Raw genomic sequence first — 143,385 nt, forward strand, 5'->3', positions numbered from 1 at the left:
GGTTTAAGGATTTGGCAGGGGGGGAGGTAAAAAACAGAGACTTCATGGGTAATCAAAATCCTGGTTTCTTCAAACTTGCTTCCTAACTCAATAGACTGTGGATTACAGTATAAAGGTAATTCCAGATTCTGAAAAGATATTGAAAAATCAGTGGTTACTAAATAAATGTAGGCAGCAGAAGGATGCTCTTGATTTTGCACATAAAAGGAGAAAAATAGACACAGGAGAAGGCCTGACATTCCTCTTCCATGGACACTAAAACAGCACAGAATTATAGTTCCATCTCACCTGCTTCATGCTTCAAAGAATAATGCCTGTGAATGGAGGCAACCCTGTTCCAAATTCTTCTGTTTGCTTTCATCATCTGCAGTGTGCTCACTCAGGGGCTGACTAATGCTGCGTAATTGATGGATATTCACGCTCTGAAGCATCATGGCCTGGTAAGTAACAGCTGGGAAGAAAAAGATTCTTGTTAAATAAATAGAACCAGAATTAGAAGGCAAGGATTTTAACTAAAGCTAGGTCTTCTGATGCATATTTCTGACAGCTCTTTCACTTGCACTAAATGCTTCAAGATGTACAAAAATCTGCATTATTTGCGACAGCTGGTTTTCTTTGCCATCAAGTGTTTCTGAAGCTGCATTTTTACAGTTTGAAGGCTGCTATGCTAACTTGGTGCCATGTATTTGAAAATTACTTGCTAGAACAAACAAACAAAACCAAAAACCACACTATTTTCATTTACTGCCTTTTATTTTACAGGGCATTGCAAGGATTCTTGAAGGACAGAGAAAAAGGGGGCAGGAGCATTTTCTAAGGGAGATAAACATAGACCTAATTTGTCAGAGTTGTGAGAGCTGCCAACAGTAAGAACATCCTTGAGGCCAGGCATAAGGCAGCGTAAGGTAGAAATGCAGAAAACAGGTCAGGCTTGCTACAGGGTCTCAAGGGGAAATGAGGAACACTATTATGCTTTACCCTTTGGGTTCACGTAGTTGCCGCAGATTGGGTGTTTGTGGGGTTTCACCCATACGTGGCCAGACAACATTTGGCAGTTTCACTTCAAGATGGCTTGTAGTCAAATTTAGAGCCAAATATGGTGACATTCTCACATCAGATTCAAAAGCTTGATGTTCAGGCCCTGCTCAGAGGGTGAAGAATTGGGATAAAACAGTGCAAGCTCACAGGCACCAAATCAAAGATAATAAAAACTCTTTTGCATGGTTTTTTCTTCTTTCTCTTTTTTTTTATACTTTTTCTTGTCTTCTTTTTTCTTCTTTCAGACCTACTCTACTGGTTCTCTATGATGCACTTATCAGACTGAAATAAGAATTTCACAGAGATGGCTCTTGACATAAAACCAAGATCTTTGAGCTTATCTCTCTGGGCACAGCTCTGCATTCCCTCCTGCCTATTTCACTCCAGTGACTCTTTCCTTTCAAAGCTCTCCATACAGCATGTCTGGCTCTTACAGGGCTGATCAGCCTCAGTCACAGAGGTTTTCAAACACATGAGAGAAAAACACCGTGATGAATTTGGCTATTTGCACCACGGAACTAATCCTAAAGATACATCCATTTGGGTGACTCTGATAATCAGGCCAGTTTTAATCTCCTTGTCTTCCTTCTTCTGCTACACTTCCCTCTCACTGAACAGAGACACTAACTAGGTGAATGAGTGAGTGGGTGGGTGGTGGTGTGGAAAAAGTGCTAGCTCAGCTTGCTAATGACTTGAACTGCTCAACTAATGACAGATTTTGGCAGGTTCTGATAATCATGATAGTAGTAACTGGCCCATGTTATATTGTTTCCATCTAAGCTTCCTGGAATACGTTAAACTAAACCAGTTTCTAAAATAATATTATTTTTTCATGTAGTACTTGGAACAAAAGGGAACACAAGAAAAACTGTTATTTCACTTTCTACCAAGACAATGATAAAAATGGTTTATTAAGCAACACAGATGGTATAAATCACATTTTGGTTCTGTCTACTTCCTTTTCATACATTTGTAGAAAGCTAGGAGTTGAACATTCATAAATATATATTTTCTTATCAAATAGCAAAGTCTTTTATCAACTTCATTGAATGTCTTTTGATGGCAAATAATTACACTAAGAACAATGTAAATAAATGAGAAACAGATCATTTCAGTTCTCATTAGAAATAAGAGACCAGATTAATGCAAAGATTATACCAAAAACAATTGTGAGTGAATAAGAAATCTCTGTTTACTTACATAGACAGTATTTAAGCCTAGAACAAAATTTATTGTGCAGCAATTGTAAGGTGCATTTTGTTCTTCAAAATACTTTATAAACATATGATTTATATCCTAAAGCACTCTAAGGTTCTTCATTACTTTTTTCAAATTATTCAATTTAGGAAGCTACTTTAGAATCAGACTTTACAGACTTCTAAGAAAATAACTTGTTTCTTCTTCATGGATAAAGAGGACGTGAACATAAAGGCTAGCACTGGATGTCCAAAGCTCCAACCTTCCACCTGCTCAGATTTAGATCAGACTAACCACCTTCTCCGCTTGTTTGGCTATGTTTTTAGGATAATATTTCTTTAAAAGGGGGCTATCACTGTGAGTTTCCAACAGTCACTTAGTCTGGTTAAGAAAACCTGTCTTCAGCATGCAGAAGCAGCAGACTTTATCATGACTGGTGAAATTATAATTCATTATCAAATGCTCCAACAGAATCTATCTACCCATAGAATCATAGAATAGTTTGGATTAGAAGGGACCTAAAAAGATCACCCTGGTCCAATGCTCCCTGCAGCAAGCAGGGACACCTTCCACTAGATCAAGTTTCTCAGAGCCCTGTCCACCTGACCATGAATGTTTCCAGTGATGGAACATCTACCACCTCTCTGGGCAATTTGTTCTAGTGTTTCACCACCCACCTTGTAAAAAATTTCTTCCTTATATCTCGTCTATCTTCACCATGACATACATTGGTCCCCCATGTGCTAAGGACCAGCCAAAGGCATTTGTCCAATACTGCATTTTGTTCCTAAGGAAGAGGTCTGCTGGGAACAGGCGAAGCCACTGAGAATAAGTTACTCCTCCAGATTCAGTCATTTCATTGAGTCTGTTTTAAAGAAACCTGGGAATAAACCAGCATGGGTGGCTGAACCATCTGCTGTTGAGCCTGGAGGCAATCTTGAGCAATTGGGGCTATGAGTTCTCATTCAGAAAATGTTTACACCCCACTCCCTACTGTCCAGAGAAACATTTCAGAGATAGTTTCGAGGTACTTAGATCAGAGGCTGCAAGCAGAGAAATAGCCACCCCGTAAATCTCAAATGGTACTAAGTAGCTCAAATGTTTATTGAGATTCTCAGGTGGGAATCATAAGCTGTGTTGAGCATTATGAAAACACTGAAAGCAGTACTTGGGTTAGCTAACTTTTAAGTTACTTTGGAAAAGCCTTTGTTAACTGAAATGACTACAATATTGGCACATCCTTAGGTTGCAAGATTTTTCAAGAAAGAAAATACCCATTTGACAATACTCTGAGTAACTCACAGTATCTGTGCTAGCAAGAGCAATAGCACTCCAATGTCCAGCTGGGATTTTACTCACTAAGTTGGAAGTAAGTATTGTTAAAAATAGGATGTCAAATACTTTCAAAAAGATGATTTTTGAGTAAGCCCAGTAAAAAAATAGTTGTTTGGTTTTGACCAAGTGTTACTTTTGCTCATGTCACCATTAAAGCAGATAATTCTCAAGAAATGTAAAAGCATACATTTCAAACAAACCCCTCCCAAACTAAAACCGCAAGGTCTCACAGAAATCTCTCTATATACTGTACTTACTTTGCCATTTTTTGTTCTTATTTCTTCTTCCCTTTAATTATTTCTAACTTTCATTCTTGAAGTAACTTTTCATACATATTCATTCTCTACCCATCATTCGCCACCTACCTTCCTAAAATAATAATTAAGAGGAGATTTATGTCTAATTTGTTGGCATCATTGTATTCATTATTTTCCAGTGAAGAGTATAAAAAAATAAATAAAAATTAAGCAAAAGGTGATTTTCATTTTTTGTTTTTTTAATTAAAAGAATATGGGTTAGGGGTTTTTTTAATTCCTCAGGTCTCTATAACTTTTGTTGTCACAGACTCTGGGACTGTGACAGCATTTTTAAAAAGCATCTTCTAAATAAGTTAAAATCATGCCATACAGCAAACTGAAATGAAGCAATGAATCACATCTCCCATGGGTATAAATCTGCGAAATTCCTTTCGGGTCAGTTGTTTTATACTGATCTGCTGAGAAAGTGGTGGTGGGGAGGGCTTAATCCCCTTTTGCTTCATTCTTCCCCTCTCCCGCTACACTCCTATCCTCTTATCCCTTTTTGACTGGTAAGACTTAAAGTCAGAAATATTTTCAGGAAGTTTTCATAATGCTGGTGACACTTCAAACATGCTAGAGGGGGCCAAGAGAGAGAGATTAACTAAGTACCTATATTTGTATGCATTAGCTCAAAAAGCAATTAGCTCCTGTAACAGGAGACCTAACACATTGGTGCCTAGCGAGAGTATATATGACTAATTCTGTGTCACTGTATCAAGAAGAGCAGTTTGCCCACCAGAGAAGCTAACATGTTGCTATATAAGAATTAATTCATTTTGAATTGACATTTTTAAGCTTGCAGCTGCTCTCAGCATTTAGGGATATTTTTTAATTTTCTCCTTCCTTTTTTCCATGATTATTTTTGACAACTCCATCCTCCTACTCAGCCCAGTGCAAAGCAGTGCAGTGGAAAAAGCATCGTACTTCCACCAAGTAAATGAGTAGTTGTATAATTTCTTGTCTGTCTAACCCTTCTCCTCTTCCTCCTCCCCCAGGAAGCCCCAGATCCAAGATATAATAGAGGACAAAATCAGAAGATTCATTCCCCTAGAAAAGAACAGTAAAACTATATTCACTTCAGTGACAGAACATCTGGCTTTATGCTAAAGAATTTCTCACCTCTTACCCACCCCTAGATTCTCCCTGGTGCAAAGTGACCATTCCAGATGGATACATTTCACAGTTTCTCCTTACCATTACTTCGGACTGTAAGAATGGCTAAGCGCAGAATTATTTTGCATGTGGTCCAAACTAGGCCACATCTGAGCTTACTTTACAATGGTGTTTGTTGTGATGAGACTGCTTCTTGCTTCAGTGGTATCTGATATTGTGGTAACGCTGAGAAATCACTAGAGGCCTTGAGAGTTTGTCCTTGTAGGTTTCCTGAAGGCTGGGCCTCTGGTCCTTGCGAGGAGGGAGATGGAGGATGAGCGAAATCCTGCAGGGCTTCAGGTTGCACAGCTCAGCAGCAACCCAACCACCACAGCCGTAAGTTAAATATCTTTACCCTCCTGCTCAGTGGACCACCTTACCCATGTCTGAAGTCACCCATTTTGTACCAGCTTTACATTACCTTCCCAGAGACAGCCTTAGAACACAGATCCATGACTTCCTACCTAACTGAGGCTGGAGAAAATTACACAACTCCTCTTCTTCAGCTTCACTTTCAGTAATGCTATCAAATACTTTCAAGTCTTCTGTTGAAGCAAGCAAAAAACACTCGAGGCAAGGCCTAAGCTACTGATTGTTAGGTTTCCCTGTAACACAGCTTATAGGTTTCTCACAAGCTTAATTGTATCTTTTTTAAAAAAAGTACTACAGGAAAACCCCTGCTGTAACCTGACATATATTAAAGGAATGCAGGAATTGATAAACAATACAAAGGCTAAGGATCAATTGCTTTGAGAACAACTGATGAGGTCATTCACTTATGAAATAGCAGCCTTGACAACAGGGATCAGGTGTCCCTGAACTAGTTCCTGAAGTGTAACCATACCAGGTAATTAATATCAGCCCTGAGAGAGGCTAACATTTCTGTTCAAATCACATTGCCTTCTATCTGTGAGCTTTTCAGCAAGCTCGAGGCACAGTGGAGCAGAACAACAGGGAGTGCAGTTACTATACAGGCTTCATTGTCCGCAGAACATGCTGCTACCTAGTAGTAGAAAAGGCAACAAAAAGACTGCTGGACGGTCACTAGGGAATAAAAAAATGAAAATTAAAAAAAAAAAAAGAAGAAGCCAGAGCTGAAGCACTGGATGTGCTTGCTATTATGACTTGGCACAGAAAACAGAGAACTTTCCAGGGCCATTTCCAGCCTTTGCAGGAGACTGTGCTCTCTGGAACACAGAACAGGGTGGGCTGAGTGGGCTTGCCATGCCCTGTCACATTATTTGCAGCAATTTTGCCTGTTTTATCCTCTACTTTTCTGAAAGGAAGGGTAAAAAAAAGTGTCCCAAACACTCTTCAAAAATATAGAAAATGCCAACCCAAAACAGCAAAAGTAATTAAAACCTAAGGCCAGCTTAAAAACCATGTTGGAAGTCATACAGCTGCAGCCTTCAAAGGCTTGCTTTTTTCTGGAAAGGGGTGGAGAAGAAAGCTTTGATTTAAAAACCACCACCACCATCACCACAATGGATCATTTGATCTTTTGGTTCCTCCTGTTTTATTTTAATTAATGTTTCAAAGTACCGATTTACAGTCAATCCAACTTTATTAAAGGTTTATTGCAGGATTAAGAGAGATTTGAAACCAAGCCCAACACAGTCAGAAGAGACAAGCTCAAAATGGCCACTCAACAGATAAAAAGCAAAACATGCTGGTAGTGTTTTGAGCAATCGGCCAATAAAGTCAGGCAGCATTTATAAATACTGTGTAATTTTTTTTCCTCTGGCAATGAAAATCTTTTAAACTCCTAGTTAAAAGGCTTTTGTGCCACTTGTGAAACATTTCTTTTCATTTTCTTAAGAGAGCATTCATTCATTTTAGGTTATTATTAAATAGGATCCTGCATATATGTACCTCAAGTACGCTACGATTGCCCAAGCTAAATGCAACACGTTAGCAACATCATACCATTTGATTCCACTCTTTTGCCAGGTTTTCAGGTTCAGAAACATCATGATTTCCTACTTGAAAGGGGTGTCAAGGCTCTGAAATGTTCAAGACTGCACACTCCTCTCCACATGCACCATGTACAGGACACAGAAGGAGCAAGGCTTGTTAAGGCAATGAGCTCATTTTAAATCTTGCAGAAGCAGACATCTTTCTAACACTTCCAGATATATTGCATCCAGTTGACAGCCTGCCTTGGTGGTATTAGAACTTTTTCTAGGAACTTATTAGTATTTCAAATGGATTATGTGCCAACCTTTATTTTGTTCTCCATTAGAAGAGCAGTAAATCTGAGATCTTTTATGAAAAAAGCACTGTGTTTTGTTTGTCACAGTTATCAAAAATGTCCTTTTCTCCCTTCCAGAGGTAATGTTATCGAAGTCACAATGCTGAATTCCTCAGACCAGATCTAAAGTACATCTTCTGTTCAGTTCTTCTGGCTTTTGCTGGTTTTGAGAAGACAAGGTAGAGGCACATCAAAACTTCCCATGCAGTGTAACACCTTGGAAAGCATTATTCCCTTTCTACCATTTCTTCAATGGACATGTGGGAAAAGAGGAATTGCCCTGTGTGAGATCTGGATCCAGTGGTAAGGGAGCCAGGGTATCAGTGTGGGCACTGGGGCTGCTCTGCAGCAGGTCCAGGAGGCGCTCACAGCTCCACTGCTTCGTTTGGCACAGCTACTTCCTTCTTGTTCAAATGGACAGCAGTTCACAGCTGTGGATATATTACCCTCACCCACTTTTCCCCTGAGAGTGTGTCTACAGAGGCTATCAGGGGCCTCCTTTACATTAGTGCTGCTACTAAAGCAAGACACTACTTACAGAAATGTATTTCAATCCTGACTCCTGCAGACATGCTTTGGCTACTTTTGTCCACTTAATGAGAATATAATCTAGGGCCCAGCTGGTGTAAGTCAGCACAGAAGCAATGAGCCTAAGGAAACAGTGCCAATTTACCTCAGTGAGGATCTGGCCCAGGGGATTCATAATGGATGGAGTTGTCTAGTCAAGAAGAGGTTGGAACAGCTCGGAATGACTGCATTTCTCCCCCATTTTCACAGTTCAGACAGCTTCTGCCAAATGGTATGAGCAGCTGGACATCTCTTTCAAATCCATATTTAATTCCCTAAAGCTGCATTGAAATGAAGAATCCTACTCACACAAAAAGAAAAAATCAATATTTTGCACTGCTTTAGCTTCAAATTTTAATGAACAAGGAAGGTGCTGCTGTAGTGTAGGAAGAAACCACATAATCAAAGACACAGAGTCTCAAGGCTGAGGAAAACAAGAAAAAAAAAAAAAGCATTTTAAAACATTTCCTTTGTTTATTGTTTATGACATAAATTTATTTATTAAACAAATTTAACACCTTTTTTGCTCAAGAGTAGCAGTAGAAAAAAATTACGGTCTGAGAATTGAAATGACTGCACAAATTAAAAGAGAAAATATTAGTTATTGTCCTTTATGATATTGCCATCCATAGACAGAGATACTATAAATATATCAAACTGCTTGAATTGGGATCAGATTATTATTAAGATTAATCTCTCTACTTACCTTTTCTCTTTCAGCACAAAGCTAAACAAATTTCAAATCAGTGAATAAACATAACTATGGATGGAAAATAGAGGTCTTTTTAAATTCTGATTGAAATTTGCTTTTTCACCTTCTTAATTTAAGCAGAAGAAAGTCCTCTTCAATATTGTTTTGTGCTAAAAAATTAATCAAAAATAGCTGAAATGCACCTGAACATAGGGAGTGGAATACCGGAAAGAAATCATGATGTCAGGTAGTGTTATTGGTTTTGTTGGGACTATCTAAATTGTATGGGGGTACATTACATTATGGAGTGGAACAGAATCTATGTAAATATAGTGTCTTAAATTATATTTGTAAATTCTAGTCATAAGAATCCGTTTTGAGGTCTCTCAAGTTGAATTTTCACTCTTGTTAAAAAAGGCATTGTAAAGGTATGTCCCACTGGATTTTGTTTACAGACTTGAAAAAAAAAAACAACCTGAAACCCTCAGATTTCACCCAACTAGATTAAAGTCTGGTTTAACATACAGATATTTCTGAAAGTGTTGCTAGCACTGAATACAACAGTCCATCAAATGGACAGCTGTTCTTTACTAATGGGTCACATTCTAAAATTAACATCACTACATCTTTTTAATTTTCATTGATAATCTAAATCAGAATAAAAAAATTTGACCCCTTAACAGCAGAGATGTAAGCTTCCATACGCTCACCTGAAGCTATAAAAAACATTGAGACTTGTTTTACAGATGGATCAAACCCCAAAAGCCCAAATAACTCAATAGCCAAAGATAGATGATATGAATCTTACTTTCTGTTTTTGACATTTTAAAGCTTGAAAGTGGTATCTTTCCTCTTAAACCAGTAGTTCATCTCTAGAAATAAACACAGGGTAATAGTTTTTCAGAGAAAGAGGCTCAATTTCTCAATCAGATGCAACTACACTGATATTTTCTGCAGTGAAACAACATCATTTCAAACTCCACCACTAAATAAACTGAAGGTGCTTTCTGTTGTTAGGAAATAACTTTCACTAAAAACTATAATATATAAGATACACATACCTTATATACAGAACATATTTGAGCAAATGTGCCTGGGCACATCTTTCAGAACTTGTATTTTTCTGGTATACAAGGGATTCCTAAGACTGCCAGATCTGGTGTGGTTTTGAAAGGTAAAACTGCCAAACCATCAGGCAATGAGAAACCAGATTACCTGCTTGACACAGCTTCAAGGACGATGTGCATGCCCTGTTCCAAATTAAACTTCAAAAGAATACCATAATCAAACAAACTGAACATATGAGGTATCCAAGGACAGCACAACAAAAGGCTGCTTTGCAGAGACAGAAAGATAGAAAGAAAGGAATGGGAAGCAATATAGCCAACCCTCATGAGCAAAAGGAAGGAAGTGAAAATTGAGGTATCCAAGTGTATTTGAACAAGGTAAAAAGAGTAGGGTGGGTTTTCTAATTAATTGCATAAGCAAAAATTCTATACACCTCCAGACCAATGTGGACCAATCAGCTGCTCTTCTAAAGGCTTCCTTCACAGTTTAAAAAAAAGAGGAATGTCAGAGCTGTGAGTGACCTGTGTAGTAATCCAGTAACTGCAAATTCTGAACATTTTCCACCTCTGGTGACTGTTCACACCAATAGGAAACAGTCTTTTTCCATTACTGTCAGTAGGATAATATCCGTGCTAGATCTCTAGAGGATCTAGTCTTGCCGGGCAAGCATATTTCTCTATGAGTGAATTTTTGGGGGAAAAACAAAAAAGAAATCTAGAAAGCAGTGTCAGTGCAACTGCATCCAAAAATTATTTTTAATGCTGGTTGAGTCTAAGAAAATCCAATTTGGAAGAGTGATGGGTATTCTCTGTGTGTATCTGAGGTTGGTGAGTGCATGAGTAAACATGTTAGCTTTTGAAACCTAAGCATCTCAGTCAAACCAGATAAAACAATACCAAGAGTCTGAAAACTGCCCTTCAAAAGGGAAATATGTGGGTGGGGGTCAGGTGTATTTGATACAGGCCAGATACAGCACAGGAATGTGCAATATCCTGCTTCCTTCAACACCAGAAAAATCAAAGGGCTAGAGATCATCTCCCTGCTCACAGCTCCAATCCTTCCAGCCAAAAAGTTCTCCACAGAGGGGACCTATCTCAGGGGACTGCTCCAAGGCTGCACCTGGCCACCTGTGCATCTGCATTTTCTTTTTTTGTTGTTGTTGTTTTTCCTTGGGGGATTTGTTGTGTTGTTGTTGTTGTTGAAGTTTTCTCTCTCTGACTCCATATTCCACCACTCAATTAGCCCTGTGACAGTCCACCCTGTACATAGTCCTGAGAGGTGCTGGGCATAGCTTCAGTTTGGAGACCAGTCCCATGCCATAAAGCAATTTAAGTTTTTGCACTCACTGTGGTATTTATAATTACTTACTTCTGTCTGCCTAAGCCTTGATGCTGCTGGGGATGTACTGGGCATTTATCAAGCACTTGCACAGGTCCCTCCCTGGCTGCAGGGTACTGAACAAGCATGGCAGCTACCTCAGACCCCCATGAGCTGCCTCTGCAACCAACGTGAAGCTCTCTGACTAATTCTAACTGCATTCAGAGCACTCACAAAGATTGCACACATATAATCTTTAGCATTCTGCAGCTTTACACTCTACCTGTAAAGCAGCACTCATACCTCAAACTTCCAGAGGTTGTGGGACAGTAACTTAAATAATATTGGTGAAGTACACAGAAATGTTATTATCAGCAGCAGGGCCCACACAGAAATTAATATTTGTTTACTCAGAACAGGCTTAGCTCTGAATGTACAGCAAACAGAGGGCACTGAACACTGAAGGCTAGTGATAAAGGAAAAATAATTATGGCCACTTCCTCACCATCTCGTGCATTGAGGAATAAGGAGCAAAATATAAAGTGATGAATAATTCAAACATCTGTTATGTCATAGATATCCTAGGATAAATTCTAGACTGAATAGAGCCTATGTTCTTAAAATTCTTTTTTTTTCTTTTTTCTTAAATTTTCTTTCTTCCACAGTATTTAAATTTTGGAAATACTGTTTAAATACAATGCAAATAATACTTACAAAATATATGTTGCAAATTCAGTTACTTACTAATGGGGTATGATGCACTTCACCACCCAGACTGTCAACCAGTAGTCCAAAACTTGCAGACACCCTTTTGCATGAAAGTTGTACAAATGCTAGATAGTCATATTGCATTTCCTACATTTGCATTGTTAAGACTGAGCATAACCAAACATTCACTAATCTCAAGAAATGTAGAAGAGCTCAATGAAGAATAGAAGCAGCAAGCAAATGTCAGTGTCTGAGGGAGAAATTAGAGGAGAACACTGCAGGAGGATGGGGGGTACAAAATAAGCAAGCAAACAAGAAAGTCAGGTTTTTTCCCCTCCTCTGCCAGCTGCATGCCAGCTCTAATGAGAGCAGCAGCTAAGTAGTCCTGCCAGCTCTCCAGGATGGAGACAGATATGATGACAAGGAATGTGAGGAATGAAGCACTGCCGCTGCTGTTACATCTGCTTGAAAATCTGACATCAGCCTCCTTTCAAAGCTAACTAACCCAACAATTTCTGCAGCTATTAACAGAACACACTTGGTATTATTGAACTCAAGGTGCGGGAAGAATCAGACCCAAGTCCATCCAGTCTAACAGCTGGATTGTTTTTATTTTACCCCTTAAGATTTTGCTGTTCATACCTTTTAATAGAGGTGGTTATTTTGTTTTTTTTAAATTAAGTCCAGGTCACTAAAAAGGGTAGAAAACAACTATAAGCATGGTCTCCAAAAATGCTGGAAAATTAAAAAACCTTTGGGCTTCATAACAGATAGGGGGAAAAAAAAAGAATGAGGACAAAAAGTGGGAAACGAATGGCTGTGATTGGGAGTCCCCAGCTCAGTATGCCTGTCACTAGTAGGGCATTATGCCGTAACAAAAAAATCAGCAAACTGGAAATTCCTCCTGCTGTGCACAAATGAAGCCAGAAATGACTGTCCCTGCTGCCTGTACAGAAAACAGCAACCTCTATGTGATGCTTCATAAGCTGAGTATGTTTGGGTAGCTCTAGACTACAGAGCACGAGCAGCAAGTTTCATGATTCAGCAGCAAACTTAGGCACTATATGGTTTCATTTCCATTCTGATGTGGATCCTGTTAAAATATCTTTGTGCAACCACAGGAAGATCTGAGATAGCCAAGGTGAAAATAATAATAATAATTTTTGAATTTCCAGACAGAAAAGGGCTGAATGACATTCACTGATTTAGTGCAAAACACTAAGGAAAATTACCATTTTTATAATGCTCTTTTCCCCACCAGTTGTGCATATTTTTCCCAGGGCTTTTTAGAGGCAGAATGCTGCCTTTCTGGTCAACAATTCTACAACTTCCTAATCTGTACCTTTGTGTGAACAACTGTTATTAATATAACTGCAAAATATCACAGTCTTTTCTTATGATGTAATTAGTCATTAGGTGAGATAAGATTATTATTAAGGAAAATTTATTGCCTTCCAGTATGGTTGTCACAACTAAGGTTATTGAACTCTCATACTACCTGATTGTATAAAGTGCAACAGCAAGCTTTATATTTTGTACAGGATGCATAAAGGGTTAAACACAAAATTTAGACTATTGAGCAGAAATTGATATTGTAATGTTACCCACTCTGTGATTTTGTGTCAGACGATAATCTGGAAAAGAAATTTCAAAGACTTTTTCCTTGATCTAATTAGAAAGTAGACAGTTTTTGCTAGCTGAGAAGATTTCTCCCCAAATAAATCTCAAATAGAACCAAAAGAATGGCTGGGTGTAGAAACAAATGGAGACAACACCACTTTCTGTAAGCAAGTCAGAGGGTGTATCTTAAATAAGGGACAACAGGAGAAGCTTAAATAGAGCGGACCAAAAAATAAACAGTAATAAGTGACCAGGATTAAGATGATATTAACCCCAATAATTAACCCCATAAAGGACCTCAAAAAAACTGCTGGAAAAAAAATAACAGTTTGTAATCTCTCTTCTATTAGTCCTTTCATCTGATGAGTGAGAGGTGGCAAACCAGATATCAATTTTTTGAAGGATTTTCACAAGGGAGCTGCAGACTTCTAACTCTGGCCATATCTATTGTGGGAAAATTAGTAGAAATTATAGTAAATGGCAGAATTAGTAGGCATGTGGATAAAGATTATATATTTGGGGGGGAAAAGCAGGAGTTTTCACATGGTTCTGCCTAGCAAATTTATGGGAGTTCTTCACGGGGTCAACAAGTGCTTTCAGCTGGCATAAACTACCTGGCTTTCTAAAGGTGTGCTTTCTTAAAAGTGTGCCTTCAGCACATTTTCAAAAAACTAAATAGTTGTGGCACTGCATGGTGGATATCTCGTTAAAAGTCAGGAAACACAAAACAGGATAAAAATAGAACAGAACACGATCATTAAGATCGAGAAAAATCTTATGTTGATGATGCTCCACATAATGATGATCAACCAGAAAGGACGTGAGCAACAAGCTGAAAACACCTGCTGATGATATGAACTGATTCGGAGTAGGAACAGGAGAGAATGGTGGTGAAAGAGTGCAGAGGTGCTTTGCACAGGGCATAATGAAAAGACGGTTTTAGTTCAGTAGAGATAAATGTAAAGAAATGCAAAGAAATGCACAAAGGGAAGAAAAATCCTAAATTTATAGACAAAATCATGGGCTCTGAGCTGATTATTAAGGAAAAAATTGAGAACAAAATGTTCCACTGCAAGGAATCAGGGTTCCCTACACATTAAACTCAGTAATTCTGTCTCTGCATTTTAAAAGGGACACAGCAGAACCAGAATAAATGCATGAAAAAGATAATTAGAAATGTGAAAGGGCTTCCATAGAGGTGATGACTAAGTGGAGTAAGACTCTCATCTGGCTCAGAGGGAATCTTGGGGAATTAAGGGTCTCTAAAACCATAGGCAGCAGGAAGAAGGCACATAGAGATCAACCATTCATATTTTTTTCAACAGAAGTACTGAATGTCATTGAAAATACTGAAGGAGCAGACTTCAAGACAGAGGTAGTGCTTCACTTAGTTGTTAACTATTGGAATTCCTTGACAGAAAAGTTTATAGACCCAAAGTTTACTTGGCTTGAAGAGAATATTAGTCAAGTTCATACGAGGGAAATCCCTCAAGAATTACTATCCATACAGAAAGCACATCTAGCTCTTGTCTTTTTCAGGATATTCAAGGAATAAAAGTCCCTTTCCCTCTGCTACCTGTGTCAGACAACCTGGAACTTGATAATAGACAGATTTGTTTGAGAGGTCTCTCCAGAGACCAGCACCAGCCAAAAAAGTGTCTTTGGAGAGCAGCAGGAGAGTAAAGGGATTTTGATATATAATGCCCTAGGACTGAGGCAAGGATGTTAGAAATCTGCATTTGTGATAAAATAAGCTGAAAAAATTAATGAACTCTGGCAATACTAGGATTTTCTATGAGGTCAAGGGAAGATCAGGCACGTCCCTGGAGAAACAGCCTTACGTGCTTGTCCTGTCCTTATATTCTTAGCAGTAGATATCCATCAGTGGATATAGCAAACGGAGCTAAGACACAACTTTGGTCTGACCTGCTACAGGTATTTTGTTTGATCTGAACTCTGTTTTTATGGCATCGTGCAAGCACGCAGTCACATGGCTTAAAGCACAGCCCCCTGCTCCTGGGGCTTTGACTGCTGGGCTCAGAGCCAGCTTAGGGAGAGCACAGCTGCTGACTTTGAAAGCAAGAAACCCCAGCAGACACTGCCCCTCCTTCCCTTGGGAACAGCTTTTAGCTGCGTTGATGCCCTTCCCTCCCGCCTGAGCTATGTTGCAGTTGTGTTATGGCCATGCCTGCACCTGGCCATGTACCCCACTGATCAGAGTTTCTGCTCCTGGCCCACAGGCTGACTGCCCACTGCACCCTGGGTCCTGTCTTACCACCATGACTTCTCCTGGTGACCAGTGGCCTGCAGCTCTCCCTTGTCCTCTGCACAAGCCCTTCTCTGCTTAGCTTGCTGGGCATGCTGGGTCTGCACTCAGCCAGGGATGGCGCAGCCCCTGCGGCCTGGGGGCACCTACCATGCCCTGCCCATACCCCATGGCCCATGCTGTACCCCTACACAGAGCAGCAGTGCAGGAGTTTGATCAGTATCTTCTGCCAATATCTACCCTGGATCAGAAGAACGCATCGATAAAACATGAGGAATCTGAACAACCAGGAAGACTGCGACAGCATCTTTTGTCCTTAAAAGAAGTATCTCCTAGCACACAGTCACAATTCAGAAGATCTTCATTTATGGAAAGATACCTACTGTCAAATTCCATTGATTGCATAATACAGCATTTCCTTTCAGAATTGGCAGCTAAAATATATGAAGCCCTTTATTGTAGGAGACTTGTGTCCAAAGTTAGTGTAGAGGAAAAGTGGAAAGGAGGCTAAATACAGGCTGTTCTCTTTTTCTTTGCTGTGCTTTTAGAATAATGTTCCTCATTCCTGTGCATTTGTTCCTCCAGAAGCACTGTGAGAAATAACTGAAACTGTCTGCTCTAGTAGGATAGCAAAATTGCAAATCTCTGGCTCTGAACACAAGTGTAAAAGTACATTGAAAGCCAAGAAAAAAAGAGGGGAAGGGGAAAAAACCCAATTGACTTTTTTTTTCGTTTGGTTCATGGCAGTACATATTCCACTAAATAGTATATTACATTAAATTTTAAAATACTACAATTTTCAAAATGATGGATCCTTCATTCTGGTTTACATACCAGTACAGTTCATTTATTTGATTTTTTCCATACTTATGAAAATTTGAATTTTCCTTTTTAGCTTTATCATGGGAATCTTAACTCATTTAGTCACCTGATTCCAGGAACTGGGGTTTTAAAAGTAGAACATTAAACATTGAACAATTAGCAAGAAAGCTCTAAGAGTTGGCAGCAATTACAGCTGCAAGGACTTTCGGTTTTAGCTCTTAAAGTTTTATAGTTTGGAATCAGTATAGTTCCATTATCCATAGTATGATGGAAACGGTAGAAGGTTTTTGATACTGTCTCCTCCCAAAACCTCTCATCTTCAAACTTGGACTCCTATAAAATAGTGCCAAAAAATCAAAAAAAGGGCTTTTATTCAACATACCAGTTATGTGCACACGTACTTTAATCCTGATCAGATATTTCACCTTTCTTGCTTTCCCCATCCCTTTTGCTCATTTTTTTAATTGTCTGTTACCATTAAGTTTTTTCATGCCTTGGTAAAACATGTTGCTAGCATTCAGCCTGTGAGTCTAGAGTTCAAGAAGATTTTCCCTTTAAAGACAATTTAAAGTATTAATTCTATGAAGTCAGGTCTGCATATATTAAAAAGATTAGAAATTAAAAATAGACATGAACAGTTTCGTCTTCACCCAAAAATCTCTTTTGTGTTCAAGAAAGAAAAAAAGATGACTGACTATTAGGAAGAGAATCAGAGTAAAAGACAAAGTTCAGAATAGGCTTCATTTTAATACTTGCTATCATTAGAATTAATTCCACTTGAATCCTATCAAAACCAGAATGAGATTTCAGGTAAAGATTTCTGAAATAGAGTTATGTATGTAATTATGATAAACTGCACAAAAGGAAAAACAAAGGTTTTTATTAGTAAACCTTGCTCTCCTTCAGGCATTACTGCAGGTCAGAACTAAGATGTGTCTGGTCTCAGGAAAAGCTGCTGCTGCTAACTCAGATGAGGAACACAGGTTCCTTTCCAGTTACGTTTAGATACGAATTCACCTGTAGCAGCAACTTTCTGTTCTTTGCCTTTTGTCTTCTGTTGCTAAGTGATATTTGCCTCTTTCCTTCATCCTGCCTCTTGAGTTCAAATGAGAAAGGTAGACTCAACCTCTCATGAGCATAACTGTGAAAGGTGTTCAGCAGCTAAGGTTTCCTTGTCATTACCCTGCAAGGAGAAAATTCAGGTACCTGATTTTCCATTTACAATGCCAAAACCTAAACATTATACTCTCATATAGTCTCTCTCACTCACTATCTTTTAAACCACATATTAACAAAACTAAAAGTTTCTTTCCAAAGAAGCCTTGGAGCATTTTGGCTGGCTTACATAGGGGTTGATTTCTTCACATGCAACAGAAATACCATAGTAATCAATCCACTAAGGGAGAAAAATTAAATATTCCCCCAGCTACTCAACTTCTAAAGGATTCCAGCAGTTTCTGAATTTAATTACTGACAAGTTTAGATATGCTGGGAGATTCCAGGGCTGATTTTATGCACTTTCCCTTGAACCTCTCTTGTCAGACTTTCTCACAGTTCCTCATAAATGAAGGCTCCGATTGTTTAGACTAAATTGGAACATTGTGTTTATGTCCACACAATGTAATACTAAACATAAACAAAATCACATGAAAATTCTTGGTATGAGAAAAGAAGACATATCTGCAATGCAACTGTTTTATCAAAGAGCACATAATTTATCTTAACGTGCAGAAAACAATATCACTATTTAAATCCAAACAAATTATACTGCAATGTAAAAGAACATACAGATTTATTCTCAATAAAGCAAGTGAGCACTGATTTTTTCCACCAAGTATTTAGACAATTTACTGTGGTACAAATATGTTCAACACTAACCCAAAATTCAAGGTCGCTGCTGAGGCTCAGTTGCACATAACAAAGACCATTGAGCAAACTTGCACAAAGTCAGCTATATCAGTGCACGTATTTTCCAAGCTGGGGGATGTTTGTGTGTACACAGGACCTTTGAATTTGAAATCAGAGTTCCCAGCTACACAGAGCTGGCAACTCTTGGCTTTTGAGTACTGTAGCCTGAAGTCAAATAAATTGTTCAAAGACTATGTAGCTGCACATTCATGCTCAGTTACAAAGGTCACATGCTTGAGATGCAGAGATCCAAGAAAAAGACTGAACAAGAGTTTGTGGTTGGAAGGAAAGTTCTTGAAAATATTTTGTCTTTACATTCATAGCAGAATACTCTTGAGTATATATATATATATATATATATATATATATATATATATGCACCCTTTTACTTCATAATGAATCACCTGAAGTTTCTTAAAATTTTAAAGTAAGATCATTAAAATATTCTTTTTACCAGAAAAAATTAACATTTCTCTTCAGTCTTTCCAATATCATTATAGAGCAATCCTCTGTTCTTTTCCTTGTACTGAAATAAAAATGCTGAGCAGAGGAAGACCACAAACAAAGAGATACTCAACTGCAAAACTCAAGGAATGATTTCCTGATTCCTTCTCCATTCATCCTTCTGTTCTTACTACAACTGTGGTCCGCACATGACCAGTAATGACGTTTGTGGTCCACTGGTGTTTGAAACTCAAACAAGTGGCAGTGACACTCAGGAATCATAGACAGGCTGGGGTTGGATGTGTTAATCTTAGATACTTGCTAACTTGCTCTGTCTGGTTAATAAATTGTCAGCAATCACATTATTACCAATGAGTTACTGAAAATACTAGGAATAAGTGCAAAACTTTATGTAGCATAAACATAGGAGGATTTGCAGGTGTTACCCTTTGCTAATGCCTGTGTAGTGACATTTTCATTACCAAGAACAAGAAGTCTAAATGGATGTCTCTCCACGTCACCTGTGACTTGAACCAAACCATAATTAAACAAGCACTTTCAACTCTGAAGAATCAATGAAGCATGCAGACACACACCACAAGAGAGAAACCAAACCATATGTCTGTATTTTGGGGCATTTTTACAAGATGCTTGACATACCTACTATGGGGTTATTACAAGGAAACAAACAACTGAAACAAAAGGATTTTTTTGTTGTGAGAGTAAAACTCAAATCCTTTGCAATTGCATTCCCACGAATGAGAACTCATAAAGCATTGCTGTACTTCCAAAGACCTATATTTTCAGCCTATGACACTGTGTTTTACCCTCAATACACAAATACTCCTGTGAATCTATTTGGAGGCATTGGAAACACACTTATGCATGTGCAGGCATGTTTCAGAATTAATGAGCAGAGAAAAATTAAGTGACAATGATAACACTTCAATACAGTTTATAAAATGTATTCAGGAATGTACATGCACTGTAAGAGCAGTGCTACACTACTAATGGAAACAAAAATAAACAGCTTCAGTACATACTTCCCCACACAAAAATATCCCATTGACAGCCTTATTTAATGTTGTGTAAGAACACCGTATTTAGCAAACAGCAAGCAGCAGAGAACTGCTCTGCAGAGGCAGCTCCTCTGAGGACCTAACTTTAGATGCAAAAAGAAATTATTTTAGCTAGATCTTACCTTGCACCAGAATTCATTCTCTGTTGACAGGAAACAAAGATTAAGTTTCAGTTTCTTTATAAAGCTAAACTGCCTTCAGCAGGAAGACATGAGCAGGAGAGCAGACTCAAATTGGATGGAAAATCCCCATGTCACTAGTAACTGCTAGCTAGCTGGATTCTCAGACACATCCTAAGATAATTTTAATTTTTTAACACCATTAAAATTCAACCAGTATATGGCATGAACTCTCTTCACTGTGCTGTGCTAATGAGGCAAAAAAAAGTAGGAGCTTCTCCTCACAGACTCTCATCACATAGATTCCTTGACTAGGTTTGAGGCCACCAGGTGCCCTCTTAAAAAAAGGACTTTAAACAGGTGTTGTCATCATGAGGATGGAGTCAGACCAGAAGATGAAGTAACTTTGCTTGAAATACATTAATTTTGTATAAAGGAGGTGTAAAATTAAGAGAACCAGAGATGATACAGGTCACTGAGGTGGAAGTGGAAAAATACTATGGGATAAAAAAAAGTCCATCTGTTAAAGTTAAGAAACTGGGGAATGAAAGGAAAAAATAGTTCACAGATGAAAAAATGTGCATTCAAATGAAAGAGTTAACAAAAGGTTGGAAATAGGGAACTATGAAAGTATTTCCTACCGGGGATAGCTGGAGAGGATATTATTCTAATTCAGAGAAACATGATTATGTTCTCTTCTTCCTTTTTTTTTCAACCCATCATAAAACAAACCACTGGACCTTTGCATTGTACTCATATGTAAATAGAGAAAACCCCAATAAAAAAAGGGAACCAACTTGTATATTCTTTAGGGGGAATCCAAATTACCCTGGCTAGGTTGCTCAGTATGTATAGCAAAGAACAAGTAAGGTAGAATTGTTTCCTTAAACAAAAGAGTTTGGAACTCTGCATGATCCCAGTTTTCAAGCTGTAACTAGGAGACATGAGCTAGCATTTTAACTACACTCAGTAGCAATTTTCTTTAGTAGACTTCTCATGGACTGTGACAGAGAGGCAACCAGACAAAAACTGAGCACAATACAGCCTAAGAAATGGTGCATTGGGATCTTATTGTAAAACCTATATACCCAAGCACAGAGCAATAAAAGAAAATAATAAAAGTGCTGGATGAAAATGAGGTGGAATTCTCCAGTAGGCACGTACTACAGGAGATCTTAGCTAAAGAAATGGAAATGGGCATTTGCAAAGACTACAGAAAGCAAGGTGTTTGTACACACACCAACAGAAGGTTTCCTTGTACAAAACAAAAGTAAGAAACAGAGACAGGAAGGAAATCACAGGGAATAGCTTGAGTAACAGCCAAAATGCAGTTTCAGATCTGTGTAAATGTCAAGGCGGAGGACAGAAAGCAGGGAGATCTTACACAGAGTGCTAAAAATCAATTCTCTGATCAAACAAAATTGTGTGTGAAAGAGGGAAAAAGAGAGCGAAAGGAACAAGGACTTTGAATAAGAGTTTTGCTCCCAAAATTTATTCTTTCCACCTGTAAAAATAAAACCCAGAATCATAGCAGAGCTGGTAGATATGAATAACAAATTGCAAACGTTAGCTGAAAGAGCAAAAGTGTAATATGATAACTAAAACACAAGGCACAGGAAGAAGAATATTCAGAGTAAGATATAGTCAGATGGAGAACACTCCCAGATTAAAATTTTGTAATCTTTTTATATTGCAGTTCCCAGATGAAAATAGTTGACCAAAATATTAGAACAAAGAAGGAGGAAGAAACACTAACAAATACTCTAGTTTCCATTTTCACTAAAAGTAATGAAGACTAAAGAAAATGAAACGGCTGCCAAAGGCAGGAATTAATGCAAGTAGGAGAATTATTTTTAAAGGAACATAAATAATATTAGAAGGAAGCACACAGTGTGAAGCCTCTCAGGTGTCAGAGAGCCAGAGAGTGCAGTAGGTTCATTAATTTCCTGGGTTCCTTTTAAAACTTTGCTTAAAATTTTCAAGTTCTGAACTCTTTTGCATACAGAATTTGTCAGATGCCAGGAAAAAAACTAAACATCAAAAATGATAGCATCATCTATCATAAGAAACTTTTATTTTCCCATGACCAGAAAAATGAAGCCTTACTGCAAGGTGAGAGAAAGAGAAATTAGTAACTATAAAGTGAATATATATCATGTGACAATGGTGGCTCTGGTGCTGCCCTCACTAATAAACAAGACACATGGAAACAGCCGTTTCTACAAGATCAGGGTATGTATGTTGTACCAAAACATCATCCACAGAAATTCATGTGGAGTGCTAGTGTGGGAGTGCTGTGCTCAATGTATCTTTCTGATTCTGCATCCTTGCCCAATATATAGCTGCTGGCATGCTGAGGCAAAATCTAAATATGGAAAAGAGTTAAATGGGAAGTACTAGAAACAAGATCTAAATGGAGGCAGAAGATCTCTTGTACTAGGTCTGCCTTTTAGACTTTATTTCAGAGTTTAGCTTTCAGCACAGCTCAGAAGCTGAAGCTTATTGGAAAATCCTTCTCATTCATGGTTCATTCAAACCATAATCAACAAATATCATCATGAATTATATAATGCCAGTTTATGTTGCTTATCAGTAACCATGGTTGATATCGAACCAGACTACCTAAATCATTTTGAAGTCTAATTTGAGGAATAGATTCTCGACAGTGAACTCTTTGGATTAACAGTGAATGTTAAGGCCTTCACTCAGTATGCCTAGAGTTTCATCATTCTTACGTTGGAGTATGTATAGTATAGCTTTTTGTTCCCTTAGTTGCCATTTCACCATGTGATCCAAATGGTTTCCTTGCAGTGATCCACTGGGTTTCCAAATGGTATCAAAAGATTTAGAAAATAAGGATGACTTTTCACACTACCTTCAGAACTGAAGAAGGAGGTTGCCAGCCTGAGAGGAACATTTGGGATATCTACACATTGACCTAAATTAGGAGCTCTTTCTGACAGCTGGAAGAATATCTGTCAGGAAGCTGAAACATGTTCATTTCAAAACATTTGAAATGTAAGTGGAAAAAACACTATGTTTTCTCAAATAGGAATTTACATATTTATTATTTTCTTTACAAGTATAGGCTTAGAAATTGCCCAAGAACTAGGAACCCAGGAGATGGTTAAATCAGGACTTGAGGCTTCCAAGAAACAAATAATGACAAGAATAATCTGAAAGGTTTTCTTTTTTGTTGTTTGTTTGTTTTTTATTTTCTCCCTGAAATTACTACAGGTAGATTTTGGGGGCTTTTTAACCTAACAATCCCTTTTAGTTTTTAAAACTATTCTGCTTGCTTGCCCTTTTTTAAAAATTCATGCCAAGACCAATGAAGATGACTGTATAGATGGTTGCTTTTACTTTTGAAAGAAAAGACGGAGTTAAATTGCTCAGAAAATTCTACTGTGAAGCTCAGACAGCACGTGGGCATGTTCAAGCTTGGTTACTTACAGATTTTCTCAGTGAAGAAAGCAGATTGGGGCTCACCATAGGTTTCCTAGCATGATGCATTTCTGTGATTTGAGAAGGTTGACTCTGGCACCGCTTGAATGGCTGCATTGCAAACATAAGCCATGCCCCAGTAAAGCTCCGAGCCTGGCAATTTTTAAGGCAAAAGATAAAAGCATGCAATCCTTTCCTGGAAAAAAAAAAAAAAGAGTACAAGCTCTTTTGTCTATTAATGCAAGGAATAATTGACCTTAAAACCCCAAAAATGAGTTATAGATCCACTGACTGCCAAGTTTAATTACAGGTGGAACAAACATTATGCGGTGGAAAAGACTAGTTTCCTTTTCTGCTGCCTCTCCCTTCATACAGGCACCAAAAAATGAAATCAGAATATGATGCACTTTCTACATTTGCTTTTTTGCCAGTAAGAAGTAACATATATTCATACATCATGTAGAACAAACATGGGATAGAGATTTTCCACTCTAAACAAAAAAAAAAATCTTAAATCTTTTGTAAGCACATACAAAAGTTAAAATAAAAACACTCTGGAAGGTTCTTTTCCTAGAAAGGGCACACAGTGGTTGCTGCTACCACCATCCAGTGAAAGGCTGAATTGTGTCTCTACATGAACTGCTCTTTGCACTCTACATCTCTTCCCCTACTTCTCCTCAGCAAGAGGAAGAATGTACTAAACTTTCTCCAACACCTCTGACAAAGTTCGCTCGTTTACATGCAGGTGTCTCATCCTGATCTGTTTTACCTGAGCTTGCTGTCCTGAGAAGCATTACTCCAATGATTGATAACTGTACCACCCCAGAAATTCTGGCAATGGCTGAAATGGGTTAAATAGTGTTTTCTGAACCTTATATAATGAGGAAAGAAATTGTCAATGAGTCATGTCTGTCTGAGCATAATTTGATATTATACAAAAATGAGGATGCACGTTTATGGTACTGTTTTGGCTTTAATAGCAATTGAGCATCCCCAGGAAAAGGCAACCTACTATGGCAAATTAAGGATCACAGGACTTCAGTCTCTTTTTCATCTCTGGCTGACATGTTCCAAGTCATATGGCTTTATAAATTCTTACTGATCTCCATCAACATGTCTCTTTGATGTCTAATATCTCAGCTGGAGTCACATTTGTAAGCCAATAGCTCCTTTCAAAATATTTATGTCCTGTGACTCAAAGTTCAAAACAAGGCAAGATTCACTTTGCATAATCACTTTGAGCAAGCACAGTATTTCTTTTACAACAGTTTGAGGGACGAGCATGTTGTGTACTTTAAGATGCTATACCTCATGCAACTTTTGACACTGGTGCCAAAGAACTGTAACCTTTTAGTGAAGGAGAACAAAGTGCTCAGTTCTTTGCACAGTAAGCCAGTTTTTACTGTACTGAAATCAGCTTCAGTAGTCTGTAAGTTTTCCATGACAAGAACTATAACAACACTCTGAAAATGGAATTTGTGTACCTGTGTCTCCAATCTATACAAAAACTACCTATGAAAAAAATTTGATGCAAAGAGATGGTGATTAAGTTAATAGGGTTCATTAGGCATTAATCTCACTGAATTTAATAAATAATGACATCCTTTCTCCAGAATTTTTTAAGCCAGATGTACTTTCTCTAATAGGAAACGAAATGGTGAATTTCAGTTTATAGAGCTCTCTGCAGAATGTCGATTTTATGTATAACACCACAGGTTTTGCTTTGCAAGACTTTTAGATTTATGGTTCCAGTGCCCTTCTGCTTCCTAGGTATTCTTGGCAAGATGCTGAAACCCCCAACAGGATGTCAGTACTTTGGCTAGATGATCCAGTGAGGGTGTGAGACAGATAGAGAGGAGGAGTAGTTCCTTCATTTCTCATCGATTTGCATAGCTCATTCTGTCTGGGCTGCAGGGTTCAAACCAGCTGCTACACAAGAGATGGCAATTGCCACATAGAAAGACACACTCCAAATCATTCCATAACCCACATTCCAGATACCCCTGATCTCAAAGCCAGAGACAAATAGAGGATTATATTAAATATACGTGTCAGTTTCAACCTCTTTGCAGCTGAGCCCAAGTGGTGCTGCTGTCTTCTCTCTCTCATTTGCATTCTCCCATCTGTTCTTGCTTCATTTCCTGACACCCCTCACAAATTATTACACTCCTTTCTCAGTCCTCCTCCATCTCCTTCCTTCTCCCATTACAGCCTCTGTCACTGCCTTCTCACTTGCCCTTGTCTTTCCAGACTGTCATAATCCTTTCTCCTTCCCCAGCTTCAACCATCCCAAGTCCTTCCCTCCCTGGCTCTGTCTTGCTTCTCCCCATCAGCAGCTGTGCCAGGGCCCAAAGCTTCCTGAACCTGCCAACTTTATGACAAACCTGTACAAATACAGCAAAAAACATGGTAGGCTATAAGCCTTATGTGACAATACATTTCAGTTTCATCTCTCACCTAGCACACATATAACCTTGAAAACAGTGGTGTAGATAAAGGATGTGTCATTTAAATGAGATGTATATTTTCTTTATATTTCAGTTAATTATTTTTCCATGCATTGCAAAATGAAAGAAATATTTAGGTATTTTCCCAGGCCCAGAAATTTTGCAGAAAATTCTGGTGAATTTCTGGCTCGGCTATTTAAAGGGACATGGGAAATTACCAATTATCTTTCAATATTTTCAATTTTTTACATCTCAGAACAGTCTGACACACACAACAAAACTAATGGAACATAGCTGTTTCATAAAATAAGTACCTCCACATTGTCCTCCCTATATGAAATCCTTTAAAAGGTGAGCAGAAAATGCCTAGGCATTTTATGATGACCCAACAGAGAATATCATGACCACTGAGATGCCACAGCAGGTCCAGATGTACTACAAAGACTGCTTTACATTGAAACCATCAACTACTCTTACAAGGGGCTACCTTAGAAGACTGCCCAGGTTATTAAGGATTTACCCTGCCAGAATACAAGACAGAGCTTTTAACCACAGAGAAAACTGAGCTGACAACTAAAAAGCTGTGATCCTTACATATATATACCTTCATCCAACTGCAACAATCCTCAGAGAAATACACTTTTCAGGACCTGCTTCTGTTTCTCTCCTGTTGCATCCACATTCTTAATGTTTCTAAAGGAATGGCATGACACAAACCCACTGTGAAACCAATGGGAAATTTTGTCCTTAAGGTAATGTGGCAGAAGAGAATTTCATGAGGATGTACAAGATCTACTTGACTTACACATCTCTCTGTCATTCTCCAGCAAAGACAAGTCAATTCTGTGAGGAAAATTATAATTTAGACATAATTGCTGTCATGCAAATTGCCCCTGCTTTATTTCAGGAAGGCTTGTTTCTATCTTGTGACTGATCATATGAGAAGGGCCAGTGGATTGATGCTCTGTGGAACAGGTTGTAAAAATACAGAAAAGAAAAGTCTCTGCTTAAGAAATTTCTTCCCTCTGTGATCTGAAGCATCCCTGGTCTGCAGGGGCCAAAAGATTACTAGGAAAAGCTAATCAGCTTATGATATAGGAGTCCACTCCATACCAGGATTTTTACTGCTCACTGAAGAAGTTTGAAAATCACTGCTCTAGATCCCTTACAAGCAGGTTTTGTGTGTATGGTTGTATTCTGCCAGAACAGCTACGAAAGAGGAATTAACTACATTTTCACAGCTTGTTCCTCTGTACTGCCCTATATTTATGTGTCACTATTCTTACCTAATTTTACAATTAGCAAACCTTGGCTTCAGATAGGGCCCGATGAGAGTGTGCAGAGTCCACCCACAGAGAACTTCAGCAAGTTTGCTGGGATTTCCCACACTGAATCAGGAACAGAAAATGTTTGTGATGTTCACAGCTGGTTGTATTTATAGGTTATGACTCCTCTGACCAATAACACATTTGGGGATTTTGGTGTTACAGAAGATACTCAATTCACTTTGCTTTATATTAAGTGTGAAGGAAGAAAGTTGTAGTGGTTTGTAGAAATAAGATGGCATAAGCATCTAGACTGAAAGTACAAAAACAGATCCATTGTCATAGGGTTGCCTTGAATTAGGGCCTCAAAAAGTAGTTCTACTTTGGCATCTTGAATTTTTGCTTTGATTCCAAGTGAGGAAAAGGGGACTTACATGCATGACATAATTTGACTGTGAATGCCCAAAAAATAATTTATTCTGGCTATTTACCTTTTATGCAGCCTTGCATAGGTTTATTTTTATATCTGTGACATCTTTATTTGCTGCTGCTTCTTCCTAAAAACAATAAGCCCTTCCTGTGCTTTTGCAGACTATTGTAAGTAAACAATTCTCCTTTTGGTTTTAAAATTATCTTTTGCACAAGAAACATTTGTCCTACATAACAGCCAGTAAATTAAAGAGGACATTGGGTGGGAGATACATCTGTGTATAATATATTACAGAAAGTTTTATGACTTCCTACATAGTGACTTCTCTACTGTTTTACTGATGTAGACCACAAGCCATTCTGGAGTGAGCAAGAAGTCAGAAGCTTCTCAAGTGCCATATTTTTCAACGAAAATTACAACAGGCATCTTATGTTTTATGTGGATCTGGACTTTACCCTCTTCCCAACTGCTTCTTCCACATTGGTTTATGGCCAGGTTTTCAAAAGATGTTGAACACCGTAGTAGACCATTTTGAAGACCTGACCCAAAACCTATAAAATTCTTGGAAGCTTAGAAAACAAACCTCAGAGACATTGAAATCTAGTTTGTATCTAGTGCCTGACCTAATATTCTAGGCTATCTCTTTTTTGGAAGTTTTCAAAATCACTTGCAAGATCTCAAGGAAAATGTTGAAGCTGTTTCTGCACAAGTCCTACTCCATTCAAATATAAGGGATCCTTAGAATAGTTGGAGAAAATCAAATGGAGCATTTTTAGCCAAATAGATGTTTGTGAGTTATTGCTCCTTATAGTATTTCTCTTTCCTGCATCCCCACTACCACTCACTCAGTTTCATCCTTCTATTCTTCCACTTGCATCATTCCTCAGCTAAACTACATGCTGATCCTTCTTGTTTTCAGCCCACATTTCAGTAAGTCCTGTATTCATGTATTTTCTCCGATTTTAACAACTATCATTACAGTCTTTAATTTCCATCTATCAGGCATGAAAGTGACAATTCTGCTTGGTTGAATACGGTGAGAAAGAACTACTTGCTCTTCATCTTCCATTCTCCTTTCTGCCCATGTGGAAGTGGATAGACATCTCTGATCCATGCTTTTTGCTTGTTACAAATGCTGTCCCAGTTTTTCCATTTTGAATATGTGCAGGTTTTCTGTGCAGGAAGAGACAAGAAGGCAGCCCTGTGCTTAGAAGAGAGACAGAGGGTTGGGAGACCACTGGTGATCAGTTTTGTTCTGAATGACAAAAGTCTGAAAGAGAGACAGACTGTAAGCAAAGACAAGGCAAAGACAGGCTGAGAGAGGCAAGCAGGTTGTTGATCTACAGAAGCAATTATCAGAACGACTTTGTGAAGCATATAGAGCAAACAGAACATGCAGGACCGGGAATAGAGAAATCAGGCAGTGAGCCTGGATGAGAAGACAAGATGCTCTCTGGCGAATTCCACAGGTTTGTGCTGAGTGGTTGTCAGCACAGATACAGATCAGAAGTGACAACACAAACACTAGCCATGGAAACCTGACCTTCTAGTGGTACTATCAAAATCACAGTGGGTTTTTGCTGACTGCTGGAAAATAGCTTCTGAAAGGGCCATGCCCTCTCCTGCCAGCCAGCCTGAGCAGGGGGTGAGTCCTGGCAACATATCAGGAATTCAAACTGGCTGCTTTATACCTGTCTGTGACTTTTCAGTGCAAAAATATAGCTTAACATATCTGTCGTGGCTTATCACAGCATACCCTGCGATAACATACCAACAGTATAACAATAGTCAGTCAGCACCGGTATTTTATCAAGAACCCCTTTCAAACATTAATTAGGTGGGAAAAGGGAGAGGAGAGTTGCAATAAAATGATACATTTGAATTTTTTATTTTATTTTTGCTGTCTTTAAATACATTCATCAGCTTTTCATTTTTTTCAGTTTTGTCATTAATTGCAACATCCCTGGTACAAGTTATCACATATTGCGGTATGGAATCTAAAAGCTTTTGCAGAATTAGAAGCACAAACACAAGCAAGTCCAAAGCACACAAGCTAAAACTAGAGAGTTTTATGGGAAAAATTTATGAAACAAAGAGATGTGTGAGAAGGACATGCACCTTTTGAACAGCTGTTGGCTCTTTTCTATTGATAGTTCCTGAACTTCTGCAACACTGCCTGTGGTTTACTAACATAAAAGTAGAACGTCCACATCCATGTCACAGCTTAAAGAAAATAGTGGTCCAGCTTCAATTCTATTGAAACCAGCTTCATTTCTCCACAGAAGCCAACAGACTGACAAGAGGAACAGTCCTCTGCCCAGGTTAGTCAGCTGATCCATTTAGACTTCACCTATATAAGTAACTCAGACCAGTGCATGGCCTCTGGAACCAAGATGGCAAGTGGCACAATGTGACTCACCTTCAAATGGCTAAGCTTTCCCTTCCCAACACACAGCTGAATAGCCTCATCCATACCCCTTTCCAGGAAAAGACCTCAGCCTGTGGTCCTCCCCAAACCCTGCCGTGGGTCAAACAGGGACATGGACATGGTTATGCATTACCAAAGGCCAGTGCCTGAGCCTCAGCCCTTTCTAGGGGACGAGCATGTAGCCTGGCACTCCTTTTACAGAAGAGGAACAGGAGCCCAGCTGAAATGTGACACAAGGGAGGCAATACAAAAATTGGCAGAAATTGATTTGGCTCAATTTAAAAAAAACAGCTGTGAGAGAGGGGATGTTATTTCTATTTTTTCCTGTGATGGGCTGCTGTCATCATCCTACCACATGTACCAAGTTTCCAAAATAAAAAAAAAAAAAATCATAAATGCGAAAAGCATCACATACCTTGGATTGAGTGCACTTTTCCTATAAAAATTATTTTGCCTCGTGTAACTAACTTCTTTCCTCAAAGGGCTTCTGTTGCCTTTCCCCTGTCAAATGCATTCCATGAAAGTAAAATGAGGCCAAAGGGGAGAAACGAGCAAACAAAAATAATACAAAAACCTATTCAGGTCATTTGTCCTTCAGACTTTGTAGAAGTCCAAAGTAAAGGGCTTATTTGTCATTGAATACCTGCAAGCAGTAGGCCACTTACTTTCACATAGCATGGGGCTTTTAAGTGTTGAAAGCAACAATTCCCAAAACATTCCCCATTAATTTCATCTGATGAAAGTTTGAAGTTGTGGATGTCCCATCTCTGGAAGTATTTAAGAACACAGTGAATGGGGCTCTAAGCAACCAGGTCTAGTGGAAGGTGTCCCTGTCCACGACAGGAAAGTGGGAACAAGACAATCCATACCATTCTATGACTCTATTCTGTGATTATATCAAATGGGCCCTACATCAAGGAGAGCAAACCACCCTGGGATAAGTCTGGAATGAACTTGTAAAGCCTGCACACTAGTGCAAAACCCGGGTAATCTAGCTAATGGGGTTATCTAAGATGTAAACTGTTTGCTTTAAACAGCTGAAGATTTCAAGGGGAACAGAAGAGAGGGAATAGTGCAGGGGACAAAGTTTCAAGATTGTACCTGGTTTAGGCAACACCTTTTTATCTGCAACTTCTCAGTCAGAGTCAGTGCTCAGAAAATGTTCCCATGTTCTCATTCCATTTCATACACAGTAAACCTGGCTGCAATCCTCTCTTAGGTTTAGGCAGTGGTGTTACTAAACAAAACAGTAGCCCTAGGACCCAATAGCTTATTGCATTTGTGAAACAGCATCTGGACCTGGTCTACAATTACAGTGAAGGCAAACAAATAAGCAGGAGTGCATATATTGGAAATAAAAGTTATTAAAGTGCTATTATATTTAGAAGAAGGCTTTGTTTTACCCAAAGGTGCATGATCAGGTATCATAAAAATGCCCTTCCTCTTGAGGGTTTTTGGCCTCTGTCAAATCATATTTAGACTGCTGTAGTATATCTACACCCAAATATATTATGAACACATAAGAAAGATTTGTACCTATGAGTTATATTGATTTTATTTGGAACAAATTAGTTTAAGTGAAGAGAAACAGAACAAAAGGTTCTTGAGACATGGCAAGTTTTATCACTCCTTTGATTCAGCATCTTAAGTTTGACCATACAGATGCCGACAGAACTTCTTTGCTTTTTTCATGTGCACAACCAGCTCACGTAGTTTCCTTCAGTAATAGGGAAAGATTCTTTCCTTAAGGAATGACTACTCTCCAACTGATTTTTCAACACTAGCTAAAACAACAGATCCTATACTTTATACTAAAATCAATCCAAATATTTCTTTTAATAAATTTATTGTCATCAATTTTTATTATAATTGCCTTATTCACTCTTCTGTAATAATCTGCCCTGTTTTATATGTAACTTTGATGAATTAAGTATCACGGTATCCTGCAGTGGTAGGGAGGAGAAGAGAAATCCCGCAGGCAGTAATTGTGCAGCAAGATTCATTTATTTAATTATTTTACAACTCTTTTATAGACCTTTTTCTTCATAGTCTAATTGGTCAAAGGATCAGACACCCCTTGGCTAGAATCCTAAAACATCCATTGTCAAAATATTTTCCTACTGTACCATAAACAAGGCTTTGCAAGGTCGCAGGTGTTCATAGCTTATAGAACGCTACAAATATCTTCCGTGAGAGAGAAAAGTATCTCACGGGACTGGAAAGAAGCAAGAGAAATTCTTGCTAGCAGCATATTGTATCCACAATTAAGTTTTGGGGATAAAATTTTCTTTCTTGTTACTGGCTCAGTCTTAGTTTTTCCAAAGAGTTTTCCTTTAACCTTGTACGAGTTGCTTTTGAAAGACTAGGGACAGAAAAGCATAGGTGTTCTGTTTTAAAACAGTGATCTTTTCTTTTAAAGTTCCATTAAGGAGCAGAAACTATGAAAGAACAAGGCAATGGCCTTTGTACCAGCAAAATGTGCTTTGCAAATTTCCATTTAAAATGGATTGTGCTACAAGCCTTCCAATGCTGGGGGAATCATCCCATTTCCCATATGTACAGTAGAGGTTACCTTCCAGAGAGGGTTCAACAAGTAAAACTGGTGCCACACTTTTTCCAGGGATAAAGCAACACCTTCTTTGCCACACCAACTTCATCACATGTGCCAGATCCCAAGTAAGGAACAGGAATCTATCTGAGTCTTACACAAAAGAACAAAACAGGATAAGTAGTATGATATGGCAAGAAGAGGTGTCAGGAGGAAGAACAAAAAGGCAGCTAAAAGCAGCAAACCTGCAAACCAGTGGAAAGATGTCCTAAGGGACAGGTGAGACAGATTTGGTGAAGCATTGGGCATGGAGCTGACAGGGCAAAGATACCACAATACAAAATGGTGAGAGATTCAGAACAGAGCCAGGGGGATAAGGAACAAGTGACTAGAGGCCAGTCACAGAGTGAAGAGATGGAGAGGACAAAAAGGTGAGAGCAATACCGTCAGAACAGTGTAGAGTCCTTCCTAAGGATAAAATGCTCAACTTTGTGAGAGTGTTGAAGACCTTACACATGAAGGAAGGAAAAAAAAACGTGAATGTGGACCTGTTTTGACTATCTTTGCTTGTGCTTATGGACAATTACAGGAAATTCAAAATGATCTTACAGACAACAAAAATAATAAGCTAAAAGACAATATAGTCTAGTGCCTCAGCACACAGGCATTTAAAGAGAGAACACATAGGACTATTCAAATAAAGAAGGAAAACAACAGATTTTGTCATGATTCTAGAAAGTAGGGAAAGGAAAAAAACACAAGAGGAGCAGATTGGTACAGTTGTTACGGGTGAAGAGTGTCTTATACTTTGGTGACATCCCACTGCATCAACAGCAGGCAGGGATAAATCTTAATGCTCCTGAGCTTTTCAATTCATTAAAAAATCCTTACATGAAAGACTCCTTTTTGCATAAATCAAGAACCATCAATGCAGAACAATGGGTCAGAGATTTGGCAAACAATACAAAGATGACTGATTCATGCAATTACCAAGCTGTACAGGCTGAACTAATTGGTGATAGAATAATGACAGGACAAAAATCCAGGCACTCAAATGTGAATGCTTAGAGATCCCATTAACTCTACAGAGAACCAGAGACGTGCATGGCTAGTGAAAAAACTCACATCCAAATAGAGAACACAAATAAAGCAGTTACAAAGGTATTTAAGAAGGCAGAGCAAGGAAAACATGAAAATTTACTGAAAATTCAGCAAAGAAAGACATACGAATTCAAAGCAGAAGAGATTAAGAAAATCCAAAGACCTATGGTTATTGCAGAGGGAAAAATGATAATCATGAAATTCCCTTTACATGGAACCACATTCAAAATTTCTGATAAGTCATTATGCAAAGGACAGCAGACAAGAAAAAATGCCCCCATAGTGAGAAAGAAATCAGTGACTCAGAGATCTTTGTATGTATGTGACATCAATAAAGTGCAAAAGAGGAAAAAAAAATAAATGGACTGTGAAGTGCAGACTAGCACCAGATGCAAAGACAGGGCAGGACAGCAGAACAGAAAGAACAGAGTAAGAAAGAGAATGCAAATGAACACTGGCCATCAATGTGTGTGAAAGGAACAAATACCTCTTCAGAAGTGTACATAAAGAGACAGAAAAATAGCAGAACCAAATTTTTAGCTCTCTGATAACATAATCACAATACCATGAGGCCAAGTAAATTAAGATAGAATATCATGATAGAAGTAGATAAAGTGAAAGTTCAGGTAGAACATATATTAGGAACACATTTAGCAAAAATAAGAGAGTTATTACCCCAAAACATTAAAGCTAAATTACAGTTGATTCCTATGAGAAACACACCAATAAAAAACATACTCCATGTGGCCAATGCACTATTGCATCCATTCAATGAAGGACTTGACTTTTGAGGCAAGACATGAACTGAGATTCTTAGAGACAATAAATTATCAAGTAACCACTCTTAAGACAATAAAAAAAAATTATCTCTTTTTATTTGTTTTAATATCCCACATTAAATAGCAACATTTCAGAAGACAGCATATGATAGATATCAGAAAGCCAAACAAATACATTAAAAATTAAAGGAAAAAGAATAATTAAAAGAATAATTGCTCACAATTAAAGAACTGTTACATGATATGCTAAAGTAAAACTCTTCATAATAAAATCAGCACAAGTTACCAAGTGAGAACAGCCATCTATTTTGCAGTTACCACCATAGAAATTGACTAGTGCATGTTATACAGTGCATAAGTTCTGCTGTTTCACTTGGAAGCTCAGAAAGCGTGCAGGAATGAGTACGAATCAGTGACGGACCATAGGGCAAAAAGATCATGCTAGACCAGAGGAGTCTCTGTTTCTGAGAATCTCAGTCTCTGAGTGAAGGAATTGAGCCAGTATGAGGAGAGTTTGGGGAACACACAGCCTCCAAACCTGATGGTGGGGATACTTGGAGGAAAAAAGTGCAGAAAACAGGCAGAGAAAAAGATCAAAATAATTCATTTTTAACATGAAACAGTAAATCATGCCTTGTATCTTTTTCTCCTACATGACAATCTGTGATTACACACCCAGACAGCAGTGTTTGGATCCACATTTGCATTGGAGGGACATGGAAAAGTCATGGCCCAGGGAACAACAGCAGCCACCTAGAACCATCCCTGTGAGGGGTGCTGTGGCAAACCCACCAGCAGTGGGAGCTTAGAGGGGGGCATGGTTCCTGTTATGACCTGCCCCTGAAGGCGAGGGCAACCCAGGTTCTTGTTAATAGATTCCTTGGGGCAGATGAGAGTGAAATGCCACTGAATGGTTGGTGTTTATAAATAAATATATATATATGCATATATAGGGTTTACTTTGCCCAGCCATGATCCATGGCCTTGATGAGCCAGACCACTCTTGGGCCCATGTCCCAGGCTGGTCTTGGCCCATCCCAATCCTCAGGGAGGTGCCCAGTGCCAGGGCTCTGGCTGCCCCAGTGCCCTCAGTAGCCCGGTTCCTATCTGGAGAGGTGGGACAGGCCCTGCCTGCTTCTCTGCTATCACCCACCTGGGGAGGCCCTGCCACTCCCAACACTGATCTCCGGGGAGCCACCACTGGTAATGTGCTTGGGCCACGATTCAGGCAAAAGAAAATGTTATGGGTCCTGCATCCAGGTACCCACCAGGCTCTCTATACCAGCAAGTTAAGCAGAGTCAGGGGACAGCCTGGAGCCCTTGCACACAGGAGCCCAACTCTTGAGCTGCCATCCTTGACAACCCCATTTATGAGGGGTGGGAACAGCAGAAGGACAATTTTAACTATATGTAGGTGCACTGTAAGGCCTGGTTTATTTACCACTACCTGTGAAAGCCCATTTTGTGCCACTCAGGTGGGAAAAGTTCAAGCTGTGTGTTCAAGGAGAGGGAACTATTCAGGCAAAGTTTAAATACCCATGACTACAGACCATTTTTAAGGGCTGGTGCATGTTACTCAATCTGCAGTGTTAGGTATTTGATGCATGGTACACAACACAGGTAATGTGCTTACCAGGTTATGCAAAGCAGCGTCACACCACTAAATAAATAGCAACTAAGTCAGAGCATGAGATCTTCAGCCAGATAGTACTCTTTCTGTCCTTCTATAACACAGAAATATAAAATATAAGGCTAAGGGACTGTTTTACCATGCTGCCAGGGAAAGGGGATGGAAAGAGTCTAGTAACAAATCCTCCAGAACAAACATGAATACACGTTCACATTTGTTTGTTGGGCACTTTGCAGAGCGACTTCGCCTGTCTCTCCAAACATCAGACTTCACACAAGCCAGATGTGTAGTATTTTTTTTCCTATATTCTCATAGTGTAATATCCACACTAATGAAAGCAGAAAATCTCCTAAGAGATCAAAGCCACTCTGAAAAAAGGCAAGAGAGAAGGACCACAGAGAAGCCAACAGCGGAATTCATTTTCCCTAATTGTAGGCAAACAGAAGTTACACACGTCCTCTAAACTACTTGCTTATTCTGGTCTTAAAGTTATAGACAGCTGTCTCTGGATGAGGAAACTGTCCTGGAGGCCCCTGTTTCTTCCTAGTGATTTCAGGGAGAACCTTATAGCTAGTTTAGAGTACAGACTGGACTTTTTTCAAAATAAAGAAGAAGCAAAATTCAATTTTCCCAATGCCAGTCAGAAGAACAAGCCAATTAAAATTTATTATCTACTTCCAAATGAAAGGTGGAAAAGTAAAAATTTACAAGATCACAGAATGGTCAAGGTTGGAAGGGACCTCTGGAGGCGATTTGGTCCAGACCCTTGCTCAAGCAGGTCGCCCAGGACCGTGTGGCTGTGTAATATCTCCAAGGATAGAGACTCTGCCTGCTCTCTGGGAAACCAGTGCCACTGCTCAGTCACCCTCACAGCAAAACAGTATTTCCTGACATTCAGGTGGGAACATCATATGGCATCTTTCTTGTGTTCCAAGAGATAATCATAAAAAATCATGGGCCAACACATTTATGGTAAACTCCCTATAACAAATAATGACCTTGATGAAACAGGGTAGTATTTGATCAAGCCTCAATTCTTTTTCTTCACTGCCTACTGCACCAATGTATCACAGCTGATTGTTTGAAATGCTTGAGGCAACTTGTGGGGTTCATGGGGAGTTCATGCCACAGTAATTCATAAGAATGATTATGAAAGAAATTTTGCACTGAGCAAGAAGAGGTTGAGTAAAACAGGACAAATGGCCTGATTAAAGACAACAAATAAAACCCAGAGCAAACTCTCAGCGAAAGGAAAGAAACCACATTTACTGTACATTCTCTGTAAGAGAATGAATTTGATGGCAAGATCACTTGAACAGGAAAATCAGTACATTTATATTCACAAGGTCTCCTATATGGGACAACCCAGCATTAAATTTGTATTTTCATTGGCAAGCAAGACTGCAACGTGACTGAGAAGAATAGCAGGAAAAGAAAATAGTAGGGTTTAAGTTGTTTTTCTGACATTCATTTCCATTTAGTCTTCAGCAATAAGAAGGAACATTTTCAGAAAGTCATGATTAAGAAAGGGATCCAGAACTGTAAACTAATAAAAAACCCCACAATACCTCAGAAACTGTCTTCTCAGTAGGACTAACTTTTCAGAAAATACATTTCCGATCAAGTCGCCAAGTTTCAAAGGCTTGATGGAATACTTTCCCTTAATCTTTTGTAGGAATGAGATAGTTCTTAAAATGGCTCGCAAATTCCAGATATGACATTTTTTCCCCTAGCAAATAACTCTGCTTTGAGGAGAGCACAGATACACTCCTGAAACACTTCTGCCTTACAGGTCCATTTTGACAACCTACAAAGTAGAAGCACATGGCTTAGCGTGTGGTTGTAATGGTCAGCTTGAGTGATACTCAGATAGAGATCAGATCAGTACAGGGACAGCTCTTCCTTTGCTCTTTATGAAGCCCTTTGTCAAAAAGCAGCTGATAGGTGTTAGCTTATAACTTCATAAAAAAGCCCCAAACATCTAAGCCCAAAAACTGGATATCAAAGAACTCTTAACAACAGAAAATGGCCCCACAATTTAAGGAGGACAACAAAACTGATGAGAGGGATGGAAGGAATGTCTTCTGAGGAGCAGCTAAGGACTTTGGATTTGTGTAGTTTGAGGAGGAGGAGGCTGAGTGGCGAACATGTTGCTCTCAGCAGGTTCCTGAACGGGGCAAGGGGAGAGGAAGGTGCTGAGTTCTTTCCCTGGTATCCGGTGATAGAGGGGAAAGGTTCAAAGCTGTGCCAGGGGAGGTTTATACTGGACATAAGGAAGCATTTTTATTTTACTGAGAGGGTGCTCAACCACAGGAGCACACTTCCTAGATAAGTGGTTGATGCCCCAAGCCTGTCAGTGTTGAAGAGTCATTTGGACAATGCCCTTAATAATATGCTTAAACTTTTGATCAGGCCTGAACTGTTCAGGCAGTTGGACTAGATGAGCATTATAGATCACTCACAACTTAAAATATTCTATTATGTTCTATTATATTCTAAAATAAGCATTCTTCAGAAAATCCACCAGTCTGATGTGAATAGAACATGAGACAAAAAGCAATAGATGACAAAGTTTAACATACCCCAGCACTAGATGAAGCCAGTACGAAGCAAGTACAAAGCAATAGCCGGTGCTCAAAAGAAAGACTTGATGTTTTTTGCAGCATCTTACTAAATAAATAAAGGCTTTGTACCAAGACACAGAAGATATTCCCAAAACAAACCATTAAACTGTCATGGTTTAGGAATGGTATTCCCCAATGTAGTGTTCTTCCCCAATTTAATGTTCCCCTGAAAACACTCCAAACCACATGCTACCCATTAACTTCCTCTTCCCCCTCCCTCTCCCTCTGTAAAGGGCTGGAGTGGAGAGTTGGAGGCACAAAAGTTAAATGTCACTGGTTGTGATAGAAAAAATTTAGTATAAAGAACGAGATAAGAAATGAACAGTAACAACAACAGTATTAATAACAGAGTGTACAAGAGAGGTGAACAATTCACACACGAGATCACCATGCAGAATCTGGCACTACCCTAACCACTCACCCTTGTGAGCTGGATTAATTGGTCCCAGGGTCAAGAAGAACACCATGTATTCTGTGGAGTGGCACAAGGTTGAGCTTAAATCTTAATCTAGTTGGACAAGAGAGTTTTGTCATAGAATTCTAATAAAAGGAATCTGTCCCTTTCAGCTCAACACTTCCTGAAATTTTTCCAAATGTAGAAGCAAAACTAAACTAAACTAAAATAAAATATGTATGCAGTAGGACAGAAGATATCTGTGGGAAAATCTCATCCTCAGTTAAATGATCAAAGTGGAAGCAAAGCTTAGAGATGCTGAAGATTTAGACTAGTGTAATGAGAAAACAGCTTTTAATAGAGATGAAAATGTCAATTAAAATGTTTACAGTCACAGCATTTTGCTTTTCATTGCTGCATGACAACCCAATATTTGTTCAAATAGCAGGGATAAGCCAATTCCACAGCTTCAAAGAAGCACGAGTGAGCAAATTCAAATAACAATAGCATAGAAACAACCCTATGATCACCTCAGTTAAAGAAAATTGGATCCCCCTGGATCTCTCTATGTGTACACTCAAGGTGCTGACGTAGAAGTGCTAAAACTGATAGAACTGGTTTTAATGCATTGCTTTCATTTTTTTCCTGTAGTCATTATTTAATTAGAGATGGGATAAGTGAGTTTTCCCACCTTTCCCCACCTTTCTACACTGCACTTTCCCTTCATACCAGAATTCCCAGTAATTGATATGAACTGTTATCAGTTACAGCCTGGTGCAGTTCTGGTTTAAGTTCATAACAGTCTAATATACTTTTGCAGCACCAATCAACACCACTATTCAACTTGAAGGGTAAAAGGGAAAATATCAAGGTTATTGTTTCTGGCAAAAAAAGAACTTAAATATTTTCTCTCAAGATTAGATGAGCTCATATATGCTGGAGAGGAGGTGTGCAACATCGGAAATCCAGTGGTTCAAAACTGGAGGCAATCTGCAGGGGTCAGCAAAGAACAAATGTGAGGCTATCACATTTAAACACAAGTAGACTACAGCCAGCTTCTCTGTCATTTATGGAATTTGCCTTCCACCTGCATGCCTCAATGATCACAGCACCTTCCCTTTCCTCCTGTAGGAACCATGGTAAGATGAGGTAGCCCACTCACTTCCACCTAACTGAAGAGTCTGCCAAAAAACAGACCTGACCAGGGCTGACACATGTAGCCAATGTGCCATCTCAGAGCAGATAACTCAGCTGGACAGATGCTCATGATTGATTGTGTGCTTCACATACCAAAGTCAATAAAAGGCAAAATCAATGAGAAAACAAAACAAACCCTGAGATCAACTAAAACTTGTACTTCATAACAAAAGCAAAAGTTTTAAGATGTGAATCCAGCCTGGAAAGAAAACCTTTTGCTCATTCAGCATAACCACTTAATTTTGAAATAGACTTAGTTTGGTTGTATGTCTCCCCATCATGGTCCATAAATTTCCTGGCTTGACATGGATTTCTCTATACTATATAGGTATCTCCTTATTAGCAGCACTATAAAGAGTGTGATTATTGTCTCTGCAGTGCAAATCAAAACCTCATATTTACAGTGACAATACAATGTTAAAATCTTTGACTTCTAAAACCCATGTCTTTCATCCAAATTAGTGATTCTCTCTATCCAATAGGTCAAAGAAAGTATTACTCACAAAGAAAATTCAGATAACTGAAGAGGGATGCAGGTGTTCTTTAAATTAAATGACACTGATTTTACTTCTTGTCATGACTACAGGGGTTTAAAATCGCTGTTAGAAGAAGAGTCTTAAGATTATTCTCCTTTGCATAATTTTGTCCGTATTTACTGCGTAGCTGCGGCTGCTACTAATAAACATTCTTTCACCAATAGATATTTTAACTTATAAGCAAGTCAAGAAGTAAAAATATAGGTGTTTTGATAAAAGCCCAAACATTAGACATATTAAAATAACTTTTTATTCTTTAAAATTGAATATACCTTGATTAGAAGTTTGGGAGTTCAGTATTAGTTTATTTTATTGGCATTTCTAAAACTGATTTAGGAACATCAAAAAGCCTACCAAAATCTATCAAGTAACTAATGCAAATGGAGAAAGGAAAATTAATAAATATGCTATTTAGACACTTAACCAGCAGTTAAGTAGTTATTATAGCGCTCCCCCCCACCCCCCACAAAAAGAAGTTTAATATTCTATTGATAATGTAGAAATTTTTTCACTTTCCAAATTTAAGTGATCCTGTGACTGCTACACTATGTTAAAATACACACATTTTCAGCTCCAGTATGGCATTTACAAGGAACAGTAACAGACATTTGCAAAACAAACAAAAATTGCTGTCGTTACAATTAAAGAGATTTCACATTACAAATCTGCATTTCTAAGATATCAGACTATATTGTGCATTGTTTGTTACTGTCTTGATGCAACTTTTATAATCATGTGGGCTGGGCTCCTCACTGGAATCCACAGCCCCTAAAATTTACTGCTTCCTCCCATATTAAATTATTTTACCTCAGATGGTTTTGGATGGTCTGGTGGCCTTTTGAGAGAAGTTCCTGCAGAAAAAATCCAGCAAAACCACATTCTAATATGAAGTACAGTAACAATGTACGAAATATTTCTTACATAGAGGGAGGAAGCACTAGCAAAGAAGCAACATTTCACCTGAGATTCCAGCTGCTTGAAGAACTGTTCATGGTGAATGAGAGTTTAATTCCTTATAGAACTGTTCTCTCTCTTTTTTCCCCCACTCTTCCCAAGGTACCACCACAAACTCTTAAGTGTCTCCTATTTCTTCCAAGCTGAGACATGATAAACCGGAACATAAGGTTTAGAGAATATGGATTATTACCTGCCTATCAAAAACAAGATGCCCTTGGTGTTTTGATTGTGCAAGCTCATGCTCTCAAAATATGAAATTCAAACTCTTTTCTATATTCTCTTGATTTCCTACCATGAGTAGGTTAAAGAGTTTGTTTTCAACTGCTCTTCATGTCCTGTAGCAAATGTGTGTGACTTAGATCAGTAGAGTAATGATTCTTCTGCTCGGAGAAATTACTTCAATCTTTTCAGACCACCTCTGTCATCCAGAAACAAAGCCAGTGACTAAATAAAGAATATTAGTAACCCAAACTTGTGTTTTTTAAAGGAGGTGGTGGACCAAAACAGTTTTATAATGTTTGATATTAAAAAGAGATAGAAAATGTAAAAAGTACTAGTTTTCCCCAAAATATTTCTATTATGTAGTAAAAAATCAAGACAAAAAATTTTCCTTCTATCTATCTAGGAGCATTGTCTGAGTATTACTTCAGAAAAAAGACAGAATTTGCAAATTTCGTTCATTTTCAGTATAGAAGTGAGGTGCTGTCCTGCTGGCTCACATGGTACATCTGCAAAGGTATTGGGGGAGAGCATAAACCAAGCACAAGCCACCTTGTTATTCATTTAAAAATCAAAGAAATACTGACTTACACAAGGACAAAAATAATTAAATCTCAACTAATGGAACACAGAGAACTTTGGCAGTCTGCTTGGGTAACAGAAGACCACTAGAAATACTTTTATTATTTTTTTAAAAAAACTATTTTCCACTGGGAAAAGCTAATAACAGTTAATTAACTCCAAGATGTTTGGAAAACAAAATTTGCACTGCAATTCCACATATTGAAACTTAACATAGGAATCAGTATCCAGCTGATGTAATTTTGCAAGGAGGATAAGTACGTTGGAAAACAAAACAAATTCTCAAACAAATCTTTGAATGAAATCGTGGCTTTATTTCATCCATAAGTTTCAAAACATCTATATTTCCATCAATCAAGTCTTCTGAGGGCTCATCAGAGAAGGCAGAACTACCTTTCAGAAGTTTTAATGGGAACCTGGCAGAAATGAAAAGCTGTTGACCCATACACACACTTTAAAAAGCCATGATTGGTCAGCATTAACATATAAGCAGTTTTTTACTTAATTTAAATCAAATTTTACACAGAAGGTTGTGGTTTTCATCTTGGAACATGGTACTTTGCACCAGGTGACATTTTCTGGCTTAGGCTGAGTAAGAGATGAGATAAGCTTTTAAACTGACCGTTAATTCAAAGAGAGTTCTTGCGAATCACAGGCAACCATGAAATTGAGACCTGCTTTGAATTCATGGGAAAATACATTATCACAGAAAAAACTAGAAAATATGACTATGTAGAACTGCACTAAACACCACAAACACAATTAAATTTCTTGTTCTGTTTATCGATATCCTCTAAAAAAACAACAGCAACAGAACTGCTGGAACTGTTGCCAAAAGATGGAAAAAAATAAAAAAGATCATTATCTGAACATTTCAGGTGTTTCTCTTCTCTTTGTCAAAAGCAAGTACTTAAGCACTTTTCAGGCTGATACAATATTCTGAATTTACCAGCATTATTTTCCTATCAGAGAGAGAACATATTGATGAGAATATTTAAAACCCAAAATATTCTTAATGTTCTAACATCCAATTAGGAGTAAAACATCTAAGCTAGCTTCAAAGAAGGAGACTACTGCATATGACAGTGTTTTGGAAATTGCTTCACGTTGGAATGCTTAATGGTTAGCAGAGAAGGAGACTCTTGAGTATCATATTTGACTTTTGTCTGTTGCAAGAGATACACTTACTTCATTAAAAAGACTGCTGCCTGTAGACATGGCTAATAAAAATGAATTTACATCTGGTAAGGCTGTTGAATGTAGAACCCTCTCCCACCTGTACCTTGCTACAGAAATTGCACTGAATATATAGATATGTGCACATATGTACGTCAGCACAGATATATTTACTTACATATGAAATGCATGTGTTCACATATGAGCTGTGTGGCAGTTATTCCTCCCATTCTGGTTTTTTAACATGCAACAAATACTAAAATAATACAGAGGGGAAAAAACAGATGAACTTACGGAAATCTGAAAATGTGAAAATGTAAAAATGTATTATTCTGGAGATTTTCCTCTCTACAAAGCCAGGACTGAAGTATTTTTTCTATCCTTTCTACAATAAGATTTTCTTACAATTACATCTTCCAACTTTTACCTGTTTAGATTGAAGCATTTCTCATTCTTGTTTTTCAGAAGTAAATGAGTGATTCCCTCAGAATAAACAATATGGAGGAACCACCATGGTAGAGCTCTTTAAGGATATTTGTTTGGGCTCCTCTGTGCTTTTGAGCAGGAGCTTCACATGGATCACCTCCAATAATGAGGTTTCTTTTGTTCTGAATATCCACTCAAACTAGTTGATAGGCCCTGAATGTTTCCATTTGTATCTGCACAGTGGTTTGATAGCTAAACCTATAAAACTCTATCTTCTCTGCTCAGATCTCTACAAAACCTGAGGGACAAACAGGACTTTCCCTGGAATTGCATCTGCCATGGCATAATATCTGCTGCAGTGGCAGAACAACTAGGTGACTTCTCTAAAAAGACCCAGGAAACAAAGAGATGGCAAAAGAAGCATTTTATTTTAGAGCAAATAGGAAAAGCAGAAACTGAGATGCAAAACCAGAACAGATGCTGGTGGTGTATGGGACAATGTGATAAGAAAGTAAACAAGCAGCAAGGAGTTGCAGAGCTGAGAGATAAAAGCATTATGCCTCTGCACTGAATATGCTCTGTGACACTCAATATCCCACTGAGCCAAATATTTTTTCCAATAAAGATGATCAATGCACAGAGTCTTTTAAATATCTGTTTGCAAACTGACTTTCTCCACTCCCAGGCTCTGATCTGAAGAAGTGCAAAGTGCTTTATAACTACTGAGGGCCATGAGAGCTATGTTCTGAGCAGAAGATCTGCTTTCAGGAGAGCAGATGCCTAACTTCCACAACTTTGTTTTTCTGGGAACTGAGAATCTAAGCATCATTTTTGTGGATTTGTTGGGGGTTTTTGTTGTTGTTGTTGTTGTTCCAAAAAAATAAGAAATCGCCCCCAGTTCCATCTGTCAAATGGCCCAGACTTTATATCTAGGACTGGTCTCCAGGTATGCTGTATATTCTTCTCCATCTTTTTCACAAATCTTGTTAGTAAGTAATTTGTTCTTAGGAAGTGTTAAAACACAACCAGAAGGGAGAGATGAATATCTTGATCACACAAGGTTTTCTGAATCAGCAGTGAGATCCTTTGAATACATTATACAGGCTACCACCCTGAAAGTCCTTACTGTTGGAATGTGTTGTTTTGCTATTTCACAGTATGGAAGGCACATTGTACAAAATTCACCAGCTGTTTTAATTTGAGAAATGTATCCTATAATCACAGTATCAGTTTACTCATTTTTATAACAATTTTCTATTTCACATGCTTTACAATCTGATGTGACTGGATATGCTAGAAGAAAATATTCTTCCTCTACTTGTCAGCTTTGTTGTATCACTTCAGTTAAAAGAAAAAATAAAAAGAGGGGAACCTTGCTCTGACTTGGCATATCTAACTGCTGACCTTTATGCTATATATAATTTAAAAAAACAACCAAAAAAAACCCCCAAAAAACCCACCTGAACTGGAAATTTCCCTGTGACTTAATCACATACTTAATCACATAAATAGGCCCTAGAAGAAGGGTGAATATGAAGAACTAGTTATGTATATAATCATCAGTTCATCAGCTGAGACTGTAATCCTTGCAGGAGGGAAGAGGAAAAGAATAAATCACTGGATATCAATGCTTCACCTCTGGCACCTTTCCCTACAGAAATGACACTACCTCTAGCTTCCACCAAAGGACCTTTGCCCAGAACCTAAGCCATACAAGTGAACCTCTTTGTCCTACACCATCCTCCTTCTCTGGACCCCCACAGTCAGTTATTTTGTTGTAAACAGCTGTTTGGAGAAGCAGAACTCCAGGCAGGTAGCGTATAAAAAGGGCACTGACTTAAGCAAAATGCTCCAGCTAAAGGAAAAATCTTTATTTGATTATTTTGGAGTCTGCTCTTATCTCTGTGTAATAGAGACCTATCTAACTATAATAAAGACCTATCTAATTATATCACTGCAGTCAGAAGAACACAATAAATCTAATATCAGGAAGTACTGTAGCAAAAGCCTCTCAAAGCTTTCTCAACCCCTTCCTGAAACACTATTCAATCAAATAAAGCATTATTGTGACTTACCCTTCAAAGCAAAAACACTTCCTCTTTTACTCTCAGTAAGAAAGTATGTGAGCTTCATTATGAAACAATTAGCATTTGAGTTAAAGATGGAAGCTGCTAGCTGAAAGATGAACAAATATTGCAATGGGCTTTACTGAATAAGGCAACAGCTTTTGAGTGATGGTGTGGGATATTTGGAGGTTCTGATGTTGATATTGCATTTAATGACTATATACTTCCGTACAGATACTCCTAATTTAAATCTGAGCAGACCTGTATACTCCCTAACTTTCCCCTTACCCTGAGACATTTGCCTCTGACAAGGTGTTTGACACCTCCAAAATGGAAATATCCATATCCCTCCTTCTCAGGCCTACATATTCCTACTGTTACCTGTTTAATTTCAGACATCTAAATATTCCTCTGCTGTATACTAATCATTCAGCAAAAAGGACTCAAAGTGGTCTAATTGATCCAGAATATCTATCAAAGCTACCATATCAGAGAGACACATCATAATGTAGAACTTTTTCATATGATAGTTCCTGTAGATAAGATAACTTGTTTAGAAGAATGTGAGCTTATGTGGATATTCCTCTCTATTCCAAAAGTAATAGTGTACACATAAAACACATGTAGCTTCATACCCACTTTTATTCTTTCTCATTATTAGAATAGTGTTGATACGTTTCCATGTGCTTTTCAAGATAAGAGGCTAGCTCTGATTATTCGAAGGCTTCACTTAACTGATTTTCTGATATATAGCTAAATTCTCTTCTAACTCAAACTAGAACAGCAGCACTGCATTTGATACAGACATTTGTATGTCTGTATCAAAGGTCAGCAGACTTTATTGGTCAAATTCAGCTTTCAGTTGCTATAAATTGAGAGAGACTTAATTGATTTCAGCTAATGTATTGTAGAGTTGCACTTGTACCTTTGGGGGCCAAATTTAGGCCAAGGACAGTAAGGACTGCAGTGACAAAATGATTGTGACAGAGAAGTAGAATTTAAATTCAGCAGTTTAGGGGCAGGTAATAAGCAGATCAAGGCAACACCAGGCTGCGTAACTGACCTGTTAGAAAAAGCAACTACAGTTACCCTGCAGTTGGGTTATTGGTAGGTTGACCCCAGCTCTAAATTTCTAGCACTACCTAGTGTATTAAGCTGTTGGAGAGCATTTTGTGTTGTAACTGCAGCACAGGTATACCTCAAGTTATATGACTATGAAATAAAACCATTGATTGACCAGTCACCTACTGCTGATAACATTTTTTCAAATTAATTCCAAATAGTTTGTTACTACAGTTCCATTTTTAAAAGATTGCTTACCACTTTCCCATGGTGTCATTTACAAAACAGCATGAAAACAACAGCCTCCAGGTGCTGTGAATTTCAAGCTGTTCCCTGTGTGATAAGTACTATCAAGATTCCTTCATTTGGTTTTGGCAATCCCATATTTAACCATGTTGTTGAGTGTGCTGAAAGAAAAATCTGAAAGGGTTTTTCTCAGTGTTCATGTGAGTGTTGCTAGAGAGATTACAGAATGATTGTTTTTCAAATTTCCTTTGAAGTACACTTGTTATTTGGTCTCTTTTCTTACACAAGAGCTGTTTCTTGGTTGCATTTTAACCTTAGCTGAGAGCAGGGAAGGGCCTTCAAAAGTTGCACACCAAGTGTGTGCAGAATTTCTAAGCCTGAAATACTTTGAAGCTGGTTTCAGATTTATAAAGGGTATTGCAGTACAGTCATAACAAGGAAACATAATCCTGTACTTGGAAAACATGCTCAAATATAGTTCTATAGATGCAGACTCTGTGTTTAATATGAAATTATGTGTGATCCCACTCTGCATTAATGTCTGTTTTCATCTTGAATTAAAAAGATACAAGTATTAATGAGCCATGTAGAATCAAAATAAAAAATTATGTTTTTCCATTCATAACCGTAACAACGATCTTACCAAAATCTCAACACGATGCCCACTCCTTTTACTGGAGACTGATTGTGGTGTGCTGGATTCCAGGTACCCACCAAAGCCACTCCATCAGCTGCCTCCGCAACTGAACAGGGGAAGGAAAATATAGCAAAAGACTCATGAGCAGGGATAAGGAGAAGGAGAGATCACTCACCAGTTACTATCATGGGCAAAACAGACTTCACCTGGGGAAATTAATTTAATTTATTACCAATCAAATTCAGTGCAGGATAAGAAGTACAACAAATCTTAAAAAGACCTTCCCTCCAACCCCTCCTTTCTTTCCAGGCTCTGCCTTCACCACCCCAGCTGCACAGGGAGACAGAGAATGGGAGTTATGGTCAGTTTATCATAGGTTGTTTCTGATGCTGCTCAGGGAGGGCAGTCCTTCCCCTGTTCCTTTGTGGGGTCCATCCCAAGGGAGACAGTTCTTCATGAACCGGCTCAGCATGGGTCCCTTTCCATGGGTCTGCAGGTCCCTGACAGGACCCTGCTCCAGCACAGGCCTCCCACAGGTTCACGGCCTCCTCTCAAGCATCCACCTACTCAAGCATGAGTGCCCTCCTTGGGCTGCAGGTGGATCTCTGCACCTCTGTTTACTTCCAAGGGCTGCAGGGGCACAGCTGCCTCACCACGGTCTGCACCACGGGCAGCAGGGCAATCTCAGCTCCAGTGCCTGGAGCACCTCCTCCACTCCTTCTCCACTGGCCTTGGTGCTTGTAGAGTTGTCCCTCTCACATATTCTCACTCCTCCCTCGCTACAATTTCTTCTTCACAACAACCTTTTTCTTTCATTCTTAAATATGCTATCACCAAGGTAGTACTGCTGTTGTTGATGGGCTCGGCCTTGGCCAGCAGCCAGTCTGGCCTGGAGCTGGCTGGCATTGACTTTGTCAGACATGGAGGAACTTTCTGGCAGCTTCTCACAGAAACCACCGCTGTGGCCCCCCCCCCACCAAAACCTGACCGTGCAAACCCAATACACTGATGAAGAATATCAGCAAACACGGAAAACTCTGTGAAGCCATCTGGCTTTGGGTCAGTAAAAAGGGACACCTCTTTGGAGCAGAGAATGGGGGACAAGGCAAGACCTGCAGGCGATCCCATTACCAGCCATGCCCTTGATGAGGAGGAACCAACCTGTAGCACCTGAGAAGGACTGTGTTACAGTGGGGATACTGTAACACGCGTACCAAACCAGGAGTCCCGTGGAAAAGAAATATATATGGACAGATTCTTGATAGATGTTTCAGAGATGTTTATTTCCCCAGCTGCATGGCCGGGGCTCTGCCGAGGAGCTGTTCCAGTCACCGGACCAAGGGTCCTTCTGCCCGCGCAGGGAACACAAACCAACCCATGGGAACGAGGCTGAGCAGGGGCAGGGAAACCCCGTGTCTGTGCCCTCAGGGCCCCTCTGCCAGGGCTCCATGGCAGGGGAGGAGACACCAACACCTCACCCGTTTATTTTTAACAAAAGAGATGTAAAACTTAACATTGAAAACAACAAGGACAGTTTCAAAACAAAACAAGCCACCCTCCTGAGTCTTTAAATGTCCAAACAGATTCTCTGGAACATCTTAAGGCTGACAGAAGGGAGACAGGACTCTCTGAGCATGCTTTGTGGGGAAACTGAGGCAGGAGAGGGTTTAATTTCTTCTCTTCCCCTTTTCATCTCCCACTTGGCATTGGAAAGGGATTTTTGGGGAAACAATTGGCAAAGGCATGGTTTTGTGAGGGAAACCATGGATGAAAAAACGGATTAGGAATACACTGGGGGTAATAGGACATAGGGTAAAAGGGAAAGGTGGGATTAGGAAAGTGAGATTGTAGGGGGACTTATAATGGAGATACTGTCTAACATGACTACGATTTTTAGCATATATACTACCTTTTACAGAAACACTGTCAGGTCCAGTGACCTCCGCTGCCTGCAACCCCTTTCTACCTTGCACAATTTTGAATTCCACCACCTCTCCATCTCCTAAACTTGGGATGTATTTTTCAGGGTTATTCTTTTTAATAGCAGTTCTATGAGCAAATATGTCTTCCCGATTGTCACATCTTATTATAAATCCATAATTTTGTTTAACATTATACCACTTTATTATTCCTAAAACCTTAGCTACCATGATCTTTTTCTTTTTCCAAGTGGCTGCTGTTTTCTGTCTTGCTGCGTTCTTGCTTTCTCTTTTGCTTGCTCCCATGTTGGAATTGCCAGGGCTGCTAGTGCTGCCGGGGCCACAGGAGCTGCTCATGCCTGCACGCTCTTACCGGGGTCGCGTTCGGGGCTGCGCGGGCCAGGCCGTGCCGCTCAGTTCTCCGTGCGTCGCCTCCTCTGGTCGCAGCTTCGCTGTCGCTGCCAGGCGCTGCACCCACGTCTCGGCCGGGCCCCCGAGCGACAACTGCCCCGTGCCCTGCTCCAGCGCGCGTCTCAGCTGGGCGCGGCTCCGTTCCACCGCCATCGCCGCCCGCACGCCGCCCCTCTCGGTCGGGCGTTCCCGGGGCTCGCTCCACCACGCGCTGCGCGGGGCCGGGTGGGCACCGCTGGGTCCTGCCGCTCCCACCGCGCCTCATTCCACTGCCAACACTGCAGTTCACGTTGGTCTGCCCGCGTGCGGGAACTGCCTCGCTGCTGCTCGCAGAGCACTCGGTGCACATGGCCTGGGTTGCATGGTTCCTGAGCCAGGCTTCCCTTCGCCAGGACACAGCTGACATTGCTCAATAGTCTTGGTAATTAAATAATATTCACAAAAATATTCTTCCATCGGCATATATTTTGACTCAAATATTAACTGTGTCCAAACGGTTTTCCAAAAGCCCTTGGTAAGAATTAAATCCCAAGAAACATAGAAAAAGTTCTTAAACAGCCATGCCAGGAAGTGTTTCAGTTCTTTTTGAGCTTGAATTAAGCTAAAATTTACAAATTGTTGTTCAAGAATCTTTTTAAGTTTAAGATAAATGTCCATATGCGGCTCGGAGAGCCAAGAGTCTTCCCACCGTTCCTCCATAGTTTAGATATGGAATAGCAAAACAAAAACAGGAAGAGGAATCCAAAGTTTCCAGGGTTTACTCACACAAATCAGTCGTTTAGGGATTGGGGATCGTTCTGCTCTCACTTCTCTACCATTATGTTACAGTGGGGATACTGTAACACGATGTACCAAACTAGGAGGCCCGTAGAAAGAAATATACATGGAAAGATTCTTGATAGATGTTTCAGAGATGTTTATTTCTCCAGCCGCATGGCCGGGGCTCTGCCAAGGAACTCCTCTAGTCACGGGACCCGAGAGTCCTTGCCCACGCAGGGAAACACAAACCAACCAATGGGAATGAGGCTGACCAGGGGCAGGGAAACCCCGTCTCCCCCCAGGGCCTCTCTCCCAGGGCTACATGGCAGGGGGAGGAGATCCCAACAGGACTGGGCTATGACAGAGATGGTCTAGTGATCATCTAATAAATTCTGGTGGATGACTTCAGACAGGTCAGGGATCACCCCATGAAATCATAAAAATTCAAAATAACCCCCTGTGAAATAGCTCAGGGAAAAGCTTAAATGAGGTCCTGGGCAATCAGAATCATGCCCCAAGGCAGGCTAGGTAGGGACAGTCAGGGTTAATAGTGCCTTCAGATGTCATACAGCAGCCAAAATAATGAATGTCTTGGACATTTTAACTATTCTTATGCTGCGATTTTTGTGTTTGGTTTAGTGTTACCTAAGCCAGACTTTAGTCCTCCATTCCACGTCCAAATATTATTTTCATGCGCAAACCCTAAGTCCTAAAAGCTACCATTCACAGATATTTGAGAGAAGTGTTTAATCTACACATGGATTAAGTAAGAACAGATGCAGTTTGGTCCCTAAACTAAAAACATATCAAAAGTATTCCCCTTTATACAGTATACACTGTTACAACCACCTGTAACCTGCATCTCTTGCGCCTTAAACTTAGCATGTGAAATGAAAATTACTTGATCACAAAAAGTCTGCTTCTAGCAGACGGAAAACTGTACCTCACGTTTCTGAGCCAGTGAAGCTGGTGAAACCCAGTAAAAGCTATCTCAGCTAAAGAGCTGCCATTGAGAGCTTCCTCATTGCTTCTTTATTCGCTGTGCCCAGTTCAAGCATCATTTCCAAAAAGTGCTCCAATTAGGAGGTTTGGTAAAGTTTCCAAGTCAAATTTCTGTGGGATGAGGAAGTCCAGCATAATGACTGTCAGACACAGCACATCCATTGAGCTATGAATGCTGCTTCCTCTCCTGCTTTTCTTTGACCACTATTCATTTATTCAGCAAAGAAAGCATTAGTAAGTAGTATTAGCAACCGCTGTGCCTTCAGAATTTGCCACTCCATAGTTCCAGAGATGAAAATCCCCTTTCTCCATTCACACTGGGTAGGAAACCTGGTGTCTGTCTCCTCCTGCTCTGAGGTGGTTCTGTAAAGCCCAGATACAGCTGAGAAGTTGTTTCAGTAGCTTCAGGCACTGCACATTGAGATGGTGGTTGCCATACTCTCTTGTGCATGAAGGACACAGAAGGAGCTGCTCTAGTTGCATCCAAACCACCATCTATCACCCACAAACATCTGCAAATTATTTTGTTTTCTGTATAAATGTCCTCATGTCACTTACCCTTGGTTCTGGTACTGAGCTTCCACTAACCATGTGTGGCTTTATGTATATGTCTTAATGATATTTATTATATATTTATTATTTATTGTATCAGTTATTTATTAGTACTTATAGATTTTTTCCTGAGAGAACTACTGATATCCTTAGTTTTATTCAGCCTCTTTAAATAAATATAATTCAAATGTTTCTGAGCATCAAGTAGTGGTGATTCATCTGCAGCATTGTAAGTCACTGTGGTTCCCCAGAAAGGGAACAGCAGGGGAGTTGTGCATGCATTCCTAGGCTTTCCCAGTCTCATACTGTACACAAAACTTCCTCGACAATTTAAAAAGACAGAACTGTGATTTAGAGTAACATAGTCATGCTTCCCTTGCTACCAGAAGCATGAGAAAAGGACAAAGGACAGAGCAAAGAGAAAGTATGGGTGCATGAAGCCAGTCGTGTCTTAAGCTGTCATGGTTAAATTCAGGAGTATGAAGATCCAGTGCTCTTCCTAAATGAAATCTGATTTAATCAGCTTGATTAAAATTCCTGATTTGAATCCCTGAGGTAAATAGCTCAGCTCATGCATTAGAGCTAAACTTCCAACAAGAACATTCTAGTTTAGGAAATGGTTTGAGGTAAAAGAAAGCAAAGCAGTAAACCCAGCCTGGAGGAATGTCTCATCCTCACAGTGGTCTGGCAGGTTGCTTCCTGGGGGTAGAAGACATAAGCCAGAACTGCAGTACAGGCTTGTGAAATGGAAAATGGAAGGGAGAAACCAGATAACTTCATAGAAAGTTTCAATCTTAAAATAGAGCTGTTTTAAGCAAGCAGTATCCTGCAGAGAGCAGAGACTGTGTGTGTGCTTATTTCTGCTTCTAAGATTTCTCTGCTGCCCGTCACAGGAGATCTGTATGAACATGATTGCTAAGGGCTGTAATTTAAAACCTAGAACAATGCATTAATAAATCTGACAAAGAACACAATGAGCACAAGTCAGACTTGGGAACTGCAGCAAATGCTGGAAAGCTGATGTGGCTACAAAAACTTTGTCTCATGACCGCCTGGATTGCTTTTACATGAGTCACCCGACCTCAGAATGTGGTCCTGCAAGGGCTGGGCTTTCCGAATACCATTATTGGGTTTTTATTGTTTCTCAGGTTTCACACTGCAGGACTGTCATTCCAGAAAATGACAATGGATCTGATGGAAGCATCCCCCGAGGGTGACTAGTGATTCATTTTGAGTGCTGTGATAAAATTGCATGAATATTTTGGTTACTAGTTGAGCAGGATGCTAATGCAGTGATTACACTTACAGAGACCTCTAATGTGGTATTAAGAAAACCTAGTATATACTCGTGATCATGTATTCACTACATGTTAAACGTCTGCATCAGAACAGTAAAAGAGGTCCACAGAACCAAATCACTGTAAAATGGCTAAACTAAAACCAGAAAAACAATATACTAACTTAAGAGTCCCAATTCACTGAGAGACATGAAAAGATCACACTTGTTATAACTAACAAAAAATATCCCTTCAGAATATCAGTTCTACAACTGAAGTCAAATCCTAACTTACTCAATTGCTGGGTCATTAGACTTCAGATTTCTGCCTACACCATGAGGTTTGAATTCTGTAGCCTGCCTAAATCCAGATTTGGGAATTCAATTCTAATCCATCTCGACTTATTACCAGTTTCCCACCTACTTTTCTCCCCATAGACCCCAAGACTATATTTTCTTTAATGTCAGAAAGGAAATGTTCTCTTTGAAAATTTCAATCTTATTTCAATAGCTTCTAGCTGCTGAAATAGACAGGGCTGCATTTTAAGTTTCATTTTAATTTCTGTAGGTATTTAAGCAGTTCTCCTACTCCTATTTTTAAAATAAGATCTGTAATCCACTTCTCACTTTCAAATAGACCTATATTGGGTGAAGCAGGCTTTGGCATGGAGGTGACTACAATCCAGAGACCAACATTTTTATTAAATGTTGTTTTATATTTTTTTCCCACTTCTGGAACAGATACACTGTGAATCAAACCTTTAATCTGAGTGATTGATATGCCAATTTATGTCTTTGCTTTGATCTTTCAGTCCTACCACAGAGCAAATTTGGCCTCATACTTGGAAAATCCCATGGTTATAATGTCTGCTTTTTCTCACTTCCCATTCTGAAATAGTTGTCTTTTTTGTGGTTCCTTTGAGAAGTGTAGCCCAGCATCTCCTCTTGAACATTTTTTCCCTGTTATTTAGACAACTGAAGACCACTGCTTCAAGATTTTTCTTATTATTACATTGCAGCAAGTCACATGGTAGAGATCTTAATGAATTAAAAAAATTTAAGCATGCAATCAAAAAAATTGCAAATGTGCATGACTTTTAAGTACCTGCTAAAGTCTCATTAAGCTCATGCCTGAAGTAAAATCCACCTAAGTATTTTGCTGAACAGAGCCCTTTTGGATAAGATCCAAAGCACATTGCAGCCAGTCAAAAATTCCCATTGACTTCAGTGGGCTCCCGGCCGATTCCTGGGAGGTATTGTGTGTGTGAAGTTCAGCACTTCTGCCAAACTTCAGTTCTTGCTCTGACATGTGTTCTTTAGCTTTTTTACACTGTCTCCTCTCAGCAGAAAAATGTAAAAATGTTAAGGCCTCCCTGAAAGGTCAGAAGAGTTTTTCACCACCACTTTAAATGCACTCTGGTCAAAACTGAGGTATTTAAGAAACATTCCTTTCATCCTATGGGAACAATAAAAGTAAATAATTTCAGGTCTAATATATGATTTTAGGTCTGATAAATGTCATTGCAGCTTTAGAATTTTGAGGTTACCTTAGTATTTTTATACGAATACCATATCACGTTACAAATACTATATACATGTATAAACATGTATAGATTATTGTACATAATCACAATCTTCTAATGGTTTAAATAGTCAACAATTTTTTTTTTTTTTCAGAATTACGACTTTAAGTTTATATTCTGTTGGAAATTTTAAAATAGAAATATTTTCAGTTCAAATTAAAATCAAATTTCTGACTGTTCAATTTTCCATAGAAGAAAAGTTTGGTTTTTTCTGTTTATATCTTCTAGAGCATTTCAGATGATATAGGCTTCTATATTTACTTCTCACCGTAGCCTTTTATTAGTAAACATGGAAATCCACTATTCAACATCTTCCTTTATTAAAAACACTTCTTCGTTATGTATACAACCAGTACCAGAACACAGAACTCAGCTTGCACAAATGAGCCTTCCAAGAGCACAATGCATCAGACATCAATCTTAAATGGGGGCTCACTGTTAATCATAGTGTAGCTCAGACTTGGAGATTTATACTATGACTATTCTGTTAATTAGTGAGTACAAGTACACATGGCACTTTCACCTTGGCTTGCCTGTTGGAAGCAACTTAGAAGCACTAATAAATTCCTTCTAAAATAGCCTCTCAAATAAATGTACTCTGTATACAATGTGACAAGCTAAGCTAAATTCAGCAGAGGAGAGCTCTGGTTGCTGGGAACTGTGTTAATTTTGTAGCAGCTTCATTAAATATAAAAATTGAGGCTAAAATCTTAAGAAGTCTTAAGACCAATGAATGTCTGAAGTCTAATAAGCTATACTGGTCCAATGCAGCTGCAGAACCAGTCAGTTGAATATACAATTGAATAACAAGAATCTAATAAAAAGAAGCCTCTGCTTTATTAAGATAATACATGCAATTTCTTTTTTGTGGTCCCTGAATTTTCAAAGACCTTCTTTACTTTCTTGCTGTCTTCTTACTGAAGTTGTTGGATGGGTGCTTGATGGTGGAGATGGGGAGCCTGCCTTCAAGAAGCCCTCAAATACATTGAGTCATAGGTTATACGTGCTAGAGGGATCAGGAAAAAAAATTTAAAAACTCAAATTTATCACTTGCACTGCCTTTGCAGGACACATGGCTATGGCAACCACTATTAGCTGCTAGGCCAATCCTGGCTTGGTACAAACCTTGGCAGCCAAACGCTGCTTCCTTTGAAACACCTTGACTTACTAAAGTGCATTCTGTTCTTACCCCACCACTCTCACAGGGGAAGGAATCAAATATTTATCAGTTATTTGTATGAGAAGTCTTTCCTAAATGTTTAGAAATGCAGATGTGAAGGACTGTGTTTATTTTGTGTGACAACTGAGTTATGAAATGCTTTCCACACCTGGAACGCTACCTTAACTTAGTAGCAGATGAAAGAAAGAAAGAAAGAAAGAAAGAAAGAAAGAAAGAAAGAAAGAAAGAAAGAAAGAAAGAAAGAAAGAAAGAAAGAAAGAAAGAAAGAAAGAAAGAAAGAAAGAAAGAAAGAAAGAAAGAAAGAAAGAAAGAAAGAAAGAAAGAAAGAAAGAAAGAAAGAAAGAAAGAAAGAAAGAAAGAAAGAAAGAAAGAAAGAAAGAAAGAAAGAAAGAAAGAAAGAAAGAAAGAAAGAAAGAAAGAAAGAAAGAAAGAAAGAAAGAAAGAAAGAAAGAAAGAAAGAAAGAAAGAAAGAAAGAAAGAAAGAAAGAAAGGAAGAAAGGAAGGAAGAAAGAAAGGAAGAAAGAAAGGAAGAAAGAAAGAAAGAAAGAAAGAAAAAGAAAATCTCTATTTACACTGTATGCAAAAGATGAAAGGACTGAATTTTTTTCAAGGGAATTCAAGTCTCTCTTTCTGTGCCTGGGTAGTCACTGTACTGGCTTTGGATTGGCCTTTCACCATAACAACGATTCAAAGTGTGTTTTTCCTGTAAAGATAAAAATTAAAATCATTGTCAGTCATCTCCTTCAAACATTTTTCCTCCTCCATCTTCTCTGCCTCCCTGTTATTTATAGCAGTGACTCTTGCGAGCTGAAGAGAAAATCAGAGAAAATGGTAATTTGAAAAATCAGCAGCTGATACTACTTTGAATTTGTCCTCTCCCACACTAAAATCAGGGGTGGTGTAATTAATTCTTGCAGCATTTTGCACAAGCCAATGCTGGTTTTGCAAAGACCTTGTTCTGCAAGGACCTTGTTCTTCAATCATTACTAGTCAAAGCAAAATTTCCCTCAGCTTCATTCAGAACAAGATTAGGATACACATTCTCCTTTCTTTCTTCATCTTTTAACATGTGAAGCAGTCCTTGCTAGGATAAACAGAGATAAAGCAGAGAGGTTATTGGAACAAGCAAGTACAATGACTTCTTTTACTCAATAACAAAAATTACAGATTAATTGGGAACTTTGTTCCCCAAAGAGAAAGCAGTCATGCTCTTTCTGTCAAGATTTCAAAGTAGTTAAAAAACAACCAACCAAACAAACAAAAAACCAAAACCAAAACCAAAGAGAAATAAGAAAGCCTTTAAAGCAAATAAATCAGATCACTGCTGTAGACACATGGAAAGTGGGATGCTGGTACGTAAGAGAAAAAATGTCGATAATTTTTTTAGAGTATATTTGATAGATTCTTTAGAAGAAACAATGGTCAGGAGAGCTACAGAGTAAATCAAAACTCCACAACAGAATCTCTATACTTACAATATGTCAGTAGTGTCCACCTGCAGAGAATCATAGAACTATTGCAAAGGGAAAAGTGCCAAAAACTGCCGAGTCTGTAAGTAAAGAGAGAAAATGAATAGGAGAGAGCAGAGGAAGCCTCCACCCTTTGCGCTTTCCTGACCTCTTAAGTTTAGCTAGTGCTTTTAAATCCTCTCACTGACTGTTTCCCTGGTGCTTCTTTGGCAACTTACCCCTCTCATAGACTAGTTAAACCAAGAGACAGTAATTTATACTTCTATAATTCACATAATGACTCTTCATCGTCCCAGGATAATCCGAAACATTTCCTTTCTTAGTGGAGCATTAGTTTGTGTTGTACAGATATCTACATAAAGGCAGATTACCAAAATACCCAGTTGGAACAGCATTGTACACAGAGGTTTAATAAATCTCTATACTTTTGGATAATTTAATAGAGCTGGTATTATTAAAAATACATGAAACCATAAGCCGTTCAGCTTTGCATCTCACCAGCATTATTTCTCCCCCTGTTTTCTCAGCAGCTATACCAATGATACAGCAGAGCAGCCCCATCACCGTTTTTCCCCTCAGATTTTCCTGACAGTGCTTGGTCAGACTAGAATGTTTGGCTGCAAGTCCCCTGGACTCTGAGAGGAAAGGGAAGTGAGAGGAAAAGTGGGCTACGTGATTAACTAGCACATGCCTGATTCCAGCAGTTAATAAGGAGAAGCACAGATATCTTCTCCAGGACAAGGCTGTGTTGTTTTCGGTTTGGCTTTCCAAAATCAAAATGAGTCAGGCTGTCATTCTGTAATGCATGCTACTTCTTTACCTGCTACCTTACTGCTTAGGCACTTGAAGCCCAAACTAGGTGTGACTGCTTTACACTGATTCAAGCTTTGTTTCGGAGTGAGACCATTTTTTTAACCTTCTGTGTTATTTTCCCCTTCATTAAGAGTAGAGAATACATTTCAGAACATCTCAGAATGCTTCAGGCTCCAAAATCTTAAAAATAGAGCTGATCTCCTAAAAATAATTTGTATTAGTCAAGAAATTGCTAAGCGTGGCACAATAAGAAATCAATAATAATAAAAATATTTTCTTTCCCTGACATCCACTGCCTGCTTCAAGCCTCTAGTACCTCTAGGGAGCTGTTCTGATTATACTCTTAGGCAGTTGCTTTAAAACTAAGCAAATTGAGGGTACAAAGTTTTGAAAAATTGTTTTGTCTTTGTCCCAAGGTAGAAAAATGTGTCATTAAATATAAAGTCATGATAGAGCAGGGATATCTGTGACTGTCTGGGTTACCAGCCATAGCATGTGGCTATGCTTCACTGTATGAAATGACTGGGCCCACTGCAACAGCTATACGTAATGGGTATATACTCACTGCCATTTTTCTTCCACAGGGAAATCAATATATCAAAGTTACCTCATAGTCCGTGAGTGGAAAACGACAAAGTACCTGTTCTATAATTCCATTCATTTAATGAATAGAAATAGCATCACTTCTGAACAGTTAGTACAGACAATGAGCGTTATGAGCCATTGCAATCATTGTAATACCAAATACTTTACACATAGGAGAAGTTTGGAATGCTTCCCTAAAAGAAAATTATGAGAACTAGAAATACTGAAATTTTCCAGAGGGGGAAAAAAAAATAATTAAACCACAGTGCTATTTCATCTCTCTTAGATCTTTGTTAACCACATCAGGAAGAGAAAAAGGAGCTGTCTTCTTTTCATTAACCATGTTTAGCTTTGATACAATGGCGCAAGGAACATGGCTCTCCCCTTAGTTATTCAGTAACTTCTCACGGCGATTCCAATTGTACACTCTGTAAGAAACTCATGTTTCTTATTTGTAAAAGATAAAGCTGTTCAATAAAGATTAGGGACTTCGTGGGAGTATTATAAATAGGGACAGGCAAGTATGAAAACACTTCATGCCCGCCTGTATCTGCAAAGTGATAAAACAGGGGAGAAAATCTACGTGGTAACAGGGTAAGCCATCCACTGTTTCAGATACCAGGTGAGAGGAATCTTTGGGAACCACCCATGTACAAACAGTCCAGATTTTGTGGAAGGGCATGGCTGATTATTCAGCAATTACAGTTTTTCTTATGGAAAAGATGCATCTTGCCTACATGCAGGTGTGCCTGTTGAAAAATTTTTATTTTCTTTTTTTTATTTCATTCTAGTAGCTTTAATGATTATTTTAACAGCATAATTTTCCTGACTAAAATAATGGGAAGTTGAATGTGTAGTCTTGTCCCTAAACTCCCTGAAGTTTGGGAGAATTTTGACAAACTAAGATGGGAGGGGTGGGGGACATGTGAAATCTATGGTGGTTCCCAAAAATCCTGATATAAGCCCCAGAAGTTTCTGCAGATATTTTGCTCTGAAGCTTTTGTGTTGATGGATGCCAGAAGTCAAGACAAAGTTCAGAGGGAGAAGAACCCATGGAGCCTTCAACTGGAAAGAGTTTGAAAGAATTCTCAAAATTGTTAGTTCCTGTGTTTTAAATGGACCTAATTATTCTGACGCATATGGCTGAGTCACTTATGAGCAGCTTCTTGTGCCCAAACGTGGCTGTGTGGAGATGCAGGAGGGCTCAAGAGAGTCTGACCTAGCTTCAGTTTCTAATCTTGTTGCTCCCTCCCCACAACAAAAATGAAAGGCTCAGAAAATAATTTTCTCTTAAGGATAAAAAGACGGAATTTAAAATTTTGTGGTTTCCTCTGTGCCTATCCCAGCTCCGAATTAACTCAGTACTGGTATATCTATGCACAGCCCAGCACAAAGGAAAAAGCGCACAGAACAGCAATGATTGCTCAGCAGTCAGCACTGTACATGAGGCAGGGATTTTCCAGGTCTTTTTTATCCAGTTCATCACTACAATTTGATGATCCAATTCTGCCAAATCAGCAGAAGTACTTCTTGAAAGAAAGCCTCGCCCAGTTCTGCACAGGCAGCACTCTAGGAGTTCGCTGGGTTACTGGCACTTTTCATCAGAGATCCACTGTGAATTGCACTTTTAAATAAAGCACACAAAGATTAGAAAATTGTCACTCGTGCTGGACATATTCATATGCCCAAGGGGGTTTATAACAACTGATGATTTTGCCCAGTTGAAATAGCAATATGGTCCTTGCCTATAGCAGGCTGAGACATGAAGTGAAGAATGTGTGAGGAAGCTTGTGAACAAAACACATGCTGTTGTTTCTCATTTGTGGAGTGATTGATGTACACAGAAGAAAAGTAAACAGTTTTGCCTATTGATGGCCTGGTGGACAAAAGAATGGCTGGAATGAAACCGTGTAAGAGGAGGAGGGGAAAGTGAAGTAAAATTGAGAAATATTTAATTGCAGGCACTCAGACAACACTTCAAAAGTCCATGTAAAAGTACCTTGTACTGCCCTTAGTCCTGCTGAAGGCAATGTGGAATGAATTATTATTCCATGAAAGCAGATATAGTCTAACTCTTATTCAGATGAAGGAAAACAGTTGTTACTGGGACAACCTTTGGTAATCACAGAACCATAGAAAACTTGAAAGACTTTGACTTTCAAAGCCTTTTAGGGCTTTCCATTCCCCTGCCCTAAGGGAGAAGCAACCATATCCATGTAAATCCTGTCAAAGAGTTCTTCTTGCCATCCTTAAGCTCCCTCAAGGCAGTTCCATGGCCTCCCCAGATAATTTACTGTCCTCCAAGCCAAGCCCCTTCAGCAGGAGACTGGTGCAGCTACTTCCCAGGTGGAAGAAAGAGCAGCTGGAGGGCAGACAGAGTCAAGGAGTCCTGGTGAGCTGAATGTGGACAGCCCTTCTCACCCTCATGGTCAGTCCAGGCCTGGCAGCACACAAGAATGCCAGAGAAGTTGCTCATAAAATGACCTCACTGGGCTAACAGGACCATTGCTTTTTAAGAAAAATACTAAAACACCATGAATTTGCCTGTATCTTCCTAGTGATAAAACAGTGGAGAAAATCTACATGGTAAAAGGGTAGAGCATGTGATGGTTTCAGGTACCAGGTGAGCTGGTACATTTTTGTTTTGTACACGGTTCAAAGGGCAAGGTTGTACATGAACCCTTTAAAAAGCACAGGAGCTCTCTGGAAGGCATATGGTATGTATCATGTTCCTTTTAAATGGGTGCTTAGGCCACTTTAGGAAAATCCGGCCTGTCAACTAAAGCATGTACTGGGGACAAGAAAGAGATCCTGGAGAGGAAGGTTAGCCTGAAAGAGGAAGTAAGTATCAACATGACAGAGCTGGAGTGAAAGGAAGATTAAGAGTAGTGTGTGACTTTCTCTGTGCCTTCTCATGCAGGAAAACCCCTCTACTTTCTTTTTGCATGGTGTGGTTAACCTGCAGCCCAAGCTATCTAGACCAGACTGCCAGCTTGTGTCTTGTCTCCACATTCATTTAAAGAATTGCTCTGGAAATCATTGTCTTTGCCTTTCACACAGTCTGCAAACTTCTGCTGACAACCCCCAGCCACTGACTCCTTCCCAAATGATTCTCTGACCTTGTAATGTCTTTTCAGTCAGCTTCTCTTATCTACACATACCCTGTCACTGACTTGCAACAGATAGATTGATTCTCACTTGCAATGCCATCAAACTAATTCTAGGATTTTAAAACTGGACAGCAAGGTATAAAATCAATGGAAACAGCCATTCACACAAAAGTTGCTCCATTCAAAAATCCATATCTATGGTGAAGCATTATGACTAAAATTGACTGCAATTGGATCTGATTAATAGTAGCATTGGATCTGACAGTATCTCATTATACTGTAACTAAAACAGGAAATTCACTGAAAATTAGCTCTGATCACTGTTGCCACAGCTTTCATCCCAACCTCTCATCTTTATTAGAAACATTGCATGTATTCAGGGTGCTAGTGAGGAACTTGAACTTCACTGACATCACAGTTCATTTCTTTTTACACTCCTATATCCTGCTGTAGAAAGGTTTTATGGGTTTTACGATGCTGAAAAATTTCATGGAGTACACCAAAATGTATTTTATTGCATTTGTAATGTAAAATCAGTCTCAGGAATATAAATATCACACAAGAAACCTCTTTAAAGACATTTCAAATGTGATCTCTTCTATAAATACGATTGCAACAGTGGAAGTGCCTTTCTGGCAAACTAGATGCTTCTCCGATCATTACCAGTTTTGCTTTTGCCTAAAAGTGATATTTATTGTTGCACTAGCTACATTGTATTCAGCTTCCTCCTCTGCAGTACTATCTGTGGTCCCATTCCTAAGGTGCTGCTCTTCTTAGGAAACAGCCTGCATCTTTGTCAACTTAGTTCTACCATGAAGTTAAACATCACTTTTATGTTTATGCCAGCTCACAGGCTTTCAAACTCTTCCATTCTCTGCTTATCTTGATCAAGGAACTGAATAGCTTTTTTCCAAGTTTTCAGACTTTCAGATGAGAGAAACACCGTCCAGCCCAGGACTCTAGAATATATCAGCCACGTTTACTTTTGGGACATTTGGAAGAGAGGAAACAACACACATAAAAACCCTCTGACGTCTTTTCCTTGTCCCTGCCATTGGTACAGACACACCAAAGCCAGATGTAATGAGCTCAGATGGAACCCAGTAGCACAGAGCTAGTCCGAATGTTAAAGGTTCATCTGATAGTTTGGGTCATCATCTATTTAGATCTCCATTATTGTAGGCATCTTGGTCCTGGAAGATTAAACACGAAAAATTGATATAAAATTGGGGTAGGTATAGCTAGAAAAAGTGTCAATGCAGTGAAAAGTCTGGTCCAACATGTGTGTGATTTAGCTAAGGTAGAACACCAAGATACAGTGAATGGCAAAATGCAGGCCCAAGATAAGGGCAGCATGACACACCAGTTTAAATTTAACACTTACCAGGAAGTACAAACCACTTCTTCCTGTTAGCATTAATTTTTATTTTCATTTAGTTTCCATGTGCATGTGTAGAAATGTGCTAAACCTTATGTTGTCTCCTATGTCTTCCAGAAACACTCTGAATCATTCATAAAAACTGACTGCATAAAGTCTTGAATAAATCCTTTAAATGTGCCATTTAAAAACTTGTATTACTTTCCCAATTAGTATTCACACACTGCTTCAATTGAAATCCAAATCTGTCTGTTATTAGCTTATCACTTAGGTTAACAGTTTAATTCACTCGTATCAGACCATTCAATGCTACATAATATAATGTGACATTCTGTTGCTAATCCTTTTCTTTTAGTCTGTATGTAGTAACTGAAATAAAATTATTTTCATAGAGTTCAGTGGACTAAATTAATAATATTGCCAGCTGATGATCTGCCCTCCTATGTTCCAGGTTTTCTCAGCCTGCAATGTGTGGCCAGACACCATTAGTTTGTCCATTTACCCTCCATCAACAGTTATACTGTAGAAGTATGATTTTATGAATATGCCCTTGAAAAACTGGCTATCAGAACACTATTTAATATTTATGCTAAATAAAATGGTGGGACAGATTTCTAGGTAGTTTTAGAGCTTCTTTTACTGGGAAATGTTATTCAAGGTTTAATGGGATTGAAATTTTCTTTTGCAATATAGTCATGATATTCTGTTGTGTGCCTTTTGAAAAAGAAATGCTAACTTGGGAATGATGTCTTTTATTTAAAAATAAAAAAAAATGAAGTGTAGCTGACAAAGTTCAGATAATTGGACAGAGCAGCAGAGCTTAAACCAACAATGTATTCAGCATACTGACATGTGATATCTTTTGAAATGTCCATAGGGTCTTTTAGCTTACAGTGAGACATTGCAGAATCCTGGACTGTTGCAGAATAAAGGCTTTGCTTTTTCAGACATGTGCCAATTTCCAGTAACTTAATTATTTTTTCATCTTCTCCTTTCCACCAGATCAATGAATATTCTACTTAGTAAATGTAGAAGGCTTTACCACCTCAGTCCAGAATCTAGCAAGTAATGTCAGAACTCTACAAAAAAATTCAAAGCCAGAAAAATGTGGTTAGTGGAGCATCAGTATGGTCTGTCATTACTGCATGCTATTCTCATTAAGACATAATAAACCCAACACTGGTAGAAAGCCAATAAAACGAGGATGGGGAAAATGGGTGCTAAAAATGAGAGCCACTGGAACAGATAGAACAAAAGACAAGCAGCTGTTTTCCTGTCACACAGGGTACCTCTAGTAGCCCAGCTTCTCAGGGGTCTATGTAGTCTGTGTAGTGATTAAAACATATGCTATTCAGCTTTAAGGTTTAAAGTACTAACTGTAAAGTTTTAAAGACCATTTTGTGGCTAGGAAAACTTACAGTCTTGCTGCTATGAGGTTTGCCCCATACCCAAAGTGAAAAGACCAACTAAGGGCACACTTGTTTCACACCGGTTTTCTGAAGAGGATGGAACTGAATAAAGTTTAAAAAATTAATTCTATTACTTTCTATCTCCTAATGTGAGCAGCTCTATTTCTGTCCTTGAATTAAACCCAGTACAATTTGTTTAATTCTCAAGAGAGACTGAATGTCAGACTTTACCAAATGTTAATCTAAAATTACTGGGCAGCTGAACCAGCAGTGATGTTTAGCAGGCTATGCATTTTGCAGCAACCTGATGACATTACAAAAAACAGACTGATAGGACTTGTAGGAAGATTTCGCTGTAACCTCAGCAGGAATATCCTGTAAAGCCTTTGAATTTTTGCTTAGTAAGTGAAACAAATGTGTAACTCCATCAAATCTGCATCTCACTTGACTGAACAGTCTCAAAAAAATCATCTTGATCTAGCCAAGACACCAGGAAATTCAGTCAGCCTCCTGATGCAATAGGAGGCTCAAAGAGATGTCAGACTTACATAGTGGAGGGAAGACAAGCTAGAGACAATACACTTAAACAGCCATGAGAGTAAGAGCTGGAATTAATATTTATTGCCTAGACAAGCAAATATGTTAAAAGAGAAACAAGTATTCTGACAAGTTGGAAAGACTTGATAGCCTTGTGGTGGCCAATTAACATACAATAGTGTTGTCTCCAGGAAACAAAAGGATTGTGTCATATGTGTCCTAACTCCTGTGGCCATGTTTCAAAACATCCACTCCTTTTCTCTCTTCCCCAACAACAACAACAACAGAAAGCAAAAAAACCTCCTTCTGCTTACCTAACTCTGTAGCCAGATCTTGACCCCACCATGATAAATGCAGCAAGCAAAGCTCTCTGAGTCCTGGAGAAGACTCTTTCACAGCAGTGAAGGAAACCACAGGTACACTGCTGTTCATTTTGTTTGCTGTGTTTTTCCGATGGCTGGAGTGCCATGGTTTCTAAATCTGACCACTTATGAGCTGATATGGATTCATGTTGCATGAATTATGGCGGGGAGGTTAAATATAAAAGAGGATGTAAAAATTTTATATATATAAATAAGTAATTGAAAGGAAGAAAGTCAACCAAATCGCAGTCAAGATAAGTGTCAAGAGTTTAGTGTAGAAAAAAAAATCCCTCAATAAAACCAGCAAACCAGGTGATTACTATCTCAAAAATCTTGAAAAAGAGCTTTAAAGACTATGAATTACGTGCAACAACACACAATGAAAGCATAGCAGAAGATGTACTGAAGAAATGTATTGTAGCAAAATGCTTTATTGCAGCAGTGGCAACAAACCTGAGGCATTTCTTTGAGACACTCCCCTGTTTGGTTAAATAAGGATAAATTCACAGAAACATGATGTAGTGATAAGAAGCTGCTGAAGGAAGACTAATGGCTTGATTCACCCACTGATTCAGTAAACTTGCACCAAGTTGGATGAAGTTCATGCTGATCTGGAAAAGGCAGTGGTCAGGTGAGACAGAGATCAGACAGACCTCCTAGTTCAGTGCTGGGACAAAGGAAGCACCAGCAAAAATTCAGAAGTCACTGACTTTACGGTACTGGCAGCCACACGGACATGTGCCTGGAAGTGCTGTCACGTAGGGCACCAACACATCCTGTAATGTTTTATTGTACTATATCTTCAAGGAGGTGTCTATCCTGTACAGACACAGAAATTAAGTGTACAGAACCAAGGACAAGTGGTAGGCATTGCTTCTAGGAAGCCATTTCATTATGAATAATTTAACATAACTTTAGGGTTTTTTCCACCTCCAAAACTCATTATAAAAATAGTAGCAGGAACATTTCAACCACAGTTTAAAAAAAAGAAAAAGAAAAAGAAAAAGAATAAGGAAAAGGAAAAGGAAAAGGAAAAGGAAAAGGAAAAGGAAAAGGAAAAGGAAAAGGAAAAGAAAAGAAAAGAAAAGAAAAGAAAAGAAAAGAAAAGAAAAGAAAAGAAAAGAAAAGAAAAGAAAAGAAAAGAAAAGAAAAGAAAAGAAAAGAAAAGAAAAGAAAAGAAAAGAAAAGAAAAGAAAAGAAAAGAAAAGAGGTAAAGCTGCTGTATATTTAACAGCATCTGAGCTTCTCTTTGCTGTCCAAGTGCAAGCAAAGTATGAGCAAAGTCAATGGCACTGACCTTCCTATTGTTGAAGAGAAAGCAACAGATTCTTGACAGTCTCCAGGGCAAAACAAGGGAGACCTTGCAAACATGTCTCTGTGGGGGCTCTAAACAATAGCAAAGGTTCTTTCCCAGGGTTGTATTTCTCTATTCCTTTGGCAAACTTTCACAAAAGGGTTGGGTCCTTTGAGGTTATCTGCAATGTGCTTATGCTCAGAGCATTAACATGCCTGTTAGTTCTGTACCCTCAGCATACTTTTACTGTCATTAGAGAATTATTATTACTCAGAACGAAAGAGTACCTTGGAGATGAGACACTGGACTGCAGAAAAGCAGCCCTCTAGGCACTCACCTCTTCTCATGGCACTTCAGGCAAGCAACATGCATCACATTCGTATTAACCATACATGCCTAGTTCATGAGCTCTTTGAACAGAGATTATGTCTTTCCCTGAGTATGTAGGTATAGAAGAGAAGCATTTTGGAGCAGTGGCCTTGGCCAGAATGCCTTTTAGGCAGCAGTTATACACTAAGAATTTTAGCAACTATGAAAAAACTATTGTGCAGGCCTCTCTATTAACAAAAATATTTAAAACATCATATGGCAACTTTCCTTCTTTATTTTTTGAGAATACTGGACACTTTTAAGTGCACTGATCTTTGGCTGTGCTGCCTCTCAGTTTCCCAAACACAAGTGCATATTTCTTTGACCATGTTATTGATTTCCAGCCTTGTGGGGCACAACATTTCTTGGCAGCATTGACACTGTTGGGACGAAATTGCCATCAGCAAGCAGGTTGTGAGAACCTCAGCATGTGTGTTAAGTTTGTTGTCCACAGCTGCAGAGGCTGCTGGGTTTAGATACAGCTGTGGAACACAGGGGTATTTTTAATTACCTCAAAGAATTAAAGTAAGACTGCATTCAGCATCTTACCGACTTTGAGTATGCCAAATGAAAAATGCTCAGGGGAAAAAAAAAGGCATGTTTTGATTGTCAAACTACTTCAGTAATAAAGATTAGATGCTACTTTGAACATTATATTGAAAGTGAATCGGTGTGATATTGTTAGTAGGCAAATTCTCATACCATCCCAGTAAACAACTTACATACCTATTTTCCACTGGCAGCAACTTCCAGCCCAAAGGAGAACACAGATTTAGTCCCATCAGCTTCAGGGTGATTCAGTGCCACATCACCACTAAGTACCACAGGATTCCTGCACTCCTCCTTTCTATCCCGGCCTCATCTCATGCGAATTCATGCTGTGGTTGTGGACAGAGGTTCTCCCTTTCCAGGACACATCTATACTGGGAAACCAGGGCAGAGGGCTGTTACAGGTGTGCAGGAAAGCTGCAAACTTGGCTGTGCAAGGATGCTGTAAATTGTGACACCTAGAGATGCAAAAAGCTTGGTAAATTACTGCAAAAGTGTTATCTGCCTAACTCTGCACAATGCTTCAGCTGTGTAATATAAAAAATCCTGCCTTGTTTTTAAGCCAGAGTGTTTAGCTGACTTTTCTCTGTGCAAAAAATCCTCTTCGTTATAACGTGTTATGCATGAAATTGACTCCATCACATTAAGGATGCAAAATCTTGATGGTGGTGCGAGATGCCTGGAGGTGAATGACCTGATCTAAGCCCAACAGAATTACCCCTGCCTGTTCCAGTCAGCTTCTCCCGGGTGCACTCTGCATAAGAGTATTGCCAGCATGGTATAGGAAGCTTCTATTTCTGAAAAAAAATAGGATTAGTATTATGCAAGTCTGTAGAGTGAATCATCCTCACTGCATGGAGAGAAAGTATGTGAAATAATTTATACCATTTTAAAACACCATTTTCCTTATTTACTAAATACAAGCCTGCTCATCCTTTTGGTATGTGTACCAGCTGTGTTTCTATTTACCACTGCCCACTTCTATCAGAACTTCTGCTCTGCCTAAAAGTTTACGAATGGGCAGGCTAAATATGCTGCTTTAACCAGTTTTGTGAATCCTGGGCTCTGCACTGAAATCATTGTCCATATCCAGCAATGACACCACTCAGCAGAAACTGCAATTACTCAGCAGTTCTGTTGAATAAAAATGAGGCAAATAGTCAAAAGTAGTGAAAAATGTTAATGCTGGGCTAAACTCTGCTCAACTACACAAGATTATCCATATTTGAAATACACAGGACCAGCCTTTTGTGGCAGCTGTGGTTCATCTCCTACACAATAGTAATGGGGAAAAGAACAAAGTGTATCAGCACTAGAAATATTTTAATAGGACTAGGATTAAATTTAATTGCCTCATTTTAAAAGATCAGTTTATCAAATCTACTGCTAAAGTCCCAGTTAAAACCCAGTCAGCATGCCTGTGGCTCTTTAAAATAGCAAGAGAGCATTTTTTTTTCACATATTAAGACAGGAAAAGCCATTTCTACTTTGCCTGGGATAAAACATATAGGAGATGCGTTGCTCGTTGGCCGCTTCTTCCAACCTCACCTGGGAACACTTGTGGCTGTTGGATAGTTACTATTTATAGGAAAGTAAACAGCCCCAGACATTATACTTCTTCCCTAAGTGTAAGAACCTCCTTTGCCTAGTTCTCAAGTGGTATAAGTAAAGATTTAATCAGTCTTTACACTTATATATTTTTTAAATTATTTAACTTTTATTACTGTTGCACCATTTATACAATTACATATAATTTCAATGCATCCATTGTACATTTTGTTTTTTCATTTGTTTTCCAATGAGTGTGTGTTGGTGTCTGTGACACAGAATGGAAGAGAAACTGGAACTGCAATGAACGCAGACTTTTTCATTTCCACTGACCAATAAACAGAACTACAGGTGCACCCAACCACGGACATGCATTAACTCGTCATGAGAAATCTAGGTAGGCTAAGTAGGATGAGAATGCTTTTTACTCCCAAAAAATATTTGGAGAGGAAGAATTGGAGGATTGGCATTGAGAAATATGTGGACAGCTAAGTGGGTTTTGTCTGAAAGTTGGCATTCATCCACTGCATAAAAAAAATATCAAAATAAGAAAGGCTGTAAATAAAAAAAAAACACAGAAAATACTGCTTTCATAAAGATCTGATTGCCTTGGCACGAACCTAGTGGGCAGAATCAAACGCATCACTCCCAAACCCCATTACAGAACAAAAAGAAGATTTTGATACACTGGTGGAGTGCATTTACAGCAGTTCAGATACAAAATATGTGCTGTACTTTCAGACATCCATTTATTTAATTTTTTTTTTAATCCAGGACTTGTGTCAAGTTGGCAGAAAGTATATTAGATATTTCCCCACAAAAATACTATTTGGATTCTCCCCCCTCCCTCCCTCCCACTTGATGGGACATCCTTTTCATTTTTTCTCCTTTTTTTTTTTCTCCTTCTTTTCTGGGCAATACATATTTGCTATTTCAGATCTGAAACGAGTTAGTATAGCTGAAAAAATAAAAAAAAGACACAGGTTGTTTAAGTGGTTGTTTCAACAGGCTGTCCAATTTAATCTTGCACTGCTATGGTTTGATCCGAATTAGTCGCTGGAACTTCAGAAGGTTTCGCTTCCTCTGGAGGGGCTGCAGGGTCCGAGGCCTTAGCAGTCGAACTAGGTGTTGCTGTTGCCGCGGGCTCCTTGGAAGAAGGCGCAGCCTCGTTGCTGCTAGGTTTTGAGTCTGAAGCTGGGGCCACTTCACTTTTAGTTTCTTGGGCTGCAGGCGTTGCGGGAGCCTCAGTCTTTTTGGCTTCCCCTTCCTCTTTGCTCTTGTCATCTGCTTTACTGGGAGCTGTGGCTTCTGAAGGCTGGGAAGCTTTTGCATCGGTGCTAGGCTCAGAGGGTTTGGGTGCTTCGCTACTGGCAGCGGGAGCAGAGGCAGCAGTCGGCTCCTCTTGCTTGGCTGCCTGTTCGGTATTCTTCTGTGGCTCTACTTTTGCATCAACAACAGCCTCCGACTTCTCAGGTTCTGTTTTCTGGGTTTCTTCCTGGGTCACTGTTTTCTCCTTCTCCCCTTCTTTTTCTTCCGTCTTATTGGCAGCGACCTGAGTATCCTTTTCTCCCTTCTCCTCCTTGTTGTTCTCCTTCACTTCTGCAGTCTCTGTGGTTTTCTGGGCATCCTCAGCCTCCTTTGGAGTCTCCTCTTCCTCAGTTGCTGCTCCTTCAGCCTTCTTGTCTTTGTCTTTAGCTTTTTCATCATTGACACTGTATCCCTTCTTCTTCTTGCTCAGTTTGCCTCCCATGTTGGAGTTCTGTAACAGAAAAGAGAAAGAGTTGATTACCCAAAGCCCAGCATTCATCACTGAGAGAATCAAATTCAGATCAACTGAAGTGCAAAGGAAAAATTTATTCTAGCTCCTGAAAAGCAGACCACATGAGGTTTGATAAGATGTTCTTAGCTGAATTACCAATTCTGCAAAGCACCACCGCCACTGAGCTTACATCCTGCTCAGCCCTGCAGACTTTCAGTCAGCAAACCCCCTTCTGCCACATCCCTTATGAGCAGTCCTCTGAGCAGCGCTTACACTGGTTATAGTTCAGCAGGGAGGAAGGGGACAGAGTAGCAAGAAGTAGCAAGATGATGGAGCACTTACATACAACCACAATCTTTTGTGGCCTGAGAAAGAGTGGAAGAAGAAAAAAAACCACAGGTTTGGGAATATTCTGGTTTGGGAATGAACTGAATTTGACTGCCAATCTTGGCATCCACCACTGGTTAACACAAAGTCCACTATCACTTTAGCAAAGGCTCTGAACCACCTTGTCACTAAGGTCTAAAGAAACCAGAGAAGGCTAATGCAGAAGACTGCGTCTACTCCCCACATCTCACTGCCTGTTACCCCACAGCCAGTTTCGCTTGTATATACAGCCTCTGGAGAGGGCTGATGGTACCCAGAGGCCAGGAGCATGTGCTTTTCTCACCCAGAGGGATGTGGGCACCCACATCCAGCTGCCCCAGAGGCAGGAACAGCTCCCATGCACAGAGTGCCACCCAGCTTTGCAGCTTCCACAGGGACTGCCCACCCAAAGCCTGACAGGAACTCATCAGGATGGGAAACACGGACCCTGAAGCACAGCAAGACTGTGACCACTCCATAAGACAAAAGAAACAAATACAGGTACTTCTGACCACAAGCTTACATGTGCATGTGACATGATACAACAAAAAATGGGAGAAGAAGGGGACGTATTTGTGGCCTCTGCTCCTGGTTTCCAAACATGACAAGCAATCAGGTACACTGTTCAGTTATTTAAAAGAAGCTGAGCACATTTGTAACCATATCAGTATTTACACAGCCTTTATGTGGGAGTCTTAACTAAGACTATACAAAATCTTTCACAGTACTTCAAAGCAACTTTGTCTACAGAAACAGGAGATACAGACATATTGGGTCATTAATGAAAACAAAACCCTCTATGAATGGAGAAAAAAATTACAATTCTAGTATAAAAGCAAATATTTAATTCATGCTTAATGAAAGGTTAACAAAAAATATTTCTGTGTTTCCTACTATTTGAAAATAGAAGAAGGTGACTTTTTTCAAAGAACTGTCAAACAAATGTTTAATGTAAGGACTTCTCCAAGGGAGATGAATCATTCTAATTTTCTGTTTTGCACAGGTAGATTTAATTTTAGGTTGTATATTTTTCACACACTTGCTAAAGATGTGAATACAAATCAGTAAAAATTCATAGGATTGTTAATAGCAGGCTGAATATAAGGTAATATTACATACAACTAAGAACTAGCTGCCTCTCAGTAGATTTTCTGCTATCACAGATACAAGCCCCAGGCAGAGCCCAACAACCAGATATCCACACATCTTGGGCAAAAATGAGATATTATGGTCAGCAGAGATCTTTCTGACTTCAGCTTTCAAAAAGAGTAATTTGCAGCAATTTCAAAAACAGTAATTTGCAAATACTGTTGAAATGTTATCACACAGCCCTGTAAAATGGTAATGTGATGTTAGTGAAACATTGCTTTGTTGTCTGAAATTTTACAGGAACAGCAATAAAAGGATTAACTTCCACAGAGTCACAGTTGAGCAATCTAATCTCTACCTTCATGACAGAGTTATCAGGTTTTTAGGTATTTAGGGCAGGCTATGGACATTAGTTTGTTATCTGACAAATGTATGGTCTTCCTGATTACTCCATAAATATTTCCCTGATTACTGTTTATGTACAGCTACAACCAAATACTTTGAAAGGGCTTTTGCAAGTCAGCAGGATTGGAGATTTATATTGAAGCCTTGTGCATATTCCAATTTGTAATCCCTAATTAAGCCTTTATTTCCCAGCAAAGCATAAAGTACTGTGAGCCTAATTTCCTTTGTTGCATATTCTGTATTTTTCAAGATTTTGCTATTTCAAGGATAGTAGTAACTCACTACAATTTATATTTCCTTCCACAACAATCTTTTGACCTCAGATATTGTTAGATACAGAATGTCTATGCCAAAGGACCTTTAAAAAGTAGAGAAGCATGCATATGATAAATGTGCTCCCAAACGAAGAAAAGAAACATGCTCTGTCTTTGCTTGGAGGTACACTGTGAAATCTCTGTGTCTCAGTTTGCATCACAGCCAGCTGGCTCAAGATATGGGAGCAGAAGATGGGGAAGAGGTTGGAGACTATCGTTATGGTCTATTAGCAAATATTTACATTTACAAAGGGACTGCCATCTTCCAGCAGAGTTTCAACTACTTTGTAACAGAATAAATTCACTCTTTGTGACACTGAATATCATATCTCCCTGGTAAAAAGCTGCCTAAATCATTGCAATAGCAGCTGTGCCAGGCTATGATGCAAAAGCAGAGCAATCATCAGGGTCATTGCCCAGGTAACAATGCTACCATGTCCCTTTCCCCCATATCTGATTTACAAACATTCCTCCTCTCCCCAGACTTCTGGTAACACATCTGGGCTCCTCTGTCACCTTTTCCAAGAACAGCCCCATATGCTCCACGGCTTCAAACAGCTGCTGGTCTCGTTCCTGTCCCAGCCTGAAGCACACTTCTGAACCATTCAGTGCAGAGTCCCAGGGTGGGGCAGACACAAAGCAGGCCTTAAAAAGTATTTTAAAATTACAACCAGCTATACCCGTGAGAAGACCAACATGTGGACCACTACACCTAAACATCTCTGTGACTGTGCTGGATATTGCTGCAAGGTTAATCCTGCCTGGTACTAAACGAAAGTAGGTGTCAGTGAAATGTCTCCCAAGTGAAGCAAAGTGCAAAAAAGTCATTGAGATGTGAATTCATACAGTGTTAAATCCACTCTGTGTTACTGCCTACATGTTAACACTTGAAAGGGCACAGACCTCTTTCCCACCCCCCACCAAAGGACTAAATTATGAAGGAAAAAAAAGGGGATGCACTCTCTGTCCCAGGGAGACTGGGGGTCCTGGATTCATTGCTCAGCCTCTTCCACTACCCTGCCTCTTCCTAACCCCATAATCATTGCATTCATGTTGTGAATGACAGACCCAGAACCAAAATTTGCCTACGACTATTAACCATTATTTACGGGCTAAGCCCCAGTATATCTTCAGTTATTTGAACTTCCATTGACAGGTACAGGTTTTGAACTAGCTTCAGCAGCTGCCAAGTGAGCATAATGCTCTTTGTAGCAAGCATATCCCAAAGGAAGATCCTCAATAATTTTGCTGCTGAGCACCATTCCTATAAAATGGCACAGCATTTGATGGCTGTGCCTTCTTACTGTTGGAAAGAAAAGGGTCTAGAGACGGACAGTCCAGAAGCCAATTTTATATAAGAAGATGAAATATATCAGTAATTTTCAGGGAACTTCGGTGAACAAGTTTGCAGACCAATACTTCAGAAGAGCAAAGTAAAATATAACACTTGGGAGCTACAGTAGAGTTTATCTGCTTCCCAGGCCGCTCAGTATTCTTTATATTGCTCTTCTTATAGAAAAAGAAACAGATCCAGAGATTGCTGTGACTCACTGTAGAAGAGCTACTCCTTGCAACAAGAGCAAGGATTTCTTCAGTTTCTAGAGGCAGTTATATGCTTTGCTCATCCTGAAGTTTCCATTCTCCTGCAGGAAGCAGGAACAGAACAAGAGAGCTTGCATAGTTATCTTTCTTACTGTATAGTAGAAATAACCTCCAGAGTGGATTATTTGGATTAAAAAATACCATATGTTCGGTTCACTCGGAGAATGTTAAGCATTTTGAAATTTGCATATTTGTGATAATCAGGACTCAAAGATTCAAGGTCCATAAGACCATAATGCAAGAGGAAGAAGAACTCACAGAACACTTCAAATTTTCCATATGAAGACTCATAGACATGAGTACCTGGAACATGGGCAGCATACATCTGTACAGTTTGTAAAAATAATTATTATTTGGATGTTCTATACTTCAAATTATACTTCTATATTGAAAAAGTTCCTAGAATTAGCCTCTTACTATCTCTTTTGTCAGTAAAGATTTGTCTGCCTAATTAGTTTTCTTATGGGCTTGTAAACTTCTAAACATTTATTTTAGCATAGGCTTTCACATGCCATTACAGAGTCTGACTATTTCAAGAATGGACTTGCTATCACCCTCCCTCCCAGTACTGCGAGCAGGGCAACAGGAAAGGACAAACACACAGCTAGCACCCTTATGTTACCTCAGTCTGATTGCCAAAACTAAACTCCCAAAGCTCCTGTTCAACTGCATGCAAAGCAGTCCATCTCCAGAAAAACCAGTTCAGGAAGACAATAGGTACCTTCTGGAATTCCACTGCCTCCAGCGCAGGGTAGGCACATGTGGTGGGTCAGGCCAAAATAGCCCTTGCACAAGCCTGTTCCCAGGCATGAGTTATCTCACATTGCCTGCAGACAACTGCTGTAAAATGCACATCCCTTGCAAGGCAGGGTTTCAACACTCCAAATCAAATGAAATACCGATCTCAGAAACTGCCCCACCCCCCAGGTGCTGAAAAGAAATAGAAAGATCTTGAAGAAGCCATTTCATCTCTATGCCTCATTGATTCACCCTACACCTTCACTAAAAATAAATTTTTAAAAAACGCAAAAATTTTTTATTAAGGGACACATATGGGAACTGAAAGAAACAAGGGGTATGCAAACACAGTTTTTGAAAGATTTTCTGAAATTTTTCTGAAAGAAAAACACCCAAAATTTACTACTTCTCAAAATATGCAGTAGAATTTCATGCTGTCCATTACACCTACACATACACACATGCACGCACTCAGAGACATTCCTATCCTCACCAGGCCAGGTCAATCAGTTTTCCAGCTTAATGTTAGAAAATGTCTGTTAGCATACCCTTAGAATTAGACTTCCTAGCATTGCCTTTATAGCAGTAAAGCCATGTTTTTCTGTTCTTTCTCCATTATCTTCACATATCTTCCTTTTCGACTGATTTTACTTGGAATTAACAGAAGAGAAATGCTAGGTCTTGTTCAAGTTCAAGCCTCTTCAAACCTCAGTATCAGTGACCTCTTTTCTTTTCTTCTTTTCTTTTCTTTTCTTTTCTTTTCTTTTCTTTTCTTTTCTTTTCTTTTCTTTTCTTTTCTTTTCTTTTCTTTTCTTTTCTTTTCTTTTCTTTTCTTTTCTTTTCTTCTCTTTTCTTTTCTTTTCTTTTTTTCTTTTCTCTTTTCTCTCTTCTCCCTTCCCTTCCCTTCCCTTCCCTTCCCTTCCCTTCCCTTCCCTTCCCTTCCCTTCCCTTCCCTTCCCTTCCCTTCCCTTCCCTTCCCTTCCCTTCCCTTCCCTTCCCTTCCCTTCCCTTCCCTTCCCTTCCCTTCCCTTCCCTTCCCCTCTTTCTCCTAAATCTTTTCCCCTTAGCAGTTCCCTTCCCTTCCCTACCCCATCCTCTTGTTCTGCACTTCAGAGCAGTGATGGGAACCAGCTCTTCTACAGTCAGGCAGGCTGGCATGAGGGAGGCAGGAGGAAACACACCCTTGGCCACCTCTCCCTTCTGAGGAAATGCTGTGCTGTCACAGAGCTGTGCCAGGAGAGGCCCAGCACATTGTGGAAATCTGCACCTGCAGGGCAGTGAGCGTCACCTGCACACCTGCACAGACCCCAGAGCAGCAAGGTGCTCGGACATGAGCTGCACACAACAAAATATGACCTGGCTGTTCCTTAGCACTATACAATTTTGTGTGTTTAGTGCTGTGAGACACACAATAACAAACTGGGAACATCTCAGCTTGGCACCTGTACTGTTTTCTTCAGGGACCACCGAGAATCTTGAATCTCTCCCTCACCATGTGCACAGTCCTGTAGCTACTGCACCTCCTTTCCTTCTTCCAAAGCCTTGTGAATCTCAATATTTAGAAAAAGGGTATAGAGCAAAAGAACAGTGAATGCTTGAAACACAGAAATTGTCCTCACTTGATTTCCTAATCTTGATCTTTAAAAGGAGCCAATTCCAATTTTGGGACCTACCTGTTTTCTTTTAAAACCCAGACAATAAAGGAATTCTAGGAAGTAATATTGCCAAGTTTAGGTGTTTCATTCTCAGCCAGATTTCAGTTCTACTTTTCTCTGGTGAGAAGTGGAATACATTTAATACAAATTTCTTTTTTTTTAAAAAAGGAGAACTTCAATTTTTATATTATGCTTAAATTTCTCAGGGACATGTACACCACACAAAAATGGGAAGCATGATTTTTAATATAAGCCATTTGTTATTAATATATCTAAATTATTATTGTTGATATTAGACTTCAATTATGAGAGTTATAATAATTTAAGCACACAGCAGGCTGATATAAAATTATCTCTGTCTAAGACCTTGTCCATGAAAAACTGCTTCATTTGAGAAGCATAACTGCTAGTAATACAGCAAGTTATCAGAAATGTTAACAATCACCTGGCAATCTTTTTGAGAGCAAATTAAAAAGTTGTACCTGAGATATGGCTAAGATTTATGTGAAATACTTGAGCTCAGAAGTGTGTATTAATTAATCAATTAGGAACCAAATTTTCGAAGAACAAATGAAGGGCGGTGGTCAGCAGTTTAATAACAGGTAAAGGTTTTGCCAGAATTATCAATTCATAGAGCATCAACCTGAAGCCACAAGTACTTCACTCATATAATCCATTTTTGCACCCTGTATGTAAAAAAAGGTAGCTAGCTAGGCAGAATTCCTGAATAAAAGTAAAATTTGTCCATTATTTGATCAAAGAGTGATGAAGATTTTATGGGTTACATTGAAAGCCGCTGTTGGAGACTCTGGACTTGCATCCTTCTGACTTGGAGGACTCTACAGATGAAGAACCTGGATGCATAACAGTGACTGAAGATCCACTACTCAGCCTGACTGTGGGCAGAGACCTGCACTACCTTTGCTGTAGGAGGGTCTGCAGAAACAGGTACATGACAGCACTGCCTTATGCAGTCTGTGCGTGTGTCACTCCATGTGAAAGCCACTTGAATGAAGCACTGACCCGTGTGCCGCAGAGTCACTTTGTAGAAGCATGTTCCAAATGTAATACACCTCATTCCTACAACACACAAGTAGCCTCTCCGGCTACAGAGCCATCTTGCAGAACACATAAGCTGAACACAGGCCACTGTTGCCTTCCTGAGTCAATGAGCAGCACGGAAGAAATGCTCTGCCGTGTGCGAATTCCCTACTCACCCCAAGCAGGGCTGTGCTTTGTAGGCAGAGATAACATCTTTCATTAGACCACCTAATAGGGATGGAGATAACAGCACCCCTATTCTCCTTAGACAATTGCCTACAGCTAACACATTTTTGTGTTAGCTTTCTTCATTATTTTCTTACTGCTGGTTTCAAATCAGAACTGTAGTGTTTTGCCACATGTGGGGTTTTTTCACTGATCTAACACAGTGCTACTTTGCCCAGCAGTGCAGATACATCTGCGAGCATGTTCAGCTTCATCCCTGGCAGGAAATTCAAAGCTGTTTTGTTTGCATTGTGTATAACAAAAACAAGTCACATTAAAAACTGAGCAAAACAGAAGCAGCATAAAATATATTATTTTTACAGTGCAGTGTATGTATTGCTCGGCTTTGCATTCAGTTCATCTGATGCTCTGATTGCTTAAATGAAAAATGCTGCCATCAATTTCTACTTATTTGCCTCATGTGCTCCATTCTGTTTACCAGTCTTCCTACAGACTCAAGATGCAGCTCACATTCAAAGCATTTCTCCTATATTCAGATTAACTGCATATGTTCTCTTTGTGGAATAATAAAAGCAGCTTGCCGACATGCTCGTGCAGGCACACACATGCAGCCAAAAGTCAGCCTGCCCCAGAGTGAGATCTTAATCACACCATTGTCAGGCACATGGCTGGAAGAGGAAACTGCTGCAAACACCTGCTTTGCAGAGACTAACCTTACAAGAGCACCTTTTGTAGAAAAAGCTTGCAGGCTTCAAATAACCTGAAAGACTAAGCCAAAACATATAAGCATATGCCTTCTCTTTCTTGTTTCTAAATTGCCACATCATTTTGGGGTTTGTGCATGTCTCCTCAACAACCAGTTTAATAACTATTTCATACTAGCCAGAGTTTTCTAACCTGTATCCTAGAATTAAGTTCCTAAGTAGGAAATGATGCAAATTTCAGAGGTGGTTATTACCCACATCTTTGAGGCTGTTTAGGTCCCAGGACATGCACCACTGAGGGAGAGGCAAGATTCCACACATATTATTCCAATTATGGCCAGCCACTTTTTGCCTCCCTCAAATACTTAAGACACCACCACCATGTCTAATTACAAAAACACACAAGGTGATAAAAGCCTAAATAATGGGATTATTTCCCTTCAAATCGTATTTTGCTTGAATTCTGTCTCTCCAATGCAATCCCTGCCATGGATCTCAACACCACAAATATGTTCATGGCTTGTAAACCCATGAACGGTTCCTCCTTTGGGTGCCTCCAAAGGCTACATTAAAAATGCAACAGTCAGAAGCTAGCAAGCAATGAAAACATTCTCCTCCTCCACACTACAGTCCTGCGGAAGAGGAGAGGTGGGAAGACCTCATTCCTGGAAGGACTGCACACTGGAAAAGGGAATCAAGCTTAACACTTATAGCCTGTATTTCTCCAGCCTCCTCCTGAACAAAGAACAAACAGTACAGAGAACATGAAGATAGCTGAAACTCATGCTTTCTATACTAAAAAAAGAAATTATCATATGGTCCTCATTTACATGTTTTCTTCAATATTAAAAGTTCTCAGCTGCTGTTTGTATAAATAGTAAACTTACCTGTCATTTCTTATAATAGGCATGGAGAGCCACATTCACATTTGGAATGAGGCATTTGGGTATTTAACTAGGGAACTGTCACTAGAGACAGTTATTTATGGGGATATATATTTACTTTTTAATTGTCTAACATTCTACATTCAAAAACACCTCTATTACTTTAATGCCCATTTAAATGGTCAAACTAGTTTTAATCAAACTTGAAAGAGTCCTTAGAATATAAATTACAGTATGCTATAAGAAACAGGTGCATTGGCTTTGAAATCTAGGAACTACCAGTTTTGCTTTGAAAATGGATTCTCCAAATTATTGCTAAATTCTTCCTCATTTTTGTTTTCCATCTCATGGTGTTGCTTGCTGAAAACAGCAAGGGCTCTAAAAGAGCATTTTACATTCTGGCATACATTCTTGCATTCTTACATTCTGGCTGTAAGAAAGCATCCTATACCTAGGAACAGAACTTTTAACACACAGCTCAGACCTAGGATAGGTCATGGCAATCTTTAGACTATGTAATTTCCTTCTGTTTGCATGACACCCTCACCAAAAGGAATGAAACCCCATCTACAATTATAAACCAAATCCAGTTCTCAGTTTCGTTTTTCATTTTTAAGTACAAGGCACATGGACTGCAACACACCACTTCTGACTGCAGCACATGACTCCACAATTGCACCACTGAAAGGAGGAAAACAGGGAACCAAGACCAATCACCATCGACTTAACGCAGCACTTGATGCTGCTGTGCATATCATGGTGCTCATGAGAGCACTGCAAGCTGTTCCTTCCAAAATACACAGTATTTAATTTACCTAGCAAAAAAAAAAAAAAAAAAAGCAATTTAAATGAAGTATTTGTTGTTGTCTCCTTTATTCCATAAAATAACTAAGTATTTTAAGATAGAGTATCTAGTTAAAAAATTCTCTATCTGCTTCTACATGTTTTAGTTCTATATTAAGCTGCAGGAATAGCTTTCCTCTGTTTTTCCTCAAAAGGAAATGACTGCATGTCTACTTGATGCTCCTGGATGTACCACATTTTTGGGTTTAGACATTAGAAGAGGTTGGCTGATTTTGAAAGAACACTGGCAGCTCTTTTCTCCCAAAGAACATGCATCTACTTCAGTCACTGGTGATGTGCCCACCCTCCCGACAGCCTCAGCCCGGAACACAGCAACAACATTCCTCGCAAGTTAAGGCATATGCAAGAGTCAGAGGATAAAGCCAATTTCATCCTGCAGCTAATACACAATTGCTAATGACAGTTAAATTAGTAATTGAAACATTATTCCAAAAATACCTGTACGTCTAACATGGCATTAGAAAGCTGAGCATGCTTACGTCCTTAGGATAGTGTTACACATCATGCCTCTGGTGGAATTTAACCTCCTGTAAGCAACCAGCACAAAGCCTACTCACCACCTCAGCAGCAGTTAGAGGGTATTTTACACCAGCTCCCTGAAGAGCTGCTGCATTTCTCCTTGGAGTAACAACTTCTGACTTTCAGTCCTGTGTACAAAGTTTCATTTTAAACAAAAAATGTTGTACTGAAGTCAAAGTATTCAAGTCAAGTCATGACTTGTATAACATCAAAACTACCTATAATTAAACCTGTGAGACTTTGGGCTGAATTACAAGTATTTCTCCTGTTGCTAAGAAAAAATTCTTCCTCGTGATCACAGTATCAGTGTCAGCAGCTTATCAGCTCTCAGCTTCTCACGGCTCTGTTGTAATAATGTCTTCTTGTAAAAACGTGCTCAAAAGAAATCAGGGAAATGGAAGACTGAATGCTCAACACCTTGGAAAACTTTCTATGTTTGTGTGCCTGAGCACTTATTTTTGCCATATACATCTTCTACCAGACTGCAGCTTGGTCTATTATATTAAGTTTTTCACTTCAGTCTTTCTCACTTCCTGGTTCTCACACTAGCACAATATGTGTGGGTTTTTTTTTTTTTTTTTTTTAACCAGCATACATTAAGACAAAAGAAAATCTCATATTCCAGACTTTCTTTTTTGATCTTATTTAGAATGCATGTCTAATACTGCATTTTGACTTTTTTCCTTTCCGCCCTCCTTTTTTAAACAAAACATTACATTGAAACTGGTTTACCAGTTTCACCTTAGTCACTGGGGGAAAAAATAACATGGAATAGGTATTCAAAAATCACTGAAAGAAAAGAGCATTAACCAGCTAATTTTTATTTGTATCCTATCTCTCTCCATCGTTTCCATCACTACTCATTTGCACCCCTCTGATGGCTGTTCAAAATACCAAGACACCTTAGGCAATCTTTTATTAAGACTTGCAGTATTCTCCAAAGCTTGAGAAATGACAGCTGTATTTCTCGATACAGCTGGAGAACCCGAGGTCAATGAAGCCTTTTACACTCCTTCGGTGCCACATGATGGTAATAAGGTTAACATGTATTCTGAGGGTGCCAGAGGGTTGAAAGAACCACAGATTGTGTTTCGATTTCAGTAGTGCAAGACAACAGTAGGAACTGCAGAAAAAAACCAACATCTGTTAGAGAGTTTCATCTCCTGATCCAACAGGATAATGGTCAGCTTTAAAAAATTTTTGTTTGAAAACATAAAGTGTTTCTAATCATCCCAAAGTAAGAGCCATGCCAGGCAGTAAGATGTACCATGCCACGTTTTAAGCCATTAGATGTCAACTTGGATTCGAAACTGCCAGGCCTAGGGTGATTGCCTAAATTTCTTTCTGAAATCTTCACTGACTGTACTTTCTCTTTTCTTTTTGCTTGTTTTCGTTTGTGTTATATTGGGATGTCTGATCAGCTCTGCTAGAGGGAAGGTTACGTAAGACTGGAGGCTAACAAGTCCATTTGGCAAGATATGAAGTGAGCAGCTAGTGCAATCCATGAATTGCACTATGAGATTTATGTTCAAACCAGGAAAGGCAGACATCCAATTTAATAATTACTCAGCCAGAATCATTCCAAGCTAGCAGCTACCCAAAAAGGAGAAGAACAAACATTGCAGCAGCAATGAAAGCTGGAAATCAGGAAAGATGATCAGATGCATACCTCCTCAATAAAATAGCTTGGTTTACTTTTCCATTTAAGTATCAGTAGGAAATCCGCCCATAAGAGCTATGAAATTTAAACTCACTAAATGAAAGCAAAAACAACTTTGCAGAGATGGCTGTGGAAATGGATGTAGTCCCTTTTCCACCCCTCACCTGAGCACTAACTTGCATTTTATGTCAATGAATTTAGTTAATACTTAATATGGCCACAATTCAATTTTAGCAGTTCAGAACCCTTAGCAATTGTCTTTGATGATATAGCTCTTAGACAGACTTCCATCAAGGCTGAATGTATGCCAATTTGCAGTTTTGGTCACCTCATACCATATAACAGAAAAAAGCCTACTTTCCAAAGCCCATGTGCTATTTATAGAGAACTTTTACAGTCATTCCTTCATTTTAAGAAGCTTTCAGCCCAGGGCTATGTGAAAAATTATTTATTCTAACCAAAGAAGGTAAGCAGACATCAATATAAAGTATAACTGAGCTATTTCAGGCTTTATATGAGAGAAGTCTATCAAAGCAATGGAGACTTAAGAAATATGGAAAATTGGTTTTCATTTTTCAAGACAGAGCTATAAATAAAAAGAAAAATACCACTAGAAAGGTTCTGCTAGCTCTTTCAGCACTAATATATTTTAGTAATAGTCCATGTTTCAAACCAGCACTGGGGTTCCATTTTGCTGTCCCCCATACTAGCACATAAATGGAACCCATCTGTGTCCCAGGAAGCCCATGTTGTAGGAGTAAGAGGATATAAATGCATTTTAATTCTATTAACAGAACACAGCTGCTAGAACTCCCAACAGTGACTGGCTTTTCCAGAGGCTTTTTTTGTAATCAGTTCTCCTGGCTGGTGAGGTAGCAATGGTCAGACTGGCCAACACTTCAATTTGGGTTTTTTTCCCTTTCTCCTCTAGCAGGTGAGCTGGTGGGACAGGGCCCCTGTGTCCCCCTGTGAGATGTCATCAAGAAATGTGAACTGAGTGTCTCTGCCCTGCTGCCTCAGCTCTGGCTCACAGAGTTTGGCAATTCATTTGCTTGGGCGCCGGGGAGAGGGAGCTGCACTTCATAAACTTTAAGATGTTGACTGTCAGGAGCCAGGAGGCATTTAGCTGTGCAGAAATCATGTTCACAGTTCTGCTCACTGCAGTTTTAATCCCCCCCATACGCACAAGCTGGGCACTAAATTCACACATCCCAAACAAGGAGGTTGGGTTGAAATATGATTCAAGTGCATAAAAGTCTCATACCCATATTTGGAAATATTACTTTCAAAGGTCTCATGCTATCTCAGAAAATGCTAAGCGAGCCAGTTTCAAGAAATACATCACAAGAAACACCTAACTATTTCAAGAATATTTGCAACCCCAAATATATTAATTTAAGTCTCCTACGTACCACAACCTCTTACTTTCTGTATTTGTTTTATTTTTAATCACAGGTAACTGGCAAGCAATATCACAGGTAAGCTTATTCTATGATTTACACATAAACCAGAATAAAGTCTTTTTTTCTAGAAATGGCCAATTTCCCTGTCCACTCTCAGCTCAGCAATTCTTTACTATAAGTGGACAAATCTTCTATTTATTATTTATTAGCTTTTGCAACATAGTGATTAAAAAAAAAAAATTCAAATTCTGTTCTGTGTGAAAATATGAGTCTAAAAAGTGGGATTCTTTTATGTTGTTTGCCAATGACTGCAAACTTTGCTCATGTCACACACTTCTCACAGAATCTGACACAAGCCACTTTATTCCAAAACAGGAGTCAGATACAGAAGGAATTATCCTCCTTACTCAGGACGACTTAGATAACTAATACAAAACTACAACCACACCATCACATTTTCCCTAAAATCACAACACGCTCATTTGGAGTAGGAGGGATGTGATTCTCAAAGCGAAACAGCCATCATAGAGCAGTGAGACAATATTATTTAGTTTAAGCCTCTGGGACCTGTCATAGTACAAAAGTGTACCACGGTAAAAATGACAGATGAGATCTTTCCTTTCAAAGCAGACAAAAATCACTGCACTAAAATTGCAGCACATCACAAAATCATGAGACTACCTCTCTCTATTTTTAGGGATCCACAGCAGCCTAGGGTCGGAGAAGGCAAGAGCCCAAAACCTACTGAATCTTTTCCAGTTGCTGTTGTGTGGAAGGCCGTCTAATTTGCAGACCAACTTCCTCATTTCTAAAATGGGATAATATCACTTTTCATCCTCAGAAAAGTTCTGCCTGATGCCAACAGGTCCTATAAAGGCTTGGAGATATCACTCCTTGTTTTAGAAGTGAGCACATCCCGTATGACTCCTTCACCCCAATTCTCTGTTAGAGAAGGCTGTATTTCTGCACATTGGCACAGTACTGAATTGCTCTCTCTGAAGTTTCCCACTGCACACCACACATGAGAACAGCACAATAAGCAAGTCACTCATGGTGATTTTACAGTACTGTGTCAATACTGCAACAGGCAGTTGTAAAGCATCTCTGAACAATTTCAGGTATTGCTAAAAATCCCTCTGGAACCAAGCTCCTTCACATTTATGTCTCTAGGCTGAGAACATCTGTACATGGACATTTTGATTTATAGTTCCAAATATGCACATTTCACTCAGTTTTGGTCGACTTGCTGAGAAGGATTTTTTCTCAAGCTAAGAAAGCTCAGGTGTATCCAGCTGGATGAAGATGAAGCTACTGCTTGGCAGCCATCTTAGCATTTTATTGAAGACACATGTAAGAAAACAATGTCATTTTTTCTTAAACAGAAAACTTTGAATGCTTAAAAAACAAACAACCTTTTAACCTGCTTTTGTCAGGTTTCTGGGTGTTGGACACATTCTGGTCACTGCTCTATTTACTCTATGTTTTTCAATTAGAGGCATGTCTCTGTTAAAATGACATCCCTTTTAGGAGTGATTATTCAAATTTGAACAGACACAAGAGGAAGTTCTAAACTGGTTCACTAACTTTCCAAGACCTTTTTAAAGATTACACAAGTTTGAAAATTCTGAGTTATATTTGTCACATTCTGCAGAAGCTTCCTTTCCTACCTACAGAGCTGAGCTGTAGCGATTACATTATTACAGTCATAGAAAGTAATGAAAATTGGAAGTGTCTTCTTTAAAGTGTGATTAAGCATCAACTAGACATAGCAACACAGCACTGCTGGAGATGATATTCAACAGAGCAGGATATGAAAGGATCATCTGAAAGAAATGGCAGGAATTAGGGATTTGAAGGGTGACAAATTTAGGTACATTCTCCTCAATCACGGCATTTTCGAACTGTCTACTCAAACTAGTTTCTATTCTGGAATTTCAGAAGTCTTGGTAAGTAAATTAAGATCAGCAGTACAAATTTGACCAGGTCAGTGTCAGGAGAATGAAGAACAACACCACAGCTCTCAGCTCTCAGTACCTGCACTGAGGGACAAACAGCTACAAAGGACTGCAGGCCAGGCTCAGAGTCACAGACCGAATTTGTGAACTGCTAACTTTGTACATTTTTATTTCATTGGGTGTTTTTCTTTATGAGTAGATTATGTAGAGGGACATGGTTTAGTGCTGAACTTTGCAGTGATGGGTTAAGGGTTGGACTCAATGATCTTAGAGGTGTGTTCCAGCCTAAATGTTTCTATGATTCCATATTTCTGCAGGTTATGTGAGAACATTTACATTACATGAACACAAGGCTTTTGAAAACATACTTTCCATGTAAAAAGTTCAAAAGTTACAGAGGAAGAAAGAAAAGGTTAGGAGGTTTTTTTTTCCTTCAAAACTAAAAGAAAACTACTTTCATTATCATATTTGTCAGAGACCAGACAGGAAAAAATTTATGTATGCCAAAAAACATTAGAGATTCTAGCCTGAGAAAGAAGAGAGATTAAAGTAAATAAATAATATGGGATCATAACCATATGACACTCAGCTTCAAATTTACTCAGTTTCTATGAACTCTTGTATTTGTAAGTTGCCAGCTCATAATTTATCATAAACTCAAAGCATTTGGATTTTTTTAAAAGCATCTGCTCTAGTACTGATTACAAAAACAATCTAGATTTCATTTCTAATCTTTGATTAGGCAACAAAAGTCTCAAAAGAGTCCTAAACTAGAAGGCAATTTTTGTCTCATGATTTCTTACGTCATTCATTTTAAATGTTTATGCCTGGGAATACTGCGTGCTTGCAAGGAGACAAAGGTAAGTGAAACATTCATTTTAAAATGGATGTCAACTTATTTCAATCTTTCATACCTGTTAGGCTGGAATTCAGATAAGTTCAAGAAACACAAGAGTCCTTCAAATTTATTTTTAAATTTGTGTGTGTTCTTAGCATGCTTTGTTCTGACAAGTTAACCCTACATATTCAGAAGCCAAGATATGCAGCACCATTTGAAACAAACCTAATAAAGGACTGTATAACAAGGCCACAGAAAAGACAGAAGAATTCTGGATGGAAAGTAGAGAACTGGGTCTCTGGCGACTAGTATGTCAGGAGTACAGAGATGGCAGTCTGTCAAAGCACAGGTAGAGAAAGGAAGGATCTCTGACATTTCTTCCATTTCAAACCTACACGTAAAATCCAAAATTGTCCTAAAATTTAAATTAACTTTATAAAGTCGTGAACAATTTTGTCATCTACAAGCTAGATACAGTGAATGAGTGTAAGACAATCACTGTAAGACAATCTGTATGCCATTAACTCTCCAGCTACTGAGTGTTCTGACATAAGTTCCTTTGCTCGTTTGCACATAACTGACGTTTTTATTTTTGATGCTCTTGAGTGCTTTTCCAGCTGGAGCACTATAAAAATCATTGGATTTTATTTATATTATTTATAGAATTCAATTAATCCACAAATGAAAACATGGGAATTTTAACTGGCTTCCTATTAGACCATTTCAACTGTTTTGCCTGGATATTTTTGACCATCTTTTTTTGTAACTCATTCCTATTTTTAGAAACTGTAAAATAACTCTTTGCTATCAGACAAGATTAAAAGAGGAGTTCTAAAACTTGTTCAGAGTAATGTGGTAATTCCGATATAAATCAGCATACAATTTCTCTATTGCTGAAGAGATGGGGGTTTCCTCACTTCTTTTTAAGTTTCGGATTTTATTTTCATGAGTTACATTTTCAAAATCCAGTTGAGTGCTCTTGAGAGTTTTTCATTATGATCTTTTAGATAGATAATAGTGCAAAGCAAGAATTCAGTCTTTACAAAATACCATCATCATTAAGAATAATTTTACAGTTTGACTCAATGCCAAAATAATGCTTAGAAATGCCAAACAAAAGTAATCTGCAAGGACTGTAATTCAGTACTCAAATGAGTATTAAAAATTAAGTTTTATATCTAGGAAGGTGGAATTTAGCTGGGATCTTTGATCACATCTCCAGCATTTACCAGTACAATTCTCTTTCAGTAAAAAAAACCAGTAAGAGACAGAAAGACTCCAGCACTGTTTGCTTGTTCTATGAACGAAGTTAGAAGCTGGAGCAAAGAATACTGAACCAGAGACTCTGAAGCCAGTTGGCTTTGTTGAACCTCACATTCAACATTTTTTTTCAAAAATCAAGTGTTTTATATGCATCCCAACTGTATGACATCTACAGTAACTCAAATGCAATGCTCAGTTGCCAGAAATAGGCTCATACTAGCAAGCAGCAGCTGGAAAACACTAGTCTCAATGGTAAATCTGGGTGGATATCAGGATCTGCGAGCTAATAACCAAAGAAATATTGCAGCTATACACGACCACCTGCCCATACAGATTGAAAGCAATTAACTCTCTTCTCAGCTGATCATCACCCTCCTCAGATCATTGTAAGGACTTTCAGACAGTGTTTAGTGTTTGCAAGCTACAACACCATTCCTCCACTGCAAATTGCTGTGATTTTCAGCCTCCCCTTGACTAGTACCTCAGCACAATGCTGAGGAGCAGAATGCACCACACGGCCTATGAAGGTTTGTCACATGGGATTAAACATGTGGAACAAAAGACTTAATGTTCAGCTGCAAAAACATTCAACAATTAATTAAATATTTAACTGCAGAAGGATGAAATTAAAAGCCTGAGTTTCCATTAGCCCTGTGTAACTCTACCTTGGACTTATGTCTAAGAAAATATAAAGCCCTGTTGTCCCTCATGTGACATGATCAAGCACTTTACAGCTCTGTTAATAAGTAGACAGGAGAAGAGAGCAACAGGAGAACAACTTCGTGCACGTACCCATTCTTTGTGTTAAAAAAAGAGAGACATTAGAGCATGATTGCAATTAAATTTGCCAGGAAACAAAGTCTAGAGTTTGTGAAGAGGGAATAAGATCTGAGAAAAGAGTGTTCTTTCCCCTTCCCTTGGTACTGGAAAAGTACAGGGGAAAAAAAAAAAAAGAAAGAAAAAAAGAGTAAATGTTACCCCTCTTCATTCCCATTCAGATGTGGGGACTTCATTGAGCTCATCAGTCTGCACTTATTTTGAATCCATGGTTACACATAGAAAATGGGAATGCATCACTGAAATGTTTATTTTCCCTTTAACACCTCACATGGAAATCTTGCAGCTCTCAAAGGGTCCATGCTCCACTGCTGGTCTTGCTACGGTTTGAGAGACCACCAGCACTCCAGAGCACGGTGCAGATTTACAGGCACCTATGAGATAAATAAACAATCACAGCCTGAAACAATGATATCTACGTGAAGACACTTCCATAGAATTATTGTATTAACACCTCCAAGCCATAATTTTGTTCTTGGAGCATGATATTGCTGGGAGGTTTCTGTAGCACTAAGGAGACAGATTTCTTTCAGATGTTAGCATCAATTTGGTACTATATATTCATGGAGGTTACTATTCCTGTCCACCGAAATCCTCCTAAAGTTTCAACTCTACTTTAAATGCAAAAAGAAAATTAAATATACACTACCCTACCACATTTCTGCCCCTGAGCAGACACAGGGCTTTGTAACTCATCTGTATTTGGTATCATGGGGTCACACTGCATAGGAGACCTAGAAGTGTGAACAACCAATACTTGGCTAACGCATTCCACAGAAATGGGATATAACAATTGTTAAATAGTTCTTTCATTCCAGGCTATGTTTTAACTCTTTTCTACGGCAGTGTTTTAGATCTCAAAATTATTAAGGCATTAGGGCACTAATCTGGACATTACAAGCATAGTTGCAAAGAAAAGCTCCTATGTAGAATCTGCAAGTTAAAGGTACAGGGGAAAGTTAAACCCCAGATTTAAACTAAGACTACTAGCCAGAACATAAGGTACTGAAGCATGAGTTATTATTGTAATTCAGAAAAGTTACTCAATGCTATTGTCCATGCTGAGCATGGTCTAATAGGAAATGTTAGCCAGTAGCAAACAATGTCAGGAAAAGGTTACCAAACTGGTCCTTATGCTTTTCTGATCATTCAAATGTTGTGTAAGAATTTGACAAATGGCAGACATCCCTGCAGCCCCCAGGATTAACAGTCATTTTAGGATGCCACTGATTATTTTTGAGGTCACTCTGTGTAAATGTTAAAGAGTGAAATTGCTTTTACATCCAACAGAGTTTACAAAAGAAGGAGAAAGGACAAAAGGATGACCCTTTCCCCTCAGAACATTTCTGAAGAAAGGATGTCTTTTATCTGCTTTTAAGTGGATATTGCAAAATGGCAGGTCACCTCCCTCTCCCTGTCTTTTCTCTGATTTTTTACTGCAGTTCCTCACTGCAGAAATATCCATCAAATTATTCTAGCGTGCAAGATAGTGTGGGCAATCACACAGAGAAGGCAAGACGTTTTCTGTTCTAACCAAAAACCCAAATCAACTTGTATACAGGGTCACTATGGTTTGTATCAGTCTCTATTACAAAGACAGAAGACCTCAGCTCCAAGCTGTCCTATGCATGTTCAGCACAGGATGTGCCCCATTTTCCTTTTCCTCATGCCGTTTTGCATCATCTTCTTGCTTCCTCTGCACTGGCATGTAACAAAAGACCCCATGAAGGAAGCTGGAATTGCCAGAAATAAAACATACACTTTTACTCTGAGAGGGAGGGGAGGAGAAGAAAAAAAGAGAGAATAGAAAGCTGGACAAAAGGATATATAAGAAACCTATCCTTCTCATGTTCAAAAAGAGCAAGAATGCTAACACAAGATGAGCCTTCTTCTGTTTTTCCATGGGGTCTTTGCAAACAAAAAGTACTCCCCACCCATAACTGGAAGGTAGATACACTAGCTGTTGTACACTGGTGTAAGATGATGTCCTGGACTAGGTAAGAAAGGTACAGCATTAGCAAAACACCAAAACAAAAAAGTAAACCAGCAAAAAATGAAAGCTCTCTCAGACCAGTAGTAGCAACTCCAGCAATGGATCTCAGCATCTGTTTGAACACAAGGCTGGCTTGCCCAAGTGCTTGGTGTCACTGGAGGAGTGGCACAGTTTGAATGCACAAGGCTAGGCCCAGCAAGGCATCAAGTGAAATCTAACAGCAAAGTGTACAGAGAAAAGTGCTCTACGTAACCCATTCTTGGTAAACAGCTGTGCAGTGCACTTGGGTTGAGATGTAGGACTGACCCAGGAACCTAAGCAAACTACCTTTTCCACTGAATTCAGCAGAAAAGGGGCATAAAATTGTTAAATGGGTTGACAAAATCCTCACTTCCAATTTGATCCAGAGCGGATAGAAAATAGCAGGGTTACTTAGCAACATAATTCTTTATATTTTTATTTTAAGAGAGCTGAAATTAGAGGCAATAATCTACATCTCTAAAAGTACTTTTAAATTTTTTTACATTGCTATAGTTGTATAAAATTCATTTATATGCTGGAAGTGATTTCTGTGCATGTCCTCTGTGACAAGCAGGTATAATAAACAACAGTCTTCTGTTCTTCACCATCACCTTATGCTGCCTGTCACATTTTGGTCTGTACAGTACCTTTTGTAAATTACCCTCCCCTGTTACTTACAATGCCCCTTCACTTTTATGAAACACTGCTGTCAAGAACTTTGGTAACAAAAAAATTCTGAAACTCTCTCACTCTCAAGCATCTTCCTGTCTATTACACTGCTTACAATGTCAGAGGGGTATTCTGTGGAAAAAGAGTTCCACAGGACTTAAGAGTATAGCTGCCGCTATCTATTGACACAGGACACTTTCAAATGAGAATGTAGTAAGAGGCAGAGTTCAAGAATTGTGCACCCAGTCCAGCTGGAGAACATACAAACATCTTAGAACTGTCTCATTAAATGAGTTCAGGGAAAGGGCATTGCTAAAAATGAAGAACAAATGTCTTGATTTACAGATCTACAGAGCATTTGCTGCAGTACATTAAACAGCAACAGAAGTTGTTTTTAATTCAGCCTCTTTCTCTGAGAAGCACATAATGACACTGCTAAGGAAGAGCCCAGGAACAACAATGTACAGTGTAAGCCATTCATGCTACATGTACTTAAAGCCCATACCAGCAGAAGGTGATGATGGCAGAATGGTTATGTACAAAATATTGATGCAGTTGCTAAAATCAGGACCTTCAGTGCTTGCCCACCCTTTCTGACTACTGCCTGTCAGGCAGCCAGGAGATGTTCTCAGTGACCACCAAACTGCTCAATGCACTGTATGCCACCAAGTTTAAGGCACTGAAATTCATGCATATAAGCAATAGGATAGAAGATCAGAGATTGCCTGTTCATATTTTCACAGTAGGGACATACAAATCAGAATATTGATTTTACCATTTACCAGCAATAACTAACTGGTCCATAGCAATCATACTGGTTGTTGAATAAAGGCCATTTGCTGTCTGCAGTGTGCACATACCTCTGTGAAAGAGCTCTGTGTCAGGGCAATTGCTTCTGAACTGCTACTCCACTCTTCCCAAAGATGCCTAAGCAACTTCCCACACGTTTTATTTCTCTGTTACTGCAAAAGGCCATGCAGAGCAGGGCACATAGCCCAGATCCCACTTGGATGAATGTGAGGCACTGTCAAATGCATCTGCCATGGTGAAACCAGGTCAATATATCCGCAGTTAATTTAAAAGTGAGCTGCTTGGATTTGGGATTTTGGGACAGAGGCAGCAGCTCACTTCTTCTAGGCACAGCATTAGTTAACTTTCTGCAGCTAAGCAGACAATCAGAAAAAGACTCACAGGATTATAAGGATCATGTATCCATGGTGATTTTAATAAGAAATCTTACTTGCAGTAGAATAGATAGAAGCAAGAAACAGAATCAGGCTTCACGGATGATTTATTTTAGTTCATCTCCTAGGAAGTAGAATGTTACTGGTTTGATATGAAGCCAAAAATTGTAAGCCTGGATCAAGTTCCTGAGGTTCAAACTCAACTGTATTCTGCTCTCAAAAACCAGGACACTGTGGCTGTCTTTATCTTGAATATACCAGTTCTCTTTGGTAAATTGCTTATAATGTACTAAGCCAAGTTTTGACAGAGTCATGCTGTGAACATTAATTTCATCAACATAAGTATCTTACTTTAACTGTGCTGTTTCTTTTCCTGTAGCCTTCTGACAGAGCAATATTTATGGTACTTCTGTTCCTTCCTAAGGCCACCAACATTTAAGAGAGCTCAGGTAAAGTAGCCTAATATAGATATACCTAATTTTGTCAATTCTTCAGCCAGGAAAGAGCAGGAATTTTGCTGGATATGTCAGGATGCTGTGTAGAAAAAAAAAAGCACTGAACGGTTGCGACTTCCATTTGTATTTTTATTTAAATTACAGCATTATAACTCCTTGCAGCTGATTGCTACATTTTCTGAGACACAGTAAGTCCATTGTTACTGTATATTTTGACAAGCTTGTCTACAGAACATTTTTAAAATGCTCACCACCACCACATTCCCTGAGATCCGGCCGTACCAGAACATTTAGGCTCGCAATACCCATGGGATTCTGTGACTGAACCGTCCAACTGCAGGTGTGTCCTGAGCAGTGAAGCTATTTGTGATGTTATTCTATGCCCATTTGCTTTCCCTTGTTGTCTACAGCTATGTTATACTCAGTGTCCTCGCTCAGTCAACAAAGCAGTATTTGATAGAAAGACTTGTAACAAAGAGAAAAGAGACCTGTTTGCATTGAGACTGACTCTGTAGGAGGGAGATGCCACAGTTAGAATTTTAGGCTTGAATGAGCTAAGACCAGAATGGAAATTATGTTAAGACTTCTGAGAAAAGGACTCTGACAAATGGCAAGCCAGCAATGAAATGTTTGCATTCCTTTTGCAAGGTCCAATAGCTCTGTTCCCATAGCTACTGTATGTTGAGATGGATGATGTAGCTACAGAAACAGAGCCAACATCCATGTTCACTGTAAAATTCCTAAGTCATTACTTAATCCTTCTTTTACCTCCCTGCAAACTTCTAAAAGAGGAAAAAAATAGGATTATCTTGTTCTTTGAATGAATTAAAACTTTGCTAAAAATATTAGAATTAAAAGATCCACTGCAGACAAGTGGTGCTAGAACATGCTTCCCTGACACAAATTGCTTCATCCCATGATTCCCCTCTCCCCACTGACTGCAGACCATTGCTTTTTTTCTAAAAGAGAGCTATCTCTGCCTTCCTCTATGGCTGATGTTTGGCAGTCTGCAGCTCCTCCAGGTCCCACTACATTCAAGTGCAGCACACAGTCATTTATAAGCCAATCCTTCTATTTGGTATATTTGGTTGTTTCTTATCTCTCACCACCCACTACAGTTATGAAGATATACTTCTACTCAGAAAATCTGCACTTTTTCATAGCAATTATTTGCCTCCACTTAACAGTGCTAGGTACTGACATAATAAAAAGGGAAATATTACATCAAGCACAGAAATTGTTGTTTAAAGCCCAGTCTTTTAATCTTCAGCATGTTGTTTGCCATGTGATTGCCAGCTGGATAACATTTGGCAAGCCAAGGGCATATTTTGCTATGTGTATGTACAACTAAACAGAAAATAGTTTAAAGTTTAACCCAGTATAATGATTTCTGCTTCAACACTCCAAGCCTCACCAAAACCAAGGAGTTTCACCTAGAGGGATTTATATTGGGCCCTTAAGTGGAATAGACAGCACAAGCCTTGATTTCCTAAGGATCCCACAAAAAATATGCCTTGTCATTGCAAAATACCAATGTGAAAATACCAACAAAAGCCAGCAACCTGAGCTCTACTTAATTTTGCTTCAAAGTCCTATTTAAAACTGGGTTTTTTCTAAGCTACATAATCTTAGTCAAGTGGTCAGTCTTTACTGGAACTCTAAAAGGATGAAGCAACACTTAAGCCCTGATATAGCATAAATTAATCTGTAACTGTTGACTAGAAGAGCACTAAAGCAGTTTTATGTTAAAGTCAACCCTAGAATATTCTCAATAAAAAAAAAAATCCTCACTGCCAGAAATAATCTCACAAGAGTCCATAAGGCAGCAGACTCTCAGTGTAAATATTTAAACTTTTAATAACAAGATGTTTAGGCAAGCTCATAAATCCATGTGTGGCATAACTACCCAACATCTGCACTGACGTTACTAATTTTGGTTTGTGTGGACAGAAGGAAGGCTCAGGTAAATACTGCAGAGCATTTTATTCCATACCCTGTCTTTCTGTCAGGTCAGAATTGTTAAGCCTTGCAAGACACTCTGTTAATGTCAGAATTACTTTTTTGTTGTTTGAAAAAGTACAGCACAGGTAGCATGTATGCAAAGTTATTCCTTCAGCAGGTGTTATTAGTCAACAGTTTTCCATTAAAAGGTAAGTGAAAAAAATAATACAAACACAGCCCAAATTTCAGCATTTTCAGGGGTGAAGATGACCATGCAGGTTCTGAGAAATGACCATTTTGTAGATGAGGCTGGTGTGCTTTTTCCCTCCTCCCCACCATTACAACATATCTTTCCCACAGCCCGGGGCACAGCTTCTGAAAGAGGAAAGTTTCACAACAGACGCCGGCATACCACACACCGGCCCGGGACGGCAGAAATGATGCAGGAAGTGAAACTACTGCAAGTTCACAAGTTTTCTTATATACAGCTGAATATAGATACCATCTAGCTGGAAGAAAAGAAAAGTAGAGTTGATTGGGTTCATGCAATGCAATGAGAGACAGAAAAACTCTGAGCAAAGAATTTATAGGGTTTTAAATCACTTCACAGGTAGCCAAACGGGTTGATATTCCATGTGTATTACATTCTGTAAAGTGAATTTACAAATATTTCTTTTTTTCCTTTTTCTTTTTTTTTTTTTCTTTTTCCCCCTAACAAACTCTATGAGCTTTGGGCAATCTAACAAAATGAGAACCTTGTAGGTCACCAGGTCATCACTAACCCTGGTGCTGTAATACCTTTGAAGTACTGCAGCAAAACTCATTTAAACATCTAAGGCCAGCTATCAGGTTGCACTGCCAGGGTTCTCAATATCTACAAATTTAGGATGATTGTAGGCTCTGAACTAATTAACAGCAGAACTGGAAACAGGCTGCTCCATACAGGATCTGGATACAAGCAGGCACTCAGGCATGATTGGAATTTCAATCAGAACCAGAAAAGGCTTCCTAAGGCACAGAAATGTTTGCCACCACCCTGAAAGTAACAGTTCTGAGGCCAAAAGGGAAGAGTAGGAGATCACCAACATTTTCTTTCAACATTTGAGATTCTACCTGCATACCAGGGTAATGTGAAACATGTCTGGTACAAGCCTAAGCAAGGAGAAAAGAGGATTCAGAGGGCATTCTGCTCCTTCCAGACCTAAAACACAAACAGGTTTTCACCTCAATTTTAACAACAGATTCTCTAAGGATGAATGATCTGGACAACCAGGACTTCTTCAAGCTGTGTCTATTGTATGAAACCAACAACTGCACAGTATAAAAAACTGGGTCTACCTTATCTGGATTTGGCTTGCTTTATTGCATTAAAAAGAATTTGACACAAAGAATCCCTATATGACAGAATGCAAGCCACGGTTCCAGAGAAAGCTGTTTCCTTCCTGCACACCAGCCACTGCAAAGGGATAGGCAGGAACTCCAAATGAATATAACCTTTTCAATATAGTGACAAACCCCGTAAAAGTGAAGTGCAAAGCTGCAAAATGATTTGCTGCGGGATTGCCCTGGACATGCTAAAAGAAAGGAGTACCACTTCTTTCTGAAGGAGAGATGGAAACAACTTCACTAAACTGGATTTCAATGCCAGAATGTCAGTATGGAGACTAACAATAAGGAATAAATTGTAAACTGTCAGTTCCTCAAAACTCAACACTACCAAGATATTAGTTTTGTGTAATATAAAATAAATTTAGAAAAACAAATCCTCCAAATTAAGAGAACTTAAAGTGGCACTCTCTCATAGAGGCACCAATCTTATTATTAAAAGCAGTTGTGGTGTTTATTCCACTGTACACAATAAAAATACCTGATCCAGGATTACATTTCTTCTGTTCTTCATTAAATTTATTCCTTACTTTTATTCCTTATATTTTACACACTGATTCCTGGCATAGTTTGAAGGTGTCCCACCTATCTGAATTACTCATTCTGGTGTGTTCAGCATTAAGCAGGGTTTTCTCACAAGAGTGCAGTGGCCTTTTATTGCAGCAACAGAGACTCAGCACAATGATCTGAATGAAAAAGGAAGGAACACCTCACAGACACAGTCAAACCTATGACTTCCATCCTGAATTTATTTTAAGAAATGCAGTAACTTATTCTAGCCCACCTGTGGTAGGAAAAAGGTGTTTTGCACACAAACTCTTCAGTGCCACAGCATTATTCGATAAATATTTTCATAGCTTCTCAAGCAAGCAACTGTCACCCTCTGATCAGTGTGCCAAAAGTGAAGTTTACATAAATGGAAATGAAGATTCAAGTATAAACAGCAGGTGATCTGCACCCAGCCAGTAAAACCAACAAGAGAATTAATCAGTATTATTGAGGAATCTACAAGTGAGAGAGGCAGTATGGAAGGGCATCCTTGAGACCATCCCAGTAGCTCTAAAAGAGTTTGCGATTTTAAGTGATTCAGCCTTCATGTGACGTCAATAAAGAAAAGTAAGATTTCAGAAGTACAACACTGATGTGGACAATATTTAATCAGCATTATTTTAAAGGAATCAGCCATGTTGTCATGACAAAAAAAGAACTTTATTCAGACATCTCCCTTTCATATATTCTTCTTTTTGTGTGCACCAACAGATTAGACTAGAAAGTCTTTAAAGAGTCAAATAGATGCAAATAGAAGCTGTTTACAGTGAGTGGTCTGAAGTGACAGCAGGAAAACTCATTATTACTCAGTGTTGACAGTGGTAGCCATGAGGTGTTCCAGGAATGGAAAGGAAAAGAATTAGGATTTGCTGATATGGGTGAAGTCAGTCATGTATAAGAAAGTATTCCAAGAGGCAAGATGCAAAAGTGATAGCTGAAATTGTTCAATAGAGAGTGAAAAACATCCTAAGAAATGACAGTGGGAAAAGTTCATAACAGATCTAGAAGCTGTCATGAGATGGCTGGTCTGATATACTTTCTATGCTTAATCAGTATTTGCAAGGTAAAAACTGGAGAGCTTCAAGCAGCAGAGCAGGGCTGAGCAAATTCAGGTCTCCCCACAGGTCTGTGCAACTCTGTTACGCAAGTTCTTTCCATTTTATATGCCTCAGTTATTCACTACTTCCAACATACCAAGCACACAGGATATTTTCTCTGTATCCAAACGAATGTAGTTGCCAGCTAAAATTAATTATTTTCTCCAGCAAAGGAAGTAATCCAGAGATAGAGACTTCTGCTTTGAGGTATACATTTGCACCTCCCACTTGTTGGGGGAGGTTGTGGGGGTGTAAACTATCACAGAATTTCTTAACCCATGAGAGGATTTCAGCTGAGTGTGACTGAAGATGTGGTCAAGGAGCTAAAGCAGCTCCTTCCTCACGGATGTGCTGCACTTGGGCATTAAGCGTGTGCCTCCTGGGCTCCACCCATTCCTATAACCCACAATGGAAAAGCTGATGCCATAAAATTTAAGACATGTAAGAGAGGATTTAAAATAAACCATAAGTAAGGATGGACCATTATTTTTTGAGATGCTGCAAATACACAAAGAATCACTGCCAGCTGGCAGGCTGGTGACCATACAGCCTGCCAGGATAAACTATCCTGTGCCCTGGTGCAAGGCTTTGGCAAGCTTTGCAGTGTCTATTGGAAGTATATTTCCCAGGAGCCTTGGCAGCAGCAGGCAGTCTCTCACCTCATCTGCGTCCAGGCAGGAGTGAACACAGGGAGAGGGGATGAAGGAGAACAGATGAGCACAGAGGGAAGGCCATGGTCAGTCAGGGCTCTGGGACTACCTTGCAGCATGTGGGAAGACAAGAAGAACTTGGATGGGAACTGACTGCAAGAAAAGCCCTAAGATCCAAAGACATGCAGGATTTGGGAGAAGGTTGAGGAAATGGCACAAGAGGGATTCCTAATGGCAGAGATTCCTGTGCCAACAGTTCACCAGAGAGGCTTCAGCACAATAAATCAATGTATTTGAAAGAAGCTGTTGCTGTGATAAGGAATAGGACAATTGTGACAAATTGAAAGGGGGATGACCACAGAGCAGACACACAGAAGCCCCAGACAGGAAAATCACCCTGTTACAGATGAGAAGAGATGAAGTTCTGGCCTGACAGCCCCTGGGTGAGAGCAGTCTTACCTACCTTGTTTTAGTTTGGAAACTGGGGGCTGAAGAGGCTCGAGGGGAAAGAAGATAAAAGAGGGAGTAAACTGTTCAAAGTAGCAAGGCAGTTCTTGAGTCACACAAACAAATTTTTGTCTGTGTTCCAAACTCCATAGAGAACAAGAATAAGTGCTTGTGACTGCTTGCTGCCTTGCAAACATTCGGGAGGTCCTGGAAACAGCTAGACTGGGTCTGGTACTGAGCAGGAGTTAAAACCATGGAGTTTTGTACTATTGAACTTCTCTCTACCAAGCCTTTCTCATCTGTGGTTTTTTTCTTTCCCATTATCTGAGCTAATGAAGAATTGTCTATTATACTGGTCCAGTCCCAAAGCAGTTGCCCAAGAGGAACATAGGTGAAACAATCTCCAGTACTTCAAAAAAACACATATATTGGCAGACAGCAATGGATTAAATACAAGCACAGGGTTCATCTGTTTTTCCATTCACTCCAGTATTTAATTCTATTAAGGTTATTTTAAATACAAAGCTATCACTCACTGCCATAGCGGGATATTTTTTGAAGTAATTCCAGAATATTTTCACTGTACTGTTTTTTTGCTTTTTTTCACTCTAATGGGAAAGCCACACACACAAATACACATACACATGTCTCAGTTTTAAGAAAACATTTCCATTCTTTATGCCCTCAAGGACTTGGCAAACAGGCAGATTTTTCAAGCAGAGGAATGGCCAGGCAGCAGCTTTTAGGTTTATGGACACAAAGGCCAATGACATAAGGCACATACACTCTGTATCACAACTGCCTGCTACTGAATTTTCACAGTGGGTCAGTGACTTGGTTACATAAATAGTGGAAATAAGAGATCAAACAATTCCCAACACAGACAATCTATTAATAAAATAAAGTTTTGTTGTGTATGAAAAATCAGGAATTGGCAAAAAATAATCTAGGAAGGTTCTGGGCTTAAAAGACAGCACAAACCCAGATTTGAAGTTTCTGGCTCCAGTAAAGTTGGCTTAAATCAATTTTCATTATCTACAACTTTTTGAAATATGCCCAGCTTCACTGAACACCTGGTATTTAGTATGGTATCTGGCCATACAAAGAGGAAAGGCAGTAACTTAGAGAACTTGTTTCTAACTCACACTTCTCATTTTTACTTTGCTTCAAAGAAATCCTCACATCATTTTCATTGCTGTCATATCTGAGTTATGATAAACATGTCCAGGAACAGTCAGCTAATTATCTTCAGTGGGTAATTAGGAGCACTGACGAACGTGACTTTCACCACCAATGGTAGATGCCAAGGCTTCTAATTTAGGCATTTAAGTTTGCTTCTTAAGATACTTGGCAAGAACTGCAACACTATACTTTCAATATTTGTAAAACCTACAGAACAGAGCAAAATCTTTTATGCAACAATGATGTGTTTCAGAGCACTGCTAAGCCTTTGGTGCAAGGACCTTCACAGATGATGAGTCAAGGTTTCAAATACCCTCTGACCCAGGCATGTAACTGTAACTGAATCCAAATAGATGCTAACCACAACTAAGTTACCATCCCTTACCAAGGCCCAAGTCACACTGAAGGGATAAAAAGAAGCAACAAAAAGGTCGGAGTTAAAGCATCTTCTATAACAGTTAGCTGAATATCTGAATCAGATGGTTTGTAATGATTTATTGCTTAGCCTAGGTAATTCAACAAAAGTTGGGGTTTCATTTGCGGTCTAGGAAACAAAATTTCAGGTGTAAATATATAGCTACCTTAAAAGGTAATAACATGACACAGTTTTCCTGGAAGCATGGTAAGGGAATTGTAAATTGCCACCACACTGTCAGAGGGAATCCTTAGATAGTACCTGCGAGACACCCTGTGCAGTCTTGAAGTGCTCCACAATCGTTGATGTAGCAGCCGGATGAAAAACAAAACATACTCTGATCTTTGCTTTATTCTTCATGTGCATGATATCCTTCTTTAGGCTACTTTATGTGTTGTTCTGTGCAAAAAATTGGGCTATTTGTCTGAAACAGAAATACTCTGTAGAGCAAAAAAAATGTTTAATTTTTAATTTTCTTTTAAGATGATGTGAGGAAATTATTTCTGAAGCAGTACAAGTTACATGTACAGTTGGAATGGAAAATAGAAACATTGTTCCAAAAGAAAGAGGAAACAGCCTCAAAATACTTAATGAATTTTCCACACATTGCTCCATCTGACCAGTTGCATTACTCACACTATATGACATGCACTGCACCATCTCACCTCCCAAAACTGGGCATAATTTAGGCAAAGGAAAATCAAACACGTAAAGTTAAGAAATGGCAAGCCCCTGAAAACAGGTGATTAATGAGTCTTATCAATCACGCTTGCAGCAGTGCTAAATTTGGAGAAGATCTTGCTCTTAGCTTAAACAGACGTTAGTGAGTGATTTGTCTTTGACATTCAACATTATTTTATTATTTCACTGCTGGAGTACTTCATAGGAGAAATATCTGTACAAAAATTGTACTTGTTAGCTAGGACAACGCACACAAGCCAGTTGTTGAGGCCAACAATACCCCTGAAGCAATGCTTCAGCGCTAGACTGCAGAAATAGTAGAGCAACCCAAATGAACCCAGAATTTCAAGGGAGCACTCTTTATATCCCTCTAATTGGGTGGACACATCAATCCTTGTTAGAGCACCTCAGTGATTCATTTGTTGTTTACTGAGGCATGTGCTGGAAGAGTCCACTGGCATGCCTTTAAGGGTCACAGAGAAGCTTCCTCCATTGAAATTAAAAATCTAGTTGTCTTTAGCAGATTTTTAATAAACAGGATTTCCATTTGACCCACATTAGAAACTTGCTTTGTTGAGATTTAGAAAGAAATGTTTGTCCTTGCAAAAGAGCAGAGGGAGCTGTTAATATTCAGATTCGATTTTTGCAGTGATTTTGTATTCTTAGCACTTGAGTTTCAGATCAAAATTCATATGGTTTCTTCCCTGTCTCAAGCAGTTCTTCGCAAGGAGCCACCTTTCTTCCTCTCAGCTTTTATAGCCACTGAAGTCTTTTTAACAAACAGCTTTTCAATCAGACATGCTAATGCAGGTAAGGAGTTGGAGTGCTCCAAGGCCTCATCAGGCACAGGCTCGTACAAGACCGTGCTAATCATGCTGCCTGGTTTTAACACCAGCTACACCAGGTGGTGGTAGTCATGTGGCTACCCAAAGCACAGCGTGAACTAACTCTTTGTAACTAACTGTTTGCAGTCCTGCTTGCACGGTTTCTGCAGATTGCTGGGCTCTGTGCTGCCATGCAGCTCTAGCCGGTACCTTGAGCTAACTCAGAATTACTGGTGCATCACAGAGACATCCCAGCAGCACCAGCAGTTTAGATGTGCAAAAACATTCACAGGCAGAAGGAGAAGAAAGCAGGTTTTGATGCAACAGCACAGTTGTGCAGCTTGCCCAGCAGGACCAGTGAGTAAGCTCTCAGGCACAGTTCCTCACAACCCCAATGCTGGGAAGCTTTGAAGCCACGTGGCATCGCCCAGGGGTGGTCAGGTCAGAAAGCTTTGTGAGAACACAACTTCAAGTCAAAAACTGCTTTTTTTCATTCTGTTGTCCCTGACAGATTTCAGTATTTATATCAAGGATGATATGCTAGCCATACCCTTGTTATCTAAGTTACATCACATTTTATAGAAGCTTCATTCTTTCACTCAATGTGAGTTTGCTTTACAGAAGCAAAACCACTAGAAAACAGGGGTCAGTGTCCTGCTCCCTTTAGCAGAGGGAACACTGGTTTGCTTTAACCTGCGTTTATGCTGATTATCAGTGCTAAAGGAATGACACTGGATCCATTAACACTTGTAGGATTAATTCAGTCCCTGCAGTGCCATTCATTTGTAGAAGTGTGCAAACATAAGGCATCAGAATCTCCATCATTACTGTCATCTCCCATGTCACCATTTGGTAATTACTCAGATTCCTAAGACTGAAGAGGGCCTGTTAGATTTTACAAGCATTTCCGAAGAGCTGCGTGTACAAAAAAAGTTTTATAATGAAAGATAAAACTGATATGATTACCACTGATTTTTTAATATGTTGCTTTTATTCAATTTAATTCAAATGAAAAGAATGGAACTTATTCCAGGCAAAGCAATACTGAAATTGGTACTGAAACATGCAGTTGGAAGGCAGAACCATGGGGCACAGAGCAGTATAATGTATTGTGTCCACACTAGTGGAAGGAATAGGGCAAAATGCATGTGAAATTCTACAGGACGTGGTTAAAATTCACAGAAGGATAAAATTAGCTCCCACAGAGCTTCCTCATGAATGTGGCTATGGAGCTGCTGTAAACAGAGCCAACTCCTGCACTTCTAAAGCTACCGAATGCATGATGGACAGACTCCCACTTTTATGGCTGCAATATAAACAAGCAGAAAGCTGTAGATCTGATGGATGAGGCTGGTCCAACTATTATCCATTTCCAGATAAAATCAGAAAATAAATTTACTTGCAATTGGTTTCTCAAAATTCCCGTCAATAGGCCTTTCTTTTTACTGCATTGCCTCAGGACACGGTAAAAAAGACTTCTCTGGGAGTTTCGGTAGGCAGGAAGTGTCCAGTGAGTTACTGCATGAAAAGACAATATGATTGCTGGGCTCACCTCATAAAACACAGCTTTACAGAAGAATAGCACACTTACCTTTCTGTCCTGAGAAACTGTCTCATTTTTGGCTAAGAGTGCTAACTTCCCCTCCCTTGAGCAAGTGGTACTGTTTTCCTGCAGCCAAATGGCTGACACAGTAGACATAAATACAAAACCCCTGTACAAAATGAAGTGCAGATTTACAGCTGTTTCATAAATACGCTAAGTGAGAAATCATAAATTATGCTGAGCAGCTTTCCACAGGATAAGACATTTCAGAAAAAGTGCGAAGTTCCTGTTTACGATAAAAAGGATTTCTTAAACAGCACCGGTGTAGCAATTTGTTATGTGCAACACATTTTGATTGCTGCTTTACTGAACTAATTCTATCAAGAAGTACAGCCTGTAGTCTGAACTATCTGTTTTGTAGTGCGAATCAAGAATTACAGATGAAACCATCAAGCTTTATCTTTATCTTTTGAAGCAAACTATAAGTGACTCTTATATTTAAAAAAAAAAAAAAAGAAACAAAAATCCCACAACTCCTTTGAAGAGATCATAAATATATATTAGTAATTAAAATATAGGCCCCTTGATTAAAACTGATGGAAATCCCCCCAAACTTCCTCTAACCAGCATTAAGAAAACACTAAGAAACTTGAAAGTATGAACCCAAGTTTCCAGTTCAACATAATAGTTTTATAATAGCAACCTACTCACTATTTTAATTACTCAAATCAAAAGGCAACATAAAATAAGAGTTTAGTGAGCCTTCTGCAACTCTGTTGCAGTTCCAGGATCACAGTATCCCTTAAAGGTCTGGCTCCTGGACAAGACACTGAAGAGTCCTATGGTCAGAGGTATCCCTTTACTCACCAGACCAATTTACTCACACCTGAGTTTTACACATTGATCTTCACTCCATGTAAACAAAAGGATTGCATGATAAACCATAAGGGTTATAGCTTGCTTTAACAGGAAATTACTTTAAAAGACAAAAAAAAAAAAGAAAAAAGGAAAGCTTAAGATTTGAGTCAGTCTTCATTTACATAAAATAGATGTGGATGTAAGAGATGCAGACGGTCATTAAAGGTCACAGTCTGAGTTAACTCAGTTCTGATCTCCCACACTGGAATTCCCTTGCTAGACATTCAGTGGTCTTTGGGCATGTTTAGCCTTTCATGACTGAAGTAATTCACTTACTGTATTTTAAAACCAATGCATTTTATTGGAAGACCTCACAATTGGATTTAAAGTGCAATTATTTTTTAAATTTCGTAATGTGAAGTTTCCATATTCTAGTCATAAGATGAATCATCTTACAAACGTGGGTTTAGATGAAAAACATGCTTAGATGAAAAGCATTAAAAATCTTTAAAATCTTGGAATGAAGGTGTGTATAGGTGATAGAGCTAAGCCAAATGAAATAGCTTGCTGTCAAGTGGGACAGCCACTGCCAGCTCCTCTTCCCTTGCAGCTGGTCTGGCTCTTAGCTGAGCCTTGTGTGAGGTGATTCAGTTCACTGAGCTGTGAGGAAAGGAGCCCAGCCAGAAGAAAAACAAAACAAGCAGGGGAAAGCATGAAGCCAGCCCACCCTATGGAGCTGCTGATTCAGCTCAGCTGTCCTACCTGCACCCTTGAGGTCGAAGTATCTGACGCCATAGATGGGATAAGTTCTCAAATGAGGAAAGAAAACACACACATTGTCATGTAAATTTTAAATGCTCACACTATGTTTTTTGTCTCTAATGTAAAGTAGTGGGACCAGCTCTGTGGGTAAAATTCATGCCAGGCAGTTAATTGGCACTTGGGGACTTGAACATCTTCCCAGTAACTCCTACAAATAAAATACTGCAAAACAGCATAAGGAGTACATATTTAACTATGAAATCAAACAAAGAAATTGTCTTTATACTAGAACTACGAGGTAAAAACCTGTACAGTCCCCCAAAAGACTGGTATTTATGGCATTTTTATATAAGCTTTCACTGGTGAACAGGCAAAAAATTATCTGCCCTTTGCTTAAAGAGGCTCACTTTTTCTATAAAAGAGCATGTTCCAATTCTTCCCTGCCCATTTTAGACTTGAGCGTGAGCTTTCAACACCTCGGTGAGGGCTCAGAGCAGAGACATTCTCTTGCCAGTTGGTAGTTTGTATAGCATGGAGTATCCAGCTCCATCAGTAGAGGCTGAGCCTGACCCAACAAAAACAAGAAAATGGTCTTGTCTCGAGACAAGACTAACACCCCAGTTGAAGTCAGCCAGAGCAAAGGTTTGCATCCTGACTGTCCATGTTATATATGTTTTTCTTTAATTAACACTAATTAGTCCATAGGCTTTGTGAAATATTGCATGGTTTAGGTCTTAAACCTAGAAACTCTTATGAATTGTACTGTTTATTAAGTGGCTAGATACCTTAAAGTAGAAAATGGAAATGTTTTTACTATCATGGAATGGTTTGAGTTGGAAGAGACCTTAAAGATGATCTAGTTCCAAAGCCCCAGCCATGGGCAAGGACACCTTCCACTAGACAAAGTTGCTCAAAGCCTCAACCAACCTGGCCTCAAACATTTACAGGTCTGGGGCATCCACTGCTTTTCTGGGCAACCTGTTCTAGTGCCTCACCACCCTCACAGCAACGAATTTCTTCCTAATATCTAATCTAAATCAACCCTTTTAGTTTGAAGCCATTCCCCCTTGTCCTATCCCTACAAGCCCTTGTAAAAAGCCCCCTCTCCTGCTTTCTTGTAGGCCACTTCAGGTACTGGAATGTGCTCTAAGGTGTCCCCATAGCCTTCTCTTCTCCAGGCTGAACAACCCCAACTCTCTCATCTTGTCCTTATAGGAGAGGATGTTGCAGATAGTAGTCTCAAAGACATACTCTAATCTTGAAATACAAACTTGAGTGTTGATTTTAAAATTCATGTTTATTTTTCTCGGCCCGTCTGTTCGGTAGAAAAGGTTTCTGTAAAAGTGACTAATTATGTCAGCCATGTCTGACTGATACCTGTGAGATATTTCTCTGACAAATCAGACCAGCTCTGAGTTTAAGCATCAGCATGCACATAATACTTAAAGACGAAAACTATTTTCTAAGATTTATCAGCCTGTAAATGAAGTTACAACACGTCATTTTTAGCCCTTCATCTTGCTTACCTGTTGCTTGCACTGCAGGGCTCCATATGGCACCTGATGAAAGAGGCTTGGTTGAATTACTTGTGAAAAGTTTTTACCAAAACCAGATTGACCACCAAAACACAGCTGAAGGCAGCTCTGAGCAAGATGCTGACTCAAACCCAGGACAAGCAGTGAAACCCCCACAACTACTCTAACCCACAGCCCTCATTCAATAGATCCCACGCAGATCTCCTGCAGTGAAGAGGGCCCTGCCTGTGTGCATACACTACTACACACTCCCTACCTACCCTAGTACATGCTACTGCATGGTAGTACAAACTTGCAGAACCCAGTGTATCTAGGGCACATCCTTTTCTTCACTGCCATAATTACTAGGTGTGCTCTTTCTCATGTACAGGCCCAGGAAGTGAGAAGTAAAAAATCCCATTTTGCACTACTTTGCGCCAGTTTATATGAGCTTATTAATATTAACAAGACTTAATGACAGGGATTTTGTTTTCAACCAAAATAATCCTAACCTAAGGCATATCGTTTTCTGACGTATCTTCTCAATGTGAAAACTGCACTGCTACACACACTTACCTTACACAGATTAAAGAGATAATGCTTCTTCCTCTTCAGGCAGTAAAAAACTCGCCTTCAACATCGATACTATTCAAATTAACCTACCAGTGGTTTCTCAAAGAAGCAAGGAGAAACACAGGAAGAAAAGCATACAGATGACAGAACACTGGGATTTAATGTTCTGGTAAAGGCTTTTGTATTATGATTGCAACCACAAGCAGAGTTTTATATATTTATATAGATATATACCTGAACAGCAATCCCAATCATTGCTGCCCACTCAACCATTCAAATTACAGTGAAATTCTAGTGGCTCACAGCTCTGACTTTATTAGTGCAACTCAAGTAAATTCAAACCTGATACTCACTGATCAACATGAATAAAACCAGAATCAAGCCCACCACTCTATTTCTGCTGGTAAACATGCCTCCCTCTTGGAAAGGATCACTTTAAAAAGTGCCAACACACTGCTGTGCACAACTTGACATCCATACGTTTCTGAATAATCTAACAATTAGCTGCTAAATGAAGGTGAGCATTGCCTCACCTCTAATAATACCAAGATATGGGCAACTAGCCAAGAATCTGGTACATTAAACAGAAAAACACAGGCAAAATCTGCAAGTGCTTCTTGAGAGCACAACACTATTTCCAGTAAGCACATATGGAAACTAAATACCTCTTAGGTTGCCCTCAGGTAGGAAAACATTGATTGATTGATTGATTGATTTCAAACTCATAGTCCAAAGTAGCATGGATAGCCCCTGGTACTGAACCAGGAATTTCAATGGCCCACCTGCACACAAAAGATAGATTGCACAAAGACATTTGTTGAGCTAAACATTATTCAAAACCATTTATGAATACTCCAAGGATTTCTTTAGAAATTAGCCTAATTTATATCACCTTCCAAGCCATTGTTATTATACCATTAAGTTTCAGCCACCATGTGTTAAAAACGTGAGTATAGCCTTCTCCGCTCATCTGTGGAACAACCCAGCAAACGTTTCTGCAGCCTATAGATTAAGTAACAAAAGATATCCTAGTGTCATATCAATCAGAAGTACAAAACTGTTCTCAGATGCAGTCACAAAATTTCATTCTGGCTTGAAGAGTAAAATTTTCAAACATACACACATGATTACTTATCACTGTCTTGAAATAAAACTTTGGAACTGAAAAGCCTCAATCATTTTTGTAAGCTTTACTCCCCTTCTTGCACATCAGCCCCAATGTGAAGAATAGCCTCAAACTTACAGCCCATTTAAAGAATTCCATCAAAATTACTATGAGAAATCTCCATTTAACAACCTATGCTATTCAGCATCAATAAATTGAATAGCCTCTTGCCAGGTCTAGAAAAGCCTTGTTTGTGTATTTATTTCTAGCATACACCATGTCCATAAAGCATCTTAGCAGTGGGTTCATCTTTGGATCTCAATATTAACAGAGCTCAGACACACTGCCAATAAATCAGTACACAATAAATCAGGAAGGATTTTGTTTCAACTAAACTTACTTCTCTGCACTCAAGAACTAGCTCACTCCAAATGTTCCCCATGTCCCTGATCACACAAACCACAAGACTGAAAGATACCTCAAGAGAAGTTGAGATATTTCCTCTTCTTGCCCCAAGGCAAAATGAGTCACATTTAAGTAATCTCCCAATGGTCATTTCTTACCTAGTTTTAAAATAATCATTTGCTTCTTTACACTGCGCAAAACCAATGTGTTCATTTCTCCCTTTCATAGGTCCTGTTTGATCACTCTTACTGTTTACATGTGCATCCACTTGAATGGTAGCTCTCTTTTATGTGGCATATGACCCATGCAAGTAGTATCTTCAACTGTTCAAAGCACAATACATAAAAGGGAATTCTTCGATGTCCACTTTAGCATAGTTAAAAGGCAATTTATTCTATTCTGGTTCTAAACACTTAACTATGGAATGGACCTCTGTTATCCTTGTTTTCCCTTTCTCGTCAACAAGATCTTCTTTATGGTAATTCTGACCACATATTCCCAACAACTACCACATACTGTCTTTATTAGAAATTATTCCACAGACAAAGAATTTTTACTATGATTTATTCATTAAAAATTATTTAAATTATTTTAACTCAGCTTACTGACCACCTGTCATCTGTTACAGAGCAAAGAGCAACTATTTTCCTCATACAGTCCAAAGTTATCCACCTGAACAACAGTGGAAATCCCATTGCTTGTGTACAACTCAGTCACTTGCTAGTCCTTAGTGACAGAACACAGAAAGATGACTCCTTGTTTCCATGAAAGGCTTTAATGCGATTGTAAGCTGCGAGGTGTATCGCTAACATAAAAAAATATTCCACTGTGTTAGTTAAGATGAAGTCTCTGTATTTTTCATTTCATATGAAGGTATTCCTGGCTGTGTCTCTGTAACTTTTAAATACAGTCTCTTAGGAACTGTGAGCAGATTTAACCACAAATAGCTAAATGTGCCTAGCTACATGAAGTTATATTTAACTATCTCCCTAGCTAATTAGATCGGGGAACCAGGATCATATGGCTAGGTTAATTAAGATAAAACAGGGCATTTGTAATAATTAAATTAGCTATTTGGTCTTCTTTCCAGAGAAGGGAGTCAATGAACATCACTAGTGCAGCAGAGGATGGACTGACACTTCCAACTGCAGATGCAAACTCACCAAAGCCACTGGTTTTGCAAGACAGCCCAGAAAACTCTCTTGGACAGTCTGATTTTATTTGTTTGCCTTAAGAAGACCAGAGGAGCTCCTTCCCAGGAGGAATCCCTAAGACTGCTCAGAGGTGAGGTTTCCAGAGACAGCAGGATGAGACAGGCAAGAGATTCAAGCCAGGAACCTGAAGCTTAAAAAAAAAAAACCCTTAAAATGCTGAGGACCAGGCAGCAGACCCACAGTCAAATTCCAAGGGTGTTGAAAAGGAAGTTCGGGACTAGGGAGGACCGTGGTTTTCCATTCCAATGCAGAAAACTTCTGCGTTCGTGGAACAAACATTAGTATTCAGAACTTGAAAGGGCTTGTGGGGGGAGGTCAGGCTGTGAACAAACCTTATATTTATCTATTATTTTGGTTCTATCAGCACTGTAAGTTTTCTCTGTGTAAGGAGTCAATTAACTGAGATGACTAGCTGTAATTCCAATGAAAATAATGTCCTTTGAGGGGTTTTATTTGGGAGCACAATGTACAGCAGAGGGTCTAAATCAATACTCTTCAATTCCCTCGTCCCCTACCTGGGGACCCTCTACAGCAACCAAAGGCTATTTGGTGTCTTCACTCTGTAGCTACAAACTTGTCCTTCAGAATAAAAGGCATATATATCTGTCATCATGAACTCACTTGGCCTGAACACGGTCCTCACCTTGACGGCATCATACTCCATATCCACAGCCATCATGTTGTCGTCTCCATCATTTATGGATGTTATGCTTTAGTTAGACACAATTAAAATCTAGAGCAGTTAGAAGTGGATCCAAAGAAGGGTTCTCTATAAAAGAAACTCAGGCCAGTATGACTATGACAGCTACTGGCCTTTATGCAATATGCAACCCAGCACAGCCACAGCTTGACAGACAAGCTTTGTCTTTTATAATAGCAAATGTTTCCCCTAAAACTGTGATCTGGATGGTTTTTCAGCTCACTAATGCAGTTTAATTATGAGCTTGCAGCAATTTAATTTTCTACAGGAATCAAACAAATCTAGTTCTTCTTGAAAATAAGACTGGCAATTCAAGCTATCACAGAAGGTTTGGGTTTGCTGGTGGATTTTTTTCATTTAGTCAAGAGCCACTTTTGCTTAAAACTAAAACAGTGTGTAAAAAGGAAAAATTCTCTCCACTTTCAGTCAGCAGACAAAATCACATTAATATTTCTTCAACTGGTAAGAAGTTTAAAACTGTTGAATGCTTTCAGCTGGCAGAGCTCCAAGCTTTCCATATTGTTACAGGATTTGCACGAAACTTTGTTTAAGACCAAGTTCTCATGTTGATATGATCTCACTTCAGTGAACATCTAGATTTGGGAGCCATATGCATGCAAACCATTGTGGTCTAGTAGCATTAGTTATAGAGTTTAAAGTTTTACAAGAAGTGGTTCTGTACTTGGTACCTCCACCCATTGCATATGAATGCCAGGATGCAATCAAGCTGATGCCATAGATCTTCCTGTGTTCTGCATGTCTGCTAATGCACACATTGCATGTTACTGTGTGATTATCAAGGCGTTCCCTGACATAGGCTATGTTAGTTCATGGCTGAAAATATGGACTTCTAGAAAGGTCAAGTAAGAGAAATGGCAACATAGCTACTATGATAATTTAATTTAAATACAGATAAGTGAGCTACAGGAACATGGCAAGGAAGGGTATAGAGCCAAAGCTAGATGAAAAATCAGTTTGAAAACAACAATTTTTTTTTAATGGGACACATTTACAAATATGGACCAAGAAAATATGGTATATCCCAACAGGTTAGAATACAGTTTCTAACAAGAAGCTTTTGAAATAGTTTCTTCAGCCAGGAGAAAATGTGCCAAAAAACTTTTTTTTTTTTTTTAAGTAGAAAGGAAATAAAAGCTGCTAAGATAAATATTTCTATTCTCAGCCTGTAAATTTACTGTCATTGTTCCACAGAAAACTCCTGGACAGACTTTTTTTCTGAACCACAAATCTGTCAGTGCAGAATTTCCTTCATTCTCTATCACCTCTGTGTTTTAGATGAGGCACTCGGATGTTCCTCACAGGGTCAATGGCTGTGGGAGAGCATGAAATGCCAGCTCATTTCCCTCAACACCATTCTCCATATATCTCAGAACAGACAAGGCAAGTATTTAAAGACAATATTCACCCTGCTTCAAGCACTTATCATCTCTTAACTGATATGTTTGCTCTTCTCCATAATGTCTTGGTACCAGTGATGTTCCAAGAGATGTTTGCAGGAACACCTGTAGGTGATTTGCAGTCCAGTTTGAACCCTTGGTAACAGGAGGTACCTCAGCACTGAAGGCCACTTTCAATACATTGTGCCCTGGTGGATTGTCACTACAGTGTGTTGTTCAGTCAGGAATGAGACACCATAAGGAGTGCCATATTCCTATTGCTAGCAGCACCAATAATTTCTTCATGAATCTGTCAGTCACTGACTCATCCACAGAAGAGGATGACAGCTGAACTTTCAGTGACCTGATAGTCATTTTAGCGCTTATAAAAAAATACTGTAATATTAGTTTTCTTGAGCTCTGTTGAGGCTTCTACTCACTGTTACACGAACAGGAAAAGAGTGCACTCCGGTGAACTATCATATTTCAGCGCACATGGCAGCTCTGACTTTGCTTGGCTCTAAAAGTGTTATTCATTAAGGTAATGTCATCCGTTCAAGATGACTGGATGGAAAGCATGGGCCACTATGCAGAAAGCCAAATGTTCCTCTAGATAACACTAGGGAAACTAGCACTGAATAAATCATTAAAATGCACAATACTGGTGGAACATCAGATGGCTACAAGCAGCTTAAAAGGTTTCTGCTGATACCTCTTCACCGTAGGATGGCTTTTTTCCAGTTGAAGATCTCAGAGGGTAGGAAATGAGAAAAGGGAACAGCATACAGGAGCAGAGAATGGATAAATCCCTCTTACTAAAATTCTTTCCTGTGAGTAATACCAGATCCTTCAGAAAAAAAATATTTTCCAGGACAATTTGTCACTCTCCTTGAACTCTCACATCCTACATGGAGGATGCTATCAGAAAGCTCTTAGCTGTGATTGCTGGAGTTACATAGAGCAGGTGTGGACTGAAAACATGGAAAGGGTTTCCATATTTCCACATTTGCTTTATTCTGCTAATTTAAGCATTTGAATTACAGGCCTAGGGGCTATTCTGAGCACTCAGGTACCCTACAGACGTCTCACATGCTCTAGTGAAAGCTCCAAGTGAAATAAAGTTAAAAACCAACAGTACTCTCCTACATCTCAAGCAAAGCGTGGAATGGAAGAGCCTGGAAAATCTAGCCTGATTTTGAATTTTATGCTCTGGAGAACTTCTGTCTCCCTTGCTTCACATGGCTTGTAGATCTGAAAAGAAAAGCAATAGCCAACACACATCTTTCACCCTCTCTTCAGTGAGACCAGCTATTCCCATTGCGGACGATATATTCACTGGCGCAGGGTTTACATGCAAGGCTGAGTGATGCTGCTGGAGGAAAATGAGCCCCACTCCCTCAGCACATCTGGTAAGGAAACATGTTTGTTACAGCAGGTAGCACATCTCCCCATTTGCCTCAGTTTTTCTGGTGACAGCAAGATACCCAGAAGAACTGTTTTTACCACGCCAGACCTCACTGAATTTGCCTCCTCCCACCAGCTCAACACAATTAGCAGCAGAAGTCAATCATGCACTTACCAGCACTGGCCAAAATACAGCAACTTTGCGTTACTGGAAACTTAGTGTGTGAAAGGGAAATGCAGAAATAATCTGAACACCTCATCTAGTAGTGACAGGTTTCACCCTGTCCTTTTCCAGACTCTTAGTTTTATACCACCTCTAGCCTGTTTTTGTTTTTGTTTTCATTCTCCGCTAATGACGCGCTTCACTGCCTTGAGGAAGGATGATTACAGGAAGCTGATGTAGCAATTCTCTGGCTCCAGTCTATCTCGGACAAACACGTACCAAAGCATTTCTCATGGTGTAACTCTTCCATGTTGCTTATTGGGTTATTGCTTATTTGCAGTTGGGTTTTCACTGTTTTCTACATCCCGATTTGTGCACGTTTTGCATGTGTTTTTCTAAGGTAGGAAGATGAGAGAAACCTGCATCAGTTCTATCATTGTTGGTCCATTCTCTGTTTTTTCTAACTTTGCTCTATTTCTTCTCCATAGTTCAGCAATCATCTTAAATTTCTCTAGCAGATGCACATCTACAGGATCCCGCTATGTGACCATCTACTTCATCCTAAAATAGTTAATCACGTCAAGACCTAATTTTGAATATGAGTCCCTCCATCACCGACCAATCACACAAGGAAAAGAGTAACAGCAGAAAATAAGTTCAAAAACTATAACCAGGCTCTGTCCTTCTGCAGGGGTTATATGTTCTACATCCCACTGAGTATTTAAAGACTATTGAAACAGGAGATAGCCAGCAGCCCCCTGATTTTACTACTTGTACAGAACTAGCTTGCATTTGTCATGCAAAGTCATGATGACATAGATTTCTGTCATTAAAATTAATCCTTGAGAAACTCTGTCATTATAACTACTAGGTTTTTGCCTGTAGGAAAAGGTTATGCTTCAACACTGCATTCACATCCAACACTGCCAAGGCATCAGTAGTATTACAATCACCACCATGACATTATCCATCAAGTAGCAAAAGGTAGGTAGGTGGCTAAGGCCCAGTCTTATTACAGATTCGGTGTTGTATCCTCTGTAAGGACAGTAAGTCTCTAATCAAAATGAAGCTCCTGCCATCATTCCTACAGTTTACATGAAGTACCAGGTCATGCTGCTCTGAACAACTGCTAGGGCAGTGCACATGAAATAAAATCTTTTGAAAAGAAGTTCAAATTCCTAAAGGTTAAAAAATAAAACCCCTGGATCAGCAGATCATAATCATATGTGGCACCACTTACCAGGCTAAAATCTAAACTATGCAACATGTGACTAAAAAGCATGTGGCTTTCCCAACAGTACTGCACTGGTGGGGTACTTGGCAGTCTACACCCAACAAGTTAGGCAACTATACAGACTACTTCATTCTTATTCTGCAAAAGACAATAGCAAACACATCAAAAGAGATCAGTGTATGATATATATCCTGAGACAGAAGGTTTTTATTAATAAAACTGTTTCCTCAGAGTTAAATTTCATTAACCGTACTTAAGAGGGAATTACTACACATCTTGCTCCCAGGCAAAACCTGACCATTCCACATGTGTTACAAATCAGTATCTCTTTACATTTACTGGTGTGCAGAAGAAAGTCAAAGGATTTATTTTCATATTCTGGCAAGTCAGGAATCTTTCATGTTTGAGAAATCACATTGCTCTCAATCTATTTTTATTTTAAACTTATGAATTTTCATACCAAATAACCAATAGATACATTTTTATATTAACCACATTTCTCCATCTTGAAGTAAGAAGCGTCACGCTTTTAGGGAAGAGAACTGTGAGACACAAGATATTGTAAGGAAGACTTCAAAGTCCTTTCCATTCTGCACGAGGTTTCCCCCCTTCTTCCCCCTGCACATTTTTTTAATCTTGAAAGCATTTCCTACTAATGCATGAAACCCCCATTATGCTGCATATGGTTTCTATTATCAAGTCTATAACGCTTTCAGGAATTTCTTTGATTTCTCTAGTTGTTACCTCATTCTCTTCATTCCTGATTGACACAGAAGCAGCAACCCAAGTCATTCCAAAGTATCTTTCTTTAGTTAAAAATCAGTCTCCGTACTTCTGTAGCATACCTCAAAATGGCCTGCCTTTACTACCCTTGTATGAATGAAGGTAAGGCCTTGAATGTTAGTTGATTATTATACTCTTCATTAGATATTTGAAGAGTATCCATTTTTCTTACTTGAAGAACTTCAATTTGAACCATTAAATTTACATTGCACCCATGGACACTGTGCTTACACCTACTCACCTAAATCAAGACCTGGGATTTGTGCGCAAATCTGTACAAATGACTGCAGAATACTCTTCATACAGATCACACAAAAAAAAAACAAAAACAAAAACAAAACTCTCCAAAATTCTTGTTTTCAAAATAAGTGCAAGATCAGCTGTCCATGGCAGATCTCCAAATAATTACTAGCTCAATGGTAGCTGAGTGTCTGAAAATGTAGCCACAGAATTCTCCCAAGATTTCATGGGCAGGCCTGTTTCTACCCTGCAACCTGCTTTTGTCCCTCAGTGCATGCCATCGGACCATGGGTGGGTGCCGGCACAAGGTAAGAATTTAGCATTGTTCAGACAGAAGCCGTTGTGGACACAGAAGGTTCTGCTGAAGGACTTCATGGTTCACTGCATGGGGCACACATGGAACACAGCAGCAACAGAAGAAGCTTCACTTGGAAAATACTATTTATTCCACAGACTTAATTTTGAAAGATCAAACCACAAATACTTAAGGACTAGAGACAGATCTAGATATGGGTCAGAAATTATGGAGGTTGCATACGCTGTAGTCTCAGGGTAAGGGTATGCTCCAAAGGTATGCCACTTTCTGAAATAAATCAACCTTGTATCACCATGTTGCTTCAGAGGGCGTTGCATTTCAAATGCAAAGAAGCATGGAAGCGGTAGCGGGGGGAGAGAAAAAAATTTCACCTGATCATTGCTTCAAGCAATAACTTGAACAGTGATTTTACCAGTTTTACCCTTTCAATGTTAATTTTAACTGGATATGATATACTCAGAGATTCAAATCAACAGAAGAAACTGCTGCATGATTGCATTTTGGCAGCTACATACAATTTCCCTGTATTACACAATCAGCTATTTCATACAAGAAATATACAAGAACAGACAGAGCCACCATGGATTTCCCAACGTTTTGTGTTTATTCTGCCCACAGATCAGAGTTGGTGCTCCCTGGCTAAACTGAAACAGCCAGACAAAAAGAAAATACTCACTGCATACAATCCAGTAGCAAGGGAGATCACAAAACAAAGCTTCTCCCTCACGTGAAGTTCTGTGAGACAATGAGTAGACAGCAAGTGCAAAAATCTCTGGCCATGTCCTTGCTTCTTCTTTTTCCCTCACCCCTAAAGGTTGCCCAAAATTCTCAGAAACACCCTGAATACAAAAGGGTTGTGCGGGACAAGGTATCTCCCCTGGAGAGAGCAGTAGCAGCAGATGCCGCATCCTCCCTCAGTATGGCACTCCCACCCCACATTCTCCCTTCTTAATGGGGAACATCTACACAGGGAAAAAACCCTCAGTGTTTGAAGCCTGGCCACCAGTCTAGGTGGTGCCTGGCAAGCATCTGGCAAGCAGAGAGGGGACATTTAGACAGACTTTAGGGTTCTGATGGCTTCTTCAGAAGAGACCTTAATTGGAAACACTGGAAATACCAAGTAATTGCTATGCAAGGGGCCTTGGGGTGTATATTTTCTAGTGAATGTTCATCACCCTCGAGGGGAAGCAACAAAATCCACTGCCATCGCCTGTTTAGGAGCCCACTGGCAATATTCTTTTGTCAGCTTTAACTCCAGCCTGACTAACACACCAGTTGTCTTCTCTTCAGAAACTGCCATTAGCTTACAAAATTATCCATTTCAAACAGGCTTAAGCATGCTGCCTCTAAAGAGAAATATATATCCGAATTTTGGACAAGAGTCGGGAAAGAAAAGTAGCGAAGAAGGAACCGGCACCAATGCCAGCATCGAGACGCAACAATTCGAACAAAAGAGATTTCAAGATGTCGCAGTAACACGCACGCACACAATCTTCCTCTTGATAGATTGTTTCCCCTCGACAGAGGGAGATGCTCCAGGATACCGCCCGCCCGGGCAGGCAGAGCACGCGTGTTTCTCCCAGACGGAACCCGGCAGGGAGCACGTCCCTGCGGCGTGGCTGCTCCGCGGGGCTCCTACTGCGGCACGTACGCCGCACCCGCTTCGCCCTCTTTGCTCAAAGGGGCCCACGAACGACCCCGCGCTGCTGCAGAGGGACCCCCTGCCCCCCGTCTCCTGCCCCCCCAAGGCCGCTCAGAGGAGCGGGGCCGGGGGAGCTCTGGGGGCATCCGCGGCCGCTCGCCTGCCGCCGACCGAAACCCGCTGCGGGCGGGGAGGGGGCGGGCAGCAGGGCCGGCCTTTTCCCCTTCCTAAGTGCCAAATATTGTCTCGGTGAGGTGAGGGAAGACACGGGCGGGGGGGCACCGGTCCGCTCCGCCATCGCGCACAGCAGCAGGCGCCAAAGCTAAGCCGGGCGCAGCACGGGGCAGGAAGGGTGCCGGGGTACTGCTGGGTCACCCCGATGAAGCAGCCGGGGCTGGCGGAGGGCGGGCGGGGGGAAGCGCCCGGGGGTCGCTGCGCAGCGCGGAGCCTTTGTTCCGCCGCCGGCCCCATCCCCGCCGCCGCCTCCGCGCATGCGCCGGGCACAGACAAAGGCGCGGGCAGGGCGGCGGGGCTCCCTGCATCCCCCTCCGCTCCGCATCCGCCCTTTGCTCCGCATCCGCCCTTTGCTCCGCATCCCCCTCCACTCCTCATCCCCCTCCGCTCCGCATCCCCCTCCGCTCCGCATCCGCCCTTTGCTCCGCATCCCACTCCACTCCGCAACCCCCCGTCACCCTGCATCCCCCCTTTGCTCTGCATCCTCCCTCCACTCCGCATCCTCCCGCAGTCTCGCATCCCCCCCTCTGCTCCGCATCCCCCCGCGCGGCGCCCACCCGGCGTGGCAGGAGGGCGGGGGTGTCCCGGGGGTGTGCGTGTGTCCGCCCCCCCTTCTCCCGCGTGAGCCGCCACGCCCAGCTGAGGCGCGGGGAAAGCGCCCAGCGGGAGCCGCGTTTGAAAGACACGCGTGTGCGTGGGGGAGAGGCGACACGGCGGGTCGAGAGGGGAAAGAAAAAGAAAGGTCGAGGGGAGGTGTAGCTTGCTTTGGTGGGGGGGAAACGGAAAGCCGGAGGGTTGATGGGGACCTGTGAGAAGCGGGGGGCGGCAGTCGGTGAATATTCATAGCATAGGCGCATCGGGGCGTAGCGCGGCGGGCGGCAGCGGCGGTCCCACTCGTGTTTGCCGGCGGGCCCGTAGCCCCTGCTCGGGCAGGCGAGCCCCCCGAGCCCCGGCGTGCGCTGCCCCGCCGGGAGCGGCGCTTCAAACCCGCCGGGGCGTCCACGCGCACGCGTGACCGCGGAGGCAGCGCCGCTCCCGCGCCGGGGACAATCGCGTTCTCGCCGGCCACAATGGGCACGCGCCGCTTCCCCGCGCCTCGCCCGCCCCGACGCCCCCCCCGCCCCGCCGAGCCCCCCGCCCAGCCGCCCTGCCATCTTCCTGGCGCCGTGCGTGCTCTTCTCCCAGCGCTTCCTTTCATGGAGAGCTTGGGGCATCTTCCTTTTTTTTTTTTTTTTTTTTTTTTTTTTGTTCTTTTTTTTCTTTTTAAAAAAATTATTATTGTTATTTAAGCAGACTCTCTTTGGAAACAGGCTAAAAGCACCGAAAAGAAATTGTGCATAAACCGCTGTTATTCCCACCACACCCACCGCTACCCCCACCCTTCCCCAAGAGAGCCTTCCCGGGCATTTAAATCGCCTTCGGTCTGTTGTGTGCCTCGATCCCGCTCCCAGGTGGTCTCCTCTCGAGGAATAGAGCTCCTTGCAGTGATATCCCTAAAATGTGCCCGGGCAGGCGCCTCCCGGGCTGCTCCTCTCTCTCTGCTCTTACCGATTCACACGCACATCTGCTCTCCCCACAATCGAGACACAACGGAAGGAGGGAAAATTATAGAAATGGCAAAGCTCTCGCGGGCGGCTGTGTTAATGGCATAAGTGAGACACACCGCGTCTTACCTTTATATGTTTTTCCTCTGTCCCTGTCGGTGTGTTTGTGTGCTGGGGTGTCACAAAGAGAGTCCCAGGTAGCCCAGAGCCCCCTCGCCTCGCTCGGAGCGCGGTGGCTCTCGCCCGCTCGCTCGCCGGGACTGAAGTGCCTAGTGCCTGCTGGAGCACTGCCGCCGCTACCGCGGCTGCTGCCTCTGCATTTCTCACTCTCTCCCCCTCCCTCTTTCCCTCCCTCCCCCCTTCCCTGTGACAGTCTGTGGGCAGTTCAAAAGCCACACTCACTTATTTATTTATTTTCCGGGCTCGCGGGGCGGGGGATGCGCTGCGCGGCGCTCGCGCTTAGGGGGCGCACGGACCCCAGGTTTAAATATCAGCCGTGCAGGCGGCGGGGGGGGCTGGATCGCGGGTCCGCGAACGCACCTTGCAGCATTACCCCCCCACCCCCCCACCCCTCAAAAAAAGGGAAGGGAGCGGCCAACCTCCCTGCCCCGAGGAGAGCGGGCACGGCGCGGGGCCGCACGCCGAGGCACGGGGCTCTCCGCCACCCTCCGCGCCCGAACCGCGGCGGGTGCGGCTGTGCACCATGGGGCGGAGGGTCCGTCCCCGGCGGAGCTGGGATGCTGCGCGGCGGAGGGAGCGGGCAAGCCTGCCTACACCTGCAGCCCTCTCGGGGAGCGGGAAAGCCGCTTGCACGGCGGAGAGGGGCGGCACGGGCGGAAGAGCCTAAAAAATCCCGGGCGTGGATGCTGTTGGCACGCTTAAGGAGAGGGTCTGCCCGTTAAACACAAAGGCAGCAAAATAGAGGAAAGCAACACATTTCTCAGGAGAATGGATCTCCCCCGGGCGCTCCTGCAGGTGAAGAGCTGGCCTGAACGTCGCTGGGGCTTCAGGACTGGTATCCCTCCAGCCCTCCCCCTGTTCCAAAGCATCCCTGGGGCCGCCACAGCACAACCGAGGGTGCTGCCCGCACTTTCCTACCGCCCTCTTTTTAAAAGCTGGCTGCGGCGCGGGCCGGGTGCGCCCTGCTCGTCGCTCCGCGCCCGCTCCGCGCTGCAAGAGCCCGGCTGCGGCGGGCGATGCGCGGGGCTGGGGCGCCCTCTGCTCCCGAGAGGCGGCCGGGCAGGGGCGGCCGGGCTGGCCCGGGCCGAGCTCTGGTTCCGCCGGGTGACCGGCCCCGGGGCCCTGCAGCCCGGGCAGGCCGGTGAGCGGAGCCGCTGGGAGCGGACCGCGGTGGCGGCACGTCTTGGGGGAACCTCTGGCTCAGGGGCGCGATCCGGCTACGCCTGGGCTTCAAAGCCAGCAGCACCATCTTTCAGCGAGAACAATGGAAGCTATTTCTTATTTATCTGAGAACAAGGACCGAGTGAGAGACGCATAGTAGGCTCGTGATAAGGTTAAGTCCGGTTTGCATTTTCGATGGATATGGAGCGAAAAGAGAGCAGGGCACGTGGAGAGGGAAGGCGCGGCGGCCAGGGTGTTCTTCTGAGGGCCGTGATATGCGGTGTGATGTGCGGTGAGAGGAGTCACGCTTCCCGGACATTTCCCATGAAGGAAAACTATCGGGCAATAAAATGCATTTGAGTTTGTGTTTCACACGCCGCACCCTGCAACCTGTAGTTGTGCCGAGCATCCACCCAGCCGCTGCCCGGGCGGGGAGCTGGTCCGAGACGCCAGAGGAGAGGCTCGGGGACGACAGGACAGCGAGGCGGGAGCCCCCGTTGTCCCCCCGCGGTCACACAAAAGCCCCGGGCATGAAGGAAGGAAGGAAGGGAGGGAAGGAGGAGCACGGGTTCACCGGGCAGGAATAATGCCCTGTATTTTCGTGAAAGCGTTCGCAAGCCAGTCTTTTCCTCATATTTTTATTTTACAGAGTTTTATTTTCCTAGTCCTCCTTAGTATCTCCTCGTTTTCCCGGTGGTTTAACCCTCGTTCTGCAGCCGCCGGGGCGCAGAGCTCTCCATGCCACACCTGTCCCGATGCAGCATCCCACCCTCCTGAGGCGCGCTGCGGGGCTGGCTGCGTCCTGCCGCAGCTGGGGGAGGGGAGAGAGGGAGGGCAGGAGGGACCCCTTCCCCCCGCTCCCCCAGCCGCGATATCTCTGCGCTCACGATAACAGGCTTGGAGGGGCGGCTGCATCGCAGGGGTGAGGCAGGCAGCAGTCAGCGTCACATTGGGTAATCGAGGAAAAAGAGGAAAGGGAGGAGGACACGCCCTGACACGTCCTCGGCCGTCGGAGAAGAGGATAGCTTCTCCCCACGAGGGCGAGGCGCGTCCCGCCCCCGCGCTGCCTCCGCGTAGCCCGGGGGAGCAGGGGTCCGCCCGCCCCCTTTCCCGGGAGCATCCCTGTAGCGGGAGCAGTAACGCCGGCGCCTGCCCGGCGGTGGCCTGCTGCAAGGTCAAGGGAGAAAACCCCTCTCCTCAGTTTTATTTCTGAGCCAGGAGTACTTGTGAGGCAGGGCTGGAGAGAAGTGAGAGGCAAGGTGGGTCCAAAATTCAGCCATGGAGGAAGACAGAGGCGGGCAGAACACAGCAGCACATCCGCAGAATGGCTCAGTGAGGGACTGAGGGCCTGGGCTGGGCTGAAATCAGCCCTGGACCATCCGTAGGGCTCAGGGGGAGCCCCAGGTTAGGCTGGGCAGGGACAATAAATGCCCATGTGGCCATGACATTCAGACTGTCGAGATTGTCTTGTAAGATTGCTCAACCACTACAGAATTAGTGTGAAGCAATATTAGAGGTAAAGAAAGAGGCTGTTATTTAACCTTGTGTTTAAATGTGGGCTTAGGCAATGAATGCTCACCTGCATGAAATCGAGCAGGTGTAGCTGAATTACAAGTTACAGAGGGTTCACAATATATCTCAGAAATAAAATTCCTGAGTGTGTTCTGAGTCATTTGCTTGGAAAAGCCTGTACAACCAAAAACGGCACAGAAATAGTCATTGCTACTATCACTTTGTGAGGGGTTTTGATCTTTTTACTATTTTCAGCAGCTAGAGGGCTGAGATGGTAGCCACAGTTTATTCTTTTAAATACACCTACATGCTAAATTATGTATCTCAGAACAGCCAAGTTCAAAATTTGTCAAATGCTCACTTCAGTTACTCAGCTGCATCAAGGTATGATACATACCTGAATGCCTTATTTAATAAAAGTGATACTTTTAGGCAAATGGGTATTCTAAGCAGCCTTTGAATATCTTTGTCTTAACTAAGGGTGTGTAAGGTATCCTCACCTTTTCCTTCTGAAATGAGAAAATGGTATCTGGAAGAAGAAAAAGTGCAGAACATGGACACCTGCAAAAAGATGAACAACCGGGTCTGTTGTGGAAACACAGGCAGGTGTAGGCCCTTTTGTACAATTAACAGCTGCTTTTCTGAAATCCACACTGCTACTGTGCTTTGACAAATGCACAAGCTACCTTCATCTTCTTAGCCAGCTCTTCCTGTCACCTCTTGCCACTTACCGTATCTCAGCGTTCTTCCTTCCAGCTTCAACATTTCAGGCCCAGCCTTGTTCAGCCCTATCTGTCTTCCAGGTGTCACTCACTGTCATATTTCCATCTTCTCCAGAAGGAAACTAATCCAATCCTACATACGCTTTGCTCATCTTTAATTTTTACTGTTAGTTCTTCTGATTAATAAGTCTTTGCTTTCTGATTTTATTAGGTCTGACAAGAGCCACAAGCCATGACTCGTAGCCCAGCATTTCCACAACACAAGTCCAAAGTACTCACAAGGCCAACTCCCCTCTCCTTCCACCACTCTGCCTGTAATCCCTGTCACCCACAATTCCATTTTTGTGTCCAATTGCTGTTTGAACATTTTCCTCAGAAGACCCTAGGATCAGTAAGGAGTACCTATGCCGGGGTAGCAGGGGGGCGTTCCATTTTATTCCATAGGAAGAGAGAGATGACCAGCAAACAAGAATAAAAGATCAAGTCAAAACCCTCACCTGTGCCCCTCTTTCAGCCTTGCAAATGAAAGACCGCCTTACTCGCACTTACCATCACAACAGAATAGAAGCAAATCCAGGCTCCTCACAGCTCAGGGCTTCCCAAACCTGCCAGCTACGGCTGCAGCTGCAGGAACAGCCCGGCCCCCACGGCCTCTAGCTACTGCCCTGTGCTCCCCTATTCCCGAGTTTACACCACAAGAGGGAGCATTTTGTTCAGTTTATTGGCAAAACCTGGTTTTCCCGGTATCCAGGCGAGAGAATAACCGCAGTTTCCCGTATGTAGAGATTTTCCCAAGCCCGTTTACCCCATAAGCACTTTCGTAATAAAGGGGTTTTTTTTTCTTTCACCATGCTATGCAAATTTTAAGCATTTCGTAAGATTATTGTTCATATAAAGTAAATTTTACAAAGAATATCTGAACTGTAATTACAGTTTAATTCCTTGTTGATCTCTTGGTTATAGATTCATTTATTCTGGGGCAAATGCAAGATGCCAGCGTAAGACATATCTGGAACTTTCTATTTGCAGTGGGTATAATTCTCCTCACCTATATAAATACCAGCTACATAAATTTCAAAAATTGGCTGCAATGGCATAGGCAGAAATAAGGTATTATTTCATTTGCAGGAAAAGCGCATAAAATAAAGAGCTTTGATCAAATCCCAAAATAACAACTTCGATAAGTCACTACTGGAACACTTCAATCCAAATTTAAGTCCTGACATGAAGACAGATGCAAGCCTCTGATAACAGTTTAAATCTGGACAACCCAAAGTTATATGATACTAGGAATATCTGAGTCTAGTTTTACTAGACTGGTTCTTTTTATAGCAGAAGAAGTGGTGCTTCATGCCTATAGCCAGGTAGGGATATGTGGGTTGTGAACCCTGCTTTACCCCAGCGTTCCTGGCTTCAGCTCAATCTATAACACAAAGCATATGTGCCTCCCAGGAGGTCCTGCACTAGCCATCGATTTTAAAAAGCTTCTCTACTCCCCTGAAGTCTGCATGCAAGTTTTTCCAAAGATGGATATATTTGCTGTTCTGACAGTACAATTATCTGGGTTATTTCTGTCTCTTACACCAGTTACCCTAAACTGTTAGAGTTACTTATGTACAAAAGAAGAAAATGTGCTCAACTACCATAAGCTTCCCTTATGATTTATGCATGCCAGGCTTCTCCATGACCATCTATAGGTTAGATCTCGGACTCTTTGCTCCATTTTCACTGGCAAGTTCCACTGAAGCAACAGCTGAATAAGGTATTCACTGTTCGGCTTTTATGGCCACAAAAATGTCTTTCACTTAACAGCTGGAGCGACCATATCAACATCTTGATAGTGAGCAGAATTGGCTTCTCTTGCAGTATTTTATTCTGTTCTCATTCAGCTACAAGAACGTCAGTAATGCAGGATCAAATGCACACCTGACTGGATGATCAAACTGTGACTATTGCAAGCTACCTAGGATGTACCTCCTGAAAGGCCGCAGAAGCGAGTGCAAAGAAGAGTGTCTAATGCCCTCAGAGAAAAAAAACATAATTCTCTGCTCCAGTGCTTGGTGCTCTGATCTCTGCAATGAAGGACGCTTATATACTTTACTTATTGTACTAAAAAATTATTCCGTCTGAAACACAAGTTTTTGGATTCCTACCTTGAGAGAGAGCTTCTGGTTGTGAACCCCTGAGGTTCACAACCCTGAGGGCACTGTTAGCCCTGACTGTCCCTGCTAAGTCTCCCCTGGGACTTCCCCCACCCCTGCCCATGACCCAGTACCCCATTCCACCTCAGCCCAAGCCATCAGTCCCTGTCCCAGCTACACCATCCTTGTCCTTGATCCCATCCCTGTCTCTGACCCAATCTTCTGACTGAAATTTCCGGACGGACCCTGGATCTGGTTTATCTCCTTATCTTGCCCCTCCCTCAGCTCCTGGCTCCTCCTCCCTTGTGGATTAGCCCAGTGCTTGCTGCTCTGCAATATTCAGTTTGTCACGGGGGCCTGCTCGCACCTCAGTTAGCTGTGTAAAGACAGCACAATGTGCAGTTCCTTGGGGTAGCTCCAGCTTAAGCCATTTGGTTTACCTGGCACTCTGCTCCTTGGTGAAGGCACTTGTGATATTGGTACTACAGCTCAGCTTTTGGATTCAAGCTGGGTCACATGGGACCACTTGAGGCTCACCTACATCTGTACTTTCGCAAACACAGTCTTAAAACTCTCCTAACAGTGCCAGTGTTACTCCAGAGTCAAAGCAGAGAAAGGACAAGATGGACAAATTTTTATGACAGGGGCAAATATTCCTGAGACCTAGCTGTTGTTGCCACTGTTGGCACTACTCCCATCCTAGAAGCTGGCTGTGGGAAAGCCTGGGGACTCATTGTAGGAGATAAATTTATAGGATCATTTGGTTTTCTTTCTACTGTCTTTCTACTGTTTATAAACGTACTTTTGTATACCTTGCCTGTCCTTTCCCACCCTCTCACAATGAAGGGTATCTCTAGATCAGGAACTGACTGAAATGAGGTGTTCTGAGGATCTATGGTGATTGAAGTGGGTTTGGAAAAGAGTTTAAATCTGCATGAATGACATCAGCCCTAGTCCTATACCTATACAGCCACCTTTCTCAGTCCCCTTTATTCCTTCAGCTTGGAGGTACTAGATTTAAAACTGTTTCTTTACTGCACTGTTTGTGCTGAGAGCAAGCTGCAAATGACCTGTGGAGAGTCAAATTAAACAACTACAGTTGAGGAGACTAAAGCTAAAAATACTTGTAAATGCTGAGATTGAAGTGGCTCCCCCAGAAAAAGAGTCAGATTGTACTTATGCCTCAAACCCATTATTCCTCAACTAACAACATGTCTGTAGAGCTGTTGAGAACACTCCTATGTGCAAAAACACTCCGCTGCTTCCAATCAAGAGCCAGTTCTGGAGATTTATCTGAAATCAAAATGTCAGCAGTAGATGGTCACACAAAAGACCCAGTGCTTCAGACTACCAAAGCAAGTGTGAGCAGCCCCATGGTAAGTTATGCACCTCACAGCTAGAGGATCTGTCTTTTCATGCCAGAGATGGGTAGATTCTTGCAGCATGGGCCATACATTCAGCCACAGGAGTCTCCACATTGGAGCAAGACAGGCTGTCTGCTTCCTGAATGCTTCTTTGAAATGCTACACTACACTGATATTTTTATTTTCACATTTTTACGTGCCAAGTTTAGTTATAAGAAAGGATGGGTGAAAGTACTTGAGCTTTAAATAAGCCTTGTGCTGTGCACTACCAGCTGTTTGTAGCTGAATGACAGAGGGTCTGTAGCCAGGCTGTACCTTTTGCTTTTATTGGGTGAATCTCGTGGATGCTACAAATGAAAGAACATATGGGAATTCCTGACATATGGTAGGATCAAGGTTGTCACAGTACATAAATCTAACACTTACTTACACACACAAAATGGTTCAAGCTTTACTGAAAAACTTCTGAAGGAAAAAGATACAGGCCAGTGGGATCTGTGGAGATGCAGAAGCTGATAACTGACTGTATTGAGCACAGCAATATCAGACATTGCCTGCTTCATCAGCCACAGTTCATTGACCAGTGTAACCGGACAACTTCATGTAGTAGAAGCAGATGCTGCTTTTGCTTCCCCAGCAGCTCCTTTTGTTTAGGGCCTGGTAACAGCCTTGGTGACAGGCACGGCTGCTGTTGCCACCACACTGCCATTCTGTCCTTCACTGAAGATCAGTTAAGTTCAGTAACAACCATTCAGACCATGCAAACAGCATCTCCAGCTTCTATTTAGTGAGTTAAAAAGCTGATAACTTTCCAATGGAACAAGGAGGGCATCATCTTTTCTCATCAAAATCTCTAGAAGAGGCCTCACTGCTGGTAGGTCTGACACAAAACTCAGACAACAAGCCACCTGTTGGAATGGAAAGTTTTAACTTTCTGCAAGTATTTTCCAAGTGTTGTTCCTGGAACACCAGTCCCAAGTGCCTTCCAGAAGAGCTGTGACCAGCAGTCCGTGTTGTGACCTTCCAGTCTAGACTTCCTCAACATAGGATTTTTGTGAAGATGAATATGGTTTTACTTCTGGTCAGTCAAGTTCACAGATGCTGGCTTGTATTGACCCCATCTGCTCTTTGGTCTCAAGCAAACTAGTGTGTTTAAATTCATCAGTCAGGATAACAAGGCTAGTCCCACACCTGGAGGTAAGTGCCAGTTTAGTAAATGTGTTCTGGGTTCCATGAGCTCCATAAGCCTGAGGCTGAGCTGCTAATAAGAAAAGGTTACTGGTCAAATCATTTAAAGGGATTTTGCTCCAAATATGGTAGCCACTGCATTAGCAGGAAGTCTTTCAGGCAGCTATTTGTTTGAACTGAGAAAGTGAACTAGGAAATGAGAGAACAAAACAGTGGCCAGTGAACAATGAATTATTTAGAGATTAATAGAGATTAAGAGATGTTTTAGCTCTTCTTTGTACTCTCCCTCTCCACCCTCTCCCCTTCCTTCCCTTACAAACCAGCACTTTGGCTCCTTGGCAGAGGCAGGGGTTTATACCATTTTTCACCAATGCACAGGGAATGTAAGGGAGCTACATGAACTCATAATGTAAGTAAAATCAAGTCAAAATTGATTGAAAATTAGGTCCCAGTAATCTTGCTTTTCAGTCTTCCATGTGCGCAGTCTGTCCTGTTGCAGTGTGGGGCCGCTGTTCCTGGTCGTACACACCCGTGTGCTGCAGGTCCTAACCAAGGCCAGTCGAGCAGGAAGGCTGTGATGCTGGCTAGGCTGCTCTACGGTGTGAGGCTGATAAAAGCCTAAGCACGGGTTGTGGTGATGCGATGTTTTTATTGTGTTTTTATATGTTCTTCGTATATGCTTTGTACCCCAATGGTTCATCCCTACCTTCCCCACTTCTATTCCCACTTGGTTTGCCCCAGACCCAAGCCACTCCCCCGGTGCTCCCAATATGATTATCCCCTCCCCTTGTTCTGGCTCTTTCCCTATCAATCACCCAAACCCCTCCTGTTGGTCCCAAAAGTTCAGTGTCCATCACCTGAGCCCTCCCTAATTACCCTTGTATGGTCCCCGTCAATCCCCCGAGACCCTGCCCCCTCGGATACCTCCCCTCTCGGAAATCCCCTAAACCTCGAGGCCCCATTGGGGCCTGTGACCCCTTTCCCTCCACCCCTCGAGGCTATTGGCCCATGTGAATGTCTATCCCTGTCCATATCCCTCCCCTAAAGATCCCTATTGGTCCCCTGTCAAGCCATCCCCATGGGAATGCCTCCTCTTATAAGGTGTTGCCCAGGGCTGCTTGGGTCTTGTTCTCTGTGGATACTCTACAATAAGCTTGGGTTACCTCCCGTGGCAAGCCTCCCCGCTACTTTTTATCTCTCCCTTCCTGGAGGGCTGCTGACTGCTGCAGTGCCTGGAGCCTGTACTCCCCTGGGTAGAGCAGAGGCTTCAGAGGAGCAGCCTTAAAGCTCCGTGCCTCCGGCTGCTCCCCATTCCTGCCGCACACTGCTGGAGCTAGCCTGGGCAGTGGACAGCAGCGGTCACTGCGACAATGGGTGATACGCCTGTAGTGGGAATAAAAGATCCTAAGAGGCAGCAAGGCCAGATTTAGGGAGCTGTATCCCTCTGTTGTATTGGTAGCTAAAGGCGGTGATGTTGGCTCAGTTACCTCCTGCTGCTTGTCCCAACATAGCCAGATGACTGAAAGTATGCACCAGGGAGGAAATACTGTTGCCAGAACTGCACCTAGAGCAGATGATTTCCTCCTTGCAGAAGAGAAGAAGGGTATTGGAGGGATTATCATATCAGTTCAGGAAGAAGCCAACCTACACACAATTTTTGGTATGAAAGCCGCCAATACTAAGAATAAAAATGCTTACTGTTAACACACAGAAAGAAAAGCTGACCAAGGCGTTTTGGGCCAGTCATATTCTAAGAGAATACTGGTTTTCTGGAACAGATGTAACAGGCTTACTTTTGAGGATTTCATGGTGAATTTGCAGTGATGTGTAAGGAATGCGTAGGCATGTGCATGGTCTGAAGCTCCAATCTTGTTCAGTCTACAATCTACATCTGGTTTTCTTGTTCTGCCTCTTCTACTCAATGTCTCTTTCTTTTTTTGCTGTAGTTGGTCACATAACTTAAAGCAAATCCTCTTGCCTTCTTTCTTTGCATATTTTCTTAAAATCCTGTTGTTTTTAAGAAAAAGTATATTCTGGCCTGACTAATCAAGCCTCTGAGCACAGATGAAATTCAGTATTAGAGGACAAAATACAAGCTTTCCCATGTTGCTGAGTCCACTGCTTTCTTCTATCTATAGAAGCAAATACTTGCTAGCTTCTTCTGTAGTATTTTGGACATTTTGAAATTATTTGCAAAAATTATCAGTTAGAGAGTAGGCCTTTCTTATGGAGGAACAAGCCTGTAGCCAGCAATTTATTTTACAGCCATGAAGCAGTTTAGTCACAAGAGCCACAAGATGCCCCAACCAGGCAAAGAAATAGGAAGCTTGAAGGAAGGCTGTCTTCTCCTCCTGTTCCCTGTAACCACTGACATTTGTAAAGTTGCTTTCAGCTCAAAATGCAAAGGCACTTGAAGCTGGTACAGCTCATTCCCAATACCATGCAATGAATGAGAGATGTTGAAGGTTGGCCTCCACTTTCAGCCTTCTGCTGAAGACAGAACAAGATTTACTTTGGTTACTCAGTAAATAGCAGGAATGTTGCACTCACCACAAGGTAGTTGGCCAGTAAGGATTCATGGGAAGAATATACTGCAAGCTCCTGCACTGTTATGATACAAAGGCTGAACCAGACCATTTTTACCACAGTATGCTAAAGTTAATTTTGTAATATTGTGAACAAAAATTACAGCAGTTTGACTACAGGTTGGTTTCCATTTGATTGCTTAATTATCAGTTTCTCGATTTATGTGCAATCCAATTTTGTTGATTACTGAGACCTTTCAAAATAAAGTGCCTGAATATAATATATCCTCTTCTCTCAACAAACAAACAACTCTAAAAAATATCTGCTATGAGATAAAGGTGGGGGGAAAGCCATAAACTGAAATTACTTCCTTACCAAGAAGTTTTCCCTGATGATCTGAATTGTATATCATTCCCCGATACACAGCACAGGAGCAAAATAAACTCCTTGAAATGCCAGATTTCAAGACTACAGACACATCACAGCATATTACAAGAGCTGTTTTGAGGAGTTATATAGTTCCGTTTTCTGCTTAAATCAGGGCAATCATTCATTAGGCCTGTCATGGCTTCATCTCTAAAGTTCAAGACTTTACAGCATCTCTCATAGCTTCTTCCAGTGCTGCATTACAATCTTGGTGAATAATGTTTTCCTAAAATCTTCTTTGAACCTCCCAAGTCACAAAATGTGTCCCTTACTCTTGTCTGCTTTGTGCTTGCTACTCTAAAAAGAACTCTGACTTTGTCATCTTCATAACTTCACTTTGTGTAGTCATAGACTGTTCCACCTCCCTATTGTCTCTTCCTTACAAGACTACACAAGCCCAACTCCTTAAGTTTTACTTCACAGCTTATGTGTTCTGTATCCCTGTCCACCTTGGTAACTTTCTGCAAGACCATCTCCCTCTTGAAGTGTGTGTGTCCAACTGTGCCCTCCCAAGCAGCAGTTTAAAGCAAGGAATAACCCCCCTTGATCTGCTAGCCATGCTCCCCTAAGCTAATCCTTAGCCATTTGCTTTATTCATGATGGGAGCACACAAGGGCAGTATGTTGTTGTCACATATTCAGCCTGGCATCCACTGTCACACCAAGTAACGCCTGTAATCCCAGGTTTTTCCAGTGAGGCTGCTGTACTTCCAGGCAGTTCCCTGCTAGTACTGATACATTGTGTTATTCTGCCCCAGGTGTACTTGTAGTTACTGAGTCCCATTTTCTCAGGTCACTGTGAACCTGTGAAGAACTGTAAAGTTCTGCCATTTGAGGTGTCAGTAGCTGCCCCCCTAACTTAGCATCATCCACAAATTTGTGGGGGGTGTGTGCATCATCAAGACTGTGGATGAAACGCTGGATAATATGGGTTGTCATGTTACCCTTTGAAGAACTGCATTAGTTAGCATTCAGACCTCAAGCCATTGATTTCTATCCTTTGAGCCCAAATTTCTACTCAAGTCCAAACTTCTTGAGCTGCTACGTGACACTTGGGATACTGTAGGAGGTGGTGTCAAATGCTTTACTAAAGTCAGATACATTGTACCCATCACTCTCCCCCTGCCTTCATTGTCAGTCATTTTGTCATTGAAGGTAATATGCTAGCAAAGGATGATTTGCTCTTTGGAACTGTTGACTAGCCCTCATTACCTTCTTGTCCTTGGGTTTGGAAATGTCCAGAGGACACAGTCCTCAGCTACCTCTCCTGATGGTCATTATTTTCCATGGACAGAGGCACCACAATCACATCATCTGTCTCTGTCAGCATCCACCTCTTTCCACGAACTGAATATTTCCTCTAATGCATTGTGCCTCCCTACTCACCACGTCTTATCCAAATATATGGAGTAAACACAGGGCTCTGGGAACAGGTTTTGTATGTCAAGCAAGAATAATTTTATTACTTCAGTACTTCAGTCATTTTCATGTTTGTCACTAGACCATCTCCTCACTCATCTACTCATGTACCTTTTCTCTGAGCTTCCTTTTCCAGATAATGTTCCTGTAACATTTCATGTTGCCCTTTCTGCCCATGGCTCCAGACATACCTTCTGTTTTGACCATCCTGATTTTGTCTCTATGACATTTGTCCTAATGCATTGCTCAGCAATATTGTTACACACATTTCATTGCCTCTCTTTGTTCCTGCTTCTTGTGCACTCCTTTTTTGTGTGTTTTAGTTCATTGAGAAACTCCTGACTTAGCCAAACAGGCCTTCTGCCAGAATTCCCAGTCTTCCTGTCCAACAGGATGGTTTGTTCCTGAGCTCTCAAGAAGTTTTCTTTAAAAATTAGCCAGCTTTCCTGGGCATCTTTCCCCTTCATGGCTGCTTCCCAGGGCACTCTGCCTAGCAATTCCCTAAAAATAAGCCCCAGTCTGCTCTCCTGAGATACAAAATCCTAACCCTACTGCTTTCCTTCCCAGCTCTCCTTCAGATCCTGAGCTCAGTCATCCTGTGGCTACTGCAGCCCAAGCTGCCAACCATGACTGCATTTTCCACTAGCTTTAAACAGTCTGTGAGCAATAGGTCTGGTACGGCTCAACCTGTGGTTGAGCCTCTGACGTTTCTGTGTTGTGAAATTATCACCAATGGAATTTAGGGTTTTCCTGCAATGTTGCCATGTTGCTGGCATCTAGAGGGTCGGAAAACACGAGGATGAGAGCATAAAACCAAGAAACCTTTACTAGTCATTTTAGAAAGATTCATCTGCTATGTCCTCTTGGTCAGGTAGTTCTTACGGACTCAGCGTACCCTCCTCCTGGGCTCCTGACATAGGGTCGTGCTCAGTGAGCGTGTCCTCCAGCTTTATGCTGAAACAGTGGACAGTTTGACTCTAAATAAGCCTCCCTTCTCTTCTTCCTTGCTTGTCCCCTCTTTTCCCCTGCTCATCCTTCCAACAAGGTATGACTGTACTCCTGCCTGATCATGGCCTTCAGTTACTACTGTTCGGCAGTGATTTATGCTATACAAATGGGGAATATAGGATCCCCATTCAGGTTGTCTAGCCTTGAAGTGTGTTTCTACCTAGCTTATTGTTTACTTTCACAAGTTATGAAAAACCTGCTGTGTTATATGTTTTGTATTTTGGAGTGAATAGAAGTCTAGGACCTGTCCCTCTTACCCTTCTGCAATCTGGGGTAGATGAAGTTGTGATCCAAAAGGGGACAACACAGTTCTTCCCCGTGACATGTCTCACAAGCACAGACAAGGCGTGAAATGAGTCACCAGACAAGCCCCAGCACCCAGATTCAGTTTTCTACCCACACCTGCATTTGCACCCCTGAAAATGCAAGAATGGTTGAAATAACAATGACTTTGCTTACACTGTGATACTACAGTTATGCTGCACAGAAGAACATTCAGGCTGAGGAAGAGAAGAAAGAGAACATTGCTCTCAACTTCAAAGTAGTCAGCACATTCCTTTAACTCAGGAAACTCTCATAAAAATGTAAATATATCCTATTTCCTATTGTATTCAGTAGTGCCTATATACATACAGTGATACAGTTCACAGCAATCTTTTATAGAGCTCCAGCCAAGCTAAATGCTTTTGAAATGCTAATGAACACAGTGAAACAATTCTTCATAACCCAAAACATTGCCATGTACTCAATAAAAGGAAAGCATCCTTAGGGGCTGTCTGTCCCCCTTCACATGGGAAACACTGTACAGGTTTGGTCTGTAGAACTTTTGAGTGAGAATCCAGAGCCACCTTCAAGTGCCTGATTATTTATAAAGCAGCTATTTCTAACTGTGTTTCAGCTACAAATAAGGAGAATTATACTTGCAGTCCATGTAATAAGCTGTATGTAAGACTGTATGTGGCTTGTATACGCCTCTTGAATTTGTGATGCCAAACAAATTTCTTTATCAATGGACATAGGAATGCAGCATCCTAATAGGAAAGGTACAAATATATGTGTGAATAAGGAGATACCCCCTGAAGCATTAAGAATCACTAATGTCAATGAAAAGGCGTGTCAGATTACTTTGGATTTGTTGTCTCAATCTTAGGGCGAATGCCAGTTGTGAAGAGTTCATGTTTTCTGCCTTTGCTATTTGCTGACAAGACAAAGAGCTTTCTGGACTCCAGGTTAGAGGATAGTGTTGACAGTGCCACTGTTGATGTTCTATATGAAAGAAGGTATGGTAAATAAAATGTTTGCAAACAAAATGAAAAATCTAAACTTCTTTACCCCCTCCCCTTCACAGCTTTGAACCTATCGGGCAGTTTTATCCAACAGTGATAACAGAGATCTCACATTAAAAGCTTGCATATGTTCATTTCTGGAAGGACTCCAGTTTTGCTCCACTTTAGGGAAAGGTTTTAATGTCAACTTGCACCTCAAGAACATCAGAAAGCATCCTGAATGCCTTGGGTTTAGGAAAAAGTTTGGACACTTCTTTAGACAGAGAATTGAGTCAGGAGGCAAAAAGTTATTAAAGGCACATTTAAAAACGTTTCTCTTAAGGCACATGTACATAGCAAGTCAGCATCTCATAAACGAGACCAGATGTGCTGTGCAGATGTTGGATGGTCTGATTTTACTGCACACGTGCTTTGCAGTTGCTGTGTGCACATGCAGCACAACATGTGTGTGTGTGTGGTAGACACTGGACATCAGCCACAGGGATCTGGAAAACAATCTTCCACTTGTTACAGTAACTTAAATTGCTCACAGAGTTCCTTGTTGCCTTGCACAAAGATGTTTCTCTTGATACTTTAAATCTATCAAGGCCAGCAGGAGGATCACTTCCTCCAAATGCTGTGAAGCTCCATAGTGCATAATTCTCATAGCTTCCCAATCGGCTCCTGCCTTTTAGAAGGGATCACAGAGCACCACAAACTTGTGTACTACAAATATCACCCACTGCTGTCAAAGGAGTACAAGGCAATGTAGTTCTAAGTCCAGGATAGTGGGTGGTCTTCCTAGACTCTTGGCTTTCTGCAGTGTGTGAACCCTCTCCAGTAGTGTCTTAAGCAAAATTAATTATTTGTCATGTGTCTGGTCTCTGCTTTGAAAAATCAGGCATAGCTTTCAGACTGCCTCCCTGGGAACAAGGGAGCACACTTTGGTGCACTAGGGTGTTCTGCTCCATTAGATACTGGAGATCTACCCAGCTGATTTAATGTTGGTGACAAGTACCCTTGGAGAGAGTAGATCAGCACCATTCTATGCAGCAGGCATTTCTAGAAGTGGAATTATCAGAAAGCTTCATGCTTCTGCACATTTACCAATCCAAAAATCAAGCAGAATCCCCTTAGGGCCAGTTTTGATCAGAGGGGAAAGACTCATTTCAACTATTTACAATTTGAATGAACTTTTGAAGGAGTAGAATGTTTAATTTACCCTTCAGTTCTACAGAAACAGCAGATTTAATTAAAATCAGACTGTTGGAGCAAGAAATGGGCCATTTTTTAACAGTTAAAATTATTCAGTCTTTCCTAAAATGATTGCTGGCACTGCTATTGGAAGTGCATTTTATGTTACAGGAACATGGTGTTCATAGTCAGTCCCTCAACATCATTATAATTTCAACCCAATTAATAGCCACCAGAACTAAACAAGATCTGAGCAAGGTCATAATAGTACTTCCATTAATAGTACATGAGTCTATTTGAGAAATGTAAAATATCTGAGATTTCTCAATTATATTTAAAAATTGGAACATAGAGTGTTATTTTTGTTGACACTTGTTGCAGTTCTAGTGAACAAATAGGCTGGAAGGATACTAACAGGAAATTCTGTTCACAAGATAAGCAAATGCTAACCCCCAAAGCTTCAAAAGTTCATAAGAGCCAAAAAAATTTTCTTTCTGTGCCTGATTTAGTGAATAGTCAGCATTCCACACCAGCCAAAGGAAATGCTTTGGGGACAGTTTTTACAGAGGCAATCAAATCTTGTGTTTGTGTGAAGAAGGACAGAGCTTGCCATTTGTTTGTGAAATAAGTTTCAAAGGTTATGCTTTCACCACAAAAATCTTGAACTGTTGTTATTCCAAAATGTTTGAGAACCAGCCTATTCTGTAACTTATGTTTAGTTTCTGGAAACAGTCTTAGTGGAGAACATGTCGTTGTTTTCATATTGGAAACCCTCATGATTTTAATGCACTTTTCTTGAAAAGTGTTTTGTTCTGGCTTATAATCATTCACAAAGCAGATAACGGAGAACTGCTTCAGTCTTTTGGTCTTCTGCTTGTAGCCCACAGATGCTACAGCTTTCAAGTAAACCCATAAAGGAAAGGCTAAAAAAGTGCATGAGTAATAAATTGCATGATCTGTTAGTAAGGTCTTAAAATGGGGATGGTCTTCAGCACATTTCTCAGGGCTGTGTAGTAAGACATCTTCAGCTGATGTAGATCACATAACCTCATTTATTGCTGCTCTGCTTATTTATGTCAGTCAAAGTTTCAGACCTCTTGAGTCAGTGTTAACTCTGGGAAAATTCCATGTTTCTTTGGAAATATTTGCTCTTGGAAAAGTGGTGTTGGATTTTTATACATGAAACATGTTCAAGGACTGTCCTTGATAACAAAGAGGTGATAAATTTAACTTTAGACAGTATGATTTCGTATGAAATAATGAAATAAAGATGAAATGCAGCAAGTCAATGCAGGCCCTGTATGATCTATTTGTAGATGGGTGGTGACATTTTAGAACCCTGAATTCCTTCCAATGGAAAAAACGTGCTGCAAGGAACTTGGCATTCATGAAATCTTAATCCAAAAGGTAGTAAGCCGTGCTCATTGCAGGGAGATTGACATAATAACTTCAAACCTTTCACAAGCCCAATGACAGAAAACATGGTAGGCCTTCAGTCAAATTGCTCTTCAGTTCTTTCCAACATATAAGAAGATAAGTTATAACATTTGTGTTCTGCTAAAATTTAGTAATCTGACAATGGGGTCTGACAGCCTAGACGATAAAAAAATATGTACATAATGCAGCATTGATTGCTTTCACAAACACTATCATTGATAAACTGAGAATTGTCTCAAGGCTTATGGAATGAGGGAGCGGAGCCCCACACAGCTGCTCTGACCATGTTGCAATCAAGCTGCTTCTGGGCCATGGTCATTCCAAATTGACAGGCACTTAAGTATTCAGCTGGCTTGGACCAGAATGGATCCGGTAGGTCCAGCCATTCTCTCTGAAAGTAAGTAATAGATATTTTGAACCAAACCACTACACTTCCCTATCAGTAATGCAGCCTCAGAAGGTGCAGGTGTAACTCATTTTGAAAATGACACTGTGAAACGGGAATAAGAAATTTTTCAGAACCATCTTGCTTTCAACATGACAAATTATACTTTTTTTTTCTCTGTATGTAACATTCTGTTTTCTTAATAATGCCCAAAGTGCACAGAAGTAGAAACGAGTTGAGACATTCATAGACATTTATTCCTGTCTGCACATTTAAAAATGTACTTTCTCTGGAAAAAGTTGAACATTTAGTTTTTATTTTCTTCTTCTCTGTTGCTTTTTTCTTTTTCTTAAATATAAAATGTTTTTTTCAAAACAGAAATAGATGTTTCAGTTTTGTTTGAGCTTGAAAGCTTGATTTTTATTGGAAGAGAGGATGTTCTTTGAATTTTGTTATGTTTATGTGCATATGCATTTCATTATTGTGTGTTTATATAGAAAAGCTTTTATAAAATTTCACTAATTAAAATACACTGCATTGCTACAGAAATATATTTAAATGTCTAGTGTACAGGAAACTTGAATTTCACCTGAATCACATTTTAAATTAGTCATCTATATTTTTGAATAAGCACTCTTCAAGACTGAACCAGTGCACTAGATCATACCTCACCGAGCTTGGACAGAAATGACACCTTTTGCTTCATGCCTTGTTTTCCGACCTGGGATTTTGTGCTGCTTTCACTGCTTTCCTCAGAGTCAGTTCTTGGGTAAACTGAAGTTCCTGCCTTCCCATTGCTAAAAGCAGCCCTCTGGGTTTAGCTGAATGCTAGCACACGGCACCTTCTTGCAGCACTCTCACTGGATTTGGTCAGTAGGTGCTTGAGCTCTTATTTATAGTGTCCTTTTCATTTGTGTCACTACATAAAACATGCTGAGGGGTTTTGTCTGTATTAGTGGAAAAGATGAACTTCCCAAAGGTTCCTGTGGAAGTGATAAGACTCCTGCTTTGTTCAATGGGAAAATCCAGTCTGGCCTCTCTCTGTGACCCAAACACAAAGCTGAGCATATCACACTCAGCCGAGGTTCTGTCTGAGGCTGCCTGTCAGTGCTGTTCCAGAAAATGCTCAAATTCAGCTTTCCAAGCTGCCCTTCAAATTCATCCAGACAACTGCCAAGAAGCTTTTTAAAGCAATGGCAAGCCTGAGATTTCCTGAGACAGAAGGGGAAGGCAGCTGGTTTTAGTCATCAGAGATCATTTGAATGTGACCAGGTTTTGCCTGCTAGGTATAGAGAGACAAACCATCACAGGAACAAGGAGCAGCAGCTTTCACAGAGACATTAGTGCTTGCTTTGCTGTCACTAGGCACAGTTACCTGTGTTCACGCCAACCTTCTTCACACAGGGAATCCAGAATATTTTGAAGTGGCATGCTTCAGCCTATGCTGAAATACTCAGAAAAAAGTTGGCTTTGCCTCCCACTTGGTCATTCCTTCTCAAAAATCCATATGGCATTTTGTAGGGTAAATTTTCACTTCAGTATGGCATCATCCATGTACTGTTCCACGGACAGTCACTGAGCTAACCCATGCCGTGCCAAATCCTCAACCCTTGTTCCTCAGCAGACTTGGTAAATACAGTTATCTAGAGCATACCACTTCCTCCAGCTCATGAATAAACTTTCTGCTTATAAACTTTCTGCATCCACTTGTTAAGTCAACCATGTCAAAAGATTTGTTTTTCTCCTCTCCTCCTAAGTGGTTGGTTGCACACAAGCAAAATGCTGTCCGATGTTTTGATGTTTCAGACTGCTTTCATTTGCGACTTTGAAAACGCCTTCCTATGTTACCTACACAAATATGTGGTGTCCGTTCATGTGGAATTAGAACAGGAAAGCAGTTGTAGCTGTGAGGCTCTTTATGATGTAGTTAGAAATCCAGCTGCTCTCCTGCCTCCCTAAACCTTTTCCCATTGCTCATAATTCAAATTCCTTTTGGCTTCAATTTTCCACGCTCAGCCTCAGCCCAAAAGTGATTACATTGGACATCTGAGTAAAATCTGTTGAGCTATTTTTGAATGATTCAAGTGTGAAAAACCTCTTCCAAACCTCTGACCAAATATAAATAGAGGGAAAATTTAGAGCCTTTTTTTAATAGCTTGTAGAGGTCACTAAAGAAAGTTTCTCTAGCCTTTTCAGAAGGGGAAGTTTAGAATGGGAAATTTTGTCACCTTGTGTACAAAGCAGCAGCAGCTTCCTAACCCAGCCTCTTACCTCTTCTCCCCAGTTCTACAGCCACACAGCAGCACTGTACCCATGAGTGCATATGGGCCTACAAGTAAAGGGCTTCATTCTATCTGTGCTGTCTCTGCTGACAGCATCATAATTTAGGTTTCCTCTCTGCTTGATGGAAGTTTACCATTGTGCTAAAAAGGGAAACCCAAAGCAACATACTGCTTTGTGTTCCAACTGAACTTTGTTCATCCAAACAAAGTGTCTGAAGGGAACACAGGGCAAGGACACTACCTGGCAAAGCCTCCCTCTCAAGAACTATTTAGAGCTGTACCCCTGGAGATCAAGAGGAGATGCTTGATGTCTAAAGACAGGCAAAAGTCGTATGTATCTTAAACAGAAGAAAAGCCAAAAAGTCAACCCAAAGAACTACAGGCTAATCTGTCCCGCTTTCATGGTCCCTGGGGGGATAATTAAGCATGGATTTTCTAAGTGTAAATTAGGTCTGGCCCACCTGATTGCCTGCTGTGATGAGGATCTCCATTTCTGGACGAAGGCAGAGCACTGCATGTCATTTATCTTGATTTCACCAAGGCTTTCAGCACAGTCTGGCATAATATTCTTGTATCCAAGTCAGAATGTTATGGTTTTGATGAATGGACAATCATCCGTCTAAACACTTATTCATGAGGCTCATAAGGGTAGGGGTCAGTGGGTCATATTTTATCTGGAAGCCAGTAACAAATGGAGTACTCTGGGTCTTTTCTGGCAACCTGTCCTGCTTAACATCTTTATCAATGGCCTGACTGCACTTTCAGTCCAGAAATAACACCAGATTTGGGGGCAATTGTTGATACATTCAGGGTCTAGAATTTAGGGGTGTAATCCATAGAAACCTAGACAGGTTGGAGGAGTGGGACAGGAGGAACCAGCTGAATTTGTCAAGGACCAATACCAAGTGCTGCCCCTGGACAGGAAAGACAACCTGGTGCAAGGACACAGGGTGATGCCTGCCTGACTGCGAGCAGCTCTGCAAGACGGGACCTGGGGCCTTGGCCGGCACAAGCTGGGTCTAAGCCAGCAGTGCGCCCTGGCTGCGTGGACAGCCAGCTTCCCCCTCGGCTGTGCCAAAGGCCAGGACATCGAGGGGAGGGTTTGTTCTTCTCTTCTCAGCATGGCTTAGAGCACATCTCAAATACTGCACCCACTTTTGGCTTCCCAATACAAGAGCAACATTAACAAACTGGAGCAAGTTCAGCTGAGGACCCCAAGCTGTCCAGAGTCTTGCCTTGTGAGGGAAACTGAGGGTCCAGGGGTTGTTCAGCCTGGAGAAGAGATAGCTTTGGGGAAAAACCAGCAGTAGCCTGCCTGTACCTGCAAAGAGAGTATCAAGCAAGCTCTTCAAAGCAGAGTGTGAGAGGATACAGGCAATGAGCGTCATCTGAAATAAGAGATGTTCAGGATGAAAAAAGGAAAAAAAACAGGACAAAGGATGAAAAAAATTTTTTTTTCACTCTGAAGACAGTCAAGCACTGAAACAGGTTACCCAGAGAGGCTATACTGTCTCTGTTCATCCTTGGAGAATTTCAGGACCACACTGAATAAAGCCTTGTTGATTTGGTCTGATCTCACAGATGACCCTGCTTGTAACAGAAGATGGAAATATAGATCTCCTGAGATCCTCCCAGCCTGAATTATCCTATGATCCTGTGTTGCATTAAAGAGTAAATGTAGTCAGTTCTCCTGAGTCTGATGGTACAAACCTATTCTGCAGCCTGAGGGTACCAGTACTGTGGCCAATGTTGTGTCAGGAGGCAGAGAAAGAAACCATGAGAACACACT

At 40.5% G+C, this 143,385-nt stretch overlaps 1 protein-coding gene across 1 annotated transcript; it reads right to left on the reverse strand.

Moving 5' to 3' along the window:
* Positions 1-71,198: 71,198 nt before the first annotated feature.
* On the reverse strand, positions 71,199-121,635 carry BASP1 (brain abundant membrane attached signal protein 1; the record flags this gene model as incomplete). The annotated part of the gene is made up of 2 exons (XM_082302496.1): positions 121,517-121,635; positions 71,199-71,939 (listed from the first exon to the last, which is right to left on the reverse strand). The coding sequence occupies exon 2, from the start codon at positions 71,928-71,930 to the stop codon at positions 71,199-71,201; it is 732 nt and encodes a 243-aa protein (XP_082158622.1). The 5' UTR covers positions 71,931-71,939; positions 121,517-121,635.
* Positions 121,636-143,385: the final 21,750 nt, after the last annotated feature.

The sequence above is a fragment of the Coloeus monedula genome, assembly GCF_965178545.1.
Source record: "Coloeus monedula genome assembly, chromosome: 1".
NCBI lineage: Eukaryota > Metazoa > Chordata > Aves > Passeriformes > Corvidae > Coloeus > Coloeus monedula.